General features: G+C 41.3%; 2 protein-coding genes, 3 non-coding genes and 1 pseudogene across 6 annotated transcripts; all 6 read left to right on the plus strand.

Annotated features, from left to right (window-relative positions):
- The first annotated feature begins 41,637 nt into the window (after nt 1–41,637).
- LOC136143886 (U6 spliceosomal RNA) lies at nt 41,638–41,743 on the plus strand. Its single transcript, XR_010658394.1, has one exon. It is a non-coding gene; the product is annotated as a U6 spliceosomal RNA (small nuclear RNA).
- An 8,581-nt stretch (nt 41,744–50,324) lies between these two features.
- FRG1 (FSHD region gene 1) lies at nt 50,325–65,913 on the plus strand. 2 transcript variants are annotated; one of them, XM_065947447.1, is made up of 9 exons: nt 50,332–50,556; nt 54,531–54,601; nt 57,898–58,023; nt 59,244–59,301; nt 59,631–59,745; nt 61,333–61,437; nt 63,702–63,793; nt 64,491–64,601; nt 65,809–65,913. In XM_065947447.1, exons 1-9 carry the CDS (start codon nt 50,495–50,497, stop codon nt 65,843–65,845), a joined length of 777 nt encoding a protein of 258 aa, XP_065803519.1. In that variant the 5' UTR covers nt 50,332–50,494; the 3' UTR covers nt 65,846–65,913. The 2 variants fall into 2 exon arrangements, with proteins under 2 accessions (XP_065803518.1, XP_065803519.1); XM_065947446.1 differs by lacking the exons at nt 64,491–64,601; nt 65,809–65,913 and adding an exon at nt 63,990–64,463 and having other exon boundaries at nt 50,325–50,556.
- On the plus strand, nt 60,065–60,144 carry LOC136143925 (small nucleolar RNA U2-19). The gene has a single exon (XR_010658426.1). It is a non-coding gene; the product is annotated as a small nucleolar RNA U2-19 (small nucleolar RNA).
- Nucleotides 60,259–60,331, plus strand: LOC136143924 (small nucleolar RNA U2-30). Its single transcript, XR_010658425.1, has one exon. It is a non-coding gene; the product is annotated as a small nucleolar RNA U2-30 (small nucleolar RNA).
- Nucleotides 65,914–81,113: 15,200 nt separating the features above from the next.
- LOC136176378 (calcyclin-binding protein-like) lies at nt 81,114–81,897 on the plus strand (annotated as a pseudogene).
- Nucleotides 81,898–85,174: 3,277 nt separating this feature from the next.
- ASAH1 (N-acylsphingosine amidohydrolase 1) lies at nt 85,175–121,615 on the plus strand. The gene is made up of 14 exons (XM_065946602.1): nt 85,175–85,330; nt 106,297–106,343; nt 108,255–108,345; nt 109,077–109,163; nt 109,886–109,964; nt 111,747–111,821; nt 112,656–112,701; nt 113,417–113,561; nt 114,096–114,150; nt 114,277–114,358; nt 118,303–118,434; nt 118,541–118,664; nt 119,081–119,137; nt 121,057–121,615. Exons 1-14 carry the CDS (start codon nt 85,253–85,255, stop codon nt 121,144–121,146), a joined length of 1,188 nt encoding a protein of 395 aa, XP_065802674.1. The 5' UTR covers nt 85,175–85,252; the 3' UTR covers nt 121,147–121,615.
- The last annotated feature ends 281 nt before the right edge of the window (nt 121,616–121,896 follow it).

The following is a 121,896-nucleotide window of genomic DNA, read 5'->3' on the forward strand; positions in this document are numbered from 1 at the left end:
CATACTACTAAGTGCCTACTGGGTGCCATGTCCTAGATAACATGATCAGAGGGGCAGCTAGACGGCCTCCCTGGGTGACCTGAAACAGGTGAGCTTGCAAACCCTCTGCCCAGCCCCAGCGGCAAGAAGGCCTCTCCCAGCAGTTGGGCCCCCTTAGCCACATCCAGTCACATGCCCATCAGCCTCATAGACTCAGACACCTGCAAATTAGAAAAACAGTGTTCTAACTCAGTCCCCCTAAAACAATCCAAAAGCTGTCTGCATGGTCTCCAGCATCAGTACCCCAATCAAATCGTCAAGTAGGCAACACGGACTGCTCTTCTTTATGTTTTCCTTTCTCCAGCAGCCTGCCTGGGTCCTGCTGCCCTCACTCCTCCCGAGCTGGCTGCCCAGGCCCCTCCCTGCGTGTCTGCAGCCCACGCTCTCACCTTTTTTTATTTTTTAAGTTCTTTTCCTCACTCAGCTCCTTTCTGTCTTCTGTTCCCTCAGATACCCGGCCACCGTAACAGCTACTTCCTTTAGAGGAGGTTAAAGAATCTTGCTTGGCTTCTCTGGGTCTCAAGGTTGTACCTGTCACACGCATTCCCAGAAAGCACACCTTACACGGGGTTCCATTGGGGTTGCCTGTTTCAGCAGACCGCAGGCAGTGAGAATTTTGTGTGGGAGCTGGAAGAGAAACTGTGTGGGAAGAGGCGTGGGGCTCGCGGTCAGGGACGCCCATGCTGGGAGCAGGCCACGTGGGCCAGCATCTCTGCTCCCTGCGGCCTCGTTTTCCTTATTTATCCCCTCTGGCCTCAGTTTCTCCCATATGATGTGGGAACCGTAACACCGAACTCTGAGGGTTGTGATAAATATTAAATGCACTGATATACATGAGAAAGTTAAAACAATGCCTGGTACACAGTGCGAAAGCAATAAATGTCAGTTCTCATGTTACTGTCAGCAAGAATGGCGCTGTGATTTGTGGGACCTGGTGCAAAATGAAAATGCAAAATCCTTGTTCAAAAATTATTAAGAGTTTCAGGACCTTGACAGCAGACCTCTAAATCTAGTGCAAGATGCTTCTGAGCACAGGGTCCTAAGCAAGGGTACAGGGCAGATCCTCACTGGGTCAGACCTGACTTAGGTCTAGGTCCAGGGCAAAACCACCTTCCTGATCCTTGATTGAGAAACTGCTTTGGATGATAAATGTGAAAAATCTCTGGAAACCCATCCTTTATTTGCTTCTGGGAGAGGAGACACAAGCAAGAAAAAATAGCCAGCACATCAAAAATACAAGTAAAATATACTAATATCAAAAGAAAATAAAAAACTCAAAGGTTTTGTAAGTGATAATCACTTAAACAACTTAGTGGTGGTGGATCTGGGGCAAAAATAACATCTTCTGGTATTTCATTAAAGCTGTTCTTCAGTGACAAAATCTTACAATAAATCCATGTTGGTCACCCTCTATAAGTACTTGCAAACAAAAGTTTTTATTAAATAAAAGGAACATCGGAACAACGAAGTACATTATAAGAAATTTGGATTTCTTCTGAGATTTAAATTCATTGTTTTTAAAGCCATATCCCTTACTGTTTAATTTTGTAGTTTAAATTGCCTGTCACACAGTAAGAAAATAAGAGTCTGGACCCAGAGCTGAGTAGGCCAGTTTTACATGCAAATATATTTTTTCAATATTTCAATATTTTTCAATATTTTTCACCAGTTCATTCTCAACATCTTTTTTATTTTATCGCTTGTAATCAATTCTTTGTAATTTACTATACAAATGTTATCAAATGCCTTCCATTTATTTTAAAGATCTAAATTCTGATGAAATAAGACTATGATCAATGCAAATAGCATCCTTTATCCACTCCCAGGGGAATTCTCTGGTAGCTCAGTTGGTAAAGAATCTGCCTGCAGTGCAGGAGACCGGGTCAGGAAGATCCCCTGGAGAAGGAAATGGCAACCCACTCCAGTATTCTTGCCTGGAGCATTCCATAGACAGAGGAGCCTGGCGGGCTACTGTCCATGGGGTCGCAACTTAGTGACTAAACCACACCATCGGCTATAAATCATGATATGATACTATCTATCTGAAGGCCAAATCACCATGACTAGTCCACCTAGTTTAGGACCACATCACAAAATCTTCATAATCACATTTTCTTTCCCTTTTTCTTCCACTCCACATCTCAGTGAAAACACATTTGTTTTCCAAACTCATCATTTCCAAAAGTGTTCATTTTCAACCTTAATTTCCTAGGCAATCTATTCATCCATATGCCTTTTTTGGAGGTAGCATTTGTCTGAATACACTGCATTAGACCCAGAAATTTTTTTAGAGCTCTTCTTATCTGCTCTACAACCTCTGAGAAAAGGTTAATATATCCCTATATATCCTTAAGTTCCAAATCTCTCCCTATTCCGGTAGCTTAAAATCATATTAAGGTAACTTCAAATCACTTGAACTATGGCCCTCTGCTCTGCCCCTTAAATGCCTCCTATTTTAGTTGACAATGATAGTATTATATTAATTTGGGGGCCACAGAAATAAAAGTGGCATACTTAAATTTTTTAACACACTTTTCTGCAATTTCCAAAACTATGCTTTTAAAACTTAAAATTTTTTAAAAACTTACTTCTGGGAGAAAATTATTTAAAACTTTAATTTTGAAATGAACTCTTCATACAATGAGTTCAGAAATTTAATGTCCTATGGTCTTGGAAAATCCTCTTAGCAAGCTATTTTCCTTAGACTATTTTGACTAATAACAGGAGGAACACACACACACTTAACTTCTGGGGCACTATTCTTTTGGGTGAATAAAGAAGTAATAATCAGGAGACAGTTTTTAAATCTTCCCAAGTGCACCATCACGTCCTTGATTTGTCCACACAACTTTGAATGGTGGTGACAGAACAGGTTTCCAGGGTCCATTAGAAGTGGAACTGACTTCTTATTTACACATAACTCCCTCACTTCCTTTTCATGCAGTGGTATCACAATGACCGTGAGAGGGTTCGCACTCTTGGATTCCAAGTCACAACTGAAAACAAAGTGAACAGTGTCCCACACCCGAGCAGTGAGAAACACTTGACACGGAGCAGTACTGGCCACGTGAATAACTGAGTGATGGGGACCCACACATTCCCTCGCTTTCCCAAAAACACAGCAGGAACCTGAAGAAGAAGAGAAAAGATTGTCTGCGGACTAGAATTGTTGTCTGAAGGAAGGTCCCCCACCACTCTCTGGACTCACTGAGAACAAGGATCATGTCTTACTCACCACAGCTCCTAGGAGTGCTAAGCACATGACTGCATCCCACAATTAAGAAGCAGGTGATTGGCCCATCAACTAATGGGAGCTAGTTGAAATGGGAGCTAGCTGAGAGCAGCGCTGGGTGAGGTGAGACCCTGAGGACCAGGGTTCTGTTGGCAGGGAAATAAGTGGAAGACAGGCCTTCTCGGGAATGGCAGCGAGAGATTGCTGGGGCACGAGAGTGATGCAGATGACACGGGAAAGAGAGGATCCATGCAGAGGCATTGGGAAGGCACCAAAGCCTGATTTCTCCTGCTTCGCAGTTTTCACCAGAGATCTCCCTAAGCAGACCCAGGGTAACCAAGTTGGAAAAAAGAGACCTGGTTGCTTCCAGCATTACAAACAGCCGTGAAATGTGGAGCATTAAAAGTTCAGAGTCGCAGTCATGGGGGTATTGGACCATCATATATGGGGAGTGCTGGTACATTTTCTGGTGGAGAATCTTTTTTCAGTTGAGAATTGACCTGGACCTCTGGACTTCCCACTCCAATCAACAACCCACAGAGCTGCAGCAGACTGTCAGAAGATGATTAGAGAGGAGACCAAGCCGAGAGCCTTGTTTGAGGTATTTTCAAGATAAAATGGTAAACAGGCATTTTGTATGATACAATAGATAAAATCATCCTTCTTAAAAATATTTAATAAAATATGTGATTTTTTTTCATGCTGAGCAAAAGAAGCCTAACACAAATGTATGAATATTGTATGATTCTATGTATACAAAGTTCGGGAAGAAGCAAAGTTAACCTATAGTGGCAGGAAGTAGATCAGTGGTTGCCCGGGACTGGGAGACGACTGAGGAAGGGAAGTTGACAAGGGACAAGAGGGAATTTCTGGGGTGACATAAGTGTTCTACATGCTGGTGATGCCACATGCACTTATCCAACTACATCTAAACTACCTCTAAAATGTATACTTTTTATTGTATATAAGTAATATCTCCATTAAGTTGATTAAAAAAAAAAACTGTCTTTATGCTCCTAGTGTTTGCTTACTTTCTTCAATAACCTTAAGATTTACTTATTACAACTTCCCTGGTGGCACAGTGGATAGGAACCCACCTGCCAGTGCAGAGGACATGGGTTCAATCCCTGGTCCGGGAAGATCCCACATGTCTCAGAACTACGAAGTCATGAGCCGCAAGTACTGAAGCCTGCATGCTCTAGGGTCCGTGAGCCAGAACTAATGAACCCATGTGTCGCAGCTACTGAAGTCACGTGCCTAGATCCCGTGCAACAGGAGAAGCCACCACAACAAGTCCACGCAACACAACTAGAGAGCAGCCTCAGTTCTCCACAACGAGAGAAAGGCCCGTGCAGCAGTGAAGACCCAGCACAGCCAAAAATATATAAACAAACAAATGAAACAGTGTGTACATGTCAAAAAACTCAAAAAATAAAATGTACTTACTAACTGAGGCCAGCTAGAGCAGACTGTTCTTTAATGGAGTAACTGGGGCTGGCCATGGTAGCCGTCCCTTCAGTTGTATTTCCTCAGAATTCCTTGGGCCACACTTATTTGTGATATATTTCGACTTACAGAACTGTGCCCTCCGTAATTTAACTGTCTCAGGGCACAAGTACAGAGAAAACACTCAGGAAACATACATCATTTTAAAGGTGAGCTCACAGCCTGCTGCAAGGGTCAGTGAGCTGGCATTCTGCCAAACCAAGGCAGGTGGAGAATTCCGTCATGCGGGCTTCACAAGCCACATTCTAGAAAGAATTTTGAGAACTGTTACATAGAAAATCTTGGGTAATCCTAAATATTGCCTGTAATTAAGCACAGAATGACAAGTTTATATGAAAGTACCCAAGTTTTAGAGAAAACACACATTTTACGCTATCTTCACTGAGTGTTTCTGCTATCTTGGTATAGAGTACTGAGTTTGAATACTGGACCAACTTAGTTTAAATATCTAAATGGTATCTACTAAAAGCAACCAGTGAAAATATTAATTACACTAACATGGCATTTCAAACATATTTCAAAATATGACTCTGGTGCATGAAGAGTAGTTAGTTGCTCTTTTACTATGATGGCATTTATAATTAACCTGTCAGAATAGCTACATAAGTAAAAATGATTGAAATGACTTAACTATACTCTGGCCATAATGAAGAAAATTTGAAAAATGGATATTTTTCTTTTTGTATCCATCCATCTAATTATAAGCTTTAAAATGTGCTTTAATTCACTCAAAAATACTTATTGCATACCAGTCATGGTGCTGGTAGCTAGGGAAACACAGAAGAGTAAAACAGATACAGTTGCTGCCTAATGGAGCATACAGTCTAGCAGGAAAGACAGACATTAAAAAAACAATCATACAAATAACACATGTATTCTAGTCACAATCCATGATAAATGCTAGGAAGCAGGGTTGGGGAGTGCATGAGAAGATGTAACTAAGGAACCTAATTCAGATGGGGGGAAAATATTATGGGAGAGGTCTTTGAGGAGTGACATTTTACCAGACATAAATGATGAGTAACAGTCATCCAACCAGAACATAGGAAAAGACTTTTCTAGGCAGAGAGATAGGCATATACAAAATCCCTGAGTCAGACAAGAGCTTAACTCATTCAAGGAACCGTAAGAGGCCAGTGAAAGCAGCGGAAGCAACATGAAGTTAGAAAACTAAAGCAGGAAAGATCAAAAAGGCATAACAGAGCATACTGAGGCACTTTCATTTTATACTAATTATAGGAGGAAGAGTGTTCATTCTGCATTGTTGGTCAGCTTGCTTCCAGGCTTCACTTCTGAAAACACTTGTTTCCAGCTTTCTCTGGTCTGCTCTGTTTGTCTTCACTGGTCCATCTGCTGACCGGTGTATTCGTTGCTTAGGGTTACTATAACTACCGTACAGTGGGTGACTTAAAACAATAGAAATGTGTTTCTCTCACAGGTCTGGAGGCCAGAAGTCTGCACTCAAGTTGATCACATGGTTGGCTCCTACAAAGAGGCACACAGGGAGGAACTACTCTAAGTCCCTTTCCCAACCTCTGGGGGTTGCCTGCAGTCCTTGGCATTCCTTGGCTTGTGGCAACAAAACTCCCAGCTCCACGAGGCCTCTCCCTGGGTGTTCATCTTTCTTTTTTACTAAAGACAACAATCCAAGGATTAGGGCCTGCCCTAATCCAGCATATGGCTCAGCGGTAAAGAATCTGCCGGCCAATGCAGGAGACAAGGGTTTGATCCCTGGGTTGGGAAGATCCCCTAGAGAATGAAATGGCAATCCACTCCAGTATTCTTGCCTGGAGAATCCCATGGACAGAGGAGCCTGGGGGGCTATGGTCCATGGGAATGCAAAAGATGGACACCACTTAGCGACTGAACAACAACATAATCCAGTATGATCTCATTTTGCCTTGATTACATCTGCAAAGATCCTATTTCCAGATAAGGTCACAGTCACAGACACCAGGAAGGTTCAGCCCACAACAAGGAAGCTACTGAAGCTACTTACCCATGGAAGTGACACGATCATATTTGCATTTTAACATCACGTTGCCTACAATGCAGAAAATGGATTGGAAAGAGGCTAAAGCAGAAGGGGGAAACCAATTTAAAGGATATTGTGTGCTCCATGTTTAATAATATTGTAGAATAAATGTTCTGAAAAATTCTCATCATATAGACATATAGAAATACTAAAGAATATTTTTAGATTCTTTTAGATATATTACTGAGCTAGAAATAATAATATAATTAACTTTAAAGGGAGTAGAAATTTTCAAAGGCCAAAAAATGAAATGAGAACTTCAATCCAGAGTGGTAAGCTGTCACTGCAGTGGGAGGTGTAATCAGGTATTTGCAACAACCTCTGGGGCTGGAAGCATGAGCTTTATATGCTTTAGACGATAAAGCAGGCAAAGCATTTAACTTATATGCAGAGTACATCATGCGAAATGCCGGGCTGCATGAATCACAAGTTATAATCAAGATGGCCAGGAGAAACATCAACAACCTCAGATATGCAGATGATACCACCCTTAGAGCAGAAAGGGAAGAGGAACTAAAGAGCCCCTTGAGGAAGGTGAAAGAGGAGAGTGAAAAAGTTGGCTTAAAACTCAACATTCAGAAAACTAAGATCATGGCATATGGTCCCATCACTTCATGGCAAATAGATGGGGAAACAATGGAAATAGTGCCAGATTTTATTTTCTTGGGCTTCAAAACTACTGCAGATGGTGAGGTGAGCACAGCCATGAAATTGAAAGACACTTGTTCCTTGGAAGAAAGGCTATGACCAACCCAGACAGCATATTAAAAAGCAGAGACATCACTTTGCCAACAAAGGTATAGTCAAAGCTTTGGTTTTTCCAGTAGTCATGTACGGATATGAGAGTTGGATCATCAAGAAGGCTGAGTGCCAAAGAACTGATGCTTTCAAACAGTGGTGTTAGAGAAGACTCTTGAGAGTCCCTTGGACAGCAAGATCAAACCAGGCAATCCTAAGGGAAATCAACCCTGAATATTCATAGGAAGGACTGATGCTGAAGTTGAAGCTCCAATTCTTTGGCTACCTGATGTGAAGAGCCTGATGCTGAGAAAGATTGAGGGCAGGAGGAAAAGGGGGTGATAGCATCGCCACCTCAATGGACATGAATCTGAGCAAACTCTGGGTGACAGCGAAAGACAGAGGAGCCTGGCATGCTGCAGTCCATGGGGTCGCAAAGAGTCAGACATGACTTACCGACTGAAAAATAACAACAATAAGCTTGATGTAGCATGTATCTAAATCCATAATGGAAAAAACTATAGTCGTATGATGTTTCTGTTCCAGTATTTGAGTATTTGACCCTGTATTTTTAACAAGGCTTGATTTGGGGGGATATAAATTATTAAGGTGATATATACGTATATCATGTATATGTATGGCTGAGTCCTCTTGCTGTCCAATATTGGCTATACTCCAATATAAAACTAAAAGTTTTTTTTAATTATTAAGGTAATACAAAATGTAAGCCTTTATTTAAAATAAGAATGTGTAGTTTGATCCTGGATTTATAAAGTTTTATTTTTTGCCTGTCTCTAACTAGCTGGCTAGTTGTCCTTTCCCTCTGTGTGTGTATGTGTATGTCGTGTGTAGGTGTGTCTGTGAGTGTGTATGTGAAAGAGAGAGAGCAGTGCTGGCATGGTGTTCATCTAATTTGCTATTATTTTGAAGTCGTAAGATTTTAGATGATAATATATCTCATCTTACTGCTGCTGTTCAGTTGCTCAGTCCATCCGACTCTTGCAACTCCATGGACTGTAGCCCTCCAGGCTCCTCTGTCCATGGGATTCTCCAGACAAGAACAGGGAAGTGGGTTGCCGTGCCCTCCTCCAGGGGATCTTTCTGACACAGGAATCAAACTCACATCTCCTGTGTCTCCTGCATTGCAGGCGAATTCTTTATCCAATGAGCCATTGGGGAAGCACCATATATTCTCATCTTAACCTTTCTGTATTGCTTGAAATTTTTTAAATGAGAATGAATCTTAAAATATTTTAAAGGTAATTCATGCTTATTGTAGAACTTTTAGAAAATATTTAAAAGTATGAGAGAAAAATAAGTTACAGTCTTAATTCTATCCACACGTTAACATTTTGGTGTTTCCACAACAATTTATTTGAATAGTCATTTGGAACTTTGCTTTTCTACATAGAAATCATAAAGTGTTTCCTGTGTCATGAACTATCACAGTACATTGGGAGAGGATTCTATTTGAGTAGATCATTTAATGAAAACAGATGATGATCTGGACTGGTGTGACAGGAAGTGCAATTAAAACAAATGAGGAAATAGAATTATTTAGTGACAACTAACAGAATAAAGTGATGAATTTGATGTGTATTTTAAAATAATTTTCAAGTTACATTGAAATATATTTTGACAAACATAAAGGTCTCACATAATTTTATGATAAATCAAGCAAAGAACACCAGTGCAATAATACCTTCATTGGAAGTACATGGAAATTTCTTACAAAGTCATAATTTGAAATTTAGAATTCATGTGCCAACATATTTATCTAAAAAGTCAAGAGAGTAGGTTTATGGGAATTATCTTTTCTAATGTGCAAAGTCACTCAGTCGTGTCCGACTCTTTGTGACCCCATGGACTGTAGCCCGCCAGGCTCCTCTGTCCACGGGGATTCTCCGGGCAAGAATTCTGGAGTGGGTTTCCATGCCCTCCCCTCCAGGGGATCTTCCCAACCCAGGGATCAAACCCAGGTCTCCCACATTGCAGGTAGATTCTTTATTGTCTGAGCCAAATTTTACCCAACAATATAAATGCATATGATCCCTTCTGTGGAAAGAAACAAAAGGCTCTAAAATAAAAGAAAAGAAAGCATCTTGGCACTTAACCAGAGACTTCTATGGCACAATTCTGTCTTCACTACGTAACAGTGAAGTCTATTAAAATCCAAAAATGAAGTTAACTCAACTCCTCATGTTGCTTTAATAACTGTTCTGAGGGTCTTTGCTACATATCTGAAATGTACTACATTTTCAAAGCTAACTGACTGATTTATGAGGAAACGCACATGTGTTTTTTGCCTCACAAAAGCAACCAAAAGCACATTTGGATATTATTAAACTGAAAAGATAAAATATTACACAGGTCTGACGAATTAATTTTAAAATGTTTCTTTAAGATAAACAGTGCATCAACTATATCTCGAATGTCATCACTTTGAATGACCAACTAAGCAGATTTACAGAAAACTGCATGGCTAAAAAGGAATTATTTTGGTCTGTCTGTCAAAAGCCATTATGTCCAAAGACATGGGCATTATCTCCACCCACCCTGTAAGTAGTGGAACCCCCACTGATAACAAGGGAGATACACTCCATGTCAAGCATAATTCTTCAAAGTATTTTCTCCTCTTAATATTGGCTCAAAAGTGGCCTGTTTCAGGGAGGAATAAAATCCTAGTGGTCACAAGAAGGAACTGTCAGCATTCCATCCTTCAGACTGTAATTCAGCTGTTATATGTCACATGCTGGTCTTATCAGAAATTTGCTTTCTTAGCTTTTCTTTACACATTCCAACCTATCTTCACATACTTTGGGTTTTTTATGATGAAATAAGAACTCTAAACTAGAATCATTGGTTGCTGGTTTATACTTTATTAACCAGGTCTACGGCATGCATTTGACGGGTCAGAGAGAGGCTTCCACACCTAGCCAGCACCCAGCCCAGCCTGCCATGTGGCCCTGGAACAGTCTGTCTGTTGATGGGCATCTCTCTACAAGATTGATGAAGCCACTCTGAGGGCTTTCAAATTCTCAACTACAGCACCTTGAAGAGCTACAGAGTTTGGCCACAGAGTTCTGCTTCCTCAGGTACCAAGCTTGGAAGAAGGGGGCGAGATATTCTTAGGATAAACGAGAAACAACACATCAGTGCAACTCGTTGATAACATTTCTCTATATATCAAGGTCACTGGAAATCAAGCTCCAACAGACCCGCATCCCACAGGTTTCCTTAAAGATTCATTCATCCATTCCACAAATATTTACTGAGGGTCCACTACATACAAAGCACTGTTCAAGCAATCAGGATGGAACATCAAACAAAAGAGACAAAAATCTCCTTCCTTATGGAAACTACATTCCATATTTTGGAAGTTGATCCCTGGGTCGGGAAGATCCCCCGGAGAAGGGATTGACTACCCACTCCAGTATTCTTGCCTGGAAAATTCCATGGACAGAGAAGCCTGGGGGGCTACAGATCATGTAGTCGCCAAGAGAAAGTGGGACATGACTGAGCGACTAACACTTTCACTTTCACTTCTACTGCCAAACGGGACTGATTCTCACCTTCCGCAGCATCCAGGGGAAAAAACCGCCACACCCTTTACAACAGGTAGACCCAGGAGAGAAATTTGGAGCTCCTTATTATAAATAATAGCTAATACCCCAATAAAAAGGCTATCGCAGCTGAAATGCTACATTCCTTCTCCAAAGCTGAATTTCTTTAGTATTTATAAACATACAGCTGTACTTTTCTTAGGGAAAAAAAAAGTATTTCAGAGGATGAATGATTTGAACCACTTGAAGCTAAGTGTAAACAATCTGGTACTTATACTTAACTATTTCTGTTTCTTAAGAGAAGTTAACTGTGTTCACTACCTTTGAGGAGGGGGAAAAAACTATCACAGATGTTGGGAAAGTATTGTATTAGTAATAATAAAAAAAAAAAAAACCACAGTAACGTGAGGAATCATTCTCAGAAAGACTTTAAATCCTCTCTCACTTTCTAGCACATGGGAGGCCTAGGGATCTTTAAAAATACCTTGGAGGACAATGGATAATATCTCTTAGCACCTTGACTCCCCCAGGAACTGGAGATAAAAGCACGATGCTGGGGCCCCATCTTTCAGCACTTTCTACTCACTTACAGAACAATTCTTGCTTTCTTATGTAAAGAATAAAGCTTGTGACCACTATGACTGAATTAATCTTGACATTTAATGAGGTAAGAGGGCTACAGAGGCAAATTTTGAAAGAAACAGTATTTTATTTAATAAACTTAATTTGGTTAGTATTCATGCTAAGTCCAAAAATAAGATTACTCAACCAAAACGTAGCAAGGAAGGATCCATTTTTAGTTTTTTCCTAATCATAAGGCTCAACCAGAGAATAATAATAGGGAAAATTTTATCATGGAACTGGATCCCACAAAACCTAAGATAAAGAAAAAAAAATGAAAAATACAAGTTATTGCAATTCTCCTTTTTCTGGATTCCCCTCTCCTTTTTAACACACCTCGCTTTCTACATTATGTATTCTCACGCTCTAAAAGTGAGCCTTCCTATTGTGATATCTGTAACCCAAATATTTCTGTTAGGAATTTTTCTATATATGCACTGTTTTACATTGATATAATGTTTATTTTTAAAGTCTGTGGAACTCAATAGGTCATTAAATTAAAATTTTAGATAACCTACTTGGGATGGCAAATAAATCATTTTTCCACAGGTAAACAAGCAGATTAAAATCACTTTCCATCCTTGATCAAAGATATCAGCATTCAAAAACAAGGCTGACTGGGGGAGCAATATAGATGTTCTATAACTTGATCACAGTTTGTGGGCTCAGAGTGGAACCTTTGAGTAACTCACAGGCCCCAACGTAATGGTTTCATTCCTGTTTACACAGAGTCTACAGGTTTCATTCTCAAGCCCAACACTTAACACCTGGAAAATTCCCTGATTTTTTGACCTTGGAATAGAACTGTACTCAACTACAGGGAACACAGCACTGGCTTGGGCACCCTCAGAGGAGACATAGGGGAGCGTGACCTTCCTAGGGGAAAGGACTCAAGAAGAGCTTCTCAGCTCTCTCGGGAACAAGGAAATCTTCCCAGACTGTTGACAGCAAGAGTCCTCACAAGTTCTTTATATCAGCTCATCCTAGGAGTTCACGGGATGCCTTCTGCTCAGTGACAAGGATTCCTCCCACTCAGCAGCTCTGGCCCACAAGGACCCGGTTTCACACACACCTGCTAAGTACTCCATGCTGGGTACACAGAATGCAGTAATCACCAGCCTCTCGATAAAACTGGTCAATAGTAGCTGGTCTCTCCGTGAATAATTATGTGTGCTGCGTCACCTTAGTCGTGTCCGACTCTGAGTGACCCTATAGACTGTAGCCCACCAGCCTCCTCTGTCCATGGGATTCTCTAGGCAGGAAAACTGGAGTGGGGTGCCAATCCCTCTGCCAGGGGACCTTCTTGACCCAGGGATCAAACCTGCGTCTCTTATGACTCCTCCATTGGCAGGCGGGGTCTTTACCACTAGCGCCACCTGGGAAGCCCATTAAGTATAGGAAGTAAACAAAATATATGGAATGGGATTATTTCATGGGGTTGAAATAATCTTTTCAAAAGAAAAATACTCTTTTTCTCAATTCCCTCATCATTTGGAATATAGAAAGGTATTCAGAAAATATGTTTTTGTTGGTTGGTCTATATACCCAGAGAATCAAATCATTTTATACATCAGATTTGCCCACAGAGTCATAAAACTCTGGCTCTATAATAAACATACATAAATGAGTATCCTAAAGCTTACCCCTTTGAGCTCTAAATATTTCTTGCTTTTTTCAGAACCAATAAATAAACCACACAAGAAAAGTAAATGCATTGCTTTATAGTAACTCCTTGTTTTTGACCCAAGAGAATATGATTCAATCTCATCTACCACTTTATTTACCAGACTTAACTTTGTAGATGTTGACTATTTCACTTTCCTCAAAAAGCAAACACTCCTTCCCCTGATGACATCCAAATTAATGTGTCATAAAGTCCAAAACATTTTTAGAAAGTTCAGAGAAAGTTTTGAATAAGAGAACTGCTGGACTAAATATTTGGTCTCCTGAGGTCATAAACACACAGACTCTCAAATGGCAGACAATGACCTGGAATGGTAAACTTAGTGTTTTTACTACTTATTACTTGATTTTATATGTAGAGATTACATTCTGGATGTGCTGGGAAAGAACTCATCTTTTACAGATTGTGAAAGAGTGAATACAGGCTCTGATCTCTAAATAATTGTGTAATTATATTTAAATTTAATTTGAATTTAAATTCTCACATATGAAAATGCATATCACATTATTTACAAATTCCCTGAAAGTGAAACTTTATATATTATTTCCAAATTGCTTATATGACTGAAACTTTTAAACTTTACCTCCTTTGGAGAAGTTGTTAGATTAAGATATCATCCTTCTTCTAAGCAAATGAGTTAGCTAAAATTTTCAGAAATGGTTTTCCTTTGGAACTATATCCTTACACTCTAATTTTTAAAGGAATTTGCTCTGACTTATTTTTCAGAGGCAAAATCATCATGATATAATACTGAAACCAGACATATTTCACTGCAAGTCTTTTTTTAGTCAAAATGTTTATCAAGATAATTATAAAGTCATACGTAGTTAAAAGAAATAATAGATCTTCTGTATACTTTTCCCAGTTTGTTCCAATGGTAACATTTCACAAAACTACAATATAATATCACAACCAGAAAACTGACCTTGTACAATACAGTAATCTTACTCAGATTTCCTTAACTGTATTTGTCCTCATTTGTGTGTGAGCATGTGTTTATCAGGTTTTGAGTGCGTGCTAAGTTGCTTCAGTCGTGTCTGACTCTTTGCAACCCTATGGACTGTAGCCCGCAGGCTCCTTTGTCCATGGGATTCTTCAGGCAAGAAATACTGTAGTGGGTTGCCATGTCCTTCTCCAAGAGATCTTCCTGACCCAGGGATGGAAGCCATGTCTCTTACACCCCCTGCATGGGCAGGTGGCTTCTTTATCACTAGTGCCGCCTGGGAAACCCCCTTACCAGGTTTGGTACAATTTTATCACCAGAGTAGGTTTCTATATCTATCACCACAGTCAAGGCACTAGATAGTGGCATTGCCCCAAAAATCCCTTGTTGATTTAATATTTTTCACTTGGCAGACAGCTGCGCTGTGGTAAATGAAAGCCACCAAAGTCTTGCCTGGTTTCCATGTATTTGGTTTTCACCCAAATGTGACTTTTCACAATAGGTGTCCATTTTTCAGATTTGTTTTTCATAATCTGCCATCTCAGCAGGATCCAGATTACAGTTGCAATTTTTTTTATCAAGTCTTATTTTCAGCAGACCATACTTGCTGCACATCATTGTCAGAACACGGAGAACAGAAACACTTTTAAGATGGCAGAAGCCACCATAGTCCCAAGACCGATAAACATTAGAGTTCCCAGCAAAGTGGATGACCACCACCCATATGCTCCTTTGCTCTTGGCCCTGCTGCTGTCTCCCTCTCTCTGTTTTCATAACCTGTGTTATTCTATTCCCATCCTTACTTACTTTTAAGGAGATATTGACAAGTAAAGAAAGTTGTGAAAGAAAGGAAATTTTTCTATTTTGAACTCCTAATATCAGAAGAATTTGAAGTCAAAACCAGCAGTTGATAGAGTGGAAGATTGTTACTGTTGTTGTTTAGTTGCTCAGTTGTATCCAATTCTTTTGCGACCCCATGGACTCTAGCCCTCCAGGGTCCTCCGTCCATGGGATTTCCCAGGCAAGAGTACTGGAACGGGTTGCCATTTCCTTCTTCAGGGGATCTTTCCAACCCGGGGACTGAACCCATGGCTACTGCGTTGGAAGGTGGATTCTTTATCACTGAGTCACCAAGGAAGCCCAGAGTAGAAGAGCAGAAGACAGGAGGACAAAGTGCAGTGTTGTAAGTAGCCCTCCAAGTGATTCCATCTTCATGCAGCCAGGAAGATTCTGGCAGGGCAGCAAATCTTAAAATTAAGAACATGTCAAAAACAGAACAGAACCAAACAGGAATGGAAAATATAATTGAAGAACATAAGGACATTCATGTGTTGGAGACTACATCTAAGATTCTCAAGCTGACCGTTGCAGAGGGCTCTGCTCCTCTAGGCAAAGCTGAGTTCAGAGCTGCCCTGTTTTCTTTGCGTGGAGAGCATTTCTACATTTTCAAGGCCAGGATAGCTGTGTCAGGACAGTCACATGACCTTGTTTATCTCAGATGGTGCCCTTCCTCGAAGCAAAGCCATCTTTGAATGTTTCAGGATTTCATAATAGACTCTACTCCTGGGATTCGCCAAAATTTAAGGTACTTTCTGAAGTTCACTTCAGAGAGAGAACTATTTCCCTGTAGGGAGCAGGCTGGCTGGTCCCACCAGAGACTCCCTGAGTCGAACCTCATACAGAGTGCAATCCTCCTCTTAGCTCATCCTTCTCAGTCATTAAAATCACCCAGGTGAAGTTTGCCCTCTGAAGTAGTCATTCCTAATTGAAGTTTCCACTAATTCTACCCCCTCTGGGAGACCTGGGTTCAATCCCTGGGTTGGGAAGATCCCCTGGAGAAGGGAAAGGCTACCCACTCCAGTATTCTGGCCTGGAGAATTCCATGGACTGTATAGTCCATGGGGTTGCAAAGAGTCAGATGTGACTGAGTGACTTTCACTTTCACTTTCTTTGTCCCCTCTGCATCTCCTTAATTCAACTCAATGAACTCAACTAAATGAACATCTACCAAGTACTTAATAGTTGTGCTGTGAAGAGTAATCAGTGAATAATGTTCAATAGTATTCTTCATATTGCATGGCACTGATGCACATTCTTCTTACATTTTTAGAATTGTATAGTATAGCATATGTGCTTTCAACAGCTTTGCTAAAAATTTCCCATATCTCTTTCTCCATTGACCTTACAAATTATTTTTATGCTAATTAATACAATTAAATTATTAGTCAATGCTAACTCACCCAAATAAATAAGTATTCTAGGGCTCCCCTGGTGGTCCAGTGGTTAAGAATCCACCTGCCAATGCAGAGGACACAGGTTCGATCTCTGGTCCAGGAAGATCCCACATGCTGCAGGGCAACCAACCTCTTGCGTCAGAACTACCAAAGCCTGAACTCCCTAGAGCTTGTGCTCTGCGACAAGAGAAACCACCGCACTTGAAAGCCTGCACACCACAGCCAGAGAGAAGTCCTCACACAGCAACAAAGACTCAGTGCAGTCAAAAGTAAATAAATAAAAAATTTTAAAAATAAGTGTTCTACATTGATTCATCCAACTTTTTTATTCCATTCCAGTTCCATTGAAACTGCTAACAGTTTCAAAATTGAGATGTCTCCATTTTCAATTAGTTTTTAAAAGGGTAAGTTTCAACGTTGTGGATGATAATTCAATGTTGTGGATGATAATTGAAACAATGCGTAATGTGAACAAGATAAACTGTTTATAAACTGCTTTTCATAGGTCAAAAAAAAAGGGTAGGTTCTCCCCCAATGAATTTCTTCAGCATCTTGAACTGCCTGGGTAAGAGCACTGTCCTAAAATGGCCTTTAACCTTGTCAGCTAACCCCAGTATAACATGTCAACAAAGTATCAAATTGTTGTTATTGTTTAGTTGCTCAGTCACGTCTGACTCTTTGCAACCCCACAGACTATAGCCCACCAAGCTACTCTGTCCATGAGATTTCCCAGGCAAGAATACTGGAGTGGGTTGCCATTTCCTTCTCCAGGGGATCTTTCCAATCCAGGGACCTAACCTGCATCTCCTGCATTGCAGGCAGGTTTTTTACCACTGAGGCACCTGGGAGGCCCAAAGTAAGGAATGCATGCTACATGCTAAGTTGCTTCAGTCATGTCTGACACCTTGACCGTACGTACTGCGGCCCACCAGGTTCCCCATCCATGGGAATTCCCCAGGCAAGAACACTGGAGTGGGCTGCCATGTCCTCCTTTATGTCCCTCTTATTCATCACTGCCATCCCAGTGTCTGGGTTAGGTAATCAGTTGTTAAATGAAGGACCATACGTCATTTTTTGTTTGCCCTTTCTGCGTGTTGTCTGGTTCAGACTGCTGACACCAGTATAAGCTGAACACAAAATTACTCCCACCAATCTGTTGGAAAGAAACTCAGCTATGCCTTAACACACTTTGACCCTTTTCAATATCCTTTCCCAGCTGCTGTTTTCTACCCCTTGAAAGCATAACAAATCAAAGGGCTTCTCTTTTTCAGTAAATTCTGCAAAATAATCACCTTACAAATCATGCCAGGTGAATCTCATTAAGCTCTTTTGATGCTGCTAATACTAATTCATAAAAGAAAATGTCCTAAATCCTGACTCAATGACAAAAGTTCAGGGACTCATCTAATTTAACTCACAAAATTGGGCTGCATTTCTTTTGCCATGAGCACAGCAGAAGGGGATCACCTGACTGAAGGAAAGCAAAAGGGAGGGTTAAGTAATGGCATATTAAATTCGTCTGGGGGTGGGGGAGAGTTTCTAATGCTGTAACACAGGGATTTTTTTTTTGACCTGACTTTCCCCATCTTTATTAATGACTTTGGGGAGGAGAAGCAAATAGCATCTTAATAACCTCTGCAAGCAAATCACAACATCCATCTGTGCAGTGTTGTTAACATTCAGAGCTGAGAAATGAAACCAAGTAATACAGTCAGATTAGAAATGGAGGCAGGCAATAAAAATAAGATCCAGCCTAGTAAGGTAATATCTCTGTAGGGAATGTTATAAAACACCTTTCTGTAATGGAAGGAAGGTCCTTGTAAAAGTATAATAATAGAAGAGACATAGAACTGTTATAAGAAACTAAAACAGGATTTACTGTGAGTGATGACAGCTTAAAAAAAAACAGGAACTGAGATGGGGGTGGTACTCACACAGGCATCTGAGGAGTGATATGGGAGTCTCGAAAAGGACCTAGTGGATCAGTGTCAATGTTATGCTTAGTTCCTGGGACTTGGTGAGAAAAATACAGAATAATACCAAAAATTTAGGAGATAGAATATAATATGAATCTGGGATTTCCCTGGTGGTCCAGTGGTTGGGGCTTTACCTTCCAATGCAGGGTATGGGTTCAATCCCTAGTGGGGACCTAAGATCCCACACGCCTCGTGGCCAAAAAACGAAAACATAAAACTGAAGCAATATTGTAACAAATGCAATAAGACTTTAAAAATGGTCCACATCAAAAAAAATCTTTAAAGAAAATAAGAAGAATTAAACACCTTAGTGAATTATTTATGTGAAAAGATTTGAAAGGTCAGATCTGTATGGTTTACCTAAATAATGACTTTGGAGAGATACAACTACCTATAGAAAGCTACAGAAAACATGAAAATAAGGAGGTAAAACAAAATTGAGGGGAAAAAATTATAATGTCTTACTTGGATGTGGTGATGGTCTTTCAACAGACATCAAGCAAACTCCACCATGGGCCAAATCAAAAGTCTTGCATTACATGATTGGGGGATATTTTATGAAACAAAAGAAAACTATATATTCTTTGCTTTTGCATAAATAATTGAGGTCACGTTTTCCCCATCCTTCTTGTACTAAACACCTGTGTTACCTAATGTGTGTGGAAAATGTGTGGAAAATGCTTAAACCTCCATTCACATTCTTACAATGGAATATTCAACACTCCTGCCCAAATATTTGTCAGTTGGGACCTATTCAAGTGTTGATACCAAAGCTGGTGTTGATATTATTACAATCACCTTCCAACAAGCTAGGGGTTTATTCTGTCATATATAGAATTTACTGTACAGAACAAAGGACACCCAGAGCATGGGGTACAGGTGCTATTTTCCAGGTTTTTTTCTTTGAATTCTCTTTTACCCTAACCTTTGGACCCAAAGTCACACAATGTACAATATGCCTTAATCTTTAATCATATGTATGTATTGACAATATAACTAACATGAATTCCAATGAAACAGGTTCAATCTATATATTAAAGTCTCATTTTGTACCTAATACAAGTTTAGAACCCAGTCCCCACCCTCAAGAAATTTATAGTCTTCTTAAAAAGAGTGGATATGTATGTAAAATTAATTCACCAATACAAGGTAGAAAACAATAAACTAAATGGAACAGAGACACAGTGAGTCATTAGGAGTAAAGAAACCGAGAGATTTGGGAGTACTAAACTAGCCCAAAGATTGAGGAAAAATATTCAGAAAAGATTTGAGCTCTTTATCGTTTGCTTGTTTGTCTTTTCTACAAATAAATATTCAGCACCTAGCCTATTGAGACAACCTTTAAAATAGTTTAACTGTACCTCTTAAATACATTCATTCATGTGTGCAATACTTACCTGCATACCTACCATATACCAAGTACTATTTTTAAAACTGGTGATACAGCAAAAAACAAAATTAAGTCCTTGATCTCGTGGGGATCACATTAGAGAGAGGGGGAGCTACCAGGAAAGACATTTTTTAAAGTGTATATAAAACACGTCAGGTTGTGAGAAGTGCTATGGAGAAGAATAGTGTAAAATAAGGGACTATAGCTGACTCATTAGAAAAAACCCTGAAGCTGGGAAAGACTGAAGGCAAAAGGAGAAGAGAGTGGCAGAGGATGAGATGATTGGAAGGCATCATCGATTCAATGGACATGATTTGAGCAACTCCGAGAGATAGTGAAGGAAAGGGAAGCCTGGCGTGCTACAGTCCATGGGGTCACACAGAGTCAGACACGACTTAGCAACTGAACAACAACAACAACAACAAACAAACTAGAGAATGATGAAGATACCGTTTTAAATGAAGGAGTCAGAAAAAACTCCCCTGATGATAGGGTAATATTAAGCAGAGGCTTGGATAAAGAGAGAGAAAGTGAGCTATGGTGATATCTGGCCCTTTTTTATGGGAAATGATTTTTTAAATTTATTTGGCATGCAGATCTTCAATCTTCACTGCAGCATGCAGGAGCCACAACTCTTAGTTGTGGAATGTGGGATCTAGGTCCCTGACCAGGGATTGAATCCAGGCCCCATGCAATGGGAACACAGTGTCTTAGCCACTGGAACACCAGGGAAGTCCCAGAGCCATGGGTGATACTTGGTGAAAGAGTTTTTTGGGCAAAGGGCCCCACAAGTGCAAAGGCCCTGAGGTGGAAGAAGCATGTCTGCCTGGCATCTTAGAGGATTACCATGGAAGAGGGGGACTTGATTGGACTTGAGATCAAGGAAGAGTCAGGGAACGAGATGATCCAAAGCCTTGTTCACTGTGGCAAGTTAGTGACTTTTACTTTGATCTGAAAAATGATTGCCAGTTTTTAAGCATATGAAAATATTATCTGTCAAAAAAATACATTATCTGGCTCAGAGAAAGAGAAACATCCCATGACATCCCTTATTGTGAAATCTAAAAAGAAATGATACAAATGAACTTACTTTCAAAACACAAAGAGACTCACAGACTTAGAAAACAGAACTCATGGTTGCTGCGGGGAAGGAATAGTTAAGGACTTTGGGAAGGTCATGTACATACTGCTATATTTGAAATGGATAGTCAACAAAGGCTTATTGTATAGCACATGGAACTCTGCTCAATGTTATGTGCCAGCCTGGATGGGAGCGGGGTTTGGGGGAGAATGGATGCATGTATATGTGTGGCTGAGTCCCTTCACTTTCACCTGAAACTATCACGACATTGTTAATCAGCTATACCTCAATAAAAAATGTTTTGGGTATTAAAAATTAAAATAAAATTTAAAAAAAGAAAATATTACCTGTCTCACGTTTCAAAAGGCAGATGAGTGAAGAAATAAAATGCAGGGGGCAAGAGTGAATATATGAGAAATGAGTTAAGAGGCTGTTTAATAACCCAGGAAAATGATGTACAGAGGGAAGTAGAGAGAACTCAATAGATGTGGTGAGAAAAGTGAGGTTTGAATATAGTCCAACAGTGTTTGCTGGTTGGGGTGTACAAAGTAAAGAGGAGTCAAGGTGAGCTTTTTTGCCCAACAACGAGTAGCATGGAGTGGCCACTTGCCGAGATGGGGAAGATCGAGGGCAGAGCAGGCATAGAGGCCCAAGGTTGTCAGCAAGGGAGCAAGAATCTTCCTGTGCATATGCGATGTTTGAATTGTCTATGACTCTTCCAAGAGGCAAGAATTAGCAGGCAGTTAGAGATATGAGCCTGGAGCTTAGGATGCAGTTGAAACGAGAGATACACATTTGTGTGTCTTCAGCGTGTAGATAACATTTAATATCATTGAACTTCTTTGGGGATGAGTCTAGATAGAAAGAGGTTAAGGACTGAAACCTGAGGTACTCTTGGCTTAAAAGATGAAGGTTTCTTTTACATTTTGAACCTACAGAAATGATGATACAATAGTCAAATGCTGAAATGCTGCTCAGTTCATAGTAACACAAAATTCCTATTTATCAGGCTACCAAGTGACACTGAAAATTCAGAATTCTAGCAGGGATCACAAACAGGAAAGAGAAGTTAAAGTCTAAACTCAGATCAGTGGCCAAAACCCTGCCTTCCTTTCATGTATATGTATGGTTGAGTCCTTTAACTTTTTACCTAAAACTATCACAACATTGTTAATTGGCTACACACCAATACAAAATGTTTTTGGTGTTAAAAAAAATAAATAAAATTAAAATAAAACCCTGCCTTCCTTGACCCTCCCATTAGAAAATAACATCAGTAATAACACAAATATTTATTTATGGATCACAAGGTAAAGTCATAACACACTCAAAGATCCATTTTATCTACTGCACCATTATCATGGACCTATAGCAACAAAATAATTCGATTAAAAATACATTTTCATGAGAAGGAAATGGCAACCACCCAGGATTCCTGCCTGGGAAACCCCATGGACAGAGGAGCCTGGCAGGCTATGGTCCATGGGGTCGCAAGGGTCAGACGTGACTTGGCAACTAAACAACAACTATATAATGTATATGTATAACTTACACACACATATATTTATGTACGATATATATATGTGTGTATAACTGAGGCACTTTGCTCTACAGCAGAAATCAATACATTGTAAATCAACTGTTTTTTCAATTAAAAAGTTATTTCTCCTCTTCTCAAAAATAAATAATACACTGCCACTCTCAAGCCAACAGCAGTTCATAGCTACAAGACAAGGAGCCTGGTCTAGGGAGGCTAAAAAATAATTGAGAGAACAAGTAGATATGAAACTTAAAAGGAACATAATCAACCAGAATCAGGCAGATAAGCCAGAGACTGTACAAGCGACAAACAAAGCCAGGTGGAAAGACAAAATCCAGGAGTGTACACACACCAGAAAACACAACAGGTGGAGCGCACAAAGTTCAATAACACCGTCAGGCACCAGCTAACCCATCGACATGTAAACAAGAGGGAGGTAGCCGAGAGGGAGAGGGAAAGGGTGGAGGTCTGCAACAGAAGACAAGAGGATGCAAAATAGGATGCAAAATCTACTTGATTACTTGGCAGAATCAGATGCTCAGAAAATAACTGAGAGTCCGAACTTGGAAGACTATCTGAACATATTAAAGAGTTGGTGTTTGTGTCGGGGACCCGTGCAAAGTTTCTTAGTGAGGGACTGACAACACCATCACCTCACATCACATCTTAGAAAGAACATAAATTGGGGAGGGGCAGGAGGAATCTCTTACAATAAATGAAAAGAGTCTAAACACGCAGCAACCATGGAAATGGAAATAAAGTGGACGTAAGAGATTTCTAGAAGGCAGCATAAACAGAAATTAGAAAGGAGAATACAGGCGGGGGTAGGGTGTAAGGAGACTTACAACTTCCCAACCTGAATAAGGTGGAAATAATAGAGACTACAGAAGTAAAAGGAATGGTCCCAGGGGTTGGAAGTAGAAGGATAAATTAGGTTCCATTTTTTATAGAAGGAGGAGGAGAAAATTCAAGTAATTCATTTTGATTGTTTAAATCAAGAAAAAAACTGAAGCTAAACATTATAGAAGTGTCAAGAGTGTTTTATGATGTTGAGACACAGAAAGCAGATCCAAGAAAGCAAAACATTTCACATTTCTCTTCTGGTTAAAACAGAAGAAGAAGAATTTTTCTGTTAAGGTTTATGATAACATACTGTTTCAATTAATCAAAGGTAGGCAGGATAAATTTGGCTATAAGTAAAAATACAAAAAAATTAGTTGCCTCTCTGGAAAAAGTAAGTCAGTATTTCCTATGGTCTTAAATCATTCTTCAAAATGATGGGACAATTGTGATCCTATTTATTTTTCTAGCCTTTTCCTTGATAGATTAAAGATTTATACAAAAATATTACTACATCTCAAGGACAATAATACACTTCATTGCTAATCTACACAATGCTAAAAGTATAAATCAAAGGAATTTAAAAACCAGACACAGTGTTCTAAAGGGAAAGCATTCTAAAATGCTTCTGCATGCTTTAGAATAATTTCACAATTAAAAGATCTCTGTACTTTCTAAAATCAGCCAACATTTTAATAACATGTATCTCTAATAATAACAATATTATAACTTAACAATTTATAAAGCATTTTCATTACCTCCGTACATCTAAGAAAATTCCTACGGCTCAGTATATTCACGCATGTTAGAAAAATAACAGTTTTTGGAAGACTGTTATTTATAAGTTCAAATCACAAAGTTTAAATAATTTCTGACCCCTGCTATTGGTTTAAGCCCAGGAATTGCAATTGTTTATCATTTGGTCTGTAAATAAATCACAGAAGGCAGACCATCCCCACTGGGAGCCTTGGGTAGCATAAGGCTCCAGGGGCAGAGGCGAAGGGTTATAATTTAGTTCAATCATGCATTTGTTATGAGAGCTCTGACAGGCTTCAGCTCTACAAGTAAGCTTGGCAACACAAAGAAATTCTGTGAAAAGTACTGCACACAAAGAATCGATCCTCTCTTCTTATGCCGAGATACAAAATGTGAGTTTTGTATCTCTAAAGATCCAGTGAAATAGAAATTCCAAACAGGGGCTGAAGTAGGACATGTAACTAACAAAACACCCCTCGCATCTGTTGAATAACATCCTACTCGTTCTTCTGAACTAACTCAAACAGTGCGATCTCCATGAAAGCGTCTCTGTTTCTCTTACCAGACGTCCTTGCCGACTGCATCCTCTCACCCAAAGCATGAAGTACTTTCTCTGAGGTTATCAACCTTTAGATGGTAACTGAGTGCCTATGGTCAAGGACTTTCCAGTTCATTCTGTGACTCCCATTACAGTTGTCCAGCACCAGACACACAGAGGATACTAATCAACGTTGGTCGAACACTTTGAAACCTTGGAATGCTACACAGTAATTGCAACATGGGTAGTCATTTTTAAAAACATTTTGCAAGTTCTTAAAAAAAAAATAAAATAAAATAAAAAAGTAAAAAATAAAAAAAAATAAAAACATTTTGCAAGTTCTTTCAGTGTTGATCTTTTTAGATGTTTTAATACTTCCAGTGATAGCAGCTCTTGCCCTTCCAAGTTAAATCCTATTTTAATTTAGAAACTGTCAAAAGTCATACAAAATCAGGCTTAAATATATGAACAGTCTCTCTTCTTTCCCCCTTGATGCTAAGGAAAGGCCCTTTCTTTCCAGGCCAACTGCTTCATGAATAAATCTGTTGAATGAATGAAGTAAGTGAGAGATGAAATTGTATACGGGTTTTATTTATTCAGAAATGAGGGATGTGACTGCCATACTGCTATCACTAGGCTCTGTCCTTACCTTGGAAACCCATGGCTTTGACGATGAAGAAGAAAGATCATAGAGTCCCTACCAGCCCCAGGTGCACCAAGACTTTTCCATTTGCCTTAAGAAGATGCCCATGCAGATGAGAAATAGTGGAGAAACAGAGACCTGATCAGAAATGTAGGAGGAAATTTAATTGCCCATTAATTTGACTAGAACAGAAGAGAGAGCTGAACTTAAAGCCTCTAGACTCTTGACAAGGCAATAACTACCATCCATCTCTAACATCTGCCACAACCTCAGGCTTCAAATGCAAGGGCTTCCCTGGTGGTTCAGACAGTAAAGAATCCTCCTGCAATGTGGGAAACCTGGGTTCGATCCCTGGATTGGGAAGATCCCTTGGAGAAGGGAACTGCTACTTACTCCAGCATTCTGGCCTGGAGAATTCCATGGACAGAGGAGCCTGGCAGGCTATAGTCCATGGAGTCGCAAAGAGTCAGACATGACCTCAGGCTTTCTAATATCCGCCACAACCTCAGGCTTCAAACAACTCAGCACTAATAATGCCTTGACCAGAGATGCCAGGGACTGTCCAGGGAGCCTTCAGAGCATCACTTCCCACTCTCCTGACCTGCCTCACTTTCCTTGTAGGACTTGCAGGGCCCTCTAGCGTCACAGATACCATTCCCCAGTGTCCTAACATCCAAGTCTAGCTTCTCATCTTTTAGCAAGCACCAAGCTTGATTGTGTATCTAACCTCTCAGAAGTCAACCTCAGAGTAAGCCTGGATGGAAAAACAGGGGCAAGGAAAACAGAAGGAGGGAAAGAAGGCACAGTAGTGGATTTACACACGTGACCACATTTCATCCACATACCAACCTTATAAGGTATGTGTTGCTGCAACCAGAAAATGAGGTTCAAAGAGCTTAAATAACTTGCCTAAGACTTCACATGTCTACTGAGAACAGAGCCTGGATTCTGAAGTTATGAAACTTCAAAATCCATGTTAGTTCCACTGTATGTGACCCTAAAAGGCAGCTTAAAATTTGTAAGACTGACTTCATCACACATCTTATCACCAGCTCTGAAGACCAAGCCAACAGAAGAATCTTCAAAATGCTTTATGAGCAATGGTAGCATCCTGGGAATAAGTTGATAAATGTGCACAGTTAGTACCTGTGACTCACTTGAGCTTCTTCTCTAAACGTGAAGTCAGAGTAAGGAAAAAGAATCTAAAGAGGAAGGGTTGAGATGGGTGGCAGTGAAGGTCAATAAGGCTGAGCCACATACAAGTCAACCCGATAGATAATTTGGGGATTTTTCTTCCTTTTCTCCAGATAAATCCAATAAAGATATCTGTATTTACTATCTAAAATAAATTTGAAATGTCCCCCTCCCCCTCCCATCTTAAGTGACTTTATAGTGAGCACATAATTCAACTTTAGTTCCTATATCAAAGTTATTTCTTTCGATATTTTTATAGTATCATTCAAAGCAAGTTTTTTTGTGTTATCCTTGGCAACCATAAGCAGAATGTCAACAATGCTCAACATATTAGCTCTATTAGAGAGAAACTACCATGAAACTCTAAAGACTTTGCTTATTGGGCAATGAAAAATTCATGCCCTGCTCTGGTGGAGCAGAGTTTTGGCAGTGTTAGTGACACAACGTCAAAGTACAAATGAAGTTTCCAACCTGCTGTTTCAGATAAACGGCTTTCATTTTACTGTTTGCTTGTGTTTAATAAGGTTGCCAATCGATTCAAGTTGTACACAATGCCTTGAAGGCAAAGGATGTCATAGCACGCAGCATCCCTACAACTCACTAATGCTTTTCTAGAAGGAAGGTTCTTGTCATAATACCTGAGAAGGCACTGAATATACTCCGCTTTTCATCATATATTAACTTTGCTCTGGAAGCAAAGTCAAAATGCCATTTGCTCAGTCGTGTCTGACTCTTTGTGACCCCATGGACTGTAGCCTCCCAGGTTCCTCTGTCCATGGGATTCTCCAGACAAGAATACTGCAGTGGGCTGCCATTCCCTTCTCCAAGGGATCTTCCCAATCCAGGGATGAAACCCCGGTCTCCTGCATTGCAGGCAGATTCTTTACTATCTGAGCCACCATTCTATTCCCTTGTTCTGGAATAAATAAAATGTAACTACCAGAAGTGCTCAGTGAGGATTTCATGCTAATCCTTAAGTGTGTTGATTAATCTGTAAGTAGACCGCAGGAAGATCCATGATACTGAGTCTCAGACCACAGCAGGACAAGTATGAAAACATCTATTCTCAACTGGGAGCTGAAAATGCTAGTAAGAATTTTATTTTCTCCATAAGTATTGTTATAGTCTCAATGTCTGTGCCCCCTCCACCAAAATTTATGTGTTCAAAACATAATTCCTCAGACTTCCCTAGTGGCTTGGTGGTAAAGAATCCACCTTATAGCACAAGGAACACAGGTTTGATCCCGGGTCAGGGAAATAAGGTCCCACATGCCTTGGAGCATCTAAGCCTTTGTGCTACAACTAGAGAGTCCATGTATCACATAAAAAAAAAAAAAAAAAAAAAAAAATCCCACATGACACAACAAAGATCCCAAATACTGTAACTAAGATTCAACAAAGACAAAAAAAAAAAAAAAAAAGAATTCCTAATGCCATGGAACTTTGAGGTGGGGCCTTTCCCAGATGGCTAAGTCATGAAGGTGGAGCCCTCATGAACAGCGTGAGTGCCCTTATAAAAGAGGCCCCAGGCAGAACTCTCAGCCCTTCTGCCCCATGAGGTTATGGTGTCCATCTATGAGGAAGCAGGACTTCACCAGACACTGAATCTGCCAGCACTATAATTACAGACTTCCTAGCCCCCAGAAGTGTGAGAAATAAATATGTGTTGTTTGTAAGCCACTCAATTTATGGTAGTTTTGTTCTAGTAGCCTATAGCCTAAACAGATTGGGCTTCCCTGGTGGTTCAGCGGTGAAAACTCTGCCTACAATGCAGAAGATGCAGGTTTGATCCCTGGGTCTGGAAGATCCCCTGGAGAAGGAAATGGCAACCCACTCCAGTATTCTTGCCTGGGAAATCCCATGGACAGAGGAGCCTATAGGATTACAGTCCACGGGGTTGCAAAAGGGTCGGACACAATTTAGCAACTAATTACAACAACAACAAAACAGATTAAGATGAGTATCAAGAAAAACATCTCAACATCTTAAAATATAGATCATTGAAAAGCAAATCCTTCTACCCTTCACACTGACAAATTGAAATGTTTGAAGTGAAACTTAGCTCTTATACCATCACCCCACCTTTATCCAGAGTTAACAGAAATGTTTATAGTAGTACTTAAAGTTTGTGGCTTTGATGGATTTAGTTATTGACATCTACACTTGTTGTTTCACACATATCAACCAAAGAAATCTCATATGGAAGAACCATTTCTGAAGGTATATTCTAGATTTCAAATTTCAACTTTCTTATCATTGTGCCCAAGCTACGAAGCTATACTTACCACACAAAAAAGTTTTTTTCTAAGAGCAAATGCCTCACAGCTCCCCCAACATCTACCCTCCAAAAACCCACAAATAATTGAGACATTGGTCCTCTTCTCCCTTTAAACTGATTTATATGAAACAAAAGGTAAAAAAATCAGAAAAGGAAATATTAGGCACCCACATACCCAATATCTAATACTATGCAAACAGAGTAGAAAAATTATAGAACAAACAAGGAGGAAAATGTTTTTTTTTTCCTTCAGGGGTTTATAATCTAGAGTCTGAAACTAATACAAAATATTTGAGAATATTCCAGAGAAAAAGCAAGCACAAACATGAGAGAAAAGATGAGAAACCAGAACTTGGGCAAGTATTTCAATGGAGACAAAGCAGTTCTGACTTGGGAGATCTCTGGAGCTATTCAGCTTCCTCTAGAAGGTCAAACACGTGGACTTTTTTCATCACTGGAGGAGCTACCCCACTCCCCCCATCAAGTCACATCAGTTTCTTTTCCCAAAGTCATGTACCTATTTCATTTAAACAGATATATCTGTGTGTGTGTATAAAACACTCACTATGAGTTTGGCATTGTTAATAAGCAGTGAAAATGTAGCAATGACATAAAACAAAAATATTTACCCTCGTTCAGATTACATTCGAGTGGGTGAAGGCAGAGCATGAACAAAATAAACATGCAAGATATATAATGTTCTAGCAGATAATAATGTGTACAAAGGAAAATTAAGCAAGAAAAAGAGATTAGGAATTCTGAGAGAGAGTAGGTACAAAGTTAAGCAGGATGGACAAGGAAGGCACAGTAGCAGAATAATGATGCCCAAACATATCCATGTCCTCACAGGGCCAAAGGGCTATGCAGACACAATAAAGTGAAGGACCATGGGATGGGGAGATCAGCGTGTGTTATCCAGGTGGGCCCAGTGTGATCGCAAGGGTCCTCACGAGGGAAAGAGGCAGGTGGCAGAGACAGAGGCAGGAGGTGTAAGGACAGAGACTGGAGCGATAAACTGCTGCCTGGAAGGGAGCCATGAGACACAGAACGTGAGCTTCTTCTAGAAGCTGGGAAAGTAAGGAAACAGATCCTTACTGGGAGAGAATGTGTGTTCCTTTAAGTCACTGAATTTGTACTAACTGGCCACAGCAGTAATAAAAAATGAATACAGATGATCTCACTGAGAAGGCGGAAAGGGAAGCCTGGCATGCTGCAGTCCATGCGGTCACGAAGAGTCGAACGTGACTGAGCAACTGAAAAACAGCAGCAAACCTGAGAAGGTGACATTTGAGCAAAGGTTTGCAGGAGGTGAGGAACCAGGTCGGCAGGTATCTGAGGAAAGGGTGTTCCAGAAAAAAGGCAAACTTCGGGGACAGTGCCCTGATGAGAAAAGGGCCTCTCCACATGGAGAAGCAGAACAGTCCTGGGAGTGGGGCGAACAGGATGAGGCAGGTTAGAGAGCGGGATGCATCCACTCGTTTAGGGCTTTACTGGCCACTGTAGATGCTTTGGCTTATTCTAAGTGAGACAGGGAGTGTAGGAAGAGCTAGGAATATTCATAGGGCTGAGTGTTTACAAGAAGAATAAAAGTGGAGTCCTGGTAAATCACGGTAGGGTGGAGGTGGGGAGAGTCTGGGTTGGTAGCATTTGCTGATTTCCATGGACAGAGGCACCTGGTGGGCTACAGTCCATGGGGTCACAAAGAGTTGGACATGACTGAGAGTGACTAAAGATACATGCAAGCATGGTGCAGATACTCCCATCATGGTTGACTTCAAGCTCTCAGGAGTCTAATAACCAACTCACAAAAATTCCTGAATATTTCATTATCAGCCCCAGCAGGCACTGTGATCTTCATTTGCCAGTTCCACACTATATTCCATTTGGAGCAAGTGAGTTAACAGTCAGCTGGTGGCAAAACACACAAGAAAGCCCTAAATAAAAATCAGTCAGAAGATACCCAAGTTTAATAGATTTGGGATTCTGGAATCTAATTTCTCTTTACCTGCTCTACCTTGTACTAAAGGACGAGTTAAAAAGAAGCACTTTTTCTTTCTTATCAGAATGTTCCTATTAAATAAATGGAAGATATATTGAACTATATTCAGTCTTGCCTATTTCTCATTATCCTTGACAGAAACATTATCAGAGACCAGCTTCATAAAAAGAGCTATTGGGCTGCTGCTGTTCAGTTGCTCAGTCATGTCCGACTCTTTGAGACCCCATGGACTGCAGCACACCAGGCTTCCCTGTCCTTCACTATCTCCCGGAGTTTGTGCAAACTCATGTCCATTGAGTCAGTGAAACCATCCAACCATCTCATCCTCTGTCTCCCCCTTCTCCCCATAAAGATCTGTTGGGTAAAAAATAAATAAATAAATAAGTTTTAATATACATTGGATCCATCAGAGGGGAAAAAGTAGATGAGAAGAAGAAGGCAGGCTTGGCCAAGCCAAAGAACGACACTAGACTTAGCAGGCACCAGGAGAAAAAAGAACTCTGCGATTGTTTAGTCTAGCTCTGTATTTTTCACTAGAGGGAAGTGAAATGTATATCCAGAAATAAGACCCAAATTCAAGACAGCTTGGATAGACATCATGTCTACATAATGTGCAAGGAAAAACATGATCAAGAAGGCACACAGTGACATTTGCATAAAAGAGAAGAGCATCCACATTCTTTCTCTGGCGTTAGAAGCCAGTATGGAACTCCTCAAGATTCCTGAATTGGTGCAATTTAATGCAGTTCAGCAGCCTCATTTAAATCATGCTCCTTCACTCAAAGGGGTGGAGGGAGATGATTAGGACTAAGGATGGCTCAGGACTTGGACCCCAGAGGAAGCCACAGGGGGCAACAGGGAGAAACAGAGTAGTAGAGGCCAAGAAAGGATTTGAAGCATTGATTTCCCTCACCGCTCCCAGCCCCTGGGGTAAGGGGCCTCTGGAGTAGCTTCAAGCTCTGTTCATTACTCTTTTCCCATCCCCAGCTTTAGCAAACACAGAGATATTTTTGACTGACAAATACCTGATGACTGGTTATATTTTAGGGGTCCTCTCATCTCTAGGGAGTCATATGGGTCAATAACCAATAATCTTGGAGATTATTGTTATTACTCAGTTGCTCAGCTGTGTCCAATTCTTTCCTACCCCATGGACTGTAGCCTGCCAGGCTCCTCTGTCTATGGGCTTCTCCAGGCAAGAATACTACAGTGAGTTGCCCTAACCTCCTCCAGAGGATCTTCCTGACCCAAGGATCGAACTCATGTCTCCTGCCTTTCAGGCACATTCTTTACTGCTGAGCTACCGAGGAAGCCCATAAATAGCATAAAATTTAGCATTTTAACCACTTGTAAATGAACAATTCAGTGGCATTAGTGCATTCAAATGCTTAGCAACCATCACCACCATCCATCTTCAGAACTTTTCCATCATTCCAAATAGAAATCCTATCCCACTAAACAATAACTTCCCATACCCACATTTCCCCAGCCCCTGGTAACCTTCTTTATACTTACTATCTCTATGAATTTACCTATTCTAGACTCCTCATGTAAGTGGAATCACAATATTTGTGCTTTGTGTCTGGCTTACTTCACTTAGCATGTTTCCATATCCATGTTGTAGCAAGTATCAGAATTTCATTTGTTTTTATGTCTGAATAATATTCCATTATATGTATATACCACTTTTGTTTATTCATTTATCCATAAATGGCCTTTGGGGTTATTTCTACCTTTGGATATTGTGAATAATGCAGTTATGAACATGGATATACAAGTCTCTGAGTCCTGCTTTCAGTTATTTTGGATATATACCAATCTATGAATGTGATTGGGCTTCCCTGGTGGCTCAGATGGTAAAGAATCTGCCTGCAATGCAGGAGACCAGGGTTCAATCCTTGGGTCAGGAAGATTCTCCTGGAGGAGGGCATGGCAACCCACTCCAGTATTCCTGCCTGGAGAATCCCATGGACCGAGGAGCCTGGTGGGCTACAGTCCATAGTGTCACAAAGAGTCGGACACGACTGAGCACCTAATACTACTACTACTATAAGTGTGGTCACTGGCTCATACGATTATCCCGTTTAAATTTTTGAGGAACCAGCATACTGTTTCCCATGGCACTTATGCCACTTTACATTCCCACCAGCCATGCATGAGGGTTCCAACTTCGCCTCATCCTCACCAACGCTTGTTATTTTCCATTTTCTAACAATAACCATCCTAACAAGTGTTCAATGTGGTTTTTTAATGCTACTCCTATGATTTTAACGTGTAATCAAGAGTTAAAAAAAAAACAGCATGCATGTGAGGCTCAATTTTTCACTTGAGTAAATGGAATAAATGAATCTCCTCTTAAAGGGTGGATGTGATGAGTAAATGAGTACCCCATAAAAGGCAGGGCTTCCCCTCAGCAGTGAAGAATCCATCTGCAATCCAGAAGCCCCAGGAGACATTGAGCTCAATCCCTGGGTGGGGAAGATCCCCTGGAGGAGGAAATGGCAATCCACTCCAGTATTCTTGCCTGGAGAATCCCATGGACAGAGAAGCCTGGAGGGTATAGCCTATGGGGTCACAAAGAGTTGGACACAACTGAAGCGACTTAGCAGCCAGCAGCCGCAGCATGGAAGGCAATCAACACATGTTGGTCCCTCTCTCATCCCCTTAGATTTCTACTAAACTTCCTCCCTCAATGTCCAAAAAAGCTCTGCAACGTTTTAAACTATGTAGATTTGACAGAGGACTGATTGTAACTTCTGCTTGCTTTACCTATAGATCATGCAAAAGATGTCAAATGTGTCCTCCATCACCCTTAAATGGCACTACACCTGCACCCCACTTTCCTCTCCAATTGGGCATTCATGAGCTCTATTCTCAAACAAACAAGGAGCAGCCGTAATGCTGAAAGATTGCGTGGGATTGTACTTTAAAATGACAGCTCTGCCAACACTTTTAGTTTGTTGAAAAACTCCAACAAATTGTCTAGTTAAATTAATAAACATTTTGGCACCATAAAATCCTGAAACACTTGGCAATAGAAGCAACAAAATATTTTACAAGTAAAGTATACATGTACAACACTATAGAAATGTTTTCAGCGGTAAGTTACGATGGCGTTTACTTTTAATTACTGTGTTTTCGTTCGTCTCTCCGTCACAAACCATGGCTTCGTTCATTGGTTGAACGCTCATTGCATGCCCTTTCTAAGGTGCTGGAGATCTGCAATAATGTTATTTTGAGGCTTCTTACAGAATCTACAGAAGGCCCCAGGAACCACAAATCAATCGGTCAGCGATGTAACGTCCAAAGTATTTGCAACAAAACACTGAACAATTGACTTGCACCAAAGCTGGAATCCAATCACGTTAAAGAAAAGGTGCCTAGCCAGATTTTCTACAATGCACAGCCATGGATCAGTGAAATATTGGAAAACCCAGAGTGACTGTGACTCACTGCTGAGCATTTATCCCATGGTGTCATAGTGTGGCAAATCAACACAAAACAACTACATCAAGAGGTTTCCAGGGTGGACTCAAAACTCTGTTATAACACAAACAAAGCTTCTTGCAACTTTCTGTTTGCTCAAATCAATTCAAACTGTTCACAGATTTCACAGGTTCCTCTGTGTAATCCAAAACTTTTTTCTGCGTTGAATTTTTATTTCAATTTCCACTGTGGATTTTTAAAATTAACTTATTTATTTTAATTAGAGGATAATTACTTTACAATCCTGTGATGCTTTTGCTATACATCAACATGAATTGGCCATAGATATACATGTGTCCCCTCCATCCTGAAACCCGCCGCCCACCTCCCTCCTCACTCTATCCTTCCAGGTTGTCACGGAGCACCGGCTTTGGGTGCCCTACTTCATGCATCAAATGCACGCTGGTTATCTGTTTTACATATGGTAATGTATATGCTTCAGTGCTATTCTCTCAAACCATCCCACCCTCTCCTTCTCCCACTGAGTCACAACCCAGCAATCCCACTACTGGGCATATACTCCACGGAAACCAGAAATTGAACAAGACACTTGTCCCCCAATGTTCACTGCAGCACGACTTACAATAGCTAGGATGTGGAAGCAACCTAGATGTCCATTGGCAGGTGAATGGATAAGGAAGTTGTAGTACATATACAATGGAATATTACTCAGCTATGAAAAGGAACACATGTGAGTCAGTTTTAAAGAGGTAGAGGAACCTAGAGTCTATTACACAGAGTGAAGTCAGAAAGAGAAAGACAAATACCTTATATTAACGCATATATATGGAATCTAGAAAGATGGTACCAACAATCCCACGTACAGGGCAGCAAAGGAGACATAAATCCGAAACTTTTGAAAGGTCAAACTTAGTTAAAAGTTTAACAGCTTCTGATTGGCAGGCTTCATCTCCCCTGCCTTCCTCCCCCGCAACTCGCTTCCTTTCCCTTCTGGGCGTCACAGATGCGATGAGTGAATCCACTACTCAGGCGAACTTATACTGGTCATTTGGGGAAGGTCTCTCTAAAAACTAACGCTTAGGCTGAGGCCACACTTTCACGTGCACGTGAATCACTGAGGACTTTGGTAAAGTGTGGATTCTGCTCCATTATGTCTAGGGTGGGGCCTGAGTCCTAATACGCTTCCAGGATGCCCAGGCTTCTGATCGCGGACATCACTTAGTGTATCCAGGCCACCAGAGAATCCAGCCAAAGGGAGAGTGGGTGCACCACAGCCCAGGCAGCCTGGACCAGCCCAGCGACAGATCTGAAGAAGAGCAGTGACCAAGACAGGTGAGTCCTGGCATGAAAGATGAGGCTGAAAAGGTAGACGAGAGCTGGGTCACTGGGTCAGGTGCCTATTAGGCATTAATACAAGGCACCGGGCTGGGCTCTGTCTGTCTGCTTGTGCCCAGTTATAGCTGACTTTTTGGGACCCCATGGACTGTAACTCACCAGGCTCCTCTGTTCATGGAATTTTCCAGGCAAAAATACTGAAGTGGGTTGCCATTTCCTCCTCCAGGGGATCTTCCCAACTCAGGAATCAAACCCATGTCTCCCACATCTCCTGTATTAGTAGGTGGATTCTTTACCACTGAGCCACAGGGAAGCCCAGGCTAAGCTCTGGGGAAACAGAAATAAACAAAGCAAGTTTTTTTTTTCTTTTTTTGTAATTCAGGCAAATTATTTAATCTATATTTGGTTTTTGTTTGTAAAAATAGAATAGTAATACAGAAGCCTTTGTGTTATTAGGATTAAATACGCTGTTGCTTGTAAATTTACCTGATACTCATTAAGCCTTACAAAAGGACTGCCATGTATAAATGCAAAGACAGTTGCCCATCATGTCAATTTAAACTCATGTTAACAACTGTAAGCAGAACTTAATTGGCAATGATAAGGTAGCAGCACTTTACATTTTAAAAAAAAATGCTAAATGAAACCAAATGAAAAGTATCGTGGCAAGATCTATTTCCAAAAGGATATAGCAGCCTTAGAGCTTGCAATCTCTCAGAATTATCTTGTGGGTGGGAAACCGTTAACGATCTTTAAACAGAATAAATAAGATCTAACTGAAAAAGGATCTCCCTGGATGCTCTGTAGAGAATGAACTGGAGGGGCACGGAGTTGGAAGGAGGAGTTCTGTTTACTCACTGGGTGAGAGGTATTCATGTGGATGGAAGGAGACTGCTATCAGGACATGTTTCTGAAGGAGAGTAACAGGACATGATTGCAAGTGGTCCTATAGAGGTGTGACAAGAGAAAGAAGCACCAAGGATTACTCATTTCTGGCAGAAGCAAGTGGGTAAATGAAGGTTATTTCTATGAAGAACAAGAAGGCTGGATAAGAAGCAAACTAACAGGAAGGAACAGATTTAGGAAGAGGCATAACATTTGGGGATAGGTTTCAAGGTTTCTGAGTTCTGATTTTAGGTATGACTGTGAAAATCCAAGTGGAAACTTAAAAAACAAAAAGAAACAGCAGCTGGACATGGTGTTCTGACACTTAGCAAGAAAGGTCTGTAGTACAGATTTACATCTGAGAGTCATACGTGTTCAAGTGATATTTAAGACATAGGAATTATTAAAATCGTAAAGTCTTTATCAAGTGAGAAGAGAAGAGGACCCAGAACGAAGTCCCGAGGAATTCTAGCACTTAGAGTTTGGAGGTAAGGAAAGGAGATGGCAGGGAGGAGGGGGAGGATCTGAGCCAAAGAGAGGGAAAGAAAATCACCCAAGTGTAGAATCAAAGGAGCATACCCACCCACCCCCCCAAGAAAAGAGGAAGAAGTTTAATACTGAAAATTCCTCAGATCCCACTAGACTAAAAAATAAGAAGGCTATTGATAACTGTTATGTCTCAACTGTGTTCATCCAAAATGTATGTGTTGAAGTCCTATCCCCAAGACCTCACAGTGTGACTATTTGGAGAAAAGGCCTTTTAAAAGATTATTGTTTAATTGTTAAGTCGTGTCTGACTCTTTGCAACCCTGTGGACTATATCCACCAGTCTCCTCTGTCCATGGGATTTCCCGGGAAAGAATACTGGAGTGGGTTGCCATTTCCTCCTCCAGGGGATCTTTCTGAACCAGGGATCGAACCCGCATCTCCTGGCAGAGTCTGTACCATTGAGCCACCAGGGAAGCCCTAAGAATTACACAGCCCTGGATCAGACAGTTAGAGAAAGCTCAGGGGAACCTTATTTTGAAGGGATGACATTAAACCCAGCACAATAGGTGAATGAAGTTCTAATTAAGTGAGAGATGATGAAATTCAAAATGAAAGGCTTTCACTCAGGAATCTGAGATTTGGTAGGGGGAGTGGGGAAAACCTAAAGATACAAAAATCAGAAGCCTTCTGGGGGCGGGAGAGATTATGAGAAGCATCAATTAGAACAGCTTTTTTCCAATTCAAATGGACTATTGGAACTCTCAGATTGCTAGGACTGAACTCTGATTGGGAAAAACTCTGGAGGAACTGCTCTCTAACTCCCAGGAGATCCCAAACATGATTTAGGTAAAAAGCTTTTAGTTTTACAGCTGGGGAAGGTAGCAGGAAAAGAAAATGAACTTCCTGCCAGTGATTCTTTCTCAAGCCCTGCCAATTCTCATGTCTGGGGAAACTAAAGAGTGTCCAACCTCGTACTGTAAGAGTGGCCACTGATCTCCAGCCTACCTGCGCTGGAGCATCCCGGCATCGTAAGGCTGCTGGCCGCCCAGCCTGGGATGGAGAGGAAGAACCCTGAGCTGCCATTCACCCTCCGCTGCACGACCTGTACGCCTGCCCAACAGGGCCATCAGCAGTAGGTGCCGGAGAGACACAGACCACTGGAGCAAGCAGCTGATGAAAAGCAGAATCTTTTTCTCTTTGGCAGTTACGCCAATACCTGAAGCACGTCTCCTTCAGAGCTTTCCAAACCACTTCAGAAGCATGCTTTCTGGCATGGGTTGAGAAAGCCAGGCAAATAGCCCCCATGTGCATAGCCGTCAGCCAAGATATTGATGAGGGGAGGCAGCCCAGCACCCACGCTCAGGCTGTGAAGTGGTCCTTCTCAGAGCTCTCTTAGCTCCAGCAGACCTGGGCAGCATCTGAGGGAGGTGGAGTGGGGTTTTGTGATGTGCCTCCAGCCCACAGGCGGCCAGTTCCCTAGACAGCCAGCGCCACACTTCCCTGGACCCCGCCCGCTTCCCGGGGGGCCGCTCAGGCCTCCTGACCCCAGATTTGCCTTGTGTCTCTGCCAAAGCCAAGCAGCGGGGACTTCCCTGGCGGCTCAGTTCAGTTCAGTTCAGTTCAGTCTTTCAGTCGTGTCTGACTCTTTGAGACCCCATTAACCGCAGCACGGCAGGCCTCCCTGTCCATCACCAACTCCCAGAGTTTACCCAAACTCATGTCCATTGAGTCACTGATGCCATTCAGCCATCTCATCCTCTGTCGTCCCCTTCTCCTCCTGCCCCCAATCCCTCCCAGCATCAGGGTCTTTTCCAATGAGTCAGCTCTTCGCATTAGGTGGCCAAAGTGTTGGAGTTTCAGCTTCAACATCAGTCCTTCCAATGACTATCAGGACTGATCTCCTTTAGGATGGACTGGTTGGATCTCCTTGCAGTTCAAGGGACTCTCAAGAGTCTTCTCCAACAGCACAGTTTAAAAGCATCAATTCTTTGGCGCTCAGCTTTCTTTATAGTCCAACTTTCACATCCATACATAGCCTTGACTAGATGGACCTTTGTTGGCAAAGTAATGTCTCTGCTTTTTAATATGCTGTCTAGGTTGGTCATAACTTTCCTTCCAAGGAGTAAGCGTCTTTTAATTTCATGGCTGCAGTCACCATCTGCAGTGAGATTTTGGAAGCCCAAAAAATAAAATTCAGTGGTAATGAATCCACCTGCCCATGCAGGAGACACAGGTTCAACCCCAGATCCAGGAGATCCCACGTGCCAAAGAGCAACCACGCCCATGAGCCGCTATTGCACCTGAGCTCCAGAGCCCGGGAGCTGCAAGCACTGAGCCCACACGCCCTGGAGCCCGTGCTCCACAAGAGAAGCCAGCGCAATGAGAAGCCTGTGCACCACAAGGAAAAGTAGCCCCCACTCACCACAACTAGGGGGAGAAAAAGAACCTCAGAGTATTGTCGTGAGGGTTGAACATGAAGAGGTTCAAAATTATTTAACACGTCCAGTGCTTAACATAGGGTTGAGCATACAGCAGGTAATTCCATAAATATTTACAATCTTCCCAGTTCACACACATCTCCAAATAGTGGAATTCCTGATTGAGACAAGAGATAGTTCCCAGCAGTCTTATGGGAGGCAGTCAAGTTTATTGCTAACCAATCAGGAAGTTTGCTGCAGATCAAAACATCCCTTTTATCACCAAGCCTAGAACTTGGTGAACAAGGGGGAAAACAATCAATATCCCTAAGAAGACACGAAAAGATTGACATCGTAACATAATTGGCTCACTGTACTTGTTTGCTCAATCTCCATTTAGATTTCAGTTCCACAAGGGTGAACAAGTCGTCATAATGGCAGTGATTAAGATGGTATTTGGCCAAAGAACCCATCTCCACATGATGTCCCTAAGGAAGATATATATGTACAGACAACAAAGCACAGGAAAATAACAGTTTATTACTACCTGGAGATTTTCCCCAAATACACAGAGAGGTCACTGAGCTGAGTTGAATGCTGAAGGACTCTGTTTTGTATGTGTGTGTGTGTGTGTGTGTGTGTGTGTGATCTGTTCAGTCATGTCCAACTCTTTGCATCCCCGTGGCCTATAGACCTCCAGGCTCCTCTGTCCACCAGATTCTTCAGGCAAGAATACTGGAATGGGTTGCCATTCCCTTCTGAAGGGGACCTTCCCAACCCAGGGATCAAACCCAGATCTCCCACATTGCAGGCAGATTCTTTACCATCTGAGTCACCAGGGAAGTCCTTGGTCGAATGCCAAAGCAGGCCAGAGACTCCTCCCACCTACTTCTCCCAAAGGTCAGACCGAAGTCTTAGATCTGGACACTCTCTTATGAGAAACGGATGGAACGCCTGTCAAGAGGAGGATGAGGACAGCAACCAGACAGAGAGTGGTCTTGAGGATGCCTGGGAAGCTTGCCTAGGTTTCATTTTATTCTTTCTTATTTGTTTTTGGTTGTGTGTTCAGTGAAAGAGAGCGGATCCTCTGCTGATAAGGATTAGAAAGCAGATGCATTTTATCCAGCATTTGAGGGAACGAAGGGGATTCAAAGAAAAAAATGATTAAACTTTTTCCCAAAAGGAGTAGTCGCAAGCTACATTAACTCTTCTGCTTGCCCATAAATCTTTACCTAGTCTCTGGAGGGACTTCCTTGGTGGTCCAATGGCTAAGAATCTGTGCTCCCAACGCAGGGGGCCCGGGTTCAATCCCTGGTCAAGGAACTAGACCCCACATGCCATAACTAAGACCCAGTGCAGCCAAATAAAATAAATAACTTTTTTTTTTAATCTTTACCTAGATCTGGGAAAGCTCAATGTCTACCCAGGGGCTCATAAAAGATCCTTAAACTTGACCAAGTATAAAAAGTCCTTTGGAAATAAAGTAAAAGGGAAGGGAAGGGTACAAGCTGTGGGATTTCTGTCCTGCACAGGCCGATAGTAACATCTCTACTTCTTACTGAACTGGTGCACAGAGAGCCTTCAAAAGGTGCTCACCCACTGATGATACCATAGGACTGTTCCTCACCACAAACACTGAAGATTTCAAAGAACTTTTTTTTGTCTGTATTATGGTTCCCTCTTCACAGATTAAGTTGCTACCCAGAAGGAAGTGAGATTTCAAAAGGAAGAATGTTAGCATTATCCAGGTCTTTAAAAAGCAGTGTTGGACAAAGGTAAATAGGTCCTGGACTCACAGAGACTTAGGATACACACTTCAGCTCTACCACTTATTAATTGTGTGATCTTGGGCAAGTCTCTCAAATTTAGCTCCTCAGCAAAATTGGACCAATAAGAGGAGCCAACAGGAGGGTTTTGTGTGGATTTGTTTACAAATTCTATGGCATGATTTCAAAACATATGCTTCACCTGTAATGTTTTAAAGCCTCCTATGATAAATTAAGCTATTAGAAGTCTCATGGATATAATTCTGCAAAAATTCTGCAACTATAATGAGGCATAGATGAATGACTCTTTCGAGGAAATAGTCAAGTATGCTTTGTTTTTAAGAAATCCAGACAGACAGTTTGGACAAGAATCAAGTCATAAGTTCACATCATTCTTAGGGACTAGATCTTATCAGATGAGGTGCTATGGTCTACATGTTTGTGATTTCTCAAAATTCATATGCTACAGTGCTCATTTCAGCAGCACATGTACTAAAATTGGAACGATACAGAGAAGATTAGCATGGCCCCTGCACAGGATGACATGCAAATTCGTGAAGCATTCCATATTTTTCTGGTCAACCACTTGTAAAAGAATGAAACTAGAACACCTTCTAACACCATACACAAAAATAAACTCAAAATGGATTAAAGATCTAAATGTAAGACCAGAAACTATAAAACTCCTAGAGGAGAACATAGGCAAAACACTCTCCGACATAAATCACAGCAGGATCCTATGACCCACGTCCCAGAATATTGGAAATAAAAGCAAAAATAAACAAATGGGACCTAATGAAACTTAAAAGCTATTGCACAACAAAGGAAACTATAAGCAAGGTGAAAAGACAGCCCTCAGATTGGGAGAAAATAATAGCAAATGAAGCAACAGACAAAGGATTAATCTCAAAAATATACAAGCAACTCCGGCAGCTCAATTCCAGAAAAATAAATGACCCAATCAAAAAATGGGCCAAAGAACTAAACAGACATTTCTCCAAAGAAGACATACAGATGGCTAACAAACACATGAAAAGATCCTCAACATCACTCATTATCAGAGAAATGCAAATCAAAACCACAATGAGGTACCACTTACGCCGGTCAGAATGGCTGCTATCCGAAAGTCTACAAGCAATAAATGCTGGAGAGGGTGTGGAGAAAAGGGAACCCTCTTACACTGTTGGTGGGAATGCAAACTAGTAAAGCCATTATGGAGAACAGTGTGGAGATCTCTTTAAAAACTGGAATTAGAACTGCCATATGACCCAGCAATCCCACTTCTGGGCATACACGCCGAGGAAACCAGATCTGAAAGAGACACGTGCACCCCAATGTTCATCGCAGCACTGTTTATAATAGCCAGGACATGGAAGCAACCTAGATGCCCATCAGCAGATGAATGGATAAGGAAGCTGTGGTACATATACACCATGGAATATTACTCAGCCGTTAAAAAGAATTCATCGGAATCAGTTCTAATGAGATGGATGAAACTGGAGCCCATTATACAGAGGGAAGTAAGCCAGAAAGATAAAGACCAATACAGTATACTAACACATATATATGGAATTTAAAAAGATGGTAACAATAACCTTATATGCAGGACAGAAAAAGAGACACAGATGCATAGAACAGACTTTCGGACTCTGTGGGAGAAGGCGAGGGTGAGATGATCTGAGAGAATAGCATTGAAGCATGTATATTATCAAGTGTGAAACAGATCGACAGCCCAGGTTGGATGCATGAGACAAGTGCTCGGGGCTGGTGCACTGGGAAGACCCAGAAGGATGGGGGTGGGGAGGGAGGTGGGAGGGGGGATCGGGAGGGGGAACACATGTAAATCCATGGCTGATTCATGTCAGTGTATGGCAAAACCCACTACAATACTGTGATTAGCCTCCAACTAATAAAAATAAATTTAAAAAAAAGAAAGAAAGAAAAATTAATGTGTTACAGCTCTAACCTACAATGGGATGGCATTGCAAACTTTCCTTCTGGGAGGTGATTTAGTTTAGGTAAGGTCATGACGGTGAGGAACTCATAATGGGATTCGTGTTCTTGTTGGAACAGGAAGCGAGCTCTCTCAGCATGTGAGGACAGGCGCCATCTGCAGATCAGAAAGCAGATCCTGACCAGACGTGGAATTTGCCTTCATTTTGGACTTCCCAGACCCTACAACTGAGAGAAATAAGCAATTGCATGTTTACGATAATATGTTATAGCGGCCCAAGCAGATTAAGACATAAGAATTCTCTTTAAAAAAAAAAAAAATCCAGTTTAGAGCTTCCCTGGTGGCATAGTGGATAGGAACCCACCTGCCAACGCCGGGTACATGGGTTCGATCCTTGGTTCGGGAAGATTCCACACGGCACGCGGGAGCTAAGCCCACACACTGCCAACTACGGAAGTCCATGGGCCATAGGGCCGGAGCTTCTCAACAGGAGAAGCCACTGCAATGAGAAGCCAGCGCACCACAACCAGAGCGCAGCCCCCACTCACTGCAACTAGAAAAAGCCCATGCAGCAGCAAAGACCCCGTGCAGCCAAAAATAAACAATAAATTTTTTTTAATCCAGTTTAAATGCAATCACCTATCATCGTGAGATGCTGTCTCCTCCCTCCTCCCTTGAACTATGAGCTCTAGGGCTACGGCTCCAAGGAGCCAAACCTCTGCCTACATCTGAAGAGCATGGCCCTGCTCCTGAAGGATGTTTCTATCAAACAGCCTAGCAAAGAGCCTCTACCAAGTGGAACGAAGCATCCCTGTGCTGCTCGCCAGCCAGCATCTGTGGAGTATACCTCTGTGGGTTGTGTTGGATCTCCAAGATGACTTAATCCTCCCGCCAGACTGGAGTCTCAGCTGCAGCTGAGACACATACTTGCTGGTGTCAGATTTGCCATTAATGCCCTGCTTAGCTTTGAGCTTTTTCTTTTTTTGAGGTTTTCCAGTAGTCATGTATGGACAGTTGGACTGTAAAGAAAGCCGAACACTGAAGAAATGATGTTTTTGAACTGTGGTGTTGGAGAACACTCTTGAGAGTCCCTTGGACTGCAAGGAGATCCAACCAATCTGTCCTGAAGGAGGTAAGTCCTGAATATTCATTGGAAGGACCGATGCTGAAGCTGAAAAACTCCAATACTTTGGTCACCTGATGCAAAGAACTGACTCATTTGAAAAGACCCTGATGCTGAGAAAGATTGAAGGCAGGAGGAGAAGGGGATGACAGAGGATGAGGTGGTTGGATGGCATCACCGACTCAATGGACATGAGTTTGAGCAAGCTCTGGGAGTTGGCGATGGAGAGGGAGGCCTGGCATGCTGCAGTTCATGGGGTCACAAAGAGTCGGACACGACTGAGGACTGAACTGAGTTAGCTTTGAGCACCAGACTCTGAACACGTGGCCATGACCACGTGTTCTGGCCAGTGGCTTCTCTCCCAGTTCCAATGGCCAGGCCAGTCAACCTGATGCCCCGTCAGCCTTGGCCTTCAGTGAACAGCAGATCATGTCAAGTCCGTCCAAGTCAGAACAAGATGAACTGCTGGCTCCCCATCCAGGGTTTTCCCTCCAATCCGTCAGCATATATACTAAGTTTATATATGAAACAACCAGGCTTGCTTTATTTTCATTTTCACATTTTGCCACTTCCTAGAATTCTCTTTTTTGAGAATCCTGACCTCCCAACATTCCATAATCCTCTTGAAAGGGACACAGTAAATATGCTGTCTGCACAGTGCAAACAGAAGCTGATTTCATTTTTCCATCATCTGAAAAGCACAGAAGGTAATTTCTAAGCCAGCAGTAAAATCTATTTATAAAGAAAGCTGATTTGTTTTCAGCACTTTCCAGCACAGAGGTTCAATTTATTTCCTTACCATAAAAAGAACCATTACTTTTGTTAAGCAACTGTAGTTGGTACATTTCAAAAATGTTTTAATTTCAAACAAAAAAAAATCCCAATTTGCAAATTAGAGTGTAAATAGCTTTCTTAAAATGGCCCATTTCAGACCCAGTTTGGTGATTGATGATTTCACTGTGCTTGGAGGCAAATGATTTCACAGTCATTGGGTGTATAATATAATGATGTTTTTATGAAGCTGTTAGTATCACTAAAAATATAATTATTATAAATGAAATTATAAGGGAAAAAGAGAAATCTTCACTCTGACAATGCCAAATTTTGTACTAAATCATAAATTATGCTTCTGTAAGAAAAACTACACATTTCTTCTATGGGACAAACCTAATTGCGCCCTGAAAACCTAATAATAATGGGAAAGAACCTATAGTGATATCATGAGTCCCTTGTGTTCCTGGGATCGACTGCCTTGAGTTATTGGTAGGGAAACACCACCACCTTGTGGACAAATAAGAAAATGGCTACATTTTGCTCAAGTAACATCAGATGGTGTTAAAAAAAAAAAACCACCAGTTCTTTCAAGTTTCTGAAGCGCTTTCTACAGGAATAGTGTTATATTTGTATTTAGAGGACAGCATGGTATTGCTGATAGAGATTTATAAGTGATCTCAAAGCGCATTCAGGGAAACACATTCTCTAAATACAGCTTCAAGGATGCTTTCTAAATTCCAAATTTGGTTATGGGTACTTTTTTTAAGCAACACTTAACTTTATTACACATTTGCCCAACACATGCCCGCCTTTTGTAGTAATAATCTTTAAGGCTTCTATTGAATTTAGTAGATATCAAAGTGCTTTCACATCTATTATCATTTTTTTACACTTTTTCTTTGGCATTGGGGAATACTCGATCAGCAATGTTGGGACAGTTTCAGGAGAACAGTGAAGGGAGTCAGCCATACACATATACACACCCGTTCTCCCCCAAACTCCCCTCCCTTCCAGGCGTCCGCGTAACATTGAGCAGAGTTCATGCGCTATACAGTAGGTCCTTGCTGGCTATTCGTTTTAAATACAGCGGTGTGTACATGTCCATCCCAAACTCCCTAACTATCCCTTTCCTCTGGCAACCGTTAAGTTCCTTCTCTAAGTCTGGGAATGTCTTTCTGTTTTGCAAGTAAGTTCATTCGGGTATGGGAACCCACTCCAGTACCCTTGCCTGGAAAATCCATGGACTGAGGAGCCTGGGAGGCGACAGTCCATGGGGTCGCAAAAAGTCGGACACGACTGAGCGACTTTACTTACTTACTTACTTATTTTTAAGACTTACTTTTAAGACAACGAGAAGCTACTTGAACAAAATGCAGCCATTGTCTTAGTTGTCCACAAGGTGGTGCTGTTGGTTGGAACTAAGCTTTCCTGATAGCTCAGACTGGATATTTTTTAACGCAACCTGATGCTGCTTGACAGAGGAAGGGATGATTGGATGGCATCACCGATTCGATGGACACGAGGTTGAGTAAGCTCCGGGAGTTGGTGATGGACAGAGAAGCCTGGCGTGCTGCAGTCCATGGGCTGCAACACGACTGAGTGACTGAGTTGAACTGATGCTGCTGCTGCTGCTAAGTCGCTTCAGTCGTGTCCGACTCTGTGCGACCCCATAGAGGCAGCCCACCAGGCTCCCCCATCCCTGGGATTCTCCAGGCAAGAACACTGGAGTGGGTTGCCATTTCCTTCTCCAATGCATGAAAGGAAAAGTGAAAGTGAAGTCGCTCAGTCGTGTCCGACTCTTAGCGACCCCGTGGACTGCAGCCTACCAGGCTCCTCCATCCATGGGATTTTCCAGGCGAGAGTACTGGAGCGGGGTGCCATTGCCTTCTCCAGAACTGATGCTACTTGAGCAAAATGTAGCCATTTTCTTATTTGTCCACAAAGTGGTGCTGATGGCTGGGACTACAACATACTTTTTAAAAAGTTGCTCACAGTAAAAGAAACCATCAAAAATAAAAGGGCAATCTACAGAAACGGAGAAAATATTTGCAAATCATACATCTGATAAGGGATTAATATTCAAAATATATAAGAAATTCAATAGAAAAAACTATTTAAAATGGACAAAAGAACTGAATAGATATCTTTCCAAAGGCCAACAGGTACATGAAAAGACACTCAATGTCACTAATTATTCAGTTCAGTTCAGTTCAGTCGCTCAGTCGTGTCTGACTCTGCGACCCCATGAATCGCAGCATGCCAGGCCTCCCTGTCCCTCACCAACTCCCGGAGTTTACCCAAACTCATGTCCATCGAGTCGGTGATGCCATCCAACCATCTCATCCTCTGTCGTCCCCTTCTCCTCCTGCCCCCAATCCCTCCCAGCATCAGCGTCTTTTCCAGTGAGTTAACTCTTCACATGAGGTAGCCAAAGTATTGGAGTTTCAGCTACAGATTATTATTAGGGAAATGCAAATGATATCACAATGAAATATCACCTCAGACCTGGAAGACAAGAGACAATAGCTTGCTACAACATTTCGCTTATATCTTTCTCAGGGCACTTTGTTAGCTAATAATAATAACTAATATTTATGATGCACAATTTAAAAAGTCTTTTCCTATATTAACTCTCAATATTCATCATTACCCTAGGAGATATCCCATTTTTACCGCTGAAGAAACACAGTTACGTGGAGGTTATATAACTTACAAATGAGGGAGACCTGGGTTCGATCCCTGGGTAGGGAAGATAACCTAGAGAAGGGCATGGCAACCCACTCCAGTCTTCTTGACTGGAGAATTCCAAGGACAGAGGAGCCTGAAGGACTGCAGTCCATGGGGTCGCAAAGAGTGGGACACGACTGACTCACACACACACACACATAACTTACAAAGTCATCAAACTCAGAAAGGCAGCAAGGTTTGTCTACCGCAGCAGTCTGTCTCCATCAGCTACGGTCTTATTTTTTTACTTTTTTGGCTGTGCAGGGTCTTCGTTGCTGCACACAGGCTTTCTCTAGTTGCAGTGAGTGGGGGCTCCTCTTGGTTGCAGTTTGAGGGCTTCTCATCGCGCTGGCTTCTCTTGTTGCAGAACTCAGGCTCTAGAGCGCAGGCCCAGTAGTTGTGGTACATGGCTTAGCCGCTTCGCACGCAGATGTGGGATCTTCCCGGACCAGAGATCGAACCCATGTCTCCTCCATTGGCAGGTGGATTCTTTACCACTGAGTCACCAGGGAAGCCCTAAACTCTTAGTTATATGTTATATCACGTCTCACTGCACATTATTTATTTAGATAAAGGCCCTCAGGATCAGACCCTGAGTCAAAACGTCTTTTGTATTTTCCTGCCACCGAGTAGTGTAGGAGACAAGGAACTGATATCCAAAGGCCTGCTGTTCCTTCTCACCCAGCACGTCTGCTTCTGTCTTTCTGTCACAGCCCAACCTCATCAAATCACACTGTTCCACTCCCTCCATTATCATACACCAGGCTTTAGAATCTTAATATTTTAACTGACGTTTAGGCAAGGTCTATTGTGAAGCAGGCATTGGATGTGGGTGTAAAGGAGACAAGGATAAATAAGCACATGGTTCCTTTGCTTTAAAAAGCACACAGTTAAGCTTTAGGATGAGAAATGAAGGCTCTTTGGGGAAACACAGGAAGTCATTCAAAGACGGCTTTTTGAAGGAAATGAAGGTAGGTAAGCAGCTAGAGCAGCATTCTAGGCAGGACAAGTAAAGGCAGAGCTTTCAAGCATTTCCAATCAGTCTGTGAGGCTGGGATTAAGGCAGCATGGGTTCCGTGGTGGGAAAGAGGCCAAGATCACCAGTTCACTAAGTGCACTAGAATTCTCCCTCCTGAAAGCAGGAGGCCTCCCTTTAATAGACTTTAGGGATAATGACTTTTCATACTGTCCATGGGGTTCTCCAGGCAAGAATACCAGAGTGCGTTGCTATTTCCTTCCCCAGTGCAAAACAGAAGGGGGAAAGGGGGGGAAGCAGTGACAGATTTTATTTTCTTGGGCTCCAAAGTCACTACAGATGGTGATTGTAGCCACGAAATTACAAGACCCTTGCTCCTTGGAAGAAAAGCTATGACAAACCTAGACAGCATATTAAAAAAACAGAGATATCACTTTGCTGACAAATGTCTGTAGTCATGCACGGATGTGAGAGTTGGACCATAAAGGTTGAAGGCTGAAGAACTGATGCTTCCGAACCATGGTGTTGGAGAAGACTCTTGAGAGTCCCTTGGACAGCAAGGAGATCAAACAAGTCAATCCTAAAGGAAATCCACCCTGGATATTCATTGGAAGGAGTGTTGCTGAAGCTGAAGCCTCAATACTTTGGCCACCTGTTGCAAAGAGCCGACTCACTAGAAAAGACCCTGACACTGGAAAAGATTGAGGGCAAGAGGAGAAGGGGACAATAGAGGATGAGATGGTTAGATAGCACAATGACTCAATGGACATGAATTTGAGCAAACTTCGGGAGACAGTGGAGGAGAGAGGAGCCCTAGGTGCCACAGTACATTGGGTCACAGAGTGGGATAGGACTTAAGAGATTCAACAACAAAAACAGGGGGGATAATGATCAGCTGTTTCTTTGGAGAGATCACTTGGCACTACAGTAGATGGTAGGAAGGAAGAGACGATGGGATCAGGGATCCCATCAGGGATCAGGGAAGTAGATTATAAACTGCTGAAGAGATGGGAGCAGGGACTGAAGCTGTGGAAGCCTCTTAAGACCCACCCTCCGAATGCATTTGCTTTCCCTGTCTCCCGCCTGCCCATCTCCACCCAAAATCCTGCAACGCTGTGAAATCTTCCGCCCAAACGTTGATACTTATTGTCTTTTATTTTATTCCGTTTGTTTCCTCTGCATTACTCGAGTCTCCGTAAGTACGAACAGTACAATAAACGTTTACGGAATTGAGACGGCTTGTGAAGTCGCCCAAGGCCAAACAACGCGCCCTGTGTTACTCAACGCACCCGCCGCCCCGCCGCACACGCGGGCCCAGCCCTTGGCCTGCGGCGCAGTCAGGACCAGTCCACGGAGCCGCTTCCGGAGGGTAGATTGAGTCATCGCATCCCTAATCTAATTATCGCCTCCTCCCAAGACCTCGCAGGCGGACTCTGTCCAGAGCGGCTCTAGACATCCAGCTCGGCTGCGAGACCCGCCGCGTCCACCAGAGGGCGCGTCTCCCTGGCTTCGGAAACGCCCGTTCTCAGGGTGCCGCCAGAAAAAAAAAAAAAAAAAACGCGGACCTATTTCGGCCCTCTGCGGATGCCGTACCCAGGCTGTAAACAGGAAGTGGAATTCTATTTGGGAGTTGACGTTGGGGTGAAAAAAGGCCAGGGACTGGGAGGAGACGCGCCCACTCCGCTGGTGAGTACGTTTTCGGGGAGCTCGGGCCCAGTCTCCACTTTTGTGCCTCCCTCGCCCGCTCCCGCTCACGTGTTTTGCCACGACCATGGCCGAATACTCCTATGTGAAGTCCACCAAACTCGTGCTCAAGGGAACCAAGGCCAAGAGGTAAGGACGCGGGTTTGCGTGGGAGATTCTCGCCCTCTTTCTCGACTCCCCTCAGCCTTCCCCTCCCTGGGGCGGGTGTCCTGGGGCCGCTGGTAGCTGTCATTCAGGCTCCCAGCCCTTGGGCCTGGGCTCCTGCCGGGACGCACAGACGTTGCGCGCACCTGGGGGACCAGGAGCCACAACGTCGGATTTCCCTTGATGAACGCCCACCTCCAGACCTATGCTTGGTAGGACTGTGTTAGTCTGGTCGTGTGGGTTATAGTCTGGTAACTCCCTTTATTAGGGATAACTTTTCAACATGGCTTCACTGCCACCTTTAAAAAAATTATTTTTAATGCAATATGCAGATACGGATTTTGAAAAGGCTATGGGTTCAAACCTGGACTCCACCAGTTACTAATCTTGTGGCAGGTTCGTCAGTATCTTTGAGCTTCCTCTTGGGAGGGGATTAGTGATACTCCAAAAGGGTTGTTTTGAGGATTAAACGAGGTGATGTGTACAGTAAATAAGCAGAGCCAAACGCAAGGAAGAAGTTACCCTGGTGATTTATGAGCATGAGATTTTTTAGGAAAAGATATCTGCTCACTCATACCTACACCTCTTTTTTAACTGGTAGATTTGCTCAGGGTTGATCAATTTACACAAATGCTGAGCATTTCATCCTGCTCCCAGTGATAAGAGTTTTCGGTACTTTTAGATGGGATGGAAGGAAAGTGTCAAGAAGCAAACTGAAGCCACTACTCTTTAGAACTCTGCCTAGGGGTCTGGGATTAAGAATTTATCCTGAATACATGTGAAACTGTTACTGTCTGAATTCATAGGAGGGAGGAGAGAGTTAGCTTCTGAAAGCTTATTTTGTGGTGAAAATGCAAACAAGTTTGTCTTATAATCATTATAACTATCAATATAATTAACACATGTAGCATTTCATATGTACCCAAAACTGTTGTAAACAATGCCTGTTAACTTTTTTTAAAGTCGCTCGGGTTTTTTATTGTTGAGATAAACTACATATACTATAAAGTTCGCCCTTTTAAAGTAGAATTCAGTGGGTTTTAGTATATTCACAAGGCTCAACACTGTTGAGTTGCTGAACATTTTCATCCTCTCAGAAGGAAGCCCACCATCATTAGCAGTCACTCCACATTCTGCTCATCCCCTAATCCCTGGCAACCACTAATCCACCTTTTGTCTGTATCAGTTTGCCTCATAAACAAATATTCCATATAAATGGAATCATACAATATGCAGGGTCGGACACGACTGAACGACTGAACGATACAATATGCAGCCTTTTGTATCTGGCTTCTTTTACCTAGGATAACATTCTCAAGATTCATCTATGTTGTATCAGTACTCATTCCTTTTATGGCTGAATAATATTCCATTAAGGACTTCCCAGGTTGGGAAAGACTAGAGATCTCTTCAAGAAAATTAGAGATACCAGGGGAACATTTCATGCAAAGATGGGCTCGATAAAGGACAGAAATGATATGGATCTAACAGAAGCAGAAGATATTAAGAAGAGGTGGCAAGAATACACAGAAGAACTGTACAAAGAAGATCTTCACGACCCAGATAATCACAATGGTGTGATCACTCACCTAGAGCCAGACATCCTGGAATGTGAAGTCAAGTGGGCCTTAGGAAGCATCATTATGAACAAAGCTAGTGGAGGTGATGGAATTCCAGTTGGGCTGTTTCAAATCCTGAAAGATGATGCTGTGAAAGTGCTGCACTCAATATGCCAGCAAATTTGGAAAACTCAGCAGTGGCCACAGGACTAGAAAAGCTCAGTTTTCATTCCAATCCCAAAGAAAGACAATCCCAAAGAATGCACAAACTACCACACAATTGCACTCATCTCACATGCTAGTAAAGTAATGCTCAAAATTCTCCAAGGAAGGCTTCAGCAATACGTAAACTGTGAACTTTCAGATGTTCAAGCTGGTTTTAGAAAAGGCAGAGGAACCAGAGATCAAATTGCCAACATCTGCTGGATCATCGAAAAAGCAAGAGAGTTCCAGAAAAAAACATCTATTTCTGCTTTATTGACTATGCCAAAGCCTTTGACTGTGTGGATCACAATAAACTGTGGAAAATGCTGAAAGAGATGGGAATACCAGACCACCTGACCTGCCTCTTGAGAAACCTGTATGCAGGTCAGGAAGCAACAGTTAGAAGTGGACATGGAACAACAGACTGGTTCCAAATAGGAAAAGGAGTACGTCAAGGTTATATATTGTCACCCTGCTTATTTAACTTATATGCAGAGTACATCATGAGAAACACTGGGCTGGAGGAAGCACAAGTTGGAATCAAGATTGCCAGGAGAAATATTACTAACCTCAGATATGCAGATGATACCACCCTTATGGCAGAACGTGAAGAAGAACTAAAGAGCCTCTTGATGAAAGTGAAAGAGGAGAGTGAGAAAGTTGGCTTAAAGCTCAACATTCAGAAAACTAAGATCATGGCATCTGGTCCCATCACTTCATGGCAAATAGATGGGGAAACAGTGTCAGACTTTATTTTTGGGGGCTCCAAAATCACTGCAGATGGTGATTGCAGTCATGAAATTGAAAGACGCTTACTCCTTGGAAGGAAAGTTATGACCAACCTAGACAGCGTATTAAAAAACAGAGACATTACTTTGTCAACAAAGTGATGACAAGGCTAGTCTAGTCAAAGCTATGGTTTTTCCAGTGGTCATGTATGGATGTGCGAGTTGAACTATAATGAAAGCTGATCGCTGAAGAATTGATGCTTTTGAACTGTGGTGTTGGAGAAGACTCTTGAGAGTCCCTTGGACTGCAAGGATATCCAACCAGTCCATCCTAAGGGAGATCAGTCCTAAATATTCATTGGAAGGACTGATGTTGAAGCTGCAACTCCAAAACTTTGGCCACCTGATGCAAAGAGCTGACTCATTGGAAAAGACCCTGATGCTGGGAAAGATTGAGGGCAGGAGGAGAAGGGGACGACAGAGGATGAGATGGTTGCATGGCATCACTGACTCGATGGACATGGGTTTGGGTAAAGTCCACGAGTTGGTGATGGACAGGGAGGCCTGGCATGCTGTGGTTCATGGCATCACAAAGAGTCAGACACTAAGTGACTGAAATGAACTAAACTGAAGGTGGCTCAGTGGTAAAGAATCCCCCTGCCAATGCAGGAGACACAGGTTTGATCTCTGGGTGAGGAAGATCCTCTGGAGAAGGAAATGGCAGCCCACTCCAGTATTCTTGCCTGGGAAATCCCATGGACAGAGGAGCCTGGTGGGCCACAGTCCATGGGGTTGCACATAGGCAGACACAACTGAGTGGCTAAACTACCACCAGTGCTTCATTATATGGATATAACACATTTTGTTTATCCACACATCAGTTGATGGACATTTGGGTTTCCATTTTGGAGACTCTCATGAAGAATGCTGCTATGAATATTCTTACACAAGTTTCTGTGCGGACCTATGTTTTCATTTCTCTTGGGTGTATACCTAGGAGGAGAATCGTTAGATCCAATGGCTTCCATAAACCTAATTCCATACTTTTCAAGAACTCCCAAACTCTTCTGGTTGCACCATTTTACATTTTCACAAGTAATGTATGAAGATTATGCCTTAACTCCTAATCCTCACAGTAAGAGTTGGGTTAAATTGTTATCCTCATTTGTATAGGTGAGGAAATTGACAAATTAAGTAAATTCTCCAAACACATCACAGAACTAAGAAATGACAGAATCAGGATTCTAAAAGGCAGTCTGGCTCCAGAGTCTGTTCTCTTTAACTGCAACACAATACGAACAGGATCAGAAGTAACTTCTCTGTATTAAAAGTAAAAGGGTATATTGTTATATATCAGTAATTTATATACCAGTGTACATCTTAGAAGAGTCCTCTAAGATTCTATCGGATGATATTTAGTATGCAAATCAATATATCTAAACTCATGTATATAAATTATCCTCTGTAGTAAGAAGAAAAAGAGCAAAGAGAAGAAGAGAAAAAGAGAAGAAGATGAAGAAACTCAGCTTGATATTGTTGGTGAGTCAATTTTCTATTACTTCATTCTGAGAAAAGTTAGCATTGGTTGACATCCCCTTCAAAATATTTTCCTAGTAGAGATTAAGTAGTAAAAAGAAAGTAGAAGGAATTTATGGCCGACTCACATTTGTCTTAAAATGCTCAAATATTAGAGTTATAGGTTGCTTTTATGTTCTAGCATGGTTGATGTGTGATGCCTTTTCTTCATCGTCAAAACAAAGCGCAGGAGAGAGGAAACACAGGTCTCTGACTTCATAGGTGCCATCGTTAGACTACCTAATAGCCCAGAGATTCTGATAGATCATTTTAAAGGGCTGATACCTATAAATATCATTTAACCAAATACAGTATACAAATTATTTTCTCTCTTTTCATCATATTGATATCCAGATATCATACTGATAGACTTCCTTTCTCAACAGAGTGCTTTGGTGTCTTTGTCAAAAAGCAGTTGACTTTATATATGTCAGTCTATTTATGGACTCTGTTCCTGCAGTTTGTCTGTTGTTCTTTTGATATATTTGTCTTGATTATTGTCATTTCATAAAGTCTTGAAATCAGGTGGTATGAATCTCCCAGCTTTATACTTCTGTACTTCTTTATAGTCTTGTAGATCCTTTGTTCAGTTCAGTTCAGTTGCTCAGTCGTGTCCGACTCTTTGCGACCCCATGAATCACAGCACGCCAAGCCTCCCTGTTCATCACCAACTCCCAGAGTTTACTCAAACTCATGTCCATCGAGTCGGTGATGCCATCCAGCCATCTCATTCTCTGTCGTCCCCTTCTCCTCCTGCCCTCAGTCCCTCCCAGCATCAGGGTCTTTTCCAGAGTCAGCTCTTCAACTCTTCGCATGAGGTGGCCAAAGTATTGGAGTTTCAGCTTCAGCATCAGTCCTTCCAATGAACACCCAGGACTGATCTCCTTTGGGATGGACTGGTTGGATCTCCTTGCAGTCCAAGGGACTTTCAAGAGTCTTCTCCAACACCACAGTTCAAAAGCATCAATTCTTCAGCGCTCAGCTTTCTTCACAGTCCAGCTCTCACATCCATACATGACCACTGGAAAAACCATAGCCTTGACTAGACAGACCTTTGTTGACAAAGTAATGTCTCTGTTTTTTAATACGCTGTCTAGGTTGGTCATAACTTTCCTTCCAAGGAGTAAGCGTCTTTCAATTTCATGACTGCAATCACCATCTGCAGTGATTTTGGAGCCCCCAAAAATAAAGTCTGACACTGTTTCCCCATCTATTTGCCATGAAGTGATGGGACCAGATGCCATGATCTTAGTTTTCTGAATGTTGAGCTTTAAGCCAACTTTCTCACTCTCCTCTTTCACTTTCATCAAGAGGCTCTTTAGTTCTTCTTCACGTTCTGCCATAAGGGTGGTATCATCTGCATATCTGAGGTTAGTAATATTTCTCCTGGCAATCTTGATTCCAACTTGTGCTTCCTCCAGCCCAGTGTTTCTCATGATGTACTCTGCATATAAGTTAAATAAGCAGGGTGACAATATATAACCTTGACGTACTCCTTTTCCTATTTGGAACCAGTCTGTTGTTCCATGTCCACTTCTAACTGTTGCTTCCTGACCTGCATACAGGTTTCCCAAGAGGCAGGTCAGGTGGTCTGGTATTCCCATCTCTTTCAGCATTTTCCACAGTTTATTGTGATCCACACAGTCAAAGGCTTTGGCATAGTCAATAAAGCAGAAATAGATGTTTTTTTCTGGAACTCTCTTGCTTTTTCGATGATCCAGCAGATGTTGGCAATTTGATCTCTGGTTCCTCTGCCTTTTCTAAAACCAGCTTGAACATCTGAAAGTTCACAGTTTACGTATTGCTGAAGCCTTCCTTGGAGAATTTTGAGCATTACTTTACTAGCATGTGAGATGAGTGCAATTGTGTGGTAGTTTGTGCATTCTTTGGGATTGTCTTTCTTTGGGATTGGAATGAAAACTGAGCTTTTCTAGTCCTGTGGCCACTGCTGAGTTTTCCAAATTTGCTGGCATATTGAGTGCAGCACTTTCACAGCATCATCTTTCAGGATTTGAAATAGCCCAACTGGAATTCCATCACCTCCACTAGCTTTGCTCATAGTCATGCTTTCTAAGGCCCACTTGACTTCACATTCCAGGATGTCTGGCTCTAGGTGAGTGATCACACCATTGTGATTATCTGGGTCGTGAAGATCTTCTTTGTACAGTTCTTCTGTGTATTCTTGCCACCTCTTCTTAATATCTTCTGCTTCTGTTAGATCCGTACCATTTCTGTCCTTTATCGAGCCCATCTTTGCATGAAATGTTCCCTTGGTATCTCTAATTTTCTTGAAGAGATCTCTAGTCTTTCCCATTCTGTTGTTTTTCTCTGTTTCTTTGCATTGATCGCTGAGGAAATCTCTCTCTGCTATTCTTTGCAACTCTGCATTCAGCTGGGAATATCTTTCCTTTTCTCCTTTGCTTTTCGCTTCTCTTCTTTTCACAGCTATTTGTAAGACCTCCTCAGACAGCCATTTGCTTTTTTGCATTTCTTTTCCATGGGGATGGTCTTGATACCTGTCTCCTGTACAATGTCACAAACCTCCGTCCATAGTTCTTCAGGCACTCTATCAGATCTAGTCCCTTAAATCTATTTCCTTTGTATTTCCATATAAATTTTACAATCAACGTATTACTTTCTACAATAAATCCTGTTGGATTTTCCAGGAGAACTATATTAAATCTAGAATCTAGGTCATTTGGGGAGAGTCAACATGAAGTGTACTTGGTCAGTATAGCACAGAACATATAAAATACAAATAATTTTATTTCACTAACTACTACATTTTTAAGAAACAATTAATGATCATAGGATGTTGATAATGATTCTGAGTAAAGCTTTTTTTTTTTACTGACAACAATTATAACTGTAAGTCAGAAATAACTCAAATTATCGTGCAAACCTCTCACTAAATTACCTGAATTGTAGTAAAACACACTTAATATGAACCCTTTTTAGTGTACAGTTCAGTGTCATTAAGTGCATTCCCACTACTGTGCAGCCATTACTACCATCGTCTTCAATTCAAGATGAATTTTTTTTTATCTTACAAAACTGAAACTACACCCATTAAACTATAAATGCCCATACCTCCCTCTCCTCTAGTCCCTAGGAACCACCATCCTGTTTTTTATCTCTCTGAATCCAACTACTCTAGAACTGCAAAATTTTAAAAAAAGTTATAATGACAACAGCAGCAAGTAAGAACCTTCTGTCACAAATACAAAATGTAAATTTAAATGATTGATTTTATCCTTTAGGAATCTGGTGGACAGTAACGAACTTTGGTGAGATTTCAGGAACCATAGCAATTGAAATGGATAAAGGAACCTACATACATGCACTTGACAATGGACTTTTTACACTGGGAGCTCCACATAAAGAAGGTTTGTGTCTGGTAGAGGCAATGGGATGGAAAAGGCCACTTGAAGTTAATATTTTATGGCATTCATTCACTTACACCAAATCCTAACTAATCGCAAATACATGCCAAAGGAGTGAATCCATTGATTTGACTCTTCCACTTTTTTCCTTCCTCACTATTTGCCAGTTATTGGCAGCTCCCTCTTTGCAGTGTAAGCATTTGAAAACATTCTGTGTAATTCCAAAAGGGTATCCATGGCAATCAAAACTATTGTAAATAATTGAAATAATAAAAGGAAAGAAAAAGAAAACCTAGATGAATCAAGTTTGAATTCCTTTACTCTCTAGACCTTTTGCCACAGCTAACCCAGGGCACTGTTAATCTGAAGTTTTCTCTTTTCTTTTAGCCCATGGGAAGAAGCACTAATAAGACACAAAGTAATTAGAAAATTACAAAGAGCTTTTTATCCAAATGGTCATCCCTTGAATAAATTAAAGGATTTTAGTTTTTTAAACATTAAGTGCTTATTTGTCTATGTGCTGACTGCATTTTAAAATGCACGGAGAGAGTATCTTGGAAGTAACTAAATAAATAAGCATCATGCTGACCTATCTCATTAGATATGTAAAACTAAACTTTAGTTTTTTTGTTTTTTTTTTAACATACGCTTCTCATTGACTGTTAGAGACTTTTTAAATAAACTAAAGTTTAGTTTTACATACAGAAGATAAAGTATTCTCTTTTTTTTTTTTGGCTTAAAATAAGACAAATTTATTACTATCACACAATTCTAGAGGTCAGAAGTCCAAAGTGAGTCTCGATGATCTAGAATCAAGATGTTAACAGAGCTGCATTTGAAGATAAAGTAACTCTTGATACTACGAATACTATATCGTGTGTTAAGTTGCTCAGTCATGTCCGACTCTTTGTGACCCTGTGGACTGTAGCCTGCCAGGCTCCTCTGTCCATGGGATTCTGCAGGCAAGAATACTAGAGTGGGTTGCCTTTTCCTACTCCAAGGGATCTTCCCAGCCCAGGGATTGAACCCACGTCTCCTGTGTTGGCAGATGGGTTCTTCACTGTCTGAACCACCAGGGAAGCCCATATACTGTATTATAATTACATAATATGATATTCTTACATTTGGTTTTAAAAGAAAAAGAACTACTTTTTTTTAAGCCAAAGAGTATTTTTACATGTATAAGAAATGTCAAATTTACTTCAAAATGTTTTCTCTTGTAGTTGATGAGGGCCCTAGTCCTCCAGAGCAGTTTACAGCTGTCAAATTGTCTGATTCCAGGTAAGCTTGAGTTGAACTATAATTAATACATTGTAATACAAGATGGTACATTATAATAGGATATATCCATTAAAAGTGGTGTTTTTGAAGAATAATGAATTTGGGAAAATATTTGCTGCATAAAATAAGGTATTATATAGTACTTGTATTTAAAAAGTAGAATATTAAACTGTATACACAGAACCACTTGTCCAGTATGGTAGCCACTTGCCACACATGGCTTTTGAACACTGGAACTGTGGTTAATCTAAATATTATACACACGTTTTTATGTTCCATATTTAATTTTCTCTCAGTTTTTAACATTTAACTACTTTATTAATCTGAAGAATTGCTCTGAAATCTGGCTATGGAAAATACCTTGGTATAAATTCAGACGGACTTGTTGTTGGGCGTTCAGATGCAATTGGACCTAGAGAGCAGTGGGAACCCGTCTTTCAAGATGTAAGTACTATTATTTTTTTTTTACAAGCTCCTCAGCATAGGAGAAAGTCTCTAACAGTCAACAAGAGCATATATTCAGACAAAACAAAAAAGTAGTGCAATAATGCATTAAATTTTTACAAATTAACATGAATTCATAACCTTCAGAAGATCTCAAAAAATAGTGCAACACAGGAAAAAAAACACAACAATCAACAGAGTGAAAAGACATATGTAGACTGGGAAAAAGTACTTACAAGCTAGATATCTGTTAAAGGGTTAATGTCCAAAATATATAAGAAACTCATTCAGTTCTCTGAGATCTGCTCTTAGTGAAGTGGATCAATGATGAAAATAGCCAAATCTGAGCATCATAAGACCTTTTAGTCTACCTAATACATGATCTCTGTAGTTCTGAGAAGCTAAAGAATTTAAAATAAAGTGTGTGTGTGTTTGTGTGTGAGTAAAGGTGACAGTAGATTACTGAGAACTTTATTGATGGGTGAGTGTGTGTGTGTAAGGCTGATCAGTTCTGAGCAATGATGAAAAGGTCTTATTACTATGGACCTTTATAACTGTGAAGGTTTCTACACTTGATCTGAACTCAGAATTAAAAAGAAAAAAAAAGAAACATTCAATAGCAAAAACAAAACATTTTTTTTTAATTGGCAAAGAAACCGAATAGCTATTTCTCATTATATCAACAGAAGAGGCCAGCATATCATAAGGCAATATGATGAGTCAGATACTACCAGTCATACAGAACTTTAGGGATTTTCATTTCACTTTATTTTGGGGGAAGACACTACGTTTTAAAATCTTAAAGAAAGACTTAAAAGTCCCTGGTTTAACAAGTAAAACTTTAACACAGAAAAGGGCCTCAGCGGAAAAATCAGCAGCACAGATTTAAATCACCTTGGACTAAATCACAGCCACATCCCAGCTCACCAAGAGGCAAGCAGATGACAGAAAACTCAATCCTCACTCCCTCAAATAAGAAATTAAATCAAACCCATATTATTAGCACTTTGCTCAATGGATATGATAGATTAAATTCTTCCTACACCCACAAGTCCCTCAGACATTGATTCTTAAAAGGGCTGAGCAGTAAATTCAAAGGCATCAAAGGCTAGTGTTTCTGTTTTTTTTCTGCATTTCTTTCTTTTTTTAATGTATGGAAGTATAGTTGGTTATACTTCAACTGTGATTTTTTTTTATGTTTTCTAATTATGGAGGAAAATCTTAAAATATTGCTATTTGAGTAAAATACATTATAATTTCTTTTCTTTAAAGCTAATTAAAACAAACTGACTAAATCAATTATATCCCAATAAATCTTTGCAGCCAAAGGAAATAATTCTCTTCCATATAGTTAGAATTTAGTCCTACTAAATCTAATAGAATATACTAAAAGTATTTAATGTGATTATCTTTGAATAGTAAGATTATAAAGACTTTGATTTATTTTTCTATGTTTTTTTATCTTCCAGGTTTTCTTCACATTCTTTTTCCTGATTCCTTTTAGATTTGGGAAGGAATCAGTTTAATCTCAAGACTTAAGAATTCTTTTGCAGATATTCTTATAACTTGTTATTATGTTTTATTTAGGGGAAAATGGCTTTACTGGCCTCCAATAGCTGTTTTATTAGATGCAATGAAGCAGGTGATATAGAAGCAAAAAGTAAAACAGCAGGAGAAGAAGAAATGATAAAGGTAATCCTGAGCGTTTTCTATAGACTAGTACACATCACCTATCTGATGTGACTACATCTCTTTAAAATGTTGCAGTCTGTTCCACACTCACCATGTGTAATGCATTAGTGTGGGCCATGGTGGAAGGCACAAAGAAATGAAAAAAAGCCTTTTTTAAAGTGGCCTAATCCTTATAAATAAAGCATAAAAATCCATGTTACATTTTCTCTACTATCAGCATAACTTAAACATGTCTATCAAGTATGTGTATAGATTTTGTTTTAAATTCTGTGTCATATTTTTTTACTTTTTAAATATTTTCAGTTTTCATAATCTTCAGTTTTACAGTCTTACACTATTCTTTCTAACCTTGAAAAATATCACTAATCTTTTAAAACAAGAATGTTAATACCAGTAACTCTTCATTTCATTATTTGGAGTTGACTGATGGAAAAAGAAATACCATTCTAGAGAGCTCAGGAATTAGAAGTTCTAGTATATCTTCCATGGTTTTCTCAAAAGCCATTTTCACTGCTAAAAATGTCCCCCAAAAAATTAAATCTAAAACCTAGATTTTCTTTTGTTGTAATTTTTAAAAGTGTTAGTCATAATGTTTTTCAGTTATTCAATACATAAAACTAAAGCAAGTAGCTTCAGGAACATGCGAGATTGTCTTTAGTGTTCCCCTAAGGTAGTTACTGTTACCTTTTAACTGTCCAGGGGAGGAACAGCCTCTAACCCTCCTTAAATCCCCAGTGTTTTGATCAGTCACTGCAGGAAGCCACACAGCTAAAGTGGAGACAGAATGTGTACCCAGGCCCAACTGACCCTAGAAGTTACATTCCACAGCACATTGCTTCTCCGAAAGCAAGTCACTAGAAAAATGCTGGTGGAGCATTCTCTGGTGGTCCAGTGGTTAACACTCCAAGCCTCCACTGCAGGGTTACGGGTTCTATCCCTGGTCAGGGAACTAAGATCCCACTCACCTATTTATTTCATTTGTAATTATATTTAATTTTTTGTGTCATGTTTGAATTATTTATTTGGATTACATTATAAAAGTATGATTATTGAAGACAAACAGTGCAACTCTATGAGCAGTACTTTGCACATCTACAGAAGAAAAAAAAATTATGCTGTATTTTATCAACAGTTGCAGCTGTTTTTATATGAAGTACCTGTCGGGTTTCCCTAACCTGTTTGGTTAGGCAGGTACCTGGAACCTCTGAGCAGTGATAATCCAGGACTCTGTCCACCCTCCCTTCCACATTGCAGGCTCTGCTTGTCTGTGTCAGCGTCCACCTTCATACACTGGCCTTATCTACCAGAACACGTCTCTTCCTGCCAAGGGTGGTATAGTGTCACAGGCCTGGCCCAGAATTTCCACAGTTCTTTGAGGACTCCTCCAGCCAGAGTGGTTGCACACATATTAATTGTACATGCCTTATTATTGCCCACAACTTTCGAAGCAATCTTGGAACGTGCTCTAAGCCACAGACATCACTTTCAAGATGTCGATCCTTTGGGTTGCAGATTGCCAGTTCCTTGGCCCTGAATTCTATCCCCTTCCTGCCCTACTCCATTCTCCAGGCAAGACTACTGGAGTGGGTAGCCATTCCCTTCTCCAGGGGGTCTTCCCCACCCAGGAATCAAACCCCAGGCTCCTGCGTTGCAGGCAGAGTCTTTACTGTCTAAGCCACCAGGGAAGCCCTTTGCCCTACTCAGTTGATCTTGATTGCTGTATCTGTGTCAGTTAATCTATTGCAGGTGATAGTGTTTGTCAAAACTTATGAAGGTAAAACGATTTAAAAGTGATAAATTCCAATTAGGTAAAAACAAATTGTGTTTTGTTAAAAGATTTGAAGCATTTGGTAATAGCCTGTGCATAGTAGAACAGCTAACACTATGTTCAGTGTTATAAAGTGAACACTAAATAGCAGGATAATTTGATTCTACTGTATTTACTTATGGAGCCAAAATTAAACTAGTTAAATTATTGCCTAATTGGCATAGTAATATCTGATCTGTAAAATGCTTTTCAAGTAATTTTCTCGTTAGTTTTTCTAATATAAGGGCTCTAAGGAAACATATAATAGCAATTATTTATGTAAGTTACATATATATATATATATAAACATACCTAGAACTTGTTTTTTCTGAATCTAACTGCCAAGTTGTTTTCTTCTTTTGTATAAGAAATCATCTAGAATGTTCTTTTGTAATAAGTAAGGTGGGACAGGGGAAGATAAATGTGTAACCTCTGTGTTCTCATCTCCAATATATAGATCAGATCCTGCGCTGAAAGAGAAACTAAGAAAAAAGATGATATTCCAGAAGAAGACAAAGGAAATGTCAAACAGTGTGAAATCAATTACGTGTAGGTATTTTTTTTCTTTTAGAACAATAGGTTTGGCAATGACATGCTTCTCAAGACACCTAAAATAAAAGACCTGAAAGGCAAGAAATGACAGCACAGTGTAGACTCTAGGACAGGGCACTGCGCTGAATGCCTCTGGTAAGGGTTCAGTTTCAACATTCCCGTCACCTGTATTGGTTTGTTCTCCCTGCTCAAGGCTTCCCCAGTGGCTCGGTGGTAAAGAATCCGTCTGTCAAGCAAGAGATGCAGGCCCAGTCCCTGGATCGGGAAGATCCCCTGGAAGAGGGCATGGCAACGCACTCCAGTATTCTTGCCTGGAGTATCCCATGGACAGAGGGGCCTGGCAGGCTACCATCCACGGGGTCGCAAAGAGTCAGACAACTTAGCAACTAAACAGCAACAGCCCTGCTCTGTAGAGTTGCTGTCACTGTCAGTACATAAAGCCTGTCAAACGTTTCCAGGACACAGGCGACTCCAGCCAACACTCCCAAGTGTTAGTTAAGTTTGTAGAGCTACCCAGGCAACTGCCTTCTTGATGGTGGGATAGAAAGGTCATTTTTGTTGTTGAAAAGTTGTAAGTTATTTGAGAAAAACAGTGTTTTTAAGTAAATGAAAAACTTAAATATCTGTAAGCTTGTTAGTAAACATGTATAAACAAAGTTTGAGACATTTTTCAAGAGAGGCATTTTCTTAATAGAAAGAAATTCCAGAGCTTCCAAGACCACAAGCTTAAAATAAGTAAAGAAGACAGTAAAATTCTGAAAAAGGCCCGGAAAGATGGATTCTTGCATGAAACACTTCTGGACAGGTAAGTAAATTTTTATTCATTTCCAGTTATTTTCAGTAGCCAATAGAAGTGGTGTATAAACACATGTTCTTTTCTTAATTACTGTAATTTTAAAATTTTTGTCTTTATTTCTAAGTTTTGAATGTGGTGGTATTACCTTAAAAAGGGATATTTTAAGTCTGGGAAAAGATCACCAAGAAAAAATATTTGGAAATAGCCAGGTCCCAAGTGCTTATATATTTTGTTACAAGCAATTCAGGTTTGACCGAAACTACTTCATAAATTCATTTACCATCGACTTTTTTATAACTGTTAAAACCAGGGCTAGAAAGAAGTAGTTTGACTAATTTTAAAATTCAGTGGGTTCTGTTAAAAGTAGTACAGGTTTCAAAAAATGAGATAAAAATCAGTTTAAAAATTTCTAAGTATAAAATTGAAGCACTTTGTTGAGTTCATACATGTGCAATATATTCAACACAGCAAGTTATTAATATTTATTTATTAGTATTGCTATTTAGGAAAGTAGTGGCCTAGATTTCCAACATTAGTAAAATGGTTGGAGAGGCTTAGCTATGAGCTTGCAAGTATAAATCAAGTAAGCACCATGTCAGAAGAGAATTTGGTAATCTGCCACTTTTCAAGTCTTACTTGCAAAGTTACCTTTAAGATATTTCTTTAGATTACTTGATAACAGTTCTTTATCAGGTGTTTCCTGTTAACCAGTTGATCAAGTGACTACTTGAAGACAGCAAATGATGTAATGATTATTTCCAGCTGAGCATATTAACATACCTATTTTTAGGAAATCAAGAATAGGCAATAAAAGTAATCAGGATATGGACTTAAACAGAATAAGGTCTGTGTCTTGTAACCCTTATCACTTATGATAATACAACATTCCCACCTTATTAAATAGAAATTTAGGGCATGCTTAAATTCAGAGGCTATTAAAATTGCTGTTCTGGATTTTAAAAGCCTTTAGGCAACATGAGTTAAAGATTAGGAAAAGTTTTTTCGTGAGAATAAAATCCCATGTATTATGAAACATACAATTGAGAAGTAAACACTTTAATTAAAATATTTTAATATAAGCGGTGTGGTAAGATAATAACTAAAACTGAAGACACAATTGCTGAACACACGTTTATGATTTTAGTAGCAGGTGACTATAACATGACATGTTTTTACATAGATTAATTTTTTCATTATTTGCTTTTTGTTTAAACAGGAGAGCCAGATTGAAAGCTGATAGATACTGCAAATGACCAAGATTTTTATTTCTGTCTTCTCCTTTTGTTTTTTTCTGAATAATAAAATCAGTGTTTTTACAGAATTATTGGGCTGTTTTGTAATTATAGCTGAATCAGTAGCTAGATTTAACTAAGATTAATGAAGTTTAATTGAGCTTCTCCATGGAGGTACTTTAGTTAACTGCAGTGTTTCACATGGAAATGAAACTTTGAAAGTGGCACGAAATTTTTTTTTTCTTCTCTGGATTTCCTGTCAAAAGGATAAAGTTCTACTCTATGAAACTAATGTTTCCTGTGCAGTTTGTGGAAGCTGTCTTACTGCTTTAGTCTTACTTTCCATTTTTAATACATAGGTGTCTGATCAGTACCTTTAAAAGGAAGTTAGAAACTCCAAGTCCATCAGCAAGACTTTGATTCTACCTCTGAAACTGCCCAGATCATACACAAGCCAAGCAAATATCAGGGTGAGGGTGCTGGACAGAGAGAAAAAAATTGTATTAAGCAGTGGGGTGAAAACAGGAAACATCACAAAAGAGCAAGTAGGTTCAGAACAGAGGCTAAGAGTAAAATTGGGGAAATCCCCTGCTTAGGATCATCTAGCCATAACAGATATGTATATAATGCTTTCATCCTCACTTGTGGGATGGAAAGGGAGCTATTAAAGAGGTTCAGACACTAAGCATTGCTGAGGTCTGCTTTGCCCAGGCAGTTTTATGCCCAGCCTGTCTCCTTCTGGGCTGAAAGAAACGCTGGGCTGGATGAAGCACAAGCTGGAATCAAGATTGCTGGGAGAAATATCTATAACCTCAGAAATGCAGATGACACCACCCTTATGGCAGAAAGCGAAGAAGAACTAAAGAGCCTCTTGATGAAAATGAAAGAGGAGAGTGAAAAAGTTGGCTTAAAGCTCAACATTCAGAAAACTAAGATCATGGCATCTGGTCCCATCACTTCATGGCAAATAGGGAAACAGTGGAAACAGTGACAGACTTTATTTTTTGGGCTCCAAAATCACTGCAGATGGTGATTGAAGTCATGAAATTAAAAGACACTTACTCCTTGGAAGAAAAGCTATGACCAACCTAGATAGCATATTTAAAAGCAGAGACATTATTTTGCCAACAAAGGTCCGTCTGGTCAAGGCTATGGTTTTTCCAGTGGTCATGTATGGATGTGAGAGTTGGACTGTAAAGAAAGCTGAGCACCCGAAGAATTGATGCTTTTGCACTGTGGTGTTAGAGAAGACTTGAGAGTCCCTTGGACTGCAAGGAGATCCAACCAGTTCATCCTAAAGGAGATCAGCCCTGAATATTCATTGGAAGGACTGATGTTGAAGCTGAAACTCCAATACTTTGGCCACCTGATACGAAGAACTGACCCATTTGAAAAGACCCTGATACTGGGAAAGATTGAAGGCAGGAAGAGAAGGGGACGACAGAGGATGAGATGGTTGCATGGCATCACCAACTCAATGGACATGAGTTTGAGTAAACTCCGGGAGTTGGTGATGGACGGGGAGGCCTGGTGTGCTGCAGTTGATAGGGTGGCAAAGAGTCGGACACGACTGAACGACTGAACTGAACTGTCTTCTGAGTTCCTGAACACAGTACTCAGGATGTCATCTAACCCTGTGAGTGTTCCTGAATCCAGGTTGTGTACCAAGTACCTGGACTTCACTGGATATTCCGCTTCAGTAGAGCTAAGACTGGCTGATGCATTTTTATGTTTTTACAATTCCATGTTGACTCCAGTGCACAGCCATGACCAAAACCTGGTGTGACACCCTGTCTAGTTCTCAGCCTCTATATTCCATCTGTCACCAACTCTAGACTCCCATGGCCCCTCTACAAAAAATTTGCTAAGCCAACACTACAAGCCTTGTAGAGGAACTCTTGTTGTAGCTCTCACCTTAACATGGCATCCCAGTTCCAATAGCTGGACATTCTCCAGTGTTGCTTTCTCCTCCTCCTGATCCCCCAAAGCAGTGGTTCTCAAGCAGGGCCAATTTTGCCCATGGGACATTTTGGAGTGTCTGGAGACATTTTTGGTTGTTAAAACTGGAGAGGAAGGGGTAATCTGAGATCTAGAGGATTAGAAACTAGGGATACTTGCTAAACATCCTACAATGCATAGGACAGCACCGCCCCCCCTCCCCTGGATAATTCAACAAAGAATTATCCAATCAAATTGCCAGTGGTGCCAAGATTGTGAAACCTGCCCTAGGACTTAGTCTATTCCTTGCTTTTGTCAGCTCCCCAACCCCTAAAAATAAATTTATATACATAAGAATTGTCTAGGATACCTGTAGATTTCCAAGACCCATCCTTAAAGATGCAGGCTAACAAATTTAAGATTAGTCCCCCAATTTTTAACAAGTGCTCCAGGTAATTCTGGAGCAGGCCTCTGAGCCACACCTGGAGAAACACTACCCTCAAGAGACAGATTCCCTGGTGGCTCAGCTGGTAAAGAATCCACCTGCAATGCGGGAGACCTAGGTTCAATCCCTGGGTTGGGAAGATGCCCTGGAGGAGGGCATGGCAACCCACTCCAGTGTTCTCTGTCCATAGGAGAATCCCCATGGACAGAGGAGCCTATCGGGCTTCAGTCCGTGGGGTCGCAAAGAGTTGGACATGACTGAGAAACTAAGCACATGAGCTGCTGCTGCTAAGTTGCTTCAGTCGTGTCCGACTCTGCGACCCCATAGACGGCAGCCCACCAGGCTCCGCCGTCCCTGGGATTCTCCAGGCAAGAACACTGGAGTGGGTTGCCATTTTCTTCTCCAATGCATGAAAGTGAAAAGTGAAAGTGAAGTTGCTCAGTCGTGTCCGACTCTTCACGACCCCGTGGACTGCAACCTACCACGCTCCTCCGCCCATGGGATTTTCTAGGCAAAGAGTACTGGAGTGGGGTGCCATTGCCTTCTCCGAGCACACAAGAGACTTAAGTCTTATTTCCAACACCAGTTTGGCACTAGGGACCCGCTGCCAGCTGATTTCCCTGAAACAAGCATTCTGTTAACCTGAATTTCTGAATGTAATACATTCCTGGATTTCTTGTCACCATGCTCATCTTCATGTTAACCTAGTTTCTGCCCCTGTTCAAGAGAGCAGGAGTTAATTTCAGGTCTTGACAACTAGGAGGATACAGATAGGCACTTCCTGCCTTCATGGAGTTTATATACTAGTGAAGGAGGATAACAAGTAAGTAAAAAATCGCAGGTAACAGGTGAGTGTTCCTTCCCTGTTTCGAGCATTGCATTTTATACAGCCCCCATGATAGCACTGAAGTCAGTCTAGGAGAGTGGCAGAGATCAAGAACAAATGTGCAGAGAGCCATGTGGTCCACATTTTTCCATCTTGTACATGAGCATATCTTGAGAAATTTTTTTCAAAGCACTGTCAAAATCAAGATACGTTCTGGGCTTCCCTGGTAGTTCAGTGGTAAAGAACCCACCTGCCAATGCAGGAGACACAGGTTAAATCTCTGACCTGGGAAGATCCCACATGCGGCAGAGCAACTAAGCCCCTACACTACGACTGTTGAGCCTGTGCTCTAGAGCTTGGGAGCTGCAACGACTGAATCCACATGCCCGAGAGCCTGTTATCTGCGACAAGAGACCAGTGCTCGGCAACTAGAACAGCCCCTGCTTGCTGCAGCTAGAGGGAAGTCCACGCAGAAACGAAGACCCAGTGCAGACCAAAACAAAAATTTTTTAAAGATGCGTTCATGATCAAACATTGATCAAACATTCCCCTGACTTACTAGTCTAGTAAATTTACGAAAAGATAGGTTATATACAATAAAAGTATAAATAAAGAAAAAGCTCCCCACACCCAATTTTGACTGCTCACACATTTTCAGATTAGATCATCTTGAAGATTTTTCTATCTTCATGTTCACAGACTCTCACTCTTTTATTATCTTCAAACTACTGTTAAACCCATCACTTTTTTGATGGGTTTCTGTTAAACCCATCAGACACTATTCTTCACTTCTAGAATCCATTTGATCCTCCTGTGGCTTTTGCTTTGTTAAAATTTGTTAAAATTTCTGTTTCTCTGCTGAAATTTCCTATGCATTCATTAAAAGTCTTTTTTGGTGTTTTTTATTTTAGGCAGTTATAACGGCTCCCTTAAAAATCCTTGTCTACTAATTCCAACATCTGGGTCAGTCACCACTGCTTGCCTTTCCTTTTTAGTATGTTCTTCATATGTCTGGTTTAATTAGATTGTATCCTGGATGTTGTGAATAATACATTATAGAAACTGGATTCTGTTTTGTCCCTCTGAGGAATTTTTGTTGATATTACTTAGTAGTTGTTTGTTGATATTGTTTAATTTGGTTGATCTCAAGCTCCAAATTCTGTCTCCCCACAGTGAGCCACAACTGAAATCTCCCTCCCATTCTTTTAGTTTTAGCTGGGCTGCGTGAAGTCTGCCCCAAGGATGTGGAGTTCTGAGATTAGTGAGAGATTTGAGCTGTGTGGCTACCCTCTGTAACTTTCTCCTTTTTTTCAGGATTTCCACCTCATTTCTACACTATTTAGTTGCTCTGAACTCTGTCCTCAGATTCCTCAAGTAAGATTTAAGTTTTAGTAACAGTAAGGTTTCTGTATGAGTATTAATGACTCTTAGTGGCACTGCCTGGGGCTCGCCCTAAGTTGAAAAAAATGTTAAGAATGTGATTTCCTTTTTACCAGAATTCAGTTGAGTTCAGTTCAGTCGCTCAGTCGTGTCCAACTCTTTGCGACCCCATGGACCACAGCACGCCAGGCCTCCCTGTCCATCACCAACTCCCGGAGTTTACTCAAACTCATGTTCATTGAGTCGGTGATGCCACCCAGTCTCCTCTGTCTGTCCCCTTCTCCTCCTGCCCCCAATCCCTCCCAGCATCAGGGTCTTTTCCAGTGAGTCAACTCTTCGCATGAGGTGGCCAAAGTATTGGAGTTTCAGCTTCAGCATCAGTCCTTCCTACTAGAGTTAACTCCCCTCAAGTTTCTACATACTTTTGGTCACTCTCCATTATGTTTAGATAATTTTTACTATTTTGTCCAACGTTTAATTTGTGTCGTATGAGAGGGTTAGTCTAGTCAAGCTGCTCCACCATGACTTACTCAAACTCTTACTCCCTGCCCACTCTTCCCCAAATTAAGGACCTGCCTGGACTTTCCTAGATACAGATACAAAACTCAACATCCTACAGAAAGAATAGTTAAAATAAAATATTCAAATATCAAAATAGGACTGAAGTCCTAAAATGGACTCAGCGTACCAGATGGCCCAATATCCACCCAAATGCTGTAGAGTTCCTGGGTCAACTCTAGTGTAGACACTAATCAATCCATAGCTTCAACTCTTTTTTGCAGGAATTATATTTACTCAATTGCTCCAAACTCTTATGATGCAGAAGAATTATTAAAATATGCTAGCTGAACATCAGTTTATTAACTAAATTATTATGGCATGACAGCTTTTGTAACAGGTGAAAAACATCAAAATGACTTTTCAAGATATTGTTCTTCTATGGTATTGTTATTATCAACATTAGCCTAAGGGGTTTAATGCAGGTAACCTCTGTGATAATTTTTTCAGACTCATTCATCTTGAAATCCATTTCATTTAATTAAAAGATTAGTAACAATGAGAAAAAGAGTAGTTTCATGCCTTTACTTTCTCTTTTTCCTCATCTACCTATTAGTTTACAGTAAGTTTATGTGGGTGTTGTTTTGGTTTTTATTTTGTTTTGACTTTATTTTTTTACTTCAACAAGAGACATTTATTTATCACAGTTCCAGAGACTGGTAAGTCCAAGAACAAGGTGCTGGCTGATTCAATTCCTGGTGAGAGTCTCTTCTGGCTGTGTCTTCACACCGGAGAGAAAGGTGGAGAAAATCTTTGAATAATTTTAGATTTACAGAAAAGTTCCAAAAATAGTACAGATTTCCTTTATACTCTTCACTACAAATCCCCTAATATTAACATCTTATACAGGTGTTTTTATGCATATTTCATTAAGGGAAATGGTGCTAAGGCAGGTTTTATTTTACGACATTTCCTATGTATTAATACTTCACCCCTAGGAAAATCTCTGATGCTATTTAATCTCTTTCTGTTTAATATTTTGCCACTGGGCTACTTCTCTCAATCCATTACCGAGGCTTATTTTCCATGACGGAGAAACAATAAGCATTCTTTTCATTTGGCCTTGTGTTTCAGCCCTGCCTTTGTATTGCATTAAAAAAAAAAAAAGAAAAGAAAAACCTAGATTTTCTTTTCAGAGTGTACAGCGAGGAGTTGTAAATTAAAATCTGTAGGTGTTCTCTCAGTGTTTTGCAAACCTGATGAGGTTTTGCAATCCTGTTCTAAGTGCTGCTAGTAGAGAAAAAAAGAGTATAGCACTACTAATTAGTGTTTATTTTTCCATCATGCTATTTCTTAATCCTGGTCCTCAGATACTAAGTGGAATTGTAAGAGAGAGAATACAGAAAATAAAGCTTGTCTCTTTACTCCTTTAGAAAGGTGGAAACTTAAAGAAAAGTAGACTCCAAGGTAAGGAATCAAGTCATGGTTTCTAATCTTAGTTCCCTAACTAACTGTACCAACTGGAAATTTAAGTTGTACATGTGCATGCTCAGTTGCTTCAGTTGTGTCTGACTCTTTATGACCCCATGAACTGTAGCCCACTAGGCTCCTCTGTCCAGGGGATTTCCCAGACAAGAATATTGGAGAAAGCTGCCATTTCCTAGTATAGGTCACCTTTAAAGCAGAGCAGCAGGAATTATGCATGTGTATCACTTCTATTATTTGGGAAATAATTTATTCCCCAATTCCTACAGAAAGCTTCTTGTATGCCCCCTTGTTTTTCATTTTTAGTCCAAAACTGATCTTTGGGAGACCTTCTCTATGTCCATCACAGACTCTTCAACCTCTCCCACCTGCCAACCTATGATTACCAACTTTTCTTTTTCCATGTTCCTTTTACTGCCTTTTTCATTCCTCACTGGTATGCTCTTTCCATAATACAGAAAAATGGACAAAGACTTAAGCATTTAGCAGAGGTGTAAACCAAAATTTCTAATAGACAAATTTCCTCTTGACTCTCCCATGAAAATGCCCCTCCTGACTCTTCTCAAGCTGAATTCAGCTTGCATGCCCGTGCACCCAGAGTCAGAGAATCCTGCACCACAGCCCAAGTACCAGTTTTGAAGCTTCTCATTATCCCCACCCATCAGGTCAGGCCTTGAAGCACATACCATCCACACCCATTACCTCTGCAGTACCACACTGCTCTTCATCAGCATACTCAGCCCTCCAGGAACTTGGCTCTCAGTCTTTCTCTTCACGGAGCCTCCCATCCTCAGTTTCATCAGCTTCAGCACTGACAGTATCCTGACCATTCAATGAACTGTCTTAAAGCAGTTAAAGCTTAGCTTAACTAAGTTAAAGCTACCTTAAAGCTCAGCTGATCTTTCGCTCCACCTTAAATTAACTACAGGCCAGCAAGGTTAAGCATTGTGCTTCCGCTACCTTATTCCTAGATTGGAAATCCTTCTCTCTAACATCTAATGACCCTTCAGGAGCATTACCACTCATTCTTTTAACAAGAACACCTCTCATTTTTAAACATTTTGAAATATACCTTCTCAGTTCCAAGCCCTCTCTATTATTAGATTTAAGTAGTGTTTTATTTCTTGTGTGTGCGTGCATGTGTGCTCAGTCATGTCCAACTCTTTGCAACCCCATTGACTGTGTAGCCCGCCAGGTTCTTCTGTCTATGGAATTTTCCAGGCAAGAATACTGAGTAGGTTGCCATTTCCTCCTCCAGGGAACATTCCCTACCCAGGGATTGAATCCATGTCTCTTTATATGTTTTAATCACTTTGACTGAATAGATGCATATCCTACAATTCACAGATACCACTCCTTCAGATTTGAGATACAGGTACAATATTAACATCCAGGAATAGATCCCATCTTTTCCTACATGTTCCTGATAAAATGAAGTATAGAATTGTGCATCTTGTATCTTTAATAGAACAATAAGACGATCCCTAAAATTTTATTTTAGAATCTGGAGAACAGAAAGAAAGCTTATTTCAAAGATATTCTGAGATAAAAGCCCAATACCCAAGGTGTATCTCCCCAGGTCTTTGATCCAGTCTTGCTTCAAGAAGTCACACTTCTTCCAATGCCCATCACAAACTGCAGACTTTCTACAAGAAGCCTGAAAACCATGAATACCAGAGAGAGAAAGAGTGAAAGCAGTGTGGTTGAGGGAACAGGAGAAAAGGACAGGCTTGTAGAACTCCAGTTAGAATTTGAAGTGTGCTCCCCACAAAGTTTCGTTACTTAGAGAAGTTAGGATCCTGAGTTCCATAAATAATCAGTCACTTAATCATCATACATTTATTATACACCATCATTATGTCTGGCATTGCACCAGATATTACGCATGCAATAATTACAACACAGACATGACCCCTGTCTTGAGAGGATTTACAGATTAAGGAAGGCAGACTTCAAACAAATAATATATAACTGAACAATTATATGTACCAACAACTGACAAGGAGAAGTACAGGATAGCTGAGAACTGAATAACAGGGACCAAACTTGGTTTAGACAGTTTTAAGTCAGGGAAGGCTTCTCTAAGGAGGCCATAAATTAAGCTGAACTCTCAGGAGTTACATATGCAAGGACAGGCATGAGAAAGAGCATTCCATATATAGGAAGCCAGTGAGTAGGAACACTGAGGCAGAAAAAAGTGTGGCATTTTAGAGGAACTGCTTTAAAGGGAATGATTGAGGGGGTATGATAAGCAATAATGCCTTCCAGAGAGAAAATCAGGAGCAATCTGGTTTCTAAGCAGAGCCTTCTGAGCGACAGTTGAGAATTCTGGACTTGACTGTAGGGATAATGGGAAATCACTGAAAAGATACTAAGCAGGGAAGCGAGAGCATAGGTAAAGAAAAAAAGAAATCTAAAGACCAGGTTCTGGGGCACCCCACAGATAGAGGTCAGTTGAGAAATAGAAACCAACAGAGGACATAGAATACACTTGTTCAGTGAGAAATATAAGAATCAAAAAACAGTGATATTTCAGAAATAAAATGAAGTGCTCCAATGTTAAAGACATGACAATGGAATTGGGCATTTGAGGTAAAGAAAAAAAGACAGAAGAGGTCATTGCAAGAGAAGAGGTCAAAAAAACCATGAAAAATCAGAATATTGGAAAAATTGCTTTTGTGGACATTGCAATCAGTAAGAATACTGACAGGAATCATGTTTAAAAGAGGATAGTGAGCTAGATGTGGAAAATCTTCAAAGGGTGAGGAAAAGCAGGAGCCATCAGGGTCTACAGATGATCTTGAGTGATGGCCCCAGCTTCCAAGCCAAGTCAAATAATTGTGAATGTTTGGGGTGTCAATAATACGAGGTTGACCATATAAAAGTGTTGACAGTCAACTACTCATTAACCTACAAACATTGCAGGCAGATTCTTTACCAACTGAGCCACCAGGGAAGCCCATATAAAATTGCCAATTCTGCAATTTCATATGATGCAATCCAATGTAACAATATATATAATATACATGGTAGAATATATACATGAATTGTGGTTGACCTCATAAGATGGTAGCTATTTATGTTAGTAGTATTTTCTTTTTCAGTTGTAAACTACCTTTGATTAGGAATTCCTATTTTACTGCATGTGTATCTTTTGCTTTTAATTGGAGGATAATTCCTTTACAATGTTGTGTTGGTTTCTGCCATACAACAACATGAATCAGCCATAAATATACACATATCCCCTTCCCTCTTGAGCCTCTCTCCCGCCCCCAATCTCCATCCCATTCCTCTAGGCCATCACAGAGCACTGGGCTGAGCTTCCTGCGTTATACAGCAACTTCCCACTAGGTATCTATTTTACACGTGGTAATATATATATTTCGATGCTACTCTCTCAAGTCATCCCACCCTCTCCTTCCCCCCACTTCTGTCCACAAGTCCATTCTCTATATCTATGCCTCTATTTCTGCCCTGCATGCATGTGTATCTTTAACGACTCATACTGATCTGCTCGGTAGTTTTAGTAGGTCATTAAGTACTTCTTATACATATGTTACTATAATTGCTACTGCTGACTTATGTTGTCATTTCAGGGTGAGAATCATTCTCCTCACCTTTCCTGGTTGGGAAATGATTGAGAAATGCACACAGGCATCAGGTGAGAATCAACATCAGCTTTACTACTGATAAGCTGGAAAAGAGAAGACAGCTGGGACCTGAGGCCAAGATGGGGCACCAACTCCTTCTCCTCTGGAATGAATTTATGCACTCAGTCATTTGACAAATGCAAACTGCTTCCCAGGGGCACAATTTCTAACATGACGGGGAGTAAACCAAGGGCAGGGTAGGCTAGGTTGAAGGGCAGAAGATGCAAGTATGTACAAAAGCCTCCATTTTTAAATTACTTTCTCTCAGTGTCTCCCAGAGCCACCCTTTCATGATGCTTTCTTCAGAGTCTTCACAGCCATTGTGTCAACACTATACTTTTAAAAATTTGTTGGATAGGTGGCAATTTTGGAAGACAAAGTCAAAGGCAGCAACTACTTTTCCTTCTGCTCTTGTCAGCAGGGCTGACCACTATGGGCAGACAGATCTGAATGAGAGAGCTAGAGAAGCCAGGCCACACACATACAGTGACCCATCCAGCTATCTACCAGTTAGGTAAGTTACCCTTCCCCTAGGGAAACATGTTAAAGGGATGGGGGAGAAAGGTGAAAATTTTCTCTTCCAAAATATCTAATGGTTTTGTAAGGCCTAAAGCTTATACAATTTGGATGGTCCTCTTTAAGGAAACATGTCCAAAATTACAAGTGTAAAATTAGGTAGAAAGTTTGGAAGATGCCTGAGCAAGTGGAGACCTTGAAACCTGTGTTATAGCTTTGTAAATATATAGCTTCATAAATTCTCCTCTGCTCTTGAGAAGGTAAACAGACCTATTTCTATGCGTACAGCAGTTAAGATGCTATCAGGTACAATTCAACTTGCAAGCAAACCAACCTGAACTGGCTTAAATGATAAACAAGAGTAGTGGCTCACAGTAACAAAGAGTCCAGTTGCCGGACGGGTCTGTGGTTGGTTGATCTAGTCGATAAACAATGTCATAATGACCCAGTTTCTCTCCATCTCTCCTCTGCTGTCCACAGTATCTATCCATCTGTAAACGGCTCATTTCAAGTTTAGAGCATGAATGCCAGTAACAGTGGAGACTAACAGCTTACTCTTTCCTGTTAGAAGAAAAAAGACAATTGCTTCAATCATAGAGCAAAAGCCCTGAGATTCAAACCATGGCCTATTGAATTCAGGAGTCTGAGTGACTCAGACCAAAACCAAGCATGGGGGCAAGAGGACTCTGATAACCTTAAAATAGGCCAACAAGGGCCTACCTCGAGATGGGACTAAGGATGAGGCTATGGCTCATCCAAGCCACACAGCTGCTGCAAAATGGAGGAGTGGAACTGAGGTTAGTGAAACAGCCACTATATTCAACCAGAGGGTGGAGCACTGAATAAGCAAAACCTAGTGTTGTTTTACAAGACAGTCACTGGGTTTAACTTTTCCCTTCCATCTTCATTTTTCCTCTCCGATGAGACTGAATTCCTCTCCCATAAAACAGGGCAGGAATCATTTTTTTGCTAGTCACCCAGCATGTAGAGTAAGTGCTTAGTGTTTCTTGAGAGAATAAATGAATTTACTACAAACTTATGAGAAACAACTGGTTGGAAGCATTGAACAGGAAATTAGAATGGTTTACTTTGGCCACCTGATGGGAAGAACTGACTCATTTGAAAAAACCCTGATGCTGGAAAAGAATGAAGACAGGAGGAGAAGGGGATGACAGAGGATGAGATGGTTGGATGGCATCACTGACTTGACGGACATGAGTTTGAGTAAACTCCAGGAGTTGGTTATGGACAGGGAGGCCTGATGTGCTGCAGTCCATGGGGTCGCAGAGTCAGACATAACTGAGCCACTGAACTGAACTGATATAAAATGGAACTATGCAGGAATATGAAATCAGAACAACAAAAGATGTATTTAGCAATTATTGATTTGAACTGAATTGACAATTTTCACATCAGAAGGACTTTCCCAGTGTAAGAATCTGCCTTCCAGTGCAGGGGATGCAGGTTGGATCCCTGATCTGGGAGCAAAGATCCTGCATGCCTCGGGGCAACTACACCCATGAGCCACAAATACTGAGCCAGTGGGGTCTGGAGCATGCAAGTTGCAACTAGAAGATCCCACGTGCCACATCTAAGACGCAACACAGCCAAATAAATAACTAAAAATAATAATAATAATTCTCAGGTCAGAACCGTATGTCTTATCAAATAAAGAAGAAAGAGACAGAAGGACTTTTTTATAAAGTGACTCTTCAGACTTGCACATGCCTGTGGTGTCGGGGTTCAACAAGACATCAAAAACATTTCACAAAGAAACAGAAAGGTAACTGCAAAGTGAGGGATAATTAAGATAACTATTTGACTTTGACATCATATGTGGGGACAATTAGATTAAATGGGACTACTTATAGTTTTGTAATAGAATAAAATATCATTATACCTTGAGTCAAAGGTAACAATTTGACATGTTTTTCTATATAAAAGCAAAACATATAAAACAAGTAATCTTAGTGTGATAAAGAAAACTGCTAGAAGGAAGGAACCATTTAACAGTTTTGCAAGACTTCTGATTTCCATCTGTTTTATCTATCTTTAGATTTCTTCTGGAAAATATGGACAAAAACCAAAGCTTTGAAACTCAGATTACATTTTAGATATACTGTCTTTTTTTTAAATTAATTAAGCAACTCATTGGTAAATACTTCTGGTAAAATGTTTTTGGTTTTTTTTAATGGATTGTTATTTCCATATTTCTTGCTTTTTTAGTGCAAATCTCTGAATATTCAGCTTTATTAAATCAAGTCATACCTGTTCTGGGTAATATGTGCGATAGATTTCATTCAGGATTGGGCGGTTAAGCTGCAATGATTTTAAATCAAGTCTCCACCTCAGGAACCCAGTAATGTTAGGTAGGAGATTAGAAAAAGTCCACAGCTTGCCAAGAACTTGAGCTATTCTGATAAACAATTTGATTAATGATGCCGACTCTTCATACTAAACAGGTTATCCAAGTCTTATTCTTGATGCTTGCTGTGTAGATAATACTTGAACCACCCTTTCCAACATAATCATTTGTACACTTAAATACCATTTCTATGAATATGTCAGTGTGCCATAAAGCACAGTGAAGTTTCATATGGCTGCACAATTTGCCTTGGTCTTCCTTCTGTACATTTCTAGTACCCAAAAATTGAGTAGGTTAAGAAAAAAGATGTAGATATAATTTTTAAAAATGCATAAAACGGCATAATTTTAAGGAACTTGATTTAAATTTTGTCTGAAAACAGAATCAAAGGTATATAATATTGAAAGTTAAATGCAAAGTTATATGAAAATCATGTCTAAGAATATTATGCCAATTGACAAATCTTCTGCGTAAAGATTCTGATTTTGCCAGACGTCTAACGGGCAATTAACATCCTCTTGTAGGGAAAAAAGAAATGTGTTTGGTGATGTGGTTTTTTTTTTTTTGGTGATGTGTTTTTTAAATAGTCATTTATTTGGCTGCACTGGGTCTTAGTCGCATCATGTGAGATCTTTCATTGTCACACAGTCTTAGTTGCTTCATGGCATGTGGGATCTTAGTTCCCCATATTGCAGGGCAGATTCTTAACTACTGGACCACCAGGGAAGTCCCTGGTAACGTGTTTAAAGTGCTCTCAGATAAATGATCTTGAAGGATGTGGAGAAAAGGAAACCCTTGTACACTGTTTGTGGGGATGTAAATTGTTGAAGCCACTGTGGAAACCAGTATGGCAGTTTCTCCAAAAACAAAAAATAGAGTAGCTCAATTTTTAGGTCACTACTATATGACCTAATTTTAAAGAGTCTCTTGATGAAAGTGAAAGACGGGAGTGAAAAAGTTGGTTTAAAAGTCAACATTCTGAAAACTAAGATCATGGCAACTGGTCCCATCACTTCATGGCAAATAGATGGGGAAACAGTGACAGACTTTATTTTCTTAGGCTCCAAAATCACTACAGATGGTGACTGTAGCCATGAAATTAAAAGATGCTTGCTCCTTGGAAGAAAAGCTGCAACCAACCTAGACAGCATATTAAAAAGCAACATTATTTTGTCAGAGACATTATTTTGTCAACAAAGTTTCCTCTAATCAAAGCTATGATTTTTCCAGAAGTCATGTATGGATATGAGAGCTGGACTATAAAGAAAGCTGAGCGGTGAAAAATTGATGCTTTTGAACTGTGGTGTTGGAGAAAACTTTTAAAGAGTCCCTTGGACTGCAAGGAGATCCAACCAGTCCATGCTAAAGGAAATTAGTCCTAAATATTCATTGGAAGGACTGATGCTGAAGCCGAAACTCCAATACTTTGGTCACCTGATGGGAAGAACTGACTCATTTGAAAAGACCCTGATGCTGGGAAAGATTGAAGGCAGGAGGAGAAGGGGACGACAGAGGATGAGATGGTTGGATGGCATCACCGACTCAATGGACATGAGTTTGAGTAAACTCCGGGAGTTGGAATGGACAGGGAGGCCTGGCATGCTGCAGTCCATGGGGTTGCAAAGAGTCAGACACAACTGAGCGACTGAACTGAATTGATATGACCTAGAAATTTCACTTCTGGATATATATCAAAAAAACAGTAATGGAAAAGATACATGCACTCCTATCTTTATAGCATCATCATTTATAATGACCAAGGTATGGAAGAAACCTAAGTGTCTATCAGGATAAATGGATAAAGAAGTACTGGTATATAAATATATACAATGGAATACTACTCACCCATATAAAAGAAGGAAATTTTGCCATCTGTAGTAAAATGGATGGACTTGGAAAGCATAATGCTTAGTGAAATAATATAGAGAAATACAAAATACTGTATGCTATCACTCATATTGTGGAATCTGAAAAATAAAACAAACTAGTTAATAAACAAAAAAGACGTAGACTCAAAGATATTGAAAACAAACTAGTGGTTACCAGTTGGGGAGAAGTGTAAGGAGAGGGGCAATAATGCAATTATATGAAATTGTGTGTGTGTAATTTTTGAAAGTTATAAAGCACCACAGAATTTAAAGAATCTTTTATTTGATAAATTTTTTTTTCAAAAAGATGAATGATCAATGCCAGAGCAGTCTGCGCTGGGGGTGAGCATGTTCAGGGTGGCATTTCCCGTTCTTGCCCCTGTGCCGCTGCAGCCGGGGCCTTGCCTGGTGCAGCCCAACCATGGCTTCAATTAGGAAGAGCTACAGAAAGATATAGAAGAGCTTAAAGTGCCGCTGGGAAAAGCCATCAGAAAAAGAGTATCTGATCCCCTCACAGCTGAAAAATCCAAGATTGAGACAGAAATCAAAAACAAGACGCAGCAGAAATCACAGAGGAGGGCAAAACTTTTAGAAAACAAAAAGCTAGCTGCTGTGGTTGCTCTTATTAAAACAGCATATACAGTGAAATTCAGTAATTATGGATGGGATCAGTCAGACAAGTATATGAAAATCTACATTAACTTCACTGCAGTTCATCAAGTGCTCACTGAGAACGTGCAGGTACATTTCACAGAGAGGTCATTTGATCTTTTGGTAAAGAATTTAAGTGGGAAGAGTTACTCCATGATTATGAACAATCTCTTGAAACCCATCTCTGTGGAAGGCAGTTCAAAAAAGGTCAAGACAGATACAGTTATCTACATAAAGAAAGCAGAAAACACACAGTGGAACTACCTGACTCAGGTTGAAAAAAATGCAGAGAGAAAGATTAGACCTCCTAAGACATTGAAACAGATCCTAGCGAGGAATTAATGAACGTTCTAAAGAAAGTTTACAAAGATGGAGATGATACGAAGTGAACATTAATAAAGCCTGAGTGGAATCAAGAGAGAAGGAAGCCAAAGGAGATACAGAATTCTGAAACCTGAAAGTCTTTTTGGGAACTGTGATATGGAAAATAAAATGTTTCCAATAAGGAAATGCTGGTGAGCGGCACAAATAAACGTGACATGTAACTACTTACACAGCCTTCTAAGTAAAGGCAATGAATTCTTCATTTCCTACTAGAGGATTTATTTAAAGAGTGGTTTAGTGGCTAAGTCGTGTCCAACTCTTGCGACCCCATGGACTGTAGGCTGCCAGGTTCCTCTGTCCATGGGATTCTCCAGGTGAGAATACATGTGTAGGTTGCCACTTCCTTCGCCAGAAGATCTTCCCGACCCAGGAATCGAACCTAGGTCTCCTGCAACACAGGCAGATTCTTTATTGACTGAGCTAAGAGGTAAGCCCCTGATTTAAATACACTTATTAAACACTTCCTCCAAAGATGGTTTCTTTAGTAACTGGGTCATTTTATTTAAGAAAAGAGTAATGTATTCTAATGTGAAATGTAAAAAGTCTTGCCTAATGAAAATGCCACATTATGTGTATTATTTTTCAGCTAGGAGGTAGAAAACAAAAGTTACTACTGCTTGCCTTTCAGTTCCTGACATCAGCTCCCACCAAGAATAAGTAAAAATAAAACCTGAATTTTTGCATAAAATGCAAAAAAAAAGATGATTTCAAATCAAATAGCCATTTATATAAAAGAGTGGAATCCTCTACTTTTTTTCTCTTTTTTTTGTAGATTTATTCTAAGGTCCAAGATAAATCAACCTATTTACATATTTGCATAGAGCGAAGCCCAGGTCTTCACAATAGCTCCTTATGACCTATATAACATGCTCTACACCCCCAGACCTCTCAGACTTCACCCACTTTTTTAATCCCTCTTCCTTCTGCTCCACCCACACTGACTTTCTTGCTGTAGCCAAACATACCAGGCACATTCTGTTAACCCTTTGCTCCGGCTGCTCCCTCTGTCTGAAATACTCTTCCCTAGTCATCCACAAAACTAACTCCTCACCTCCTTCAAATCTCTGCTCAAATATCACTTTCTCAATAATGCTTTTCCTGTCCCTGTATGCTATGTCACTTCAGTCCTGTCAAACTCTGTGCAACGCTATGGACTGTAGACCACCAGGCTCCTATGTTTAGGGAATTTTCCAGGCAAGAATACTGGATCCGTTTGCCATTTCATACTCCAAGAGAGCTTCCTAACCCAGGGATCAAAGTTGTGCCTCTTAAGGTCTCCTGCACTGGCAGGTGGATTCTTTACCACTAGCACCACCTGGGAAGCCCCTGTCCTGTCCATTCTACTTAATGGACTACTTGTGACTCTTCCTACTCTCAACCCACTCCCTCTCCACCACTCTGCTTTTTCTCTGTAATGTTTATTACCCTCTAACATCCTATGTAAGGGCTTCCCAGGTGACTCAGTGGTAAAGAATCCACCTGCCAATGCAGGAGAGGTGGGTTCAACCCCTGGGTCAGGAAGACCCCTTGGAGAAGGAAACGGCAACCCACTCCAGTATTCTTGCCTGGAGAATTCCATGGACAGAGGAGCCAGGTGGGCTATAACCCACAGGGTCACAAAGAGCCGGACATGACTCAGCAAACTTAACAAAAACAACATCCTAAGTAAATTTCCTTGGGTTTGATGCTTATTGTCCATTTCTCATCTAGAATGTAAGCCTTATGAGGGAGGAGCCTTCCGTCTTTTTTGTTCTCAGCTTATCCTCAGTGTCTGGAGAAATGATTGGCACACTGCAGGTGGACAGTAAATATTGTTTGAATTAATAAACATTTCTATGATCTTCTTGCTCACTTTTGAATCAAGAACTACTTTAATCATGTGACATGTTTCAAAAGTCAAACTTCCCTCATCAGAGAGAGGAATCCTGTCATCTACCACAAAAAAAAAAAAAAAAAAGAAAACAAAAAACTTGAATAAATGTTCCCAGATATCAAATTCTCATTTCCCAATCTCCAGCAAAAACATTGATTTTTTTCTAACAAAGTGATACAAATGGGCAAGTTTGAAACCACAATTTCAAACTTACATAAGAAAAAAATATATATATGAAGATTTTAGTGACAGTATTCTGATTTTACTGAAGCATTTAAAAAAAAGCCAGTTGGAAGTCAAAAAGGTTCAATCAGAAAGTGGAACGGAGAGCTCAGGATTTTCTATTGAACTTACATAGCTAAGATGGTAAAGAATCTGCCTGCAATAGGGGAGACCTGGGTTCCAACCCTGGGTCGGGAAGATCCCCTGGAGGAGACATGGCAATCCACTCCAGCATTTTTGCCTGGAAAATCCCACGGACAGAGGAGCCTAGCAGACCATAGTCCACGGGGTCGCAAAGAGTAGGACACGACTAAGCGACTAACACTTCCATTTTATCCGACTAGGGCAACAGTGTCCAAACACCGCACGCATGCCAAGCAAATACACCTGTAAAGCTGTTTCCCAGGTGCAGGCTAGAACAGACTGCCGCCTACCCTGCTCCCAGGTTCACCTGGGTTTTGCCAACATGCGTCCTCTCACTGCAGCAGGTGAGGGTACACAGGTACTTCACTCCACGGAAGGAAGGTTCTCGGTCCTACCTGGGCATTCCACCTGTTGTCTCAGTGAGAGTAAACCGAAGCCTAAATTCTGTGGCTTGGCAGTTCGAAGGCGAAAGCCTAAATGGGTAAATTCACAGCCTGGAGCATCCGTGAGAATTAACTATGCCCCGCTCCTGGCCCCTGACAGCCGTCGGGTGACTCCCCGCTCAGGACCAATAACCTCACTCACTTCGAGCCCTGCTCCCCTCAGAGGGCAAAGACCGGTCGCTGTCGCGGGCTACGCTGCGTTTTGAGACTCTCGTGCCTTGTGCCCATCTCATGGACATTTGATACCGAGCGGCCGAGTGCAGACCTCGCCCTGGGCCCTACCGGGACGTGCGCGGCAGCACCGGCCGGGAAAGAGGAGGTGGTCCCCACCCCCAATCTCTGAGGAGGGCGCGGCTCTCTGTGAGGGACCTCGCGGGAAGGAAAGTTCCACAGCCGCACCCGCCGGGGCGGGGCTTGGGGCGGGAGCTCGGCCTGGGCGCAACCACTACCTGCGTGCAGGGGGTGGGACGAACACCACGGTACTTACTCGAGCGCTCACCCTCCATCTTGCGGGTTTGTTCTTCCTCTCGGAAGGTTTCCTCGTCCCGCCGCGTCACTGAAAAGCCAGGGCCCCTCCATGCCGCCCTCACCCCGGCGCCCATCTACCCCCGTCCACGCCTCGCGTGGTGCGGTCCGGCTGTCGGGTCACGTGGGGACGGGGGCGTGGCCTGCTCGGCGCTCAGGTGGTGCCTCGAGCGGCCTCCTCAGGAGTCCTTTGCAGCGCGTTGGTGGCTGGAAGTATGCTAGGCTGGAGTCGTCTAATCTTCATCTTGCTGAGCGGGACCGTCACCTGCTTGGTTGCGCAGCAGGTGCCACCGGTGGGTGAGCTGGAGTCGAGGAGGCGGAGAGGGGCGCCCCGGAGCAGGGGTTGGGGGGGTGGGGGACGCGCAGATGCGGGGCAGGCGGGGCTTGATCGACCCTGGCAGCATCTTTACAGGGATCCGTGTGTCTCTGAGCAGAGGCGTGGGAGCAGACCGGGCTGGCGAGCCTCACCCCGGGTCGATTCGGTACAAGCTGGAACAAAGAAACTTTGAGGGGAAATCCTCATCTCTGCAGACTGGCGGTTGTGTTTGCACACCCTCACATTTGACTGAGTGTACTTTTCCCACGCGCCTATAGAACTACTGGAGGAAGAGTCCCAGTTGATCTGTGTACTTAATTAAATTACGAGCTGTTTGAGGACTGGCTTTCTCTGCATTGTGATGAGGTGCTGAAGGAGAGGTAGTAACTAAGGATCTGAAGGGCCCTCGGAAAGGACGAGGCATCCCCGGTTAGGGCGATGGGAGTAGTCCAGGCCCACCCGAGTCAAGTGACCACCAGACCTGTGGCTCTTTCCCCCTCAGGGAAGTAGCAGGAACACAGGCTTGATATTGCAAGAGCAAGTGTGGGACCAGTTTCATTCTTTACAAGGGAGGAAGTAGTCGCCGAGTGAGTCAATGACTAGCCAGAGGTCACACATTTGTTTTCGGATGCGTGACAACTCAAGCCTCTGGACACCCAGTCTGGTGCTTTTGCGTAATTCTCTTCGCGAAAAACCGTAAGACTGCATTGTTCTTTGTCGACAGATGGGATAAGTAGGAACTTGGGTGCATGTGACTTAAGACTGTCTAGATAAGGCTGCTCCTGACGGCTTAATATTGATATTGCAAGCAAGGTGTGCATTCGCCTCCTTTATTCTTTTATTTCTCTACGGAGAAGTGCTTTAAGAATAAAATCATAGTGAGGTAGTATTCAGCCATTCAAAAGTGACACAAGATAAAGCAAGTAAAAGCAGAAAACAAAATGGTATGCACAGTGATTTCTGTAAGAGAAAAATACACAGTGGGTATGGGTTGGAAGGATATAAGGAAAAATAAAATTAGTCTGCTTTAATATGGGTAGGGAATTAATTTGCTATAAAGTGGTGGGGATTATGAGAATTTTAAAAGAATCTTATACTTTGATACTGTCAGTGCTTTCAGCCAAAGACCCAAGGAAACACGCCTATAGTTGAAAAACCTTGGATTTAATTATTCCACGGTGAATGAGAATGCTCACCATGGGCAACTCTGGAGCCTCTCAGAAAAAGGGCGTTAGGAGAAACATGTTTTGTAATTTGGACTTCGTGTGTTTCAGGGTCAGGTCTAAGGAATCAGGGGTTTGCTCTGGATCAGATGCTTTTAGAAAGTGAGGTGACACTATGATTGAGTGAAGAACGTCATTTGTTAGCAGTAGAAGAGGGTCTTTCATGTTTTGTGAGTTGCAAGGTACCCTTTTTTTTTTTTGTCTGAGCTTAGACAGAGTCCCGAAGTGGGCTTACTTTGTATCATTTTATCGTGCCTCAGCTTAACCTTCGCTGAGGTAGGTATTGTGAGGTCAATTATGTCTAACAGGAGAACAGAAATGGCCTGGCTTTTGAGTGTCAGATCAGCAAGTGCTAATACTGACAGGTTTAGTTGTGGACCTCAGAACAGTTTCAAATGTCAGAGAATGCTTTTTATTTTCTTTTTCAGTACTTAAGCAAAAGTACTTTAAAAGGTATTTTTAGAACAAGAAGATCAATAGCCCCTCCATGAATCTGGGCTTCCCAGGTGGCTCACTAGTAAGGAATTCACCTGCCAATGCAGGAGACATGGATTTGATCCCTGGGTCGTGAAGATTCCCTGGAGAAGGGAATAGCAACCCACTCCAGTATTCTTACCTAGAAAATCCCATGGACAGAGGAGCCTGGTGGGCTACAGTCCGTGGGGTGTCACAAAGAGTCGGACATGTTTGAGCATGCACACATGCTCCATGAACTTAGTAGTTTTTATCTGAAACAGTGGTTATCAAAGTCTAGTCTAGCCTCTGGTGTCAGTTGGGGAAACTGCTTTCACAAATCTTTGATGAAATGAGAAAAAATAGGCCATAAAATTAGAATGTTAGCTTTTATTTTGATTGCAGGTGTTCAGTTTTTGTTAAAATGTTCTTTATGTGTGTGAATTTTTTTGTTTGTTTTAATATCGTCACTTTGGAGAATAAATTGGGACTCCCTTGTGCTGGGCCACTCTCAGTTTCTTAACTGATCTAGAAAATCTGGGAGCCACTGGCCGAGAGGATTTGGAGAACTTCACAAAAGTCAGTGACTCATCTTTTGACAGGAATAAGCAGGTTTTCATTTTGAATCACTCTGTGATAAACTGTTGCCTCAGAATTGCAAAATATATCTTCAGAACTGCTTTTGATAAATATGATAGTGGGAACTACAAGCCAAAACAGAAATCATTGAATTTGGAACGTCCGTGGATTTTGTTCCATTTTTTGAGGCTTTTCAGAGTTTGGTGTATTCTAAGATCTTCTTGAGTTATTCTTTGATTCTATTTAGAGATAATGGTGGAGGAAAACATAAGCAGAACAGTCTATGGCATAAATCACAGTGAGATCATCTATGACCCACCTCCTAGAATAATGGAAATAAAAACAAAAATAAACAAGTGGAACCTAATTAAACTTAAAAGCTTTTGCACAGCAAAGGAAACCATAAACAAGGTGAAAAGACAACCCTCAGAATGTAGAAAATGGTAGCAAATGAACAACTGATAAAGGATTAACTTCCAAAATATACAAGCAGCTTATGCATCTCAATAACAGAAAAACAAACAACCCAATTCAAAGGTGGGCAAAAGACCTAAACAGACATTTCTCCAAAGAAGACATACAGATGGCTAATAAGCACATGAAAAGATGCTCAGCATCACTAATTAATTAAGGTCCAACTCTCACATCCCTACATGACTACTGGAAAAACCATTATTGGAGAAATGCAAATCAAAATTCACTCATTACTAGAGAAATACAAATCAAAACTACAATGAAATATCACTTCACAATAGTCAGAATGGCCATCATAAAAAATTCTACAAATGATTAATGCTGGACAGGATGTGGAGAAAAGGGAACTCTCTTACACTGTTGGTGGGAATGGAAATTGATACAGCCACCATGGAAGACAGTATGGAGATTCCTTTAAAAACCAGAAATAAAACTACCATATGATGCAATGATCCCAGTACCAGGCTCATAGCCTGAGGAGACCATAATTGAAAAAGACACATGTACCCCAGTGTTCACTGCAGCACTGTTAGCAAAAGGTAGAACATGGAAGCAACCTAGATGTCCTAGATGAATAAATAAAGAAGCTGTAGCACATATATACAATGAAATATTATTCAGCCATAAAAAGAAACTCACTTGAGTTAGTGCTAATGAGGTGGGTTAATCTAGAACCTATTATGCAGAGTGAAGGAAGTCAGGGAAAAACAAATATCATATGTTAGCACATATATAAGGAATCTGGAAAGACAGTACTATGAGCCTATTTGCAGGGCAGTAGTGGAGATGATGACATAGAGAACAGACTTACCGACATGGCAGGTGCAGGTAGGAGGGAGAGGGTGGGACGAATGGAGAGAGTAGCCTGGAAACATACACACTAAAATATGTAAAATAGCCGGTGGGAATTTGCTATACGACTCAGGGAACTCAAACCTGGAGTCTGACAACCTAGAGGTGTGGGATGGGGTGGGAGATGGGAGGGAGGCTCAAGAAGGAGGGGACACATGTATGCCTATGGCTGATCCATGTTGATGTGTGGCAGAAACCAAAAGATTGAAATTATCCTTTAATTAAAAATAAATTTAAAAAAAGGAAGACAGTCACAAAAAGTTAAAAAAAAAAAAAAAAAGATGGTGACAAACTATCCCATCTATGGGTGTTTATCCAAAGAAAATGAAAACACTAATTCAAAAAGATACCTGCACTCCTATGTTCATTGAAGCATTATTTGCAATGCCAAGATACGGAAACAACCTGAGTGCCCATTAATGGATGAATGGATAAAAATCTCTCTCTCTCCCGCCTCCCTCTCTCTCACACACACACACTTGTGTGTGCATGCACACACACACGGTGGAATACTACTCAACCATGAAAAGATGAAATCCTGCCATGTGTGATAATGTGTGTGAATCTTGAAGGTCTGCTGAATGAAATAAATCAGAGCACAGGTCTCATATGATTAATTCACATATGGGATATAAAAACAAACAAAATAAAGAACAAACCAAACAAAACCAAGCACGTAGATGCAGATAACAGAGTAGTGGTTACCAGAGGAGAAAAAGGGCAGAGGGAAGGTGACCTGGATAAAGGGGATCAACCCTCTGGTGATGGATTGAAACTAAAATTTTGGTGATATATGCAGAAGTAGGGGCTTCCCTGGTGGCTCAGTGGTAAAGAATCTGCCTGCCAGTGCCAGAGACGTGGGTTCAATCCCTGGGTCGGGAAGATCCCCTGGAAAAGGAAATGGCAACCCACTCCAGGATTCTTGCCTGGAGAATTCCATGGACAGAGGAGCCTGATGGGCTATAGTCCATGGGGTCACAAAGAGTCAGACACAACAACAACATTCAGAAGTAGATGTATAATATTATACACTGATAATTTACATAATTTCATAAACCAATATTATCTCAGTAAAAATTAAAATATATATATATTTAAAAAGAGATAGTGGTGACAGAAATGGTACAAGAAAAGTCTAGAGGGGGAGATGGAGATGACATCATCAGGGCTTCGTAGACCTTACTGAGGATTTTGGAATTTATCCTAAAAAGCACAGGAAGCTGTTGACTGGTTTTAAACAAGATGTGATAAGTTTCTCACTTTCAAGAGGTCAGTTGGAAGGGAGTAAGTAGGGTAGCTGTGAGGAGACTAAGGGAGAAAACTGAGTCACTTGCAGGAGGGTTGTGCCAATGGAAAAAGGAAGAAGTGGATGGTTGCAGAGAAGATTTCGGAGGTAGAATGAGCAGAAGGAAGGGTCAGATGGGGTGAGGGACAGGCACCTTTCCGGTGCTCAGCTGGGTGAACAGTGGCATCGCTACCAGGGAACAGGAGGAGGGAAGAATGAAGGTAATTTTCACTCTGGTTACGTCGAATTTCAGATGACACTGAGCTTTCCAGCAGGCATTTGGGGCTGGAGCTCAGGAGAGGGTATTGGGAGTCGTAGGCATATTATTTGAAACCCACTGAAGCAGGTGAACATTGAGCAGAGAGGAGAGAAGAAAAGAAGAGGCCCAGGGACATGTATATGTCAGGTAGAGAAGAACAGGCAAGGTGAGAGCAGCGGCCAGAACTGAAGAGCAAGTGTTAGGGGAGCTCAGGGAGAGAGCAGGACAGACCACCTGTGTTGAAGGCCGGGAAGATGTCTAGTGTCCGTTCCTTGGCACTGAGAGGTCGTTGGCCACCTTGGCCGGAGCAGTGTTGGGAGCAGAAAATAGATTGCAGTAGCCTCTGGAGGAATCAGAAGGAAAGGACTCAGACCGTGCGTGTGTGCTAAGTCACTTCAGTTGGTTCCACTCTTTGCAACCCCGTGGACTCTAGCCCGCCAGGCTCCTCTCCATGGCATTCTCCAGGCAGGGATACTGGAGCGTGGGTTGCCATGCCCTCCTCCAGGGGATCTTCGCGACCCAGGGATTGAGCCCCTTGTCTCATGTCTCCTGTGTTGACAGATGGGTTCTCAGTAATAAATCTAAGCAGATTCCTAAAACTGTGTGAAAATTAACCACACTGACTCCATAGTGAATTGCGGAATCCAGCTTGCTTTTATGCGTCAGCTTCTGAAGTGAGTAACAAATACTGTGAATGTTAGCCACTGCATCAGCTCTTAGCATTGATTTCTCCCCAAATCACATAAACCCTCTCTGGTCCGGCCAGCTTTATTGCACTGCATTTACCTTTACCCCAGTACTTTAAAGGAAGAGATACACAGGTACCATCTGTTTGCTTAGTCAACAGATACTACACACCTACTCTGTGCCAGATTGTGATCTGGACACTGGAGGTCTCTGCCCTTATGAAGAGTTTGTTCACATTCTTTTTGTCTTAATATCCACAGTTTAATAAGGTACCTTCCCATCAAAGGTCAGAAAACAAGTGAAAAATTTTGTATGCTCATTTGAGTTTGTTACATATGCAAGAAACAGGACTTTTCTTGTTCAAGAATGTCTTGAATGTGTCTGCGCTCTTGTACATAGAGAACATCTTAAGAGACAGTTCTTATTTAGAAAATAGTTGTTGGTGAATTAAAGAATTGAATTGAAATTGCCTTGTTGAAATTGTTCAGCTTCTTTTCCTAAGGTAAGAACTCTGGTGTGCGCTATATAATTTCTTTTCATTGCCTTTTTCTGATTATGTGAATAAGACAAGCACTTGAGGGCTTTCTGAATTCTTTGATACAATCTTAGAGGCACGCATTTCATTGAGGTTCTGATCTGGCAGGACTCATATTTTAGGGAACTGGACTAGGTGTCATTTCTTTTAGGCATGGGGCAATTGGGTTACTAATGGAAGAATTTTCAGTTTATATGTTATTTTCCTAAATATACTTATGTAAGTAGCTCTATAGTTAGTATAAATATATTTTTTTAAGTGAGTGGGGAGGACATGACAACTGAATAATTTCAAAGAGTCTCAAGTTCTTATCAAATAACCAGAATAATTAGAGAATTTGCTGACCCAGGAAGTATTTACAAAACATTTTACAGACATTTTCACCACTTTCTTTGGCTTTAGGAAACAAAAATGAGAGAGCGAGCACACAGGTGGGAGAGACTGAGGTTTTAAATTAGTTGTGTTTTTTAACCCTTTGACAAAGTAGCACAGTATACCACGAAGACTACCTAATATCACTCCCTATCATCTAGTTACATTCTTTACCTATCATCTGTTTACATTTTTGCCTACCCTAATAAAGTTGTCTGTTATTAAAATCTTCTATAGTTAAATTTGGAGATAGTAAGAATCTGTAAATAACAAATGAGCTCACTGTAATTTTATTTCAAGTCTACACACAGATTTTGAAGCCGTCTTTCTTTATAGAAGTTTCCCTTGACAGTGAGAATGTAACTGTCTTCATTCTACCCCAAATCTAATTTTTTTGTTTAAAATGACTGTTGTTAGTGGATATTATGCTTAGTGAAATAAGTCAGAGAGAGAGAAATACCATAGATTATTGCTTATATGAAGAATCTAAAAAATAAATAAATGAATATAGCAAAACAGAAACAGGCTCACAGATGCAGAGAGCAAACTAGTGGTTGCTGGTGGAGAGATAGAAAGAGGTGGGCAAATTGGAGGTAGGAGGTTAAGAGATACAAACTACTGTATGTAAATTAAATAAGCTATAAGGACATAGTGTACAGTTCAAGGAATAAAGTGAATATTTTGTCATTTTAAATGTAATATAGTTGATAAAAATTTGAATCATTATGCTGTATACCTGAAACTAATATGATAATGTAAAATCAACTCTACTTCAATAAAAAAAATTAATTAAAAATTTAAACATGACTTTGGTGACAGCACTTGATGTCCACCTGAAATACCCTGATCTGGTGGCTGTTACCTTTAAAAATTACAGTCACATTTATCCTTTACTCTTAATTCCATGCAGATTTCATGTCTGTGTATTTCAGTGTTTGTTTATCGCTACCAGGGTCATCATGGTACAGTGGCTTATCAGCCTCAGGTTCCTGCATGTGTGATGACTGGGTTACTGTCTTAACCTCTGGGGCAGGTTGAACTCTTTCATATTTGACAGAGAGCCATTGCCTTCTCGTTTATTGGCTTTGGAACCCAGATCATGCAGATGTAATTACTAGGAAAAATGAGCCTCCTTACACTTCATTTACTCACTGAGTTGAAAAAGCCCTGAAGGAAATACAGATTGTTCCGTATTAGGAAATAAATTGAGACTTTATTCTTATCTCTGTGGGAAGCTGGGAGAGTAAGCAGGGGAAGCTTGGACTGGGACTGTCGCTGGGACTCGGTTAGTCCCTGACCGAGCTGGGCCTCGCATCCAGCACATGACCCTAAAGTTCCTGAAAACTTGGAATGTAGTAAAAGGGCCATAAATTTGATTTCTGTGAATCAGATCACTTTTTATACTCACCTGAAGGTCTGATATTTAGAAGAATCTTATGAGTAAGTTAGGATGAGGTAAGAGTTGCATTTCTTAAGTTAACACCTGCCCTTCTTTTTAAGTGATGTGTTTGGAAAATTTGCAGTTTGAGTTCTTAAGTAGAGTGCTGCTTTTTGGGGTCCATTCTCAAGGACACTAAACATTTCACTAAACAAGGATTTAGAGGACCCTGCACTCCATTGCAGTCACACTATTTTAAAATAATTTTAGATAATGACAGTTAAAAATACTTAAAATCATGTCAGGGAATCAGTCTCTGAAAATCCTCCACATAATATAGCTGAAATCATGCAGGTTTTTAATTTGATATTTTAAAGTGTGTATCAGAGTGTACATAGTTAAAGGAAATCGAATAATACAGAGAGCTTTATGATGAAAAGCAGCCATCTCTGGCTCATTCCTTCTACCCCATCCCTCTTCTCTGGAAGCAAACTCTTTTTGTTGTTGTGTTTTCTGTTCTTTTGAAGTATAATTGATTTACAGTATTATGTTTTTAGGTGTACAGCAAAGTGATTCAGTTATACATGTATTTTTTTTCAGATTATTTTCCATTACAGGTTATTATAGATATTGAATATAATTCTCTATATTATATAATAAATCCTTGTTGTTTATCTATTTTAAATATAGTAGCTTGTGTCTGTTAATCCTGTACTCCTAACTTATCCTCCCCTACACCCCTCCCTTTTCCCTTTTGTAACTTTAATTTGTTTTCTATGAGTCTGTTTCTGTTTTGGAAGTAGATTCATTAGTAGTATTCTTTATAGTCTACATATAAGTGATACCATGATATTTGTCTTTGTCTTTCTGACTTACTTCACTTAGTATGATTATTTCTGGGTCCATCATTGTTGCTGCAGATGGAAGTAATTTCATTCCTTTTTTCTAGCTGAGTAATATTCCATATCTTATCTTCTTTATCTATTCTCCTGTTAATGGACGTTTAGGTTGCTTCCACGTCTTGCCTGTTGTAAATGTGCTGCTGTCAACCTTAAGGCACATGTATCTTTTCGAACTAGAATTTCCATCTCAGAAGCAAACACTTCTGTGGGATCTTTCGTTGCTGTGCACAGACTCTCTAGTTGTGGCTCGCAGGCTCAGCAGTTGTGGCTTGTGGGATCTTTGTTCGCCAACCAGGTATGGAACCCACGTCCCCAGTATTGCAATGTGGATTCTTAACCGTTGGACCACCAGGGAAGTCCCAATATCCTTTACATTTTGAAATATCTCAGTGATGTGTCTGACTGAAGGCCCTTGTATTCAGTCATTATTTCAAATAATCAGTAGGCCTTTTCATTTTCGGAACTCATCTCCTTTCAGCTGTAGACATTTTTCTTACATTATCTCTTTCATCACTTTCTTCTCTTTATTATCTCTGCTCTGTTTCTGGAAATCCAGTTAATCAATGTTGGACTCCATGCATTGATTCTCTAAATCTCTTTTTTTTCCCCCCTCCTGTGTTTTCTGTATAATTTTTTCTCTATTCTGGGAGAAAGTTTCTCACCTTTGTTTTCCTATCCTTTTTATTTCCGCAGTTATGATTTTATTGAAGTATAGTTGATGTACAGTATTATTTAAGTTACAGGTGTGTAATATTGTGACTTACAATTTTTAGAAGTTATACTCCATTTATAGTTATTAAAAATATTATTTGCCTCATATAGTGTATCATCGTGGCTTATTTTATGCCTAATAGTTTGTGACTCTTAGTCTCCTACCCCTATATTGCCCTCCCGCCTTCCCTTCGCACTGGTAACCACTAGTTTATTCTCATGGCTGAGTAAGTGTTCCATTCTGTATATATACCAAGGAAAACCCTTGCAGGAGTTTTGACTGATGAACAAAGTAGACAAATGTGTTTTGAGGAAAGAGATCCCAGAGAGGTTCCTGGCTCGGAGTAACATTTATTCTAGAGAATAGGAATAATGAAGATGAAAGGAGAGTTCAGTGAGGGGCCAGTAAACAGACGACAACCCCTTCCCAGCCTCTGCGTGCAGACTCCCGCGTGGCACTGCCGCTGAGCAAACCCGCGCACCGTCTCTCCCTCCTCTCTCTCTTTCACACAGACATGCCACCTCCCCTGGGGGCTCAGAAGGCGAAGCATCAGTCTGCAGTGGGGAGACCCAGGTTTGATCCTTGGGTCCGGAAGATCCCCTGGAGAAGGGCTGGCAAGGCGCTCCAGTATTCTTGCCTGGAGAATTCCATGGCCAGAGGAGCCTGGAGAGCTACAGTCCATGGGGTTGCAAAGAGTCAGACACGACTGAGCGACTAACACTTTCATACCACTTCAGAGGGTTTGCCTTGACTGAAACTGAAGAAATCATCTAGCAGGAACAGCTTGTTTGGATGTCAGTACCGTGAGTGGTGGTCGGCAAACTACAGTCTGGCACCTGTTTTTGTAAGGTCTGCAAACTTGGGGTCTTTTATGTCCTTCAAAAGGTAGGGGGAGGGTGAAGGGGAAAGTGTTGGTCGTTCAGTCGTATCCGACTCTGCAACCCCCCAGACTGTAGCCCACCAGGCTCCTCTGTCCATGGGATTCTCCAGGCAAGAATACCGGAGTGGGTAGCCATTCCCTTCTCCAGAGGATCTTCCCAACCCAGGGATTGAACCCGGGTTTCCTATGTTGCCAGTAGATTTTTTCACCATCTGAGCCACAGGGAAGCTCTCGGGGAGAATGGATACATGTATATGTATGGATGAGTCCCTTTGCGGTCCACCTGAAACTATCACGATGTTGTTCATCGACTATACTCCAGTATAAAATAAGTTAAAAAACAAAATAAAATTTAAAAGGGTACAAGTGGAAAAAAAAAAGTTGGGAGGGAATCAAAAGAAGATGAATCTTTCATGACGTGTCAACATTTCATGAAGTTCGCACGTCAGGGTCCGTAATCTCAGCTTTATTGGCCCACGGGTGCTGTTGTTTGCGTTTGGCTGGGGCTGCTTCAGCACGGGAGCAGTTGGCTTGATCTTGAAGAGCCTGAGTGCGGTGGGCTCCTGGCTTTCAGTGCTGTCCCCTGCCTTTCGAATGACACTAATGCATCATTCGAAGTGATGCTAATGCAGTTACAGCTCGGCTGCATTTAAGTGCCACATGAATTGACGCATCACAGTGTTTTAATCTTTAAGAAAATTACAAGGCTAAGCCTACCACATCGTAACAAGGAAAATGGACTTCAGATGTGCCCTTGAGGCCAAGCAGAGGAGGGATTTTCTTGATAATTAGCTGGCAGAGCATTGTGTTGATTGCACAGTGACGCTAGAGTTGCATCCAAAGAAAACAGTGTATGTTGACATTGCAAGGCCACGCAGACATCAGTGTTCCCAATTCCTAGGGGAAAAAGTGATCAGAAAAACAACATGTAGAGTATCTCATCACTGCAGAATTTATTGACAAATATTAAAAAGTAAAATGAGGCTGCAACCAAAGTAAGTCTCCAGGTAGTTTATTTATAAGCAAAGCAAGGAAAGACATTTACTAAAGGTGAGTTGGTGAAATCACATTTGATGGCAGAAGTAGAAGAAATGTGTCCTGAGAAAATTTGTTTCATACTATTTTAGCCTTCAGCCGAAGACTGCTGCTTGCTGCTGCCTGGGGCTTCAGCAGCAGTGTCAAGATCAATTACGGAACAAGGCACATGATTCCCAGTTATCTTCTTGACTCTTGACACTGATCGCTTATCAGCATCCATCCGATGCCAAGTTTGAGACTAAAGAATTAGTCTTTTTGAATAGTCTGCATAAAGCAATAGCAGGCCAAGGGTGTTTTCAGAGAACTTGGGTATTTAGTAGTTCACTAAAACCTGAAGTGGAATCTGCTATGATATGTAACAATTAATAGTGGTCGAGCAGAAAAAAGGCTTAGTTGGACAAATGTACAAAACTTCTGAAAATGCCAGGTGTTTAAAGCTTGTGGTTATTCATTTTATTGTTGATTTGGCAGGTACTTTGTGGAACATACTTAAATCTATCATGTTGTTGTTATTCAACCATGAACTTCTTTTGCTTTCACAGATTTTTCACTTGTGTGAATTTTATAAGAAACAGATGCTTTGTATCCTGACTGTCCTGCCTCTGATGGCAACAGTGCAGTTTTACTACAACTTCTGAACTCAGGACTGAGACTGAAATTTTTCTGAATAAGAAGAACCACCCTCAGTCAGTCTTACTGAACACTGGTTTTGAAAATTAGCTTGTGCTAATTTGATATTGAACTGTCAAATCAATACTATTTAATATCTAATATTTTATATTCCAAACATGTGAAATGGAACTTAAGTTCTAATGATAGCCTTTGAAAATTTAAGTTTACACTTAATGCTGTTTTTTAATGAGTTCAACCAAAAATTATAAACAAAACGGTATTTATATGAGAAACATTGACATTTTGACAGTATTTTGTGGTATTTTGACAATTAATGTTTGAATATCAGGTAACGTCAGACTACCTTATACACTTCCCAGGAGATCAAAACTTAAAACAGGATGTGAGATTTCCATTCCCACACAAATTTGCTGCAGATATATTTTCTGAGCTTAAACTACAGTGCTAGTAGTTTCCTTTCCTACTTCACCTTCTTCTTACTGTGAATTTATGCTTCTTTAAAACAATTTCTTTTTTCTTTTGCAATATTGGGTCTCCAGCAAAAAGAAGATGAATGCATCTTGGCATCTTGAGACTAGTAATAAAAGAATGATAAATCAGTGTGGATTTTTTAAAATCATTTTATACTGAGAACCATTTCTGTTTTGCTGCTAAGACTGAACCATGTTCCCTAAAAACAGTCTCGTTCCTTCGTTATCTCAGCAGTGGCCTCCTCGCTGGGGCTCGGCACACGCCTCAAGAACACAGTCTGGTCATGAAGAGACATAGAGGATTACAGTGCACATCAGAAGGGTGGCGAGGGAGATGTGTACGTGTGCTGTGGGAGTGGAGAGGAGAGGGTGGCTGTTCTCCCAGGGCAAGTAGATGAAGACATCACCAAACAGACATCTGAGCTGGATCTTGGAAGTTGGAGCCAAAAGTTTACAAGGTGGAGAGTGGGCTTTGTAGGCAGAAGGCAAAGCGAGTGCTTGCACAGGCATGAACAGAGAGAGAGCACAGCGTGTGGTTGCATGTGGCGGAACAGGGAGGCTGCGGTGCTGAAGGGCCGGAGTATGAAGGTGTCGCGCGAGTGTATGCGCCTCGGGTCTTTGTCACGTCACAACAAAAATTTGGAGTGACGGACATTGAAGCCCCCTCGGCGGGTCACAGCTCTCAGAGGACAGGCCGTGTTATAGCTCTTAAATAAATCAGTGTGACGGCTCAGTGTTACAGCTCTATTTATTTAGATAATAGCAGGAAAATCCATCTTCGAGGCATGAGGGCATGTCGATCCAAAGACGCGAAGAGAAGAACGCCCCATCACGCAGGAGAGAGAGAGAGAAGAGGGAAGAGGGCTTTGGCTCCTCTTTTTATGTTTCTCTGTCCCTGGGCCTGTCTTATGTAAATTGGGCCTAGGCAGGAGCGTTGTTTGTTTTACCTGAGGTTCTCACTCTGGTCCTCGGACCTTCCTGTGTTCTATTTTCGCGGGCTTTCCCCTTCCAGGCCTTTTAGCCACCACCGTTTTGGACTCTTTTTCCCTATTCTAACTACCTAACATTCCCCCCCTCAAGAGATGGGAGGCCCAATTCTTTGGGAATAGGGGCGTCGAGGTCTCTCTGGCTACTTCCTGCTGAACTGGGACGGCGAGGGGCATTGGGCCTCCCCCTCTTGCGAGTCTCAGGCCTCAGAGTCCTTATAGCGGTGTCCATCTAAGGGTGACTGATGTTTTCCATGGTTGGCTGTAGTTTTATATCTTTGTTGAACTGGCGCTGCATGTCATAGCTTGACCTGGGCAGAGACAAGACAGGTTAGACAATTGACAGTACATGGAACAATCATTAGCAGCATCAGTATAGCATAACAAGGACTAGTAGGGGCATTAGCCAATTTTAAATTTACATCACCAGGATGGCTCAAGTCTCTCCTTGTTCAGAGATCAGAAGAACTATCTCCTGTCTGTTTTGGAGTATTATTTCTGCCAAGCTGTGTTGGCTCTTTAGAGCTGTCTTGAGAAATCTTATCCCCAGAAACTAGATTTTGGGGGTGTTCAATAGAATGGCACTCATTTGTAGTTCTGAATAGGTATCTGAGATCTCCCAGGGGCTCACAGGTGTATTGAGTGTCCTCTTCTGTTTTCTTCCATGGCTTGACTCATGAGTAGTAAATCCAGGAGTCATGTCCTGGCACCTTGACTGTTGTGGGAGTAGAAAGTATTACAGGGTAGGGGCCCTTCCATGTGGGCTGGAGTTGAGCCTATGGGGACCCATCCTTCCAGACTTTAATTAGGACTTGAGTCCCTGGAGCATATAGTGGCGAGTCTTTAGAGTCTTTTGGGTCCTGGTTCATACCCCACAAGCGTATATCCTGTTGGAATTGCCCAATGGCCATGGTATAAGACTGGAGGGTCTGAACCTCTGGATCTAGGAAGAGGTCATTGACATAAACAAAAGGTCTCCCATATAGCATCTCATAAGGACTAAAACCAACCTGTTCCTTAGGGCAATACAGGTATGGAGGAGAGCTATTGGTAAAGCCCCTTCCATCCCAGGGAGGTCTCTTGGGTTATCTTTTTTATCGTTGATTTTAAGAATTGGTTGGCTCTTTCTACTTTTCCTGAAGACTGAAACCTCCAGGCACAATGGAGATAATAAGTAATGCCCAATGCTTTAGAGACTCCTTGGTTGATCTTAGAAGTAAATGACGTCCCATTGTCACTTTGTAATGACCTGGGCAGACCAAACCTTGGAATGATTTCATGGAGCAGTTTTTTTACTACCTCCTCAGCCTTATCAGTCCGGGTGGGAAAGCCTTCAATCCATCCTGTGAATGTATCTATCATGACTAATAGGTATTTATACCCTTGAGAAACTGGCATCTGGGTGAAGTCCATCTGCCAGTCCTCTCCTGGATAGGCCCCACGTCGTTGGACGGGCTGGGCCAGCTGGGGTCTTCGAGCTCTTTGGGGGTTGTTTAATTGGCAAGTGGGACAAGAGGAGACTACTTGTCTTATAGTTGTTTGGAAGCCTGTTCCTCTGAAAGACCTTTCTAGTAATCTTTGGAGGGCCTTTTTTCCTAAGTTAGTGGTGGCATGTAAGGAGTTAACCAACTTCCATTGGAGGTTCCCAGGCAGAAAAAGGAGCCCCTCCTTTTGGAACCACCCCATATGATCTTCTTGAAAACCCTCACTGTTAGCTTTCAGAGTCTCACCTTCAGTATATGAAGGAGTTTCTGGCAAGTTAGTCTGTGGAACTAAGGTGGCAACCCATATTAGGTCATGGTTCTGTGATGCTGCTCTCTTAGCTGCCTGATGGGCTGCTAGGTTCCCTCGAGTCACTTCCATGCTCCCTTTTTGGTGTCCGTTACAGTGGGAGACTGAAATCTCAGCAGGCAGATGGACTGCCTCCAAGAGTCTAAGGATTTGATCACCATATTTGATTGGGGACCCTCGGGTGGTCAAATGGCCCCTTTCTTTCCAAATAGCTGCATGTGCATGTAGCACCAGAAAGGCATACTTGGAGTCAGTATAAATGGCTATTTTTTTCCTTTTCCCAGCTCTAAAGCTCGAGTCAGAGCTATGAGCTCAGCTAATTGGGCTGAAGTTCCTGGTGGCAGAGGCTTAGCCTCTATGGCCTCAAAACTGAAGACTACTGCATATCTAGCTCTTCTTTTTCCATCCAAGACAAAGCTGCTTCCATCAGTGTACCAGATTTCCTCAGGATTGGTCAGAGGATCTTCTGACAATCCCTCTCGGGGTTTTGTCCAGTGGTCCAAGGTTTCTAGACAGGCGTGAAAGGGGAGAGAGCCCTCGGGGGTAAGCAGGAGGGTGGCTGGGTTAAGAACCTCACAAGGGGATATAGTGAGGCCTGGATTTTCCATCAGTATTACTTGATATCTGAGGATTCTTTGATCAGACATCCATAAATGGCCTCTCCCATTTAGGAGTTGTTTTACTTGTTGGCTGGTAAAAATAGTTAGTTTGCCCCCAGGAGAGTTTTAAAGCATCTTCTATCATAATTGCAATAGCTGCAAGATTTTGAAGGCAGGGGGACCAGCCCTGGGCGGTTGGATCAAGTCTCTTAGATAAGTAAGCTACAGGCTAGGGCTCAGATCCCAACCTTTGAGTTAACACTCTCAAGGCTATTCCCTCTCTTTCATGGACATAAAATGCTTTTTTTGGATCTGGCAACCTCAAGGCACGTGCCTGAGTTAAGGCCTGTTTTAGTGTAGCCTCTGCCTTCTTTTGAGGAGTTCCCCACGTTAGTGGGATTGAATCATCTCATCCCTTTAAGCTTTTATATAAGGGGTGGGCAATTAGACCATAGTTGGGTATCCAGATTCTACAGTACCCAGTTAGCCCCAGGAAAGCTCGCAATTGTTTTTGAGTCGTGGGGGAGGGCAACTGAAGGATTCCTTGTACCTGATCAGAGGACAGCTTCCTGGCCCCGTGTGTAATCTGAACTCCCAGGTAAGTGACCTTTGTCTTAACCATCTGTGCCTTAGCACGGGAGACTTTATATCCCCTTTCTGCCAAAAAGTTTAGAACCTGAATTTCATGTTGGGCACTTTTCTCATCTGGAGAGCAGATTAGTAGGTCATCTACATATTGTAATATTTTCCCATTAGGTCCCAGGTCCAGATCTAGGCTAAGGGCCTGTCCAAACAAGTGGGGGCTATCTCTGAACCCCTGAGGTAATACTGTCCAAGTCATCTGTTGGTGTTTTTCTCCTGGGGCCTCCCATTCCAAGGCAAAAAGATATTGGGATTCTTTAGCCAGTGGTATGCAAAAAAATGCATCTTTGAGATCCAAGACTGTAAACCACTTGGCACTGGGTGGGATTTCTCCCAGGATTACATAGGGACTGGGTACTGTGGGATGGAGGGGGACTACAGCTTCATTTATGACCCGAAGATCTTGAACCATTCGCCAGGTTCCGTCCTGTTTCTTTACTGAGAGGATTGGTGTGTTACATGGCGAACTGGTGGGGACCAATAGCCCACAAGCAAGGAATTTATTTATTAAAGACTGTAGTCCCTCCCGAGCCTCTCTTTTGAGAGGATGTTGTTTCCGGTTAGGAAACCGAGTGGGATCTCGGAGGACAATGATGATCGGCTCAGCTTGGTGGACTCGTCCAGGAGTCCCCTGATCTCACACCTGGGGGTTAATTTTGTCCTCCCATAGTCTTTGCTCTCTCTCTGTTGGAGGTGTGATGGGTTCCTCAATAGTAACTAGAAACTGTAAGCCCTAGGGGCTGAAAAACTTCCCATCACAAGGGTGGTCCCCAGTTTAGTGAGTATGTCTCTTCCCATTAAGGGAGTATGGATACTCAGGGACCACCAGAAACTGGTGGGAGAATATCTGTCCATCCCAGCAACAAAGAAGTGCTTGGGTGAATCTTCTAGTAGTTGCTTTTCCTGTAGCACCCAAAATGGTACAGGTTTGGGAGGAGAAGGCTCCGGAGTAGGAGATCAAGATAGAGTAGGTAGCCCCCTATGTCGACCAAGAAGTTCTCGGACCTACCTGCCACATCCCGTTGCACCCTTGGCTCCAGCCCCGTGATGGTTATCTGTGACAGGCGGGCTTGCTGGGGCGGGCCGCTTCAGTCCTCTTGAACCATCCTGAGGGAAGGCTTGGCGCTTGACCTTGAGACTCTTGGGTCCCGAGGGCAGAGTGCCGCCCAGTGTCCCAGTTGATGGCGTTTGTGGCAAGCTGTTCTAGGAGACTTGTCACGGTTAGGACACTCTTTGGCCCAGTACCCCGCCTGTCTACAGATTAGGCATTTGCCTCGTGCCTTGTCATTCAAGGGCTCGGGGTGTGCCATCGGGCTGCCCTGGAGGGCGGCCAGCATCTGGGCATGCCTTGTCTCTTTCCTTCTCTCCCTCTCCTGGGCCTTGGCCTCCTCCTCCTGTTCTCTGTTATAAAAGGTATTGGTGGCTGTCTGGGTCATCTCATCTAGAGAGGCAGCAGAGCCCTGCTGCTGTAGCTGTTGTAACTTAGTTCTGATATCTGATGCACATTGGGACAGGAATTTGTCCTTTAAAAACACCTGTCCCTCGTAAGAGTCTAAGTCCAAATTGGTAAACTTTTGGAGTGCCTCTTTTAGCTTTTCTAGAAAGGCAACGGGGTTCTCATTGGGCTCCTGAGTTATTGCTGAGACCCGGGCATAGTTGATTACTTTTTGCTGGGCTGCTTTCAGACCTGCCTTTATACAAATTAGAAAATGATCCCTTTCCCAGATGTGCTCAGGGTCATTATAATTCCAGTTAGGATCGGAGGAGGGGACTGCAGTTTCCCCTACTGGGTATCTATCGCTTGACATGTGAAGCCCTGTTGCATACCTCCGGACTTCCTTTAAGACCCTAGTATGTTCAGGGTCTCCAGTGTGACCAGTGCTAGGTAGGACTAAGGGGTTGGGTATTATACAGTTCTTCTCTCCCAAGGCCAGCTATTTTTTTTTGTTATCCCTCTAGAAGATTGTAGAGGCAACATTGTGGGCCAGGATGGGGCTGAGGAAAGAAGCATGAAACAGGAGGGAAAGGGGGGCAGAGCACAACCTTTGAAAGAATGACATAGCATGGGGGCATAACATAAACCGATTAAAATCAATTGGGTCCAACAGGACAAGTCAAATTCGAGCAAAATCCCCAATCTGTAAGCCAAAAGACACACCCCGAGGTGGCAGAACAGCTCTAAGGCACTGTCAGCAGAGGGAGGAGTGGGTGGTTCCCCAATGGCCGGGATGATCCTCCTGCTCATTAGTATATGCACTCGCCGCTCACAAAACTTAGGCCCCATTCCCCGGCCGGGACCCTGTAGAACAGGCACTTCTCTCTGGATTTTAGCAAATCCACCTCCCACTTATCGCTTTGTCTCTCACTGAATTTTTGCAATAAGATCTCAGAGCCTGAGCCGGGCATCCTGGGTTTTGGTCGGGCTCAAGTCCCGGGAGAAAGAGCAGAAGGAAAAGAGGAAAAAGCAGTGGGAAAAACGTGCCAAGGAATCTCCTTCATAGCCTACTGGAAAATTTGCTAGATATCTGACCGGTGCTCACAGTTTTCATTGGCCTGATTTTTGGCACAAAGAGTAAGGACAGAAGAACCCCCACCGGCTTGGGTAACAGCTGCTGGGGCCCAGCAGAGAGTGCCTTTGGGACATACCGAAGAGTAGCCTCTCCAGAGTCCCTCAGTTGCGCCCACTGCTGCCCGCCTGTTCGCGGGGGTTCGAGGAAACAAGAAAAGAGAGATTCTAAAGGAGTTAAGATTTTGTTAGGCATGTCCCTCCAGCCATAGGAGCTAGGACCTCCTACCTTAACCGGAGGTCTGTTGGAATCTGAGGCTGAGCCGCGTGGGCTTTCTGCTGAGTTCATTTTTCATTGCCCCGGTTTCTAGCACGATGGGCCTTCCCCTGCGCTGGGTTTTCTTCACGTTCCTCTTCTACCGTAGGAGCTTCGCTGAGTTGGGCTCCTGCTGCACTTGGCCTCTTCCGCGTGGAGGTTGTTTTAGCCAGGTTATATCCGAGTCAACGGCACCATAGATGTCAGGCGAGTGTATGCTCCTCGGTTCTTTGTCTCGTCACAACAAAAATTTGGAGTGACGGACATTGAAGCCCTCTCAGAGGACAGACCGTGTTACAGCTCTTAAATAAATCAGTGTTACAGCTCAGTGTCACAGCTCTATTTATTTAGGTAATAGCAGGAAAATCCATCTTTGAGGCGTGAGGGCACGTCGATCCAAAGATGCAAAGAGATCGCCCCATCACGCAGGAGAGAGAGAGAGAGAGAAGAGGGAAAAGGGCTTTGGCTCCTCTTTTTATATGTTTCTCTGTCCCTGGGCCTGTCTTATGTAAATTGGGCTTAGGCAGGAGCATTGTTGTTTTACCTGAGGTTCTCACTCTGGTCCTCGGACCTTCGTTTGTTCTATTTTCGCGGGCTTTCCCCTTCCAGGTATTTTAGCCACCGCCATTTTGGACTCTTTTTCCCTATTCTGACTACCTAACAAAGGGGCCTCGCCCCGTGCCCTGAAAGTCTGGTTTAGGATGCAGATTTCTTGCAGTAGAGTTACCTCATAAGTAATATCAGATCCTGGCAAGGGATAAATCAACCTGGGTGTCATAAACGTTTTTCTAGTTTCTTCTTCCTTTGGCTGCACCACGGGGCGTTTGGAATCTCAGTTCCCCCACCAGGGATTGAACCTGGGCCACAGCACTGAAAGCCCCAAATCCTAACCATGAGGCCACCAGGGAACTCCCTCCATCTGCATTTTTTTTTTTAATTTTTTAAAAATTGACATATGGTTGATTTACAATGCTGCATTAGTTCCAGATGTAGCAGAGTGACTCAGCCCTACATCCATTTATGTGGGATCTTAGTTCCCCGACCAGGGATCAAACCTGCACCCCCGGCATTGGAAGTGCAGAGTCTTAACTACTGGACCACCAAGAAAGTCCCCATCTGTGTTGTATTTCCGCTTAACTCAGTGTATTTGCAGTCAAAAAGCCAAACTAGAATACCTGGCAAATAGTGCAAATTGAAGAGACTGAAAACGCAGTTAAGTTTGAGATTTTAGAAGTTTTCATAGGAGGAAAAGACTTTTAAGAGGCATTGCAATGGTCTAAAATGACAAATCATACTTGATTTTGTTTTTGCCAGCTGTCTTTGCAGATTGCCTACTCTGTTTTTTCTGAAACTTTTGTCTTTGTTTTTTAGTGGACTGAAGACTGCAGAAAATCAACCTATCCTCCTTCTGGGCCCACGTGAGTAAACGTCAGATGAGCAGGATTTACTCTGACCTTCCTGGAGATTTCTCTCCATGTTAAGTGTGATCTCATAGAACTAACGAGATCATGTTACTTAAGTCATGTCTTCTATCCTGAGATGATTTTGTTTCCCCTGAGGTTTGTGTGGTATGCATTTGGCTAAGACTTTGAACAAATGTGAAGAAAATACCCCATGATGAAATGTCCCATTTTGAGCCCATCAAAATCAGGGAGAAAAAAAGGATTAGCATTCTCCACTAAATTTTTCTATCTTCCCTTAAGTATTTTTCTCATGCTGACAAATGCAGAGGTGACCTGTGATTTTCTGTGATGCCTGAGTATAAACCACCCCATCATGCTGAAACAAAAGAGTGCAGGATCTCACATGAAACTTTAAAAAAAAATAAACCCTGCCCATGATCATCAAAACTATTGAGGCCAAAACAGGATTGGAAAACATAGGAATAGCCAATAACATGTTTTAGTGTGTTGAACATTAATGTTTTTAGCTTAGGGTTTTGGCCTTTTCAAATCCTGCGTGGCTAAATAGGAAAAAACTTAAGAATGGCTCACCACCCCAGCGGGTACAGAATGTGAAAAAGAAGGAAGAGGTGTTGGGAAGAGTCACCGTTTTCTCCCCGCTCTTCCCTTGCACTGCAAGTAGCCTGCCGCAGAAAAAGGAAGACAGAAGGCATGCAGCTTTAACCGAAGGATTATTCCTATTCGTGACTACAGAAGTATAAGTAGGACCCCAATTCTGTGACTTGTAGGAACTAATACATCCCCTCTTAACCCACCCCCCACCATGGAAATCAGTCTGGATTCATGTCTGTATGTTTAAGAGCCTGGTAGCATTGCAGCTCCTACCAGGCTGCACCTTTTGCTTCTCCGGAGCAGGGCAGTGAAGGAGCAAACGCTGGCTGTTTTTGGGCAGCGTTAAGCTTATCAGTCACTGAATGCCACACCTGTAAGAGGCTCTTTCAGTCCAGTAAGAGGTGCCAGGAGATCATGTTTCTGTGGTGACAGAATAGTTGCAGAGTTCATCCATCAGGATTTCAGCCCTGGCTCCACTGGTCAGGTAGTGGATGTTGCTACTCTCCTCACAGTAGAAATGGCTATGTATAAATTGAAGAGTAGGACTTCGGGGAATGGATGTGATGAACAGTGACTTGGCTTGGACTTACTAAGAAGAATGAGGAGAGAGGATGTGGCGACTTCCCTGGTGGTCCAGTGGTAAGGCTGTGCTTTCATGCAAGGGGTCTGGGTTTGATCCCTGGTTGGGGAATTAAGATCCCATATACTGCACAGCACAGCAGAAAACAAACAAAAACGGAGAAGAGAGGAAGTGTAGTAGGAAGTGTAGCATGGCTGAGTCAGTAGTGAGGTTCTTGAAGAAAATGGTGGGAAGCTCATATACTGTGTTGCCATTCTGGGGGCTTAAAAGTGACCTTACTGAAGCCAGCTCTAGAGTCAATGATTTGACAATAGTGTTGAGACTGTCTGAGAGGGAATTCTGAGTCTAGGAAACCAATTGGAGAAGTGCCCAGAGCCTAGACCTAATTTTTGTAGAGATTTAGGATGGGAAAAGGCATATATTTTCTGGCATTGATATTCAGGTTACATACAGCTATTGAGCCAAAATTGATTATTTTACCTATCACCATTATGTGTTAACCTTCCTATAATGCTGTAATTCCATTTTAGGATTTCTAAAATGGCATTGTATAAATGACCCAGCACAGAAGCACGGAGTGGAAAATGAGCTTTTTTTGCAAATTTTGGTTTGAGTACCAACTTCTCTGTTGTTATTAAGAATATGTCTCTAACATACCTATAATGGTGTAACTATCTAACCATCATCAAGAAACTGATTTTAAACATTTCAAGATGATACACCTCTCATTGCAGTTACAGGGGTCCGGTTCCGTGGTTCACCATAAATCTTGATTTACCACCGTACAAAAGATGGCATGAATTGATGGTGGTCAAAGCACCAGCGGTAGGGTGTGATTCTTAAATCTTTTATTTCTGACTTGACTGAATATAATTGTATTTAAAAGAACACATCATGATACTATGTACCACGTACTTTAAGAATCTGCTTTCCATGGTTCTCTGCCATTTATAATAAATGATAGTAGAGAAAAGAGGATGTCATTTCTCTGTAGCTTCTCGATTTTTACTAGCCTCTGCCTTTGTTTCTTTATCTCATATCATATATTATTATCTAAAGTTAATAACATGTTGTGTTAAAGATATGTCTTGTTTACATATGTTTTTAAATAGTACTCTTATTTAGCTACATATAGATAAGTCAAAAGTCTATATCTGTCTTTTGTTACACAAAAATTAATCTTTTTTAACAGTTAAAAAGCACTCAGTTTTTTATTAATATATATATTCATTGCACACATAGTCGAAATAAAACCTTCTGTAATTCATTGTGTGGTTCTTGATTAAAATACAGATTATAGACTTTCAGAAAATTTGTATTGGGGTATGGTATACATACAGTAAAGTGCACAGTTCTTAGGTATACAGATCAGTGTGATATAATGACAATTATGATTACTGTGATTTACAAAACAGGGCTAATAATTTAGTAAACATGGATGTACCTTAATTACAAGCTTTTTCTGAAATGGTCTTCAAATACTTTCTATATCAAGATTAATGTTAAATGTCAACACTTCCTTATGTCTCTTATCAATTTTTAAATTTATTTTTTAGCTGAAAGTTATAATGAATTCCATGAAGAATATAATAAATGCGTTTGTGCCAAGTGGAAAAATTGTACAGTTAGTGGATCAAAAGTTGGTAAGAAATATTATTTCCTACAATAAATGTTAAAGACACACATGGACACATATACACACGATTCAGCGAAGGCTCTGTACTTATTTAAAGGCATAATTTGACAGCCTCTTCTAAGGAGCTTGGACAAATTTGCTTTTATTTCAGACTACTGTTAAAACCTCAGAGGGACTTAAAATTCTGGTGCTTGGTAGTATTACAAGACATAAAGTAGCATGGTAAATTTCGGCAGTTTGTTGCTCTTTAATGTATTTATAAAAGAAATGGTTTGTGGATGAACATGCCATGGGGCAACTAAACCTGCAGGCCACAGCTACTCCAACTCCCACTCCATCTACTGCTCCAGCAACTGCTCCATTTACTACTCCATCTGCTACTCAACTGCTACTCCATCTACTGCTCCAACCGCTACTCTAACCCTCGCACCTCGAGTCCATGCTTCGCAACGAGAGAAGCCCCCGCAAGGAGAAACCCTTGCACCGCACCTAGAGAGTAGCCCTGCTTGCCACAACTAGAGAAAAGCCCGAGCTCAGCAAGGAAGACCCAGCAAAGCCAAAAATTAATCAATCAATTTTTTAAAACACAGGGGTTTTAACCCCTTAGGCAAAAAAATAAGCTCTGATCACCTATTGTGGCAACAATGGCTAGTACAGAGTATATGTAAAAGAACCAAATCTCAAAGCCACACTTGAGGTTGAATGATTGTTAATGTGTTTGTTTTTCAGCCTGGTCTGCTTGGCAACTTGCCTGGCCCTTTCGAGGAGGAATTGAAGGGAATTGCAGCTGTTACTGAAATCCCTTTAGGTAAAGTTCACTTTGCAGTTTTACAAAATTTAATAAAGTACCCCCAATTTTTTATTGGGATATGGTAATGCATACAGTGAAGTACACAGATCTTAGGAATACAGATCAATAGAATTTTTAAAATCCAGGAGTGTGTGTGTCTCAGTCATGTCCAACTCTTTGTGACCCCATGGACTGTAACCTGCCAGTCTCCTCTGTCCATGGGATTTTCCAGGCAAGAATACTGGAGTGGGTTGCCATTTCCTACTCCAGGGGAGCTTCTTAATCCAGAGATCAAACCCATATCTCCTGCATTGGCAGGTAGATTCTTTACCACTGCACCACCTGGGACTCCCCAAGCATACTTGCATTTAATCACAACTCAGAACAAGATACAGAAACAATTTACAGCAATCCAGCCTGCTCCATTCTGCACAATTCTGAACCTCTTGGTAACCACTATTTGAACTTCAGCTTAGGTTAGTTTTGCCTCTTAAACGTCATACAAATAGAGCCAAACAATATGAACTGTTGTCCGGTTTCTTGCACATACCATTGTAGGTAGTAGGCTATTGTATGACTAGGATATTTGTCATTTTCACATTTGAGTTGTGAACATTCTTGTTCATGTTTTTTTATGGGTATGTACACTCATTTCTCTGGGATATGACCTGTGTTATAGGGTAGCTGAGTAATTTAGCCTTGGAGTCTCTGCCAACCAGTTTTTCAAAGTGATTGTAACCATTGACAGTTAGCATAGTATTGATACAAGACTTTTTTCCACTTGCTGATTCTCCGTGTGATAGTGTCACTCTCATTTATTTGGGCATTTTGTTGAGTGTGTTATATTCACTCATTATGGTTTAACTGGGGCTTCCCTGATAGCTCAAGTTGATAAAGAAAGTGAAAGTGAAAGTCGCTCAGTCATGTCCGACTCTTTGCGACCCCATGGACTGTATAGTCCATGAAATTCTCTAGGCTGGAATACTGGAGTGGGTAGCCTTTCCCTTCTCCAGGGGATCTTCCCAACCCAGGGATTGAACTCAGGTCTCCCACATTGCAGGTGAATTCTTTACCAGCTGAGCCACAGTGTTTTAAGTTGGTAAAGAATCTGCCTGCAATGCAGGAGACCCCAGTTGGTTCAATTCCTGGGTTGGGAAGATCCGCTGAAGAAGGGATGGGCTACCCACTCCAGTATTCTTGGGCTTCTCCTGTGGCTCAGCTGGTGAAGAATCTGCCTGCAATGCGGGAGACCTGGGTTTGATCCTGGGTTGAGAAGATCCCGTGGAGAAGGGATAAGCTACCCACTCCAGTATTCTTGCCTGGAGAATTCCATAGACAGAGGAGTTTGGCAGGCTGTAGTCCATTGGATCGCAAAGAGTCAGACATGACTGAGCAACTAACATAAGTGATCTTTGCGTACCCCCAAAACATAATTCTTGTATGTTTTCTTCTCTATGACTTTTGTTTACTTTTTACATATAGGCCCATGGTGTATCTTGAATTAACTTGCATATGGTATCGGTTAGGGATCAAAGTTCAAGTTCTTTCCAGTTGACCGTACTGTTTACTAAAAAGGTTATCCTTCCCTCAGTGAATTCCCATAGTACCTTTGATAGAGAGAGAGAGAGACCCCTACCCCACCAGCCGCGCAGGCTCACTCAGATCATCTGCAGACACTTAACGTTTGCCCAAGCAAAAACTCACATGATGACAATAGTTACACCTTTTCTTAGAAAAGAATTTTCTAACAATGTCATGGTTCTGTGTATTGACCAGAAAATTTCCTTTTTTTTCTCATAGGAGAGATTATTTTATTCAATATTTTCTATGAATTTTTTACCATTTGTACTTCAATAATAACAGAAGACAAAGAAGGTAAATGAATGTGTACTGGGGGAGGGTGGGTGGTACAAAGAAACAAAATGGAAGAAAAATACTGAAATGAAATTATAACTTGTAAAACACAGGCTTGCTATGCATATATGTGCATGTTGCATAGGGTTTTATAGATCTTTATTAAGTTTTTGAAAGTGAATTGAAAACTGTTCTTATTTTAAGATCACTGTAACGGCTATTAAAGTTTTAATTTAGGCATGCACCTCTTGCACGAATTGTTTCAGGACTGAAAACATTCTTACTTTCCTTCATAGGCTACTTACACCCCTATTTATAATTTGATCTAAGTACTCACAGGGCAGAACAGAGATTCTCCCATCATTTTCCAGCCAAGGGACCCTGTGTAGACCAGCTTCAGTTTTCCATATTTTTCCTGGCAAGTCCTTAGATTATAAGGCCCAGGGTGATGTACCCTGATTCACTGTTATTTTTTTACCTATACTCTGGGTATAGCTGTAGGTGACAATCCCTGAAGGGAAGCGTGTTGGTAAGTCATATTAGGTGAGGCCGAGATAGCTTCGTCTGATAGCTTCGTCACGGTGAACCAAAAATCGTGGCTGCTGATCTTTCCCCGTCTTCTAACCTTACCTGCAGCCCTCTGCTCTCAGGTACTGAGGGGGAATCTGGCCAGTGTGACAGGGACAGCCTTTTCATTTGTTGAGGCTTGTGATATTAGGTGCTACTTAATTCTTACTGTTGAATTGAACAGTTAGGAATATCACTTAACCAAAATTAAGTGTCCAGCTTTGGTTTAGAATCAATCATCCTGTCATAATTGCTGTTACATGTCTTTTCTGCTTGCTTTCAATTTAGGTCATCTACTACATGGGCGAAACATGGATTTTGGATTATTTCTTGGGTAACTAAAAAAAAAATGTGGTATGTCTCAGTCCCTAAGAAGAGTAGGTAGTATTACATTGATGAAAAAGTTAAGTACCAAATCATTCCCAGAATATGACCAGAAAGGAAGACCCTAGATTCTTTAGTTTTGAGACCAGATTAAGCATGCTCCCATTCAGTTGAGAGTAAAAGAATAGCATTCTATTTCATGTGTCTTCTTTACCTTCCTGAAAAAAAATATGACAGTGCTTTGTAATTGGAGACCTAAATATTATCTGGGATTTGCTATTTATAGGCTGTGTCATGTTGGGGGAGTTACTTAACTTCTCTGATCCTGTTTTATCTTATGGAAAATGGAAGATAAAGCTTACCTATATTGGAAAATCCTTGTGAATATTGATCATTGGGGATTAGGTCAGTAAAGCATCTGGTATATCTGACCAGGCTTCCCTGGTAGCTCAGATAGTAAAGAATCCACCTGCAATGTGGGAGACCTGGGTTCGATCCCTGGATTGAGAAGATCTGCTGGAAGAGGGCATGGCAACCCACTCCCGTAGTCTTGCCTGGAGAATTCCCCTGGACAGAGGAGCCTGGTGGGCCACAGTCCTTAGGGTTGCAAGGAGTTGGACGTGACTATGCGACTAAGCCCAGCACACAGCAGAGCATCGTGCCTGACCATCTCCTCATCCTTATTGTCACTGTTATTAAATGTCACTGAAATTTGTCTTTTGTAGGTGGAATATAAATAATGATACTTGGGTCGTAACTGAGGAACTAAAACCTTTAACAGTGAATTTGGACTTCCAAAGGAACAATAAAACTCTCTTCAAGGCAACAGCCTTTGCTGGCTATGTGGGCATGTTAACAGGATTCAAACCAGTAAGGAATCTGTTGTTAACCAGATTTTACAGGGAGCTCTGTGTGCATGATGGGGTCTAAGGAAATGAGAACCTGAAAAGAATGTGTAGCCCCAGTTCGTCCCATTGTGTTCTTCTTACCTTTAGCTCACAAGGTAGAGAAGAGTAGGAGGAAGTGAAGATTTTTGAGCCTTTTGTGGAGATAAAGCCCATGGTAGGTCTCTAGGGCTGTGAGTAAACCTTGGAATCTGGCCATGGCTCTGCCCCTCAGGCGAGTTAGTCATTAAGTCCCTGCATTTCAGTTTCCTTGTTGGAAAAGTGTGGCCGATAACATCCATCTACTTATCTCACACACTAAATGTGAAAAATGCTTTGACCTTCTAAAAAAAGCTGTTAACAGAAGATGAGAGTATCATGCCTTGATTTTTTTTTCTCTCCCCCACACCCCAAAGTCCCCAGTCTAGGCCCTGATATAACAGGATTAAAAGAGCCCTGTGAGAGGGCCTTAAACAGGATGGTGCAGGTTTCTGACCTCACTGCTTTGTTTTCTTTTCAGGGACTGTTTAGTGTTACACTCAATGAACGCTTCAGTATGGATGGTGGTTTTATGGGTGAGTAGAGAGTTCTTAAATGGGAATTTCATAGCTGTTTTAAGAAGAAGGTTAGGCTGTGCTTTATGATTAACAGTTTAATCTCTTCTAGGTCCTGTGACACTGTGTGTGTTTTATCTCTTCCAGGTGTCATAGAATGGATTTTGGGAAAGAAAGATGCCCAGTGGATAGGGTTTATCATTAGATCAGTTCTAGAAAATAGCACAAGGTAATCTGTTTGGTTGCTTTATTACCAGATTTTTTATTTTTTTAATTTTTCCTTGAGGTATAATTGACATATTAGTACAAGAAGTGTACTATAAAATGTTTAGATATTTGTTTATATGGCATAATGGTCACAATAAGTCTAGTTAACATCTGTCACCACACAGTTAGGGTTTTTTCCTTGTGATGAGAACTTTTAAGATTTATTCTCTATGAAACTTTCAGATATTCAGTACAGTATTAATAACTATAGTCACTATGATGTGCATGACATCCTCAGGACTTATTTTATAACTGGAATTTTGTGCCTTTTGACCCTCTTCACCCATTTCACCCATCTCTCACCACCCTGCCCCCACCTCTGTCAGCCACCAGTTTGTTCTCTGTACCTGTGAATTTTTTTTTATTTTTTTGTTTTTAGATTCCACTTCTAAGTGTGATCACATGGTATTTGTCTTTGTCTAATTTATTTCATTTAGCAAAATGCTCTCAAGGCCCATCCATTTTGTCACAAATGGCAAGATTTCATTCTTTTTTATGGTTAAATAATATTCTGTTGTATATATACCGCATTTTCTTTATCCATTCATCCTTAGATACTTAGGTTGTTTCCATAACTTGGCTTATTGTAAATAATGCTGCAGTTAATGTGGGGGTGTGAATATCTTTTGGAGTTAGTGTTTTCATGTCCTCAGATCATTACTTAGAAGTGGGATTGCTTAGGTCATGTGGTAGTTTTAGTTTTTTGAGGAACCTCCATACTGGTGGTTCCATAGTGACTGCACCAGTTTATATTCCACCCAATTCCACATGGTTCCCTTTTCTCCACATCTTGGCCAACACTTATCTCTTGTCTTTTTGATAATAGCCAGTCTGACAGGTGTGAGATGATCCTTATCGTTGCTTTGGTTCGCATTTCCCAACTTCTTGTGTACCTGTTAGCCACCTGTATCTCATCTCTGGAAAAATGTTCAACCCTTTGTCCATTTTTAAATCAGATTGTCTGTTTTTTGCTATTGAGTTGTGTCGGTTCTATATACATTTTGGAAAATAGATCCTTACCAGATGTATGAATTACAGATATTTTATCCAGTTGAGTAGGTTGCATTTTCGTTTTGTTGAAGGTTTTATTTGCTGTGCAGAAGTTCTTTAGTTTGACGTTGTCCTACTTGTTTATTTTCATCTTTGTTACTTTGTCTTGGTGGCAGATCTAAAAATTATTGCCAAGCCGTGTCAAGGAGCGTATCACCTGTTTTCCTTTAAGAGTTTTATGACTTCAGGTGTTACGTTTAAATCTTTAACACATTTTGATTTTTGTGTATGGTGTGAGATGGTGGTTTGGTTTCATCCTTTTGCGTGTAGTTGTCCAGTTTCCCAAACACTGTCTTTTTCAGAGACTGTTCTTCCCCAGTGTGTATTCTTGGTTCCTTTTTCATAAATTAATTATGGGCTGTCCGTTCTCTTTCACTGATCAATGTGTTGTTAATGCCAGCAGCATGGTTTTGGTTCCTGTAGCTTTGTAATACAGTTTGAAATATAGATGTTCTTCTTTTTCAAGATTGCTTTGGCTATTCATGGCCTTTGTTATTCCATACAGTTTTTAGGATTGTTTGTTCTATTTCTGTGAAAAATGAATTTTGATAGAGGTTGCAAGGAATCTGTGTAGATTTCTTTGGGGTAGTATGAACATTTTAACATTAATTCTTCCAATCCATGACCGTGGAATATTTTTATTTGCGTCTTCTACTTCTTTCATCAGTGTCTTATAGTTTCCAGTGTGTACAGGTCTTTCACCTCTTTGGTTAAATTTTTCCCATGTATTTTATTCTTTTGAATGTGATTATAAATGGGACTATTTTCTTAATTTCTCTTTCTGATCCTGTTACTACTGTATGGAACCACAACTGATATTTGTATACTGATATCATGTCCTGAAATTTTACTGAATTTATTATCCCTAAAAGTTTTTTTTTTTGGTGGAGAGTCTTTATTATAGTATTATGTCATCTGCAGATAGTGACAATTTCACTTCTTCCTTTCTGATTTGAATACCTTTTATTTCTTTGTTTTGCCTTATTCTGGCTAATACTGCCAATACTATATTGAATAAAAATGGTGAGAGTGCACAAGTTTGTCTTGTTCCTAATCTTAGAGGAAAAACTTTTAACTTTTCATTATTGAGTATAATGTTAACTGTGGGTTTCTCTTATATAGCCTTTAATTATGTTAAGGTATGTTCCCTCTGCACACACTTTTTTGAGATGTTGAATTTTGTCAGATGCATCTGTTAAGATCATATTTTTATCCTTCATTTTTTTATTCTTTAATTGGAAGAAAATTGCTTTATAGTGTATTGTTTTCTGCCATATGATAATGCAATTCATCTTAATTATACACATATCATCTCCCTCTTGGGAGAAGGCAATGGCAACCCACTCCAGTACTCTTGCCTGGAAAATCCCACAGATGGAGGAGCCTGGTAGGCTGCAGTCCGTGGGGTTGCGAAGAGTCAGACACGACTGAGCGACTTCACTTTCATTTTTCACTTTCATGTATTGGAGAAGGAAATGGCAACCCACTCCAGTGTTCTTGCCTGGAGAATCCCAGGGACGGGGGAGCCTGGTGGGCTGCCGTCTATGGGGTCGCACAGAGTCAGACACGACTGAAGTGACTCAGCAGTAGCAGCAGCATCTCCCTCTTGAACCTCCCTCTCCACCCTCATCTAAGTCATCACAGAGCACCAGGCTGGGCTCCCTGTGTTACGGAGCAGCTTCTCACCGGCTTCTACAGGTGGTAGTGTGTGTATGTCGATGCTGCTTTCCCCACCTGTCCCACTTTCTCCTTCCCTCACTGTGTCCACAGGCTCATTCTCTGTATCTGTGTCTTCCTTCCTTCCCCGCAGATGTTCATCAGTGCCATCTTTCTAGATTCCATATATATATGTGTTAATACACAGTATTTGTTTTTCTCTTTCTGACCTACTTCACTCTGTATAACAGGCTCTAGGTTCATCCACCTCACTCTAACTGACTCAAATTCTTTTTTATGGCTGAATAATATTCCATTGTATATATGTACCACAACTTCTTCATCCTTCATTGTTTTAATGGGTGTATCAAATTGATTAGTTTGTGCATGTTGAAACCATTTTTGCATCTTGGTACATGAACCTTTTAATGTAGTTTCTTTTAAATTACTAATATTAAAATACTTCAGAGCTTTATCTTCCATTGAGAAATTATTTCAGAGTTTCTTAGGTGAACCTTTTTGACACTCACATGGAATTCTTCATGTTTGTGTGTGTGTGTGTTTACAGCAAGAAAATTACTTATTTAAAACATGCTAGGGATAGTGTATCTGTGAAGGGCATCTGTGAAGTTTTCTTGTTATGCAAACAATCCCCCATCCATACAGAAAAGAATTTTATATAAAAAAATCTTCATTTAATTCATAATACCTGTTAATCTAGAAGTTATATTCTGTGCTGGTACAGAAATCTGGTAGTAGCAAAACTGCCTTTAGCCAGTACTACCATCCAAATGACCTAGAGGAAATGTGGGCATGAGTCCTATTTTTAATGATTTCCAGGGCATACAATTTAGTAGTCTTCTTTGAAAATCCATTTCCATTTTTGATAGCTCAGATTTTCAAGTAATAAAATATGCTATATTATTTTCCCTAGTCCTGTTGTTGAGCGAAAGGTACATAGACTGTAAGGGTAGATGATGATCTCCTGAGGATGCTTCGTTTGTCCTTCACGTTTGGGGGAACATTTCAGATCTCACTGTTTCACTGCAGAGGAGCCAGGGACTGTTTCTCCTTGAGCCGTTGTTCACTATCCTTTTTAGAAAAATGTTCCTCAGATGTCTTCTCTTAGTTTCCACAGCTAAAAATTTCCATTTCAGGTCAACTAAAAGTGTTTCCTTTGTTCTAAATGTTTCTTTGTAGTTATGAAGAAACCAAGAATATATTGACCAAAACCAAGATATTGGCCCCAGCATACTTTATCCTGGGAGGCAACCAGTCTGGGGAGGGTTGTGTGATTACACGAGACAGAACACAGTCTCTGGATGTGTATGAGTAAGTACATTTGCTCAAGCAAAACAAGCAGAAACTAAAGCATAGACAGACGTATGTGTGGGTTTAAGGCGTGAAGCCTAGGAGAAATCTCTTTCTTTGTATCTAGACTCGACCCCAAGAAGGGTAGATGGTATGTGGTACAAACAAATTATGACCGATGGAAAAATCCCTTCTTCCTTGATGATCGCAGAACACCTGCAAAGATGTGTCTGAACCAGACAACCCAAGAGGTACATTCCCAGTGTCATACATATGAGAGAAATGGTAACTACAGAAGAATATCTCCATTCTAACATTTTTCACTGGCCTTTAAAGAATTTATAAACCTCCTAACAGTCACTGTCTCTGGACAGTTTCCACTGAGTTTTTGTTTCTAATGTAAAGAGCAAAATTTTGCCGTGCTTTTCCCTTGTTAATGGTGGCTACCACTCTGTGGGGCTGAATGTCAGCAATTCAAGAGGGGAGGAAGAGAAAGCAAGCGTGTTATATCAGTATCATCACCTGGAACAGTGACCCCAGGGGAATTCTTTTATGCGGGTTGGGGGAGGTTGATTGAAGAATATCTTGGTCTAATGACCCATTTGTGTGCATAAAGCTGCCAACATCTGTATTTAATGTACTAAGAATAACTATTTTTGTGTTTTAGAATATCTCATTTGCAACCATGTATGATGTCTTGTCAACAAAACCTGTCCTCAACAAGGTATTTTTTTTAAATATATGTGTGTGTGTGTGTGTGTGTGTATTTGATTTTAGGAAAAGAATTTGATCCCATGTTTTATCTTTCCCCTTTGTCTTGGATCAATGAGAGCTAGAATTCCAAGTCATGTTCGGCTTAAGGCTACTTTTAAAAATGTTTTTGTGTGGCCAAAACTGAAACTCTTGGAGTGTAACAAAGAAGTTGGTCACTGCAGCTTGATATCCAGTTTGGTCAGAGTATTATTTCCAGTATTACTTAACATGGCATTTGGATTGAATTTAGCATGTTATTAGTGACTTCTCCGTCCATGAGGAATTGAATGCTGTATGCTGCAACTAACACCTAATACTAGACAAAACGAAGTCTGAAGTTATTTTCAGACAGCTTTCTGTCTTAATGGATTAGGTTTTTTTCTTAAACGTTATTATAGCCTTTTCCCTTTTCCCTACTCTTCAGCTAAAATATGCAAAAGTCTTCTGATCATCCAGTTTGCTAATATCCCCCCTTCTGTGTATTTCTGATCCCTCTGATTTTTCCCATTTGTTCCTTGCCTTCTTTTGCTGAACCCTAAGATGAGTGTGCCTCCATGTGTCCTGGCCATTAGCATTTTGATGAGAACCTGGCTTCTGAGGGAAGCTTTCCCTCTGCCCACTGACTCTAACATCTCATTTTGCCCACGCCATCTTTGCTTGAGTTCACAGTTGGGTTACTTACAGATTCTTGTGTGAGTTGGGTGTGTACCTTCTAACCTACATGTCTGCAGTGTTTCCCTCACTGCATGAGAAATGCTTCCAGGATAAGGAAAGCCAAAGCTATGCTTTTTATACTCCACAGTTTCACCACTGGTCTTTGCAAAGTATGCATTGAGGAGCGTTCAGTTGAGTTCAGTTCAGTTGCTCAGTCGTGTCTGACTCTTTGCGACCCCATGAATCGCAGCACGCCAGGCCTCCCTATTCATCACCAACTCCCGGAGTCTGCTCAAACTTATGTCCATTGAGTTGGTGATGTCATCCAACCATCTCAACCTGTCGTCCCCTTCTCCTCCTGCCCCCAATCCCTCCAAGCATCAGGGTCTTTTCCAGTGAGTCAGCTCTTCACATGAGGTGGCCAAAGTACTGGAGTTTCAGCTTCAGCATCAGTCCTTCCAATGAATACCCAGGACTGATCTCCTTTAGGATGGACTGGTTGGATCTCCTTGCAGTCCAAGGGACTTTCAAGAGTCTTCTCCAACACCACAGTTCAAAAGCATCAATTTTTCGGCACTCAGCTTTCTTCACAGTCCAACTCTCACATCCATACATGACCACTGGAAAAACCATAGCCTTGACGAGACGGACCATTGTTTGCAAAGTAATGTCTCTGCTTTTTAATGTGCTATCTAGGTTGGTCATAACTTTCCTTCCAAGGAGTAAGCGTCTTTTAATTTCATGGCTGCAATCACCATCTGCAGTGATTTTGGAGCCCCAAAAAATTAAGTCTGACACTGACACTGTTTCCACTGTCTCCCCACCTATTTCCCATGAGGAGCATTAAGTGAGCCTTAAAACATTGTTTGTGAAGCAGTATACTGCACAGAATTAAGACCTTGTAAAGAACTGAACATTATCTCCCACACCTGTTTATATTTATGACATGGTAATGGTTCTGTTGAAGTCAGTTGTTTTTATTATTATTGACTTATTATGCTGATCTTTATATTTGTTGTGTCTTTACACACACAGACACACATATATATCCATTATGGGAAGCCTGGCGTGCTGAAGTCCATGGGGTCACAAAGAGTAGGACACAACTCAGCGATAGGGCAACAACAAATTTAATGTTTAGTAACGTCATAAGCAGTTCCATAAGAAATGCTAATACAAGTAGAGTCACTTTAAAACTGAAAACATCCTTAAAATAAAAGTTGACTTTTCTTTCAGCTGACGGTGTACACAGTCTTGATAGATGTTACCAAAGGTCAGTTTGAGACGTACATGCGGGACTGCCCAGACCCCTGCATCGGGTGGTGAGCACCACCTGGCCTACAGGACGCGCCTTCTGTGACGTCGGGACGGGAGCTCAGTGGGCTGAGCGGAGCGGCCGTCCGATCTCCTTGCAGAGAGTCGGGGCAGTTTCTCTTTGAGGCGTGAGCTTGTCCTGCTGAGTGTGTTTATAGTGCACAGGCTGTTTTTGCCATAATGTAGGCGATTGCTATGTAACGGATAACTTCTTTCAGTGAAGTACAGCAGTCATCTAGAATTTACCGTGATTCACTTTGGTCTGACCTTTGGGGGCGGGGATAGGCAACTAAATCTGGGGGGGGACCCTCCTCCATGGAATAAAGCCAAGATTCCCTATGAGCACTGAGTCCTGTATCTCCATGTGAGCAAGTTAAATAGCCCCCGTTACTCAGTTTTTCACTTTCATCTACGTATTTGTTGTATGTTTTTGTCTTTTCCTCCTGGCTCTAACTACTATTAAAGTCAATACACCATTGTCTCTGCTGTGACAGCTGTGTATTTCACTAATTTTGGAGATGAGACAGGCATTCAGCTGTATGTTTCTCTTCATGAACATCACACTGATTCTGAATAGAAGGTGGCACTAGTAGTAAAGAACGACCTGCCAATACAGGAGACGTTGAGATGCGGGTTCAATCCCTGGGTCGGGAAGGTCCCCTGACGGGGGGCATGGCAGCCCATCCCAGTATTCCTGCCTGGAGAATCCCATGGACAGAGGAGCCTGGCAGGTTATGGTCCATAGGGTCACAAAGAGAGACA

This window comes from Muntiacus reevesi, chromosome 10 (genome assembly GCF_963930625.1).
Source record: "Muntiacus reevesi chromosome 10, mMunRee1.1, whole genome shotgun sequence".
In the NCBI taxonomy this organism is placed as follows: domain Eukaryota; kingdom Metazoa; phylum Chordata; class Mammalia; order Artiodactyla; family Cervidae; genus Muntiacus; species Muntiacus reevesi.

Excerpts from the sequence above, each read along its gene's own strand:
- FRG1 (XM_065947446.1), top strand. The coding sequence starts at position 50,495 with ATGGCCGAATACTCCTATGTGAAGTCCACCAAACTCGTGCTCAAGGGA. Across the intron at positions 50,557-54,530 it reads AAGGGAACCAAGGCCAAGAG|TAAGAAGAAAAAGAGCAAAG; the intron begins GTAAGGACGCGG and ends TATCCTCTGTAG. Across the intron at positions 54,602-57,897 it reads AACTCAGCTTGATATTGTTG|GAATCTGGTGGACAGTAACG; the intron begins GTGAGTCAATTT and ends TTTATCCTTTAG.
- ASAH1 (XM_065946602.1), top strand. The coding sequence starts at position 85,253 with ATGCTAGGCTGGAGTCGTCTAATCTTCATCTTGCTGAGCGGGACCGTC. Across the intron at positions 106,344-108,254 it reads TATCCTCCTTCTGGGCCCAC|TTACAGGGGTCCGGTTCCGT; the intron begins GTGAGTAAACGT and ends CTCTCATTGCAG. Across the intron at positions 114,151-114,276 it reads TATGGATGGTGGTTTTATGG|GTGTCATAGAATGGATTTTG; the intron begins GTGAGTAGAGAG and ends TATCTCTTCCAG.